Source organism: Pezoporus wallicus, unplaced genomic scaffold, assembly GCF_028554395.1.
Source record: "Pezoporus wallicus isolate ANWC-B61680 ecotype Strahan unplaced genomic scaffold, APGP_CSIRO_Pwel_v1 contig_7243, whole genome shotgun sequence".
NCBI lineage: Eukaryota > Metazoa > Chordata > Aves > Psittaciformes > Psittacidae > Pezoporus > Pezoporus wallicus.
The window spans coordinates 94,031-236,807 of NW_026641336.1; the positions used below are offsets into that span (position 1 = coordinate 94,031).

The window sequence follows — 142,777 nt, forward strand, 5'->3', positions numbered from 1 at the left end:
CCTCTGCATGGCACTCAAAAATACTATGCTAATGGACCATGCTGCCAAGATACTGCAGGGTAGTTTTGGGATATTCTTGGTTATTCTTTCGTTGCAACACTGTATTTCTGTACTGTCCGCATGTCTTCTTTAGTTTGGGGTTGTCTGCTTCTTTAAAGTCCTTATTCTAAACTATAGTGTCATTGAAATGGCAGGCTGGATCCCAGGAGCAAGACTATCTAGGAGGATGTGACTGTATGGTTGCAAAAAGCAGGAAAGGCAAGGCTACGACATGCAAGATGAAAGGAGTCTTCTCAAGGTGCAAAAAGGCTGTAAAAAGTGAGATTTCTTTTCATTACAAGTGGTACGAGAGGAGGATCACGGCTGATTCTGGATATCTGAGAACCAAGATGGGTGAAATGTCATTGTCACTTCAATAAGCTTTGAAAGAAGCTTCTACATGCTCAAAGGGGTGAAAAAGCAACTTAAAAAGTCAAACCCACAAGATGCATTGCAGGAAGAGGTGCAGAAGATGAAGGGAAAGAACAGCACCTGGCCTAAGGGGGTTGTACAGCCCCCTGTGCTCCTTGCTCCCACTTTTATCCTACTAAACCATTGCATCCACCACTGGGCCCTGTGTGACAGCCAGCTCTCATCCCACCTCAGCAGGGGAGTCCCACTCTATTGGCTGCTGCTGTGGGTGATGCATGCTGTACTCTGCATCCCTGTAACAAAACACATTCCCGGCTGGATTACTCATACTCCACTGGCTGCTGTTTTTCTCCATGTGCATTCGTTTGCAAGCTGCTAAACATGAGGCACAAAGCCGTCTGTAAAATTAGATCACATGTGTTGCCCTGTCAAGACATTGGGCTTGCCAAAACCAGGATTTTCCTCACAATGGAGTTCTTAAAGCTCCATCCATGATAAAATAAAAAAGAAAAAAAGAAAAAAGGGGAAAAAGAAAACAAACCATCCTCTACACCCCAAAACCTGTGGTACCAAGTAATAAAGATGAAGTTAGTAACCTGTGACACTTTTGTGAAATACTGTCCTTCACCGTGACATTTAATTGCCAGCATAAGCAGATGTTTCTTACCACACTTAACTGTCTTCTCTACCAGCTTAGCTGCACGTGGAAAGGCAACTCTATTTTACACAGAGTATTGGGTTTTGTCCGGCAGCATCTCTTCCTTTCATCTGAACATGAACTGAACCCTGCTATCAGAGAGCAGATAAGCATTGACTCAAAACAGATGCCAAACTGTCCAGATGCTGGCATGTACCCAGGACTTCAGGCTCAGGATACTCAGCACTTCTGCCTTTCCATGAACTGCACATCCTTCCTGAGCTCAGGACTCTGGCTGCCTTTCAGGAAGAGCGTTTCTGGTTCAGTGGGGTGAGAAAGGGTGTGGGGTGAGGCATTCTGGGAGGCAGCCTAATCCTAAAGGTGTGCCAGGGAATGAGAACTTGCAAAAAGGATGTTGTTGGAATGTTTCTGTTAAAAAGCAGAACTTTACACCATGATAATCTCCTGATAATAGAGAAGAGCCAGGCAGTTTGGCTGAGTGCTGCTGGGAAGTAGGCAAGTGCCTCATACTGGGCAGAAGGGGTGAACTGTAGCAAGTCAGAGGCTGTCCTGAGCCATGGCTGGGAGATTTCAGTTTGGATGGAGGCAAAATATCAAGACAAGGACAGCCCTATAATCCCTGTGTATGGATCTAGATTTCATTAGAGTTTGCGGGGAAATCATATGAACCTCTAGTTCAGGTTGCTGTCATCCTGCACCAGGAGACTGAGATGCCAGAGGTGTGGTGAGAGTACCACATCTGGGCAGCAGGACTGGCACCAGTTTTCTCACCCAGGCTAGGATGAGGGCATGCAGTAAAACTCTCAGTCTGGTTTGCTCTGAACTGTTATGTACAGCCTCTGTGCTGACTGTGAATAACATCACAAAATTACTTTTAAGAGCAGTGGTCCAGAGCCTTTGCAATATCAAATGTGCATCTGTTGTGTAGCACTGAAAGCCACTAGTTTTTTGCCTGGCTGCCATGCCTTCTGCAGCACAACAAGAACAGGAATACCAGCTTGAAACAGACAAGGTCATGAGTGATTTATTCTTCCTTCCTTCCCTCTAAATTTCCTTCTTTCTTTTGCTTGCACAGTACCCTAGCTGCTGGGACCAGAGAGCAAAAACACTGACAAGGTCTGCATTGTGAGCATGCTCTGGATTACCAGAGCTGGCTGTTTCACACTAACCTGGGCCAGATCACAACCACAAGCAGAATTCATCTGCGTGATAGAACTAATTAGGTTGGAAAACACCTTTAAAATCATCAGGTCCAACCATTACCCCAGGACTACCAAGACCACCACTAAATCGTATCAGTGAGGGTCTCATCTGCACAGCTTTTGAATACTTCCAGAGATGGTGAATCCACCACTGCCCTGGGCAGCCTGTTCCAATGCCTGAGCACCCTCTCCCCAAAGAATTTTTTTCTAATATCCAAACCAAACCTCCCATGGTGCTGCTTCAGTCCATTTCCTCTTGTCCTGTCACTTGGTACTTGAGAGAAGAGACCAACCTCCACCTTACTACAACCTCCTTTATGGTAGTGGTAGAAAGCAGCAAGGTGCTCCGTGCTCCTTCTCTTCTCCAGATTAAACAACCCCAGGCCCCTCAGCTGCTCCTCTTCACACTTGTGCTCCAGACCCTTCACCAGCTCTGTTGCCCTTCTCTGGACCAGCTCCAGCATCTCAATGTCTTTCTGGTAGTGAGGGGCCCAGAACTGAACACAGTATTTGAGGTGTAGCCTCACCAGTGCCCAGTACAGGGGGATGATCACTGCCCTGGCCCTGCTGGCCATGCTATTGCTGATACAGGCCAGCATGCTGTTGGCCCTCTTGGCTGCCTGGGCACAAGCTGGCTCTTGTTCTCATGTGCTTAATCAGCACCCCCAGGTCCTTTTCTGCCAAGCAGCTTTCCAGCCACTCTGCCCTAAGCCTGGAGCGCTGCATGGAGTTATTGTGGGCCAAGTGCAGGACCTGGCACTTTGCCTTTTTGACCCTCATACCATTGATCACAGCCCATCGATCCAGCTTGTCCTGATCCCTCTGCAGAGCCTTCCACCATCCAGCAGATCAGCACTCCCAGCTAACATGGTTTTGTCTGCAAATTTACTGAAGGTATACTGGGCCCCCTCATACAGATCATCCTTGGAGATACTAAACAGAACTGGCCCTAACACTGAGCCCTGAAGGACACCATTATGGACTGGTTGCAAAATAGATGTGATGCCATTTACTATCACTCTTTGGGCTCAGCCATCCAGCCAGTTTCCAGCCCAGCAAAGAATCCACCTACCCAGGCCATGAGCAGCCAATTTCTCCGGGAGAACGCTGTGGGAGACAGTGTCAAATGCTTTACTTAAGTCCAAATAGACAATGTCTACACCTCTTTACCTCATCAACCAGGCAAGTCACCTTATCACAAAAGGAGATCAAGTTGGCCAAGCAGGAGCTGCCCTTCATGAACCCATGCTGACTGGGCCTGATCCCTCCACTTTCCCACACGTGCTTTATGATGATCTGCTTCATGATATTTCCCGTGACTGAGATCAGGCTGACAGGCCTGTCGTAGTCTGGGATCTGAAGTTTGAACGGATATATGCATAATTGTGATGAGAAATACAGCTGCAGCAAAACTGAAGGTCTAACTTGGATCCAGAGTGTGCATGTGAAAACCTTCATTGGTATTAGCTGAGAGCCAGATGAAACAGCACCATCAGTTTAGTTTCACTTCTGCTGGAAGAGCATGGGCTGGTGCACCCATCAACAAGGTCAAGCTGCTCTGAGCAGGCATTTCAGCCCAAGCAGTGGAGTAGTAGTCTGCTTTGAGTACCATTTTAATTAGTATTAATAGTTTTGGCCTTCACTCTATCCATCAGACGTATTTTTTTCTTTTCAAGGTAGGTACATTAGTTCTACCTGCAAGATCCATGTAGTACCACACTCTCTATCATTTCTGGGTTGTAGACATATTATTTTCAGCTATTGTAGCTCTGCCTCCATTGGTTGTGGTGAAGCTATGCCAGGAATTAACTTCAATCAGTGTTTTTACTAGTATCTCAATATTCTGGTATTATTTGGGCGGCTGGGGCTAGAGGGGTGATAGTAGACATTTCATTTTCTTAATGATGATAATTTCATAATGTTCTTTTGCTAGACAGAAGTCTGGGGGGAGTAGCCTCCAGAAGGGCTGGATTACTCTCCCTTTTATCTCTCCATGAGAGATTTTGGAGGGACAACCAAACAGCTAGGCAATGCCACTTTGTCTCCACAATATTCTTGCTATCATCCTGGTTCTTCAGGCAGACAGCTCCTCTGGCTCTGGCACAGATGTGAGTGACCACAGACTCTTCACCATTGCTACTTATGATTCTTGTTTTGCAAAACCAAGCTTTGAATAGCCATGTTGTTTATTATTAAAAATGTTTAAAGACCCCTTTTGTTTGATGAACTGTTCCACAGCTGCTCTTTCTCCCCAGAGAAGTTTTGCCTTATCTCTAGCATCTATGACAGGAGTCATCTTCCCCTTTCACCAACTAATAGAAAACAATAACTTGTTTTCTAGGAATGGAGGAGTCTGGATGAAGTGCTTCTGTATTTCTTAGAAATCTGGTAGCAGGATTAGGTTCTAACCATGAAAATATATATATAGCCTTAAGTGTCATTGCGGAATATCTCACGGATATTAAGCACAACTGATGACCCCAGCATGCAAATATTCAGAGGGTTACTGATGGGGCATGACCTTTCTTGGGAGAGGTTTTGCAGGTTGTCTTGCAGTTTCTGTGTTGCTCACTGAAGTTTGGATGTGTAACTGAAATATAGCAATATATTATTTGAGGAAAGACAGCATTACCTTATATGAGACCAACCAGTCTCATGAACACAGCTGAAATATCTTTACAAGGGGGAAGACCTTTCCTAAATATCTTACTCTCGTATACATCTTTTTTTTTTTTTTCTGAGTAGGTCTGACTACCTGCATGCACACACATATACACACACAAACATTTAATGCTATTTCCTCTTGACATAACAGCAAATGTGTTATTGATGTCAATGGAAGATGATCAAATTTGCTATTAGGAAAAGGAAATGCTTTACAAGTAGAAAATGCAAAATATACTTGTATATTTCACTTCTCATTTTGGTGTCTGTGAATGTGATGTCTGAGGTAATGAGCTCTGTGACACTGTAGAAATACTTGTCACTTCTACTTAGGGATAAATTGCGTATGTTTAGGTGTACCTGAAATATGCACATTTCCAGGCACATTTTGCTGTCACAGAGAGCAGTAGTGAAACTTCTGTTAATCCGAACAGGAGCAGGATCAGACAGTGATATCTTAATACTTTGCAGTTTACAATGTACAGGGTCTGAAAGAAAATAGCTCTTCATTACTGCTCTGAATCTGTTCATCATGCAAGCAACAGAGGCTTGAAACCACAACCATCCTCTTGAGTTCAAAATCTGGACACAGACAGTCACCCCAGAAAAAATGCAGCCTTTTTAGGAGAAGATAGAAGTAAAAAGGTTTTGTCTGAAGTTTGTCCTTTGGTCCCCAGAGGATGATTCTGAGAATGGTTATGAGCTTTCGGGTCTTCTTCCAAAACTGGTCCGGAAAAAGGTTGATCATCAGTTGTTTGGATCTGATAGTGTTTGTCTGGCGTTGTGTAAATTCTTGGGCAGCTGACAAAATGCCATGGCTCAGAATAGAAATTAAATGGTCTGACAAGATGGTCTGTTGCCCATAACTTCTTTTGCAGTGCAGTCAGTGATAACCCCTGAAAAACCCACTGAAACCAATTCATTGAACTGACTACGCCTCTGAGAGCCAGTTTACGTTTAGGACTCTGGCCCATGTCTTGCTTACACTTCTTTTAGCAGGACGGTTTACTTGCAAAACCAGAAAAAATGTCTTTAGGGAGATCCAGTGTGACTTTCCAAGCCAGGTTTCCTGAAGCTGCAGAATAATGATGATGCATAAAATATGCCTGTCCGTTATTAAGCTCATGTGTGATCTCTGTCTACTGCAAAAGTCTCTTACAGGGAAAGCTAGATGTGGGTGTGTTTGCAGAGCTCAGACACTTGAGCCTGACTGATCCATTCCCTGGGGAGGCTGTCAGGAGCCTCCCAAGGCATCTGAAGCTTCCAGGGGGAAAAAAATACCAAAGTTTTGTAAAAGCAGAAGAAAGGATTGTTATTGCTCTGCTGTTCTTTAGCTTATTTACCATCTGCCAGGGCAGAAAACTTCCTTTTTTTCTTATTTTTCTTATCTTGCAAATCCTCCTGCTATTTTTTTCCTTTCTGTGCTACTTTTTTGCTCTCAGACTTGGCAATTTTTATGGCTGTGGACTATCAAAATCAGTATTCTGTTTCAAACATAAGAAATGATACAGGAAAAAACATGTAGATGTAAAATGGACATTAATTTTTTCCATTGTGAAAACAATGTCAAAGAAATTTTTCAACTCATTAATTTTTGAAAAGGGATTCTCCCATCTTCTACTGACTCTCTCTGTCCAATGCCAAATTCAAGCTAGCCATCCATAAATCTGTATCTTACGTCTGAAAGATCTTCATTTTTGTATGTGAGACAAAAGAAAATTAATGTTGTTCCTTCTGGCTGTTCAGTACATTCCCACATATATTAAACATATGCATGCCATGTCCCACTGGTCAGCTCTCTTTCACAAAATCATGTGTGTTTCTATCCATTGCTGTTAAGTGTGTGTTACCTCAGCATGACTTTGCTGATGATTAAGAATGCAAGGTTTACTGGGAGGGATGTTACCTCCTATTAGACGAACTGATCCTGTACTGACCCAAAAAAAGATCAGGAGACAGGCACACAAACCTTTCTGTATGTCTGCAACAGGAACTGCAGACTGGATGCTAAATATCTGTGGAATTTAATTTAATGAACCTATTTCCACATTTTGTGTCTGTGACACTGGGCGATGTCAATAAGGTTATAGGACCCTTAATGCCTGGGAGAGGACACAGAGACTCTAGACCATCATTTCTGAAGTGGGGAAGGCGGTATTTTGTTGATATTTTTGACACAGCTTTAAGAAGAAAAATAGAGTAATGCACATTCTCCCTAGTTAGCTAGGAAGACAGCTCCCTGACAGCCTTCAAGGCCAGGTTGGACAGAGCTTTGAGCAACCTGGTCCAGTGGAAGATGTTCCTGTTTATTGCTGGAGGTTTGGAACTAGATGATCTTTAAGGTCCCTTTCAACCCAAACCATTCCATGATTCTGTGATTCAAAAAATTGAGAGGTGAAGCCAGCCCCAGGAACAGGGGATCTAGATAAGCTGACAGAGGGTCCCTTAGAAGCAGTAGGAAGGAAAATGTGGTTTCAGCACTTAGTATTAAAGGTACTGTGATGCTGCAGTGACTTCTTGGGGCTTTTAGAGGGTGTTGAAAATGGCCAAGGGTTTTAAAGCAAGTGAGGGTACAGCTGGTGTGGGTGAAACCCTACATCTTGGAAAGGTGGAGAGAAACCCCCAGTCTGAGGGAAGTGGGGTGAAATGCCCAGGAGTGGAGGCAACCTGAGCTGCAGCTAGGAAGCAGGAGGAGGGAAAGTTGGCCAGCATTGCCTTGTCTAAACAGAGGAGAGCACAGTGAGCCTAGGCAGCTCTTGAACACCAGGTTGGGTTCCTCTTTTGCCAGGACTGGACGAGGGACCTGTAGATCGTTTCAGAGTTGGAGAGTGAGAGCTTGTCTGCCTCTGAGGCCACAAAGCTGTGGTTAGCACCATGAAATGCTTGCAGTTACCCAGAGTATAAACCATGAGGTTTTCCAGAGTTGGTCTGTTTGCAGGGTTGCATCCTGCCAGGCATTCTGTGAAGGTGACTCGTCACTTCAATCAGTAGCTCACTATTATGACCTCTTATTTTTTTAGCTGCTTACTCAGTGTCTGTAGAAGCTATTTCAGGGTATAATGAAGAAGCATAACTAGTGTGCAGATTTCTCTAGAATTTTATGGTATTATCAGAGTCCTTAATGTTACAACACCTATTCAGAAATCTCAGGGAACTTCTAGACAAATCTTTCAGTGATGCAGATTTATACCTCAGTTGAACACTGCTAATAGCTTCAAAAATATCTGTCCTTGGCATTTTCAGCAGGTTACAATCAGCAATTACTTCAGTGTTATGATTCCTACCTGTTCAGGTTTCTTATGAGTTTCAGCTCAAATTCTGTTTTAGATAAGCACAAAATCCCCTGAGGAAGCTTTGTAAACACCAAGCCACATCTAATTGGTTCTGTTTTTTCATTTCAACAATGCAAACAGGAGCTTATGCTTATGCTTTGGAAAGACCATAAGCTATGTGTCCAACAAGAAGACTGTTTGACCCAAGTCAGATGCTGCTTGTGAACTTAGCAAAAACATTCATCAACATTAAATTCCATGGCCACCTAAAGTCAGGATATTTTTGTATCATCTCTGTTTTCCCTTAAATATTTCTTATTTATTTACATTGGGCTTTTATATCACTTGCAAATGAACTGCCTAACATTTTAGAATTTCTCTGTTGCTTTTGGGTGTTTCACTTGTAGGATGGGAACAGTTAGCAAAGACCAAATCTGTGTATGTCTTGGATATAATACTTCCATACTTATTAAAAAAGCAAAAGGTGTTTGAGTTATAGAAGGGTAGAGGCCCGCGAATACTATTGGCAATCTAGCAAGGGGTGAAACAAACCAATTATGATCATTGCTAGATGACCTAAATATCTTTTCAATATCATTGTGGTCTGTCCTTATTTTCCCTGCAACAAATTATGAAACCATGGAAAATGATACGAAACTGGAGTACAGGAGTTTGCAAAGTGCTTACATCAAAAAGTGTGTTATTGGAAACAGTGGTCAAAAAAACAGGAGATGCTGACATGGGACTTAAGTGTTACTGCTGAATTAATTATAGTGCCAAGAAATGGAGACTGGACATGAGTAATGCCAATGAAGTCATTAAAAGCATCTGCCGGGCTGACGTAGCCTATATTGATGTAGGTGTATTTTGACGTAGGCTGTATTGACTTAGGCATATTGTCTGTGGTGCCTTGCAGCATGTCTTTTCCTTTGAAGAAAATCTGGAGACTATCTTTGTTGATCTAAAAGATTTATGTCAGAAGCCTTTTGATGCTGAATGAGAGGAAAAATCTTCAGCCTGGTGTCACCTCTATGACATGTCCCACCATAAGATATCCCTTAGGTACTTTATGTTGCAGGTGTGCTCCAGCACAATGGCAGAATGTTGACGATAATGTGCAGTCCTCCCCTGAGACACCAAGATATCTCATCTGCATTAGACTGAGACTTTAAAAGTCTGCCTGATAGCTCTTGAGGAAGGAAACAGGGAAGGAAATAGAGCAAAATGTTCGAGGGGAAAGCACTAGACAGGAATTTTAGAAGCAGCTTAAAGCATGTTCCAACTACAATGGAGGTTTTATAAGGAAGTGAATTAAAGTAATTGCTCAAGCATTCTTTTGATATTCTGCTTTATTTAAGAAAGGATACAGTGAAACTGTTTATTTTAATTAAAAATAATAAGATTTCAGGGAAAGAAAACAAAAAATTTTAGCATCAGCAAAAAATGGAAAGGAGGAAGGAATACGCCCAGCCAAAGTTTATTATACAGCATAGCCTAGGGCTTGATTGCACTCATGGAAGACTGAACATAAGTTAATGTAGTGTATAATAACTGTTTCAGGGTTTCATAAAATAGTGGTTTGGGAATAAAAAATAATGTAAGCGTAGAAAGTGTGATGAAACCTTGGAGATCACTTGCCTTGAATTTTTGAATGCATTGAATTGTTTTTCAAATTTGTGCCCCACTGTACCCCAAATGCCCAAAAATATTTGCCATGTTTTCACTGTTATTACCAGTTTAATCTCCAGTTATGCTTTGTGCTTTCCTGTCCCTCAGATGTTTAGATCATTGCTGCTGACTGACTTGAAACCAGTAGGGAGGTCACACTTCCAGATGGACAGGTGACAGCTCCCAATATTTCTTCACATCAGTCCTTTGGATGAATCATTTCATAAATGAGTAATCAGTGGTAGTCCTCTTCAGGGCTGACACATGACCTTTCTGAAGACAACAGGTGTTATAACACCTGCGTGGGTATGAAGGATGTGATTTTGGGCTGTGTCATGTAGCTAAAACATTTGCCAGTATTTTTTTTCCCAATGTATTGCTAAATACAGTGGAACTGAGAGAGACATTCTTCAGCTCACACAGAAGCCTTTAGTGTCTGGGGTTACTCTTTATCATTCTAATGAGTAATAGTCCCAGTCATGGGAGCAGACCTCTCTGTGCTCAATGGTAATTTCCTACTAAAGCCAAGTCATTTCTGACACTTTGAAAAAGGAAAACCCCAGACCAGGAGTACCCCTGTAACAGAACAAGCCCTTGGCAAATTATATTGCCCATCATGTCACAAAAGCCTGGGACTAATAAATAAACAAATAAATAAATAAATAAATAGATGATTATAGCAGTTCCCTAGAAACTGGTGTCTTGTCACTGGAGCCTTCACACCTTCTCCACGGAAGCATCTGGCTGCCAACAATGCATGCTGCCTTTCTTGGAAGCAGCCTGGTCTCAGCCTCATACAAAACCCCTCCATTTCTTTCATTAGTGCTGAAGTGGCATGGCGTAAATTGTGCAACAGGCTGTTCCCTTGGCCAGAGTCCTCACTTCACGTCACTTAACCAAGGCTTGTGTGGGTGTGTACCTCTCCAGCCATTTCTGCACTGAAAAGCAAAGAAGCCAACTCTTACCTCACACCAGGAATCTGGAAAGCATCTCTTCCCTCCTCCCCATTAATTGCTTGGAAGAGCTGCAGCTAATAGCTTGAGGGAATTCACCTAATTCACAGCTGACCTGGAGGCATTGTGACTGTGGAAGCTGGAAAATGTGTGTTTGAACCCAAAAGCTGTAAAGGAATCTTCAACTGCATGATTTACATAGAAGACTCTATCGATACTTCCTGGTGCTGATCACAACATCAAAAGCCCCTTAAAATTGTAGGAAAAAAATACAGCCTTCAGGCTGGGTGACTCAAAGCATCTTTGCAGACTGAACCCACAAAACGCATATTGTGTAGTCTGAGCTGTATAGGAATATACTGTAGCCTCACAGAAAAGACCCTCTTAACTGAATGAAAACAAGCAGGGACACTAGAGGGCAGGTAAAGCAAGTTATCAGTTGATCTGTTCCCTTAGTCTCCCCAGATTTTTCAAGTGCCACCCCATCTGACCTCCTGCAGTAGTCATCATTCTAAAATACCCCAAATCCATCACGAGAGCCTCAGGATGACTTGATTCAGCTTAGGAGAAAACATCCTGAACAACTTTTGGTACTCTTTATTTTACAGTTGCTAACCCTGTAGCATTCACTTCCCTCACATTTTTAATCTTTTCCCACTACTGTGAACAATAGAAACCCCAGGAAAATGCATTTCCTGAAGCTTTATTCAGGTCCATTTATTCAATATAGCCTTGAGCAAACAGCTCAATAAGACATAGGATAAGCAAGAGAAATACAACTGTCAAATGGAAAAATCACAGAAAAAGAAAACAGCATCCATGTCAACTTGATATTTCTCTTTCCATTTTCAACCTGAATTTTAGAGCTAATTTATTAACCACTTTAGCACACTGCTGCGTGTCTTTAAAAAGGCTACAGTGGCAGCAGCAATACATGGTCTTGCTCTACAGCTGTCTGTGGAGTTAAAAAAACAACTTCATGGGCAGAGAGAGGCTCACAGCTGAGTATTTTGCTACACAAAAGGTGGCAAACTTACCATTTGTGATGATGGACAATGAGCTCAGGGTCATAGTGCACCATTGTACTTGTTGTGAAATTACACCAATTTAACCAAATGTATTTCTTACTGTGTGAAAATCAATGTAATGCTTTTGTGAGATATGTAGCTTTCCTTAAGAAAAGTGGTTCAAATAGACTTGGATCTAAAATAAGCTCTAAAAAGGATGTATTCTTGATTGGGATTGTTTTTTAGGATGTGATGTAAGAACTGCTGAATTTTCTGTAAAGGCTTCTTATTGACTCTGTTAAGTTTCAATCAAATAGTTTCAAAACTAATGTGCTGTGGGTTTTGGTGCCTCTATTAGTTTGTATTTAGCATATGATAGTTAAAGTGTGAAATTGATAAAGTGCTCTAGTTCCACGTGCAAAATTCAAGGACACTTTTTGGAATGTTGAATTTGGTGATAAATTCCTCTGAAAGCTTTGGCTTACACAAGGACTATCATGATTATTTTATTACTCAATGCCAGGTTTGCTATTCCCATAGCCCATTTGATCTTAATGAGATCCATGTTGCACAACCCCCATGCAGTCTGAAGGAAATACATACAACCTTGCATGTTTATTTAATGTTGCTTACTTCAAGACCACTTAGGATGAGGAGAAAGAAGAAGGCTTGGTTTCTGCATGTGCAAAAGTAAAGGCAGATATGAGCTGTGTCAGGAAATTAGGAACACACTTGGAATTAATTAGTTTCTGTATTGCTTTGAGAATATTATATGCTGGGCTTGAGGACTGCTGCTGATGTCATCTGCCATGAAAGCACAGCTAGAGCACAGCATGAGAGCAGCAAATCCCTGAGACAGTCACACTCTTGGTATTTCAGGCACAGCCACGTGCAGTTTTCTGGGAACTGATGCTGTCTTACAGACAAAGAAGTCAGTCTGGAAGCAGAGTTGTAGATAAGTCCCTATAGACAGGAGGGATTCCTGGCCGAAGGCAAGGTCGCCTTCAGAGCTGGTGTGGTAAGGCCGTCCACTGGCTTTCGCACTCAGCCAAACTGTGGTCATGCAGGCCTGCCTGCACTTACACACTGATATCTGCATAGAAAATGATGAATACTTCCTGCATCAGGGTTATGGAGATGTCTCCATACCTCAGTGGTATGGAGGACCCTGCAAAGCAATGGGATGAGATCCAGGAATAATAGGATGAGGCTGTCAAAAGGTGAGAAGAAGGTGAGAAATCTTGTTCATGAACAGAATACACTTTTCCACTAGCTCCCTTCTATTGTGACACTGCTGTTTCCTGGGTCATTGTTGCATGAATCCCATCTGTGTAAGACTGGTTTTCTTCTAACTCCAATGCAAAGAGTTCTTTCTCAGGAGTCAATCCAGAATGAAGTGGTCTTTGCAGAACTGGGGGGCAGTTTCCTCCTGCTTCAGACCCTTTGTCTTCTGGATCTTGAGCTAAGCATTTTTTCATACTATAATGCAAAATACTGTTAAATTCATGATATTGCAGCTGTCTTTACTCATGTTGAGAGATGTATTTTTTCCCCATTCTTTAGTAAAAGGGCAACATTTCATCTGCATTTACAGCTCACTAAATGCAATGTCATCTTTCAGTTGAAATTTGGCTGCACTGTGAATTGTTTTGCTCTCTTTCTTTTCTTGCACAGCTGGAAATGAATCTCTCACCAGTGCTTTTTGGGATAGGGTGTAGATGGAAGAGAGAGAAAAAAGAAAGTGGCAAAGAAAATGCTTGTTCTAGATAAAGTGAAATAAGTTGAAGTTAAACAAGGCAGTGTCACCCCTTCAGGGATAAGCTGACACTTGCGTCAACATTAGACTGTGATGCAGCAGCTAAACTGAGGGGAGCAAAAGCTAAAAAAGCTCAGCAGCTTGGGGAGTGACTGAGAGCCGGTGTTTTGGGCACACACCCTGTGTTGGTCTGTGAAACATGCACATGCTCTCAATGCCCTTAAGTGGGGGGACAAAGAGAAACTATCCTAGTGTTTCATACAAACTATGCTGTTCCCTTGTTCACATTTAATAGATGTGGTGAAGCTGTGTCTGGGTGTAGTAATGCAGTCACTTTCCTCCCTCCTTGGGAACATGGAAAAAATTATAGCCCTCATAAGGCGTTTGACACAACTGCAAATGATGAGAGCACACTACTTGAAGTGAAGCCATGATGCACGAAACTCCTGAACCACAGCTTGATACTGCAAACAACTCAGAGTGTGACTCCAAGCCGGGTCTCCTCCTCATCAACATCATTAAAACTGTAGGATACCTCTGCAGGCAGTGGTAGGCAGATTCACCTTCTCCCCTGTATTTTATGCTGCTTGCAGAGGAATAAAGGTCAGACTGGGAAGCCAGTGAGATTTTATTGGGGTTTTGCTTCTGGAAAGTATGCTGTGGGTTTCTGTCAAGCTTGAAGCTTTCCCAGTCATCTCAACAGCTTGCCTGCTCCCTACTTCCACCAGGCTACTTACTGCAGACATCAGCTTCGACAGGTATTCTGCTACCAGCTTAGGAAACCTAAAGCTTCTTCCTAGAAAGATTTTAAACCTACAAGCATCAAAACCCAAACCAGAAAGCCAGAAGCACTGGCCTGATGATGCTGAAGATGTTTAGAGTAAATGCTATGTGACACCATTTGTGAAGCTTCATGAAGATTAACCATTGCTTTGAAATTCGTAACTCTCCCTACAGGGGAATTCAGCTCTGAAAAGGCTGATAGAAGGAAATGTGAGGATCCACAAAGCAGAAAAGGCAAGCTGAGCCTTGTTTCTCTTTAGACAACAAAATGGGGAAACCTTGTAGTTTGTGGAAGAAAGGATACATTACTCAACCAGAAATCCCTAAGGCTCTAGAGAACCCCCAAAATACCGACTCAGACTGTCAGATACAAAACCATGCTGTTTTCTTCTGTTTGGGAAGAAAATTCTTATCTACATTCTTATTCTGCATTCTTATCAGGGCAAATATCATATATGTAAATAACAATAATGTTGACTTGAAGCCTAATAAGAAAGTGTATTACAGCTGTTCACTCATACAGCAGCTGTTTAGACTGGGACAGTTTTGCTTCCAGTGAATACTTGCTCTTGGATCAGACACTCTTGCTCTGAGTGTATGATGCTTCCTAAGCCTGTTGGGAGAGAAATGGCACAAGAAAAGACGAGCAACCTAGTCTAGCGGAAGATGTCCCTGCCTGCCACAGGGTGGGTTGGAACTAGGTGATCTTTAATGTCCCTTCCAACCAAAACCATTCTATTTTTCTATTTCCAATAATGCAAAATCCTTTAATGGTCAAAACAGAGGTGGAATCAGGGAGGTCTTGAAAGAGACTGACATTTCCTCTTGAGTTTACTAGGCTACCAGGATGTATTGCACTATACAATACTTTCATAACCTTCATTAGAGAATTTAGACTCATAGAACCATAGAACAGTTAGGGCTGGAAAGGACCTTAAGATCATCAAGTTCCAACCCCCCCCTGCCATGGGCAGGGACACCTCACACTAAACCGTATCACCCAAGGCTTCGTCCAACCTGGCTTTGAACACTTCCAGGGATGGAGCGTTCACAACATCCCTGAGCAACCCATTCCAGTGCCTCACCACCCTTACAGTAGAGAATTTCTTCCTTATATCCAGTCTAAACTTCCCCTGTTTAAGTTTTAACCCGTTACCCCTTGTCCTGTCACTACAGTCCCTAATGAAGAGTCCCTCCCCAGCATCCCTATAGCACCCCTTCAGATACTGGAAGGCTGCTATGAGGTCTCCAAGAAGCCTTCTCTTCTCTAGGCTGAACAGCCCCAACTTTCTCAGCCTGTCTTCATATGGGAGGTGCTCCAGTCCCCTGATCATCCTCGTGGCCCTCCTCTGGACTTGTTCCAACAGTTCCATGTCCTTTCTATGTTGAGGACACCAGAACTGCACACAATACTCCAGGTGAGGTCTCACAAGAGCAGAGTAGAGGGGCAGGATCACCTCCTTTGACCTGCTGGTCACGCTTCTTTTGATGCAGCCCAGGATACTTTTGGCCTTCTAGGCTGTGAGCGCACACTGAACACGGCTCATGTTCATTTTCTCATCAACCAACACCCCCAAGTCCTTCTCTGCAGGGCTGCTCTGAATCTTTTCTCTGCCCAACCTGTAGCTGTGCCTGGGATTGCCCCTACCCAGGTGTAGGACCTTGCACTTGGCATGGTTAAACTTCGTGAGGTTGGCATCAGCCCATCTCACAAGCGTGTCGAGGTCCCTCTGAGTGGCATTTCTTCTCTCCAGCGTATCAACCAAACCACACAGCTTGGTGTCATCGGCAAATTTGCTGAGGGCACACTCAATCCCACTGTCCATGTCAGCGACAAAGATGTTGAACAAGACCGGTCCCAACACCGATCCCTGAGGGACACCACTCGTTACTGGTCTCCAGCTGGACATTGAGCCATTGACCACAACTCTTGTGTGCGGCCAGCCAGCCAGTTCTTTATCCACTGAGTGGTCCACCTATCAAATTGATGTCTTTCTAATTTAGAGACAAGGACGTAATGTGGGACAGCGTCGAACGTTTTGCAAAAGTCCAGGTAGATGGACTTGTGCAAAGTAGATAAACTGCTCTACCCCTGTCCATCAGTTCCGTAGCCCCACCATAGAAGGCCACCAAATTGGTCAGGCAGGATTTCCTCTTAGTGAAGCCATGCTGGCTGTCACCAAGCACCTTGTTGTTTTTTGTGTGGCTTAGCATGCCTTCTAGGAGAATCTGCTCCAAGATTTTGCCAGGCACAGAGGTGAGACTGACTGGTCTGTAGTTCCCCCGGTCATCCATTTTCCCCTTCTTGAAAATGGGGGTTATATTTCCCTTTTTCCAGTCATCGGGAACTTCACCTGGCTGCCATGATTTCTCAAATATGATGGACAGTGGCTTCCCAAATTCATTTGCCAGCTCCTTCAGGACCTGCAGATGGATTTCATCAGGTCCCATGGACTTGTGTACGTTTAGGTTTTTAAGATGGTCTCGAGCCAGATCCTTTCCTATGGTGGGCCTAGGGTCTTCATTCTCACAGTTCTGCTTCTGCCTTCCAAGGCTTGGGTGGTGTGGTCAGAGCCTTTGCCAGTGAAGACAGGCAAAGAAGTCATTCAGAACCTCAGCCTTCTCCAAATCCTGTGTAGCCAGTGCTCCTGAGAGCTTCCTGAGTGGGCCTACGTTGTCCCTAGTCTGTCTTTTATTCACTACATACCTATAGAATCCCTTCCTGTTATCTTTAACATCCCTAGCGAAGTTTAATTCTAACTGGGCCTTAGCTTTCCTAACCTGGTCCCTAGCTTCCTGGACAACATCCCTGTGTTCTTCCCAGGCCGCCTGTCCTTGCTTCCACCTTTTATGAGCCTCTTTTTACCTTCTAATTTTCCTCAGGAGCTCCTTATCCATCCAAGGAGGTCTCCTGGCCCTCCTGCTGCACTTCCTTCTAGTCTGGACACAACACTCCTGAGTTTGTAGCAGATGATCCTTGAATATCAACCAATGGTCTTGGGCCCCCCTGCCCTCTAGGGCTGTACCCCATGGAACCTTACTAAGCAGGTTCCTGAAGAGGCCAAAGTTTGCCTCACTTCATCCCATTGTGTTCTTTAATCAGCTCAAATGAGCCCTCCACCAGTGTCATAGTATTTTAGTAGCTTGCCTCATCTGCTGCAATATCCCTATGCCAAATTCTACCTATGTATCTCAATGTGAGTGGCAGTGGGGAAACACTCACAAATAGGACAATGCAAGAGAGAGAGCTGTAGGTAGCTCTCAGCAACAGCAGCTTTGCGTCTGTAGATGATCTCCTTACCTTGGTAGTGCCCTTGCAGAAATTGGCAAGAAGTTTATTCTCTCTGTAACAGCCCCATTCACTCATGTTGTCTAACTATAATATCATTCATCCTTTCACCTGCATTCTCACAGTTAGTTTTTCCTGAGCAGAAAACTTCTCTTTTTCCCAGCGCTCTCAAACAAACCACTGTCTCCTGTTTGCAACCAGGCTGACATACCCACAACCCAGTATAGCCATCTAATGATGCCCATAACTGAAATGGAACCTGGCAATCGCTGCAAAGCCTGTGATAGCTGTCTCCTGAATGTCACCTGGTAGGAAGGGCTAGGTACTTGCTTCAGTGGCCCACATATGACTGCCACACCTCTTATTTAGGGCCAGAACAAACAAATTTACACTGCACCAGAGAATGTAAAAATGTCACCATGTGATGTGGGGTTTTTATTCTTTCCCCCTAAAATCTTCACAGTATTTGCAAGTGCTTCAGACTTACATTTTCACAGGCTAGTTCAGTTCCTGTATTATCACCCAAAATGGTGGGTTTAGAGGTGAAACTATTCAGCAGTCACAAAAGCAGAAAATAGTTGGTGTCACCTATGTGTGTGTGCGAGCAAATCTTTTTCTGGCAGCACTGCGTTTGGAGTTTGGCGTCAGTGTATAGGTGCCACCGGCTTTGTTTCCAGTAGAGGGCAGAAGTCGACACAAAGTTCACCAAGCACAAGTCTGATGTGCTTCGGTTTTGCCAAAGCTGCTCAACAGAGATGGACCCAGACCAAGATTTCACATCCAAAGGAGATTTGAGAGAGATCAATGTTGTATATGAAGCCAAATTCAAAGTTCACTGCAGTAGCAATGCTCTAATCAAAAATTCTGCATCCAAACACCACCAGCCTTTGGGGATATAGTGGTCTCAGTTTGAACTTGACCCTTGTCACTCAAGCCCCTCTCAGCTGTATGGTTTCTTGTTTCCAGAGATGTGAAAAGCCATTTTTTAAAAAAGTACATTTCGCATTATGCTTAGTACTTTTAATTTCTTAGACTTAATGCCATTATAGAGACTACACATGCCGTCCTTGAGGGCTGCCAGTACGTAGCATCTAGATCATGGAAAGACTCAGGAAACAAAGAGGGAATTATATTTTGAAAAATAGTGTAGGTGCAAAAAGGGTGATACAGGAACACAAGCATTTTCATGGAAATGACACCTCCTAGAAAGTGGAGTTACAATACATATGTGAGAAACTCTAGTTTAGGAACATACTGTATTTGGAAACCTTTCTTTTTCCTCTCCTTTCCCCATGGAACCTCTTTCTAATGTATCTTTGCTATCACATCCTGCCTGTCAGTTTTGCACCAACAACGATAAAATAGCCCCACTGAAGATGCTATTCCTATCTCCCAGGGATAGCTGATGGCCTCAGAGAGGCCCAAGATCCTCATAAGGTAGCTAGTTCTCTGATCCTGTTCCCTGAAGAAACTGTCTACTGTAATCTGGTTGGAAAATATGCACAAAGAGAAATATGCAACTTGTAAGTAAGTTTACAGCTCCAAAACTCAAAAACATGAGTAATTTAAATTCCTAAAGGTTAAGCATCACACTTTAAAAGTTTGGTTGTTTTTCATAATATTGTGTGTAATCTCTGTGGCCTTTGGTTTTATCTTCCCTGTGACCTTGCAAAGAAGCCTTGCAAGCTTCCTTTCACAACAGATCCTTCTTGCTCAGGCTTGGCAAAATATGGAATGAAAGACTAACCAATGCATTTGCTTTGCAACTTTAATTTTGTGAAAGTCTTAATCGGATCCATTTAGCTGTGGTAATGGTGGCTAATTAGAAAATCCTTAACTGAATACTTCTAGCAGCTGGGGCAAGAAAATGCCTTCATTCAGGAAGAGGAAAAAAAAAAAACCAACCTGAAATGTAGACTGGTGTCTAAAAAAATAAACAAAAAGGAACATCTTCCTGTTTCGTAATATATAGTGGGCTCCTTGGGGAAAATAAGGAGGAAGCATCACACCCTTCAATAAAAATTCTTATTTCTTTACATTTACAATAGCTTTTTGTTACTTGCACACACACAGCTACTCACTGAGTACCAATAGCAGCTATTACCCTTACAAATAAAGAGGGAAACCATGGTTCAACAAGATACTTTGGAAGGAAGACTGGGACAGAGATTGTCCTTTGGTTGTGTTTCTAGAGCCAAAAGCATATTCCTGACAAGCTTGATTGGCAGTGGAGTTCATCCTGAGGACTGCCTCTTCTGAAACATTTTGTGGACCTGTAGCCCTGGGTACATTTACCTATTTGAAAGGGCAATGCACGGAAATGAAGGGGAGGCACAGCTTCCTCACATCACACACCCTCCATCCTTACCCACGGCTTATAGCTCTCAGTGAGTGCAGCCTCCAGTTTTACCAGGAAAACTGCTTCTCCTCCCAACAGGTCAAGCAGTCAGTGGTGAGTGGGAAGAAACAATTTGCCCACATTGACTAACTCTTTTTTTTCTGCTGTTCTGCACTGTGGTGATTTCAAGGTTGCTGCTGTAAGTGTGCCTGCCCTGAGAAGATGGGCCATAGAAGCAATTCATACAGAAAACAATAACAACTAGTGTCACCCAAGCCCTTGAGAGCTCAGATGTATAAAGCTGCCTGGAGTGGTGCAAAATCTCATGCTGCAGCATAGGTGGGGGGGAAGAGGTGGGAACTCCCCAGAGGCCTTGCAATAACCATGAGCAATTCCTTGGTCATAATTCATTTTCATTGCAAATGAAAGCAATTTTTGTTCTCTGGTGTTAGTAAGCAAATAATATGGCACATGGTTTACCAGATGATGCTAGCACATTCGGAAATGTGAAATAGGCATATACAGTCTGAGAAAATCTAAAGAATCCATGGTCGGTGGCTAAAGGAGAGATTTGCATGAAATCATGTGTCTCTATCTACTGGACTCAAAGCCTTCCTTCCTCTGTGGTGACTGTTTATAAGTTTGATACACTTAATATTCCATGCATATTTACTTCCAAGGCTCATACCATGGGCCAAGCTGGTCTGTCCACAGTTCACACTTGAGTTGTGCTACCTGCTCCCTAGCTTTTCTGTTCCTGCAGATGGATTTCACACATCTTCTGGGCTTTTTCCTGAAGACAGATCCATGCCAGTGTCTGCCCAAGGAGGGAGTCCACCAGGATTTGCTACTACAGCTGTAGACTGCCTACCTGCCTTTAGGAGGCTGCCAGCATAGGTTGTGTACTGGAAAGCAGCCTGTTGTTTCAGGCTTTCAGGAGCAAGAGAGAGCTCTCACTTTCATTGTGACTGCCCACTTCCTAGGACAATTAGTACTGCAGTAATGACAACTGTAAGGATTAGCTTCTTAACAGTGCTGGAGTGATCTTTAGTAGGGACAGGCTTGATGACAGCAACCTCAAGATGTCTGAAATACCACAGGGATCCTTTAATGTGATTTGGGAATGCCTTTATCCTCATTTAAAGGCCACAACTGGAAAGACATGTGATTTTAATTTTAACTAGCTCTCCACTATTTCAGAAAGTTATTTACAAGAGTATAAGCTGGCAACAGCTCTGCAGAACAGCTCATTGAAGTACCACACAGCATTAAGACTCAAAAATGCCACAGTCTAGAACCTACCAAAGAAAACCTGGTGGAATAGACAAAAACCATCACAGCATGGTTTCATGCTTAATACGTGTGCTTTTGTGTATTTGTGTGCTTTTGTGTATTTTTTTTCTGGCTGTGTACGTGGATTTGTGCCTTTTCACCAACCAACCAGTGGAAGATAACTACAGGACTGGGCATCTACAAGTCTTCATTTAAAAAAAAAAACACATAAGCTGCTTTTCTTCTGATTTTTTTTTTTTTTTTTTGGATCCAGTAACAGATTTTTTTTTTTATTTTTTTTTTTTTCATTTATCCATTATCGTTCTGTTAGTAGGGTTGGGGTGCCATGGTATTTGAAGGAGACAGATGAAATAACATTCACATTTCATGCAGCCAAAGAAATGATAGGATATGAGGAGTAAGGAAGCCCTACTACTGCAAACCTGAAGGTTTCTGACTACAATAATGACAAGAAGTGAGGAGTAAATTAATAGGATTAAGAGGAGGATTCCAGTTTGGAACAAATTAGGATTATTGCATTAGCAAAACAGCTATAGTGATGTGTCAGGATGCCTAGACAAAGACATAAAGAGCTATTCCAGTGACAAATTTTTCCTAGGACAGTCCTTACACATCAGGATTTTGTGTCAGGACTGTCCTAGGGGCAGTTTGACATTGGAATAAGTCTTAGTGTCCACAGCAGCAAGGGTACCAAATGCTTTGTGAGTTAGTCCTGTTAGCCAGGAGTAAAGCATGAAAGGGAAAGAGCATAAGTCCCATCAGACATTTTTCACTTTTTATTCAGTTTCCTTTTTTTTTCATCTGACTGTGTTTTGAATATGTAGCCAAAAGCTACAAAATCAACAAAGAATGTTTTTAAATGACATGTTGAAAGCAGCAGTCAGGCCCCTCACTGTAGGGGTTTCCAGCCTTTCAGTCGTGGCTGTTGTGTCTGACTGTAAATATAGTATGGCTTCCTTGTTATGAGCTAAACTCACTTGTTTTCTAAACAAATTCTGGACTCCCCAGACTCCAGAGGAACCCAGAGCTTCAGGAAAAAGAGGATGCTCAGTCTGAAATCTCACACTGGAGCTGGATGATGTAGGACTTTTCCTTCAACTGCTATCTTGTTTGGAAGGACATTAAGTGTTCCTTACGCATTTTATTATTAATAATATCTTGAAGCTGTGATGATAGAAAAAGAATATAGCAGGAGGAAAAAAGAAAAAAAAAAAAAGCAAAAAAAAAAAAAAAAACCCAAACAGAGATAAAGGGGTTTTATAGGTCTTGAACTGCAAAGAGCTCCTCTTCTATCCCCAAAGCCAGCCTTGCCAGCATGCAGTTCTTTCTTACTTCATGAATATACCCGGTAACAAGAGAAAAAGAAATATCTATCAATCAACCCTTTGTCATTTTTTTCAACAAAGTACCTCTCAATTCCATTCCATCCCAGGCTTGGCCACAGCAACAAAACCTGACCTGACGCATGCTCAGCCACTCCATGCTATGCAGTGGTCCTGAGTCTCCATGCAGTACCTACAGAAGATGACACTTGGACTGTACATGGACAAGGTGCTGGCCTGCAGTGGACTTAAGCAGGGATTTTACACCCCAGTACTCCTGCTCTTGCTTGTGCAGGAGAGGCAGTGGCATTGTTCAAGTGCATGAGAGTTTGTGAGTTGAGTAACATTACAGGCATAAAGGCTTTCAGCCCCTGTGGTGACAGAGGTCACAGTGCTTCAGACAGGTCAGCTGAGCTGAAAGTCTTAAGGGAAATCTTGCCTCAAAGAGACTGACAAATACATGAATGGCCACAGTTTACTTAGATATATACAGTACCAAAAGCCATACCCCTACCTAAAAAGAGGGGACAAAGCACTAAAATACTCTTTGACATGTGACATCACTTCTTAGCTCAGAGTTCTAACTCCATGGAAAACGGGTTGTTCACTATGTGACTGTTGGCTGTACTTTTGTTTTGTTTGAATGTGCATGTTGTGAATGTCCTGCCTTGTGTACATAGGTACATGTGTGTGCATTCAAGAATACACTTGTGTTTCCAGGAATGCTGTGACTTGTCCAGCAGAGCTGAGGGGTCATCCCATTCCATTCCCTGTAATCCCATGTACATACATGCACGTACATACAGCAGTGATGCCAGAGGATTTGCTTCCTGGAAGTACCGAGTTATTTTTACTTCACATGTAGGCAAATTTCCCTAGTTGCTACTGGAAAAGTCAACAGAGGTGTCAGGAGTGGTGCTAGCTTATGTTCTTTTAAGGCATTATTTGGCACAGCACAGCACAAAGCAGATAGCTGCTTCCCTGATCCCAGTAGTACTGAATGTCAAGCAGGAAAAGATAACTGAGGTTAATCGTATACACTTTTCTACTTGCCATATTGGTAATACTTCAGTCACAATAATGCTTCATTTCAGCTGTTGAACTGCTGTGTTAGTACCAGCTAATAAACCGAAGGAGAAATTCACTTTAAGCTTTCACCACTCGAAACTGCTGATTTTAGCCATAGCAATCTGCTACCAAATGAGACCATAAGGCATAATCAGCAGCAGCTCCAGAGATACCATTGCTGTGCTCATGGTAACGGTTCACTGGGTGCTGCGACAGGGACAGTTCTGCTGACTGCAGAACCAGCTCCAGCTGCAATTGGTGGGTGGATTGCCACATAAAAGCACTGGGTAAAGAGCAACAAAATCACATGGGAAAGTTGCTTCTTTAAGGTCCTTCCTCCATGCCTGGTCACAAATTTGCAAGGCACAGTACTACCAGGGTCCCTTCTGCTGGCTGTCCCTGAAAGTCGCTCAAGGGAGTTCATTTGTCCAAGATAGGAGGTGCCTAGATCTAGAGAATAGGGATTAATAACTTGTGCTGGCACAAATTTCCTGTGTAACTGTATGAAAGTGACTCAAGTCTCAACACAGCAGTGTAGGACCTCCTCATACTGTAGGAGGATAAATCCACTAGGTGGTCAGGTTCTGTACACACGGAAAACCAAAGAAGTGAGAGTCACAAAAGGAATGGCCCTCACCCATGAGCACAATGCCACTAAAGTACAGCATGTCTGGATCAAACTAAGTGGGCAGCTGGTAAGCAAATCAAATGCAGTTTTAGATGTAGTAATACCTAAAGATTTAAAAAAAAAATAAAAATTAGAAAACCTGTTGCATGAGTTATCTCCACAAAAGCAGTTTTTATGGACAACGCAATATGTTTACAGCTAAATAATGCAGAAGCTGTACAATGAGATTTAGACTGCCACTGCGTAAATGACCTTCGGTGTACTGAGGAGTGTATCCATGAGGTTTATCAGTGAGAAAATAAGGATTGTTGTTCTACAAGGAATGTAAATAGCAGCCAGGAGGCTGAGGAACAAGAAAAGCTGCCCAGCTACGAATGACCACAGAACAAAATTACATTTGGTGAGGATAAGTACAAACCACAAATATTGATTGGGGTAAACACAGATATGTCTTTCCTAGGGCCTTTCAAAATCAGTTCTTTTAAAGCAAATCACAGCATATTTCTGGGATAGGCAACATTAGGTTTCTCAGTGAAATAATGAGGATGTCATTACTTAGGGTATGGCTGGAAGATTAGTTTGCAGCTTGCAAAGGTTGGGGTTGTAGAGAAATAGTAAGTGTGCCACTGCAAAGCAGACCCACATTAAGTTTATGAGAACAGCCGCTAGATTGTGCAATGAAGAAAATTAAAAGTTTTGTTCCACACTGTATCTTTGGCTCTAGAACAAGCTTAATTTAGGAACGGAGCTCAGGAAGCAGCAATCAGCATGCCAGTCAGACTTCATAGCATAAGCTCAGGAGAGTAATCTTAGGTCTTACAATAACAAAATTAGGAGCTATAGTAGGAACTCCATTTGAAAGGTTCAGAATTAGGTTTAACATTATAGCAGAAGAGAGTTTGCCAAATAAATGTACTATGTAGCGGCTCAATTTCAAGAAAGAAACTGTGTGGAAAATGAATCAAACTGTAAAGCAAATGAAAACATTTAAGTCAGTAAAATATAAGAACAGCAGACTGAGCTTTTTAAAAATACTGTGTTAGAAGCCAATGTAAATTGTGTGCCACAACTCAAAAAGAAAACAAAGCAAACCAAGCCCTTCACAGTTCACAGTCTGCAGAAGTTAAGGAGCTTTCCAAGGGAAAACTTAGACATCTGAAAAAATGTAAAAGTTCCTTAAATGGAAACAACAGGAAAGTTTCCAAAAGGGGTTAGGGAAAATTCTCAAATGACAGGTCTACCAGTGGACATAGGGCTTTCAAACATCCCCAACACATGCAAATACGTCGGGATAGTAGTACAAGGGAAGTGGGCTGCAAAGTGGGGCGAGGCTTGTATGTTCCCCCCAGCTGTGCCACTGCTCAAAACCAAAAACTGGGTTACTTGAACCACTGTTTTGAGCTGGTAGCATATTCTTTAAATTTTTATCTTACCTTCATTTATGTTTAAGTTTTCACTGTATTAAAATCTACTGAATGCAACAATAACAACAAATAAACCCCAAACCAATGGGAAATCAGTAGAGATTTTCTGTGGCAAAAGTGTGCCCCTAGGAAAAATGCTGAGTCTCATTCTGGTAATTAGTAATGTTTCATTGAGAAAAATTTTTCTTTAAAACAAAGGTAAAGACAAATAGTAACAATGGCATTTTGAGTTCCCCAAAAAAACCTCGCACCAGAAAATGTAGGACAGTAGATTTCTTCCCTAAAGTTTCTGAGAAACTTCTGTTTTCTGTTTATGAATATTGACAGGGGTTAAGATAAGCATTAGAGCCAGTGAAGCTGAAGCAAGCGGGTGTAGTCACTGTGACATTCTGAGCTGCCCTGAGTAAATTTAGGTCAACAGCTGTTTGCTTTGCTGATGATAAAATTGGGAATGTCATTTTATGGGTTTCACTGGGGCAAGTCTGAGCCTAAACAAGGTACTGGGGCTTGGGTTCATGCTTGAGAAATGTTTGCCAGGGGAAAGCAGACTCCAGACTAATTTAGGAAAGGGACAATAGCCACAGGACTTCTTAGTGACAAAATTAGGAAAACCTTCCCCAGGAGGTTCCTAAATCTACTCTTCACCCAAGGATAGGGTTGGAGCAAGAGTGCAATAAAACAGAAGTCTAAATTATGAGTGGTATTTCAAGTATAGCCCACTGTAAACGCAGACCTCTGGCTTGAAGTTCCTTAAAGGAGGACAGTTGGAAACTTCATTCTGCAGGATACCACTTCAACCCACACAATGCTGAGCTTGGGACTAATGTTTTGATCTGGTACAGTAGGATCTAAAGAACTATGGCAGCAATGAGGAGCAATCAGTGAACTCAGGACAGTGGGTTTTAGCTTCCAAGAGACAGAAATACAATTCCACTGCATATCACCCAGCTAAGTCTAGTCTAGGTGTATTGGAGCAGAAGCAGAATAACAACAGTAAGCATGTCATGGGAAGGAGACCCTTAGATCAGCTAAAGTTTGGGATAAAAGTGAACTATGGAGAACAAATTATTCTGCCAAACTCATTTTGTTTACTAGTCCTCAAGTTACATTTAGAGTAAGCTGTTTCTTGGCATCCTAAGTTTGAATCTGATTTTACATTTGAGTTATAAAAAAGTAAAGAAGGTGTTCGAAAAAAAGCCACAAGGTTAAGCTTTGGCAGCTGCCAGGATGGTGTGTTTACATCTGAGAACGGGCTATTTGCCATGAGGGATTCCAGAAAGTCAAAACTCACAAAGCAGCAAAATTTTCTTTTAAATAACATGTCTTAGATGCATAGATTACTGTTGACATCCCATGGACACATTCCGTACTCCGCAGAAAGAACTCCCCACACAGCTTCTCTAGGACTTGAAGGACTACTTTTAAACTGTAGTCAAGGGATGGTGGTGCCTAAGTCCACGAGGACCAATCTTGGCCTCAGTGAAGCACATCTTCAATAATGTAAAATGCTACATACCTTTATAATGGAAAAAAGAGACAAAATTCCTAAATTACTTAGTATATGTTTTACATTCCCTAAAACTGTCTTCCTACTCCAAAGCAAACATTAAGATGGTTATGATGTGTCTGCACACAATTTTCAGAGCAAAAGGTTTTCAGTTGCTTCTCTGCCAGTCTGTGACTGCAAAAGTTTACCTTACCTTCATTTACATTTAGCTAAGACATGGAAGCTCCACTGCACTTCTCTGAAAGCCTGCTTGGTTATTTTGTGGGTTAAATGAAAGGAAAAGCAAGGTGTCTTTAACATACAGTATAGCTACAGGTATGCTAGAAGATAGGAATGCTTAGAGATTCATCTGTATGGTTTGTATGAGTGGAGATTATCGGTACCTGCATTTTTAAATGGAGGGAAGCCAGAGCAGACTCCAGCACGCTCTTTCACACAACCTTCTATTTTGACCCAAAAGTTTTGCATTTCTTCTGTGCTTGTTCTTCAACCTTTCAGTGTAATGTGACTGCAACAACTTATCGAGATCCTTCTTGAAAGCAGTGGTATCAAACATGCAAAGACCTTAATTTTTCACTGGGTTACATACTTCAAACGATTCTGCAAGCAACTGTGTCCTTTACCATATGACACAGTAGGTTAAACCCCCAAAATTTTAAATTCCTGAAGCTACTCTCTCACTGTCTTCTCTCACTGTTTTTCTCCATCAAAAAGTGGAAGGTTTAACCCCTTATCAATATTAGCATCATGAAACTGACCTATACTCTATAACTAATGCCTTTATTTGATACAATTGATAGTTTTTGTTGTTGAAAATTTTTCTCCTCTTGATTACCTGGGGAATGTGAGCTGGATCTTCAGAGTAATTTTTTCTTGGCACTGAGGGAAAACTTTTTTCTAGAGATTAGGACATCAGGCTGGTCAGCCTGGAGAAAAGAAGGCTGTGTGGAGACCTCATAGCAGCCTTCCAGTATCTGAAGGGGGCTTACAAGGATGCTGGAGAGGGCACTTCATCAGGGACTGTAGTAAAAGGACAAGGGGTAATGGGTTTAAACTTAAACAGGGGAAGTTTAGATTAGATATGAGGAGTTCTTTACTGTGAGGGAGGTGAGGCACTGGAACAGGTTGCCCAAAGAAGTGATAAATGCTCCATCCCTGGCAGTGTTCACAGCTAGGTTGGACAGAGCCTTGGGCGACATGGTTTAGTGTGAGGTGTCCCTGCCAATGGCAGGGGGATTGGAACTGGATGATCTTAAGGTCTTTTCCAACCCTAACTATTCTGTGATTGTATGATTCTGTGATAAGAGGGGTCATATCTACAATTTAAGGAAACATTCACTGATAGTTTATCTCTGTACCAACTTGAGCCTAGACTAGTCTAAAGGGGGGTTGACTCTGTAGAAATGATTTCTGTTGAAAAGGCTTGTGGCATACAAAAACGGCAATTTGAATGAAGCAGATTTTTATTTTCTAAATAAAAACCCGTCAGGTTTTTTTCAGGGTTTTGTTTTTTTTGTTTTGTTTTGTTTTTGTTTTGTTTTGTTTGGTTGGTTGGTTTGTTTGTTTGTTTGGGGGGTTTTGGGGGGGGGGTGTTATATGGGGGGTGGGGTCTTTTTTGTTTTGTTTGTTTGGGGTTTTTTTGGTTTGTTTTTTTTTTTGTTTTGGTTTTGGTTTGTTTTGCAAAAGCACCCAATGTGACTGAAACTCTGGCTACAAATTTTAGGGCTAAATAGGGAGTGAAGGGAGATTCTAGAATATGTTAGTCATGAAGCTGCTCAGTTTTAGATTGAGCGTATATATTGGTGAAGTTATTATTTTCATACTAACAGTTTTCTCAGCACTCTCTATCTGAAGCATTTCTTAGATAGAGGCTGCAATTACATGCTCCTAGCCTACCTCTGGAAGACTTTAAATTAAAATTGGAGGAAAAGGACCCAGGGAAATAAAGAGGCATTTGGACTTATAATAGGAAGAAGAAATCAAATGTACTCAAAAGAGAGACATCCCATGCTGGAAATCAGGAATTCTCCCAGTTTTTTCATAATCTTTTGAGTAACTTCAAGATAGAGATATGAAGACAGGGAAGGGGTAGTTTTTATGAGAGAGGAGCAATTGGTGCTTCCAGACAAATTTGCCTTTTAGAAAAGCCCAGCACGGAATGATTTGTGTGCATCATCCCAATTGCACAGACTTAAAGGATCCATTAAGCATCTGGATTCTTTTGTGCTTTTTCAAACACAACTCAAACGTGTTGAGGCTGCAGATTACTCCAGTCCATTCAAATCTGTGCTGAAATCAGTAGGAAAACTTCAGCATTCACCTGTTCTGAAACTGCTTTATGTCCTCACTGAACTATGGGGGACGTTAAATGGCACGAAAAGCATTTGTGGAACTGTGATTTGTTACACTCGTTACCTCTGACCTGCTCATAATTCAGTGCTGATGGCATACAGCTCACTTTTACTCATGACCCTCCTGCGTGGCACAAGTCTTCTCCGCTGTTTTATTTGCATGTATCTCTGATTGTCTCAGTATTTCAAAAATGTTCTGACCACATGCAATATATCAGGATATCACAGTTCCAACAAGGCATCTTGTTCCCTGCCGAGGAATCAGTCTGAAGATTATCACATCATTTCTTTGCTTGGACTGTGGTTTTACTCTGCAACATTGAAAACTTGTCACCCCCATTCCTCCCTGATCTGTTTCTGGTCTGAATTTAGAGTGATGGCTGGATGCTTAGTGACAAAATTATAATTGTTTGTTGGCTTTTATTCTAGCCGGCACTCAAGAGCCACCCGGGGTAACTGAGGAGGAGCCGTCTTCAATTATTTTCTCTACGTTGCTGCACAATAGAAGTAGCGTGCATTAGCCCATATTTTGTTACTTTACTCATGAAATCAATCAGATTCATACCAAAGTGACTGCATCATTGAGACAAACAATATCCAGAGAAACAGACTTCTAACGTTTTGTGCATGAAAAAAATTGGGCTTGTTTTCCTCTTCTCACTTCTGAGAGCACTGAGACAATTTTGGCTAAAACATATGCTCTTTAAAATACTATCCTTCTTAGCTGATGAAAGGAACTAAAAACAATGGCTTCTTTGCTGGTGGAAAATGACACATCATCAAGAAGGACATGCAGCACTTTGCTGGGTACAACCGTTCTTCATACTAGCAACTCACAGACTCTTCCTAACCTTCCTAGTTTTTGACTGAGTGTAGAAAACACTGCTAGGGCACTTGGGTAGTTTTCACATTTTCCTGGTGGCTTGGAATCTTGTTTCAATTCAGTCATTGCACAAAGTTTCCTTGTGAAATTTTGTTGTGCAGAAGCAGTTGAGGTCATGTAAGTACATAATAGTTCTGCATGCATGCAGTAGGTAAAGCTTTGCTCTTTGAGCTGAAGATCAAGGAAGAAACAAAGGAACAGCTTGCTTCTTCAAGCACAGGATGAGGCAGAGACATAAAATAATTCTGTGTACATACTACATTAAGTGCAGAGTCATGAGTGGCAAAAAGCATGGACTCCTGTGGTTCTGTCTGCATGAAAGACAAGCAGAAAGGATATTTAAATGACTTCTGCTTGCAAACTGGAAAAGAGCTTTTTCCTTTGAGAAACTGTATTGGAAGATACAAGGAGCGGCTGAGCAATTTAGACCATATTCTGTCTAAATAAGAGTTTCCTTCCGTTACTGACTGATTAAATACAATGGTTAAATATGGCAATCCAACTGCTTGGGGTTCTAAGGACTGCAAGGATTTAATTAACTTTGGGATAATCAGTTATAGAACTGCAGTGTATAACTGATAATTAGTCCTTGGCAAAAAGCAGTGCAGCAAAGCAGGAGTTCCCTTTCTTTCTCCCTCAGCTGCATCAGCTTCCACAAAGTAACAAAACTGAAGGCCAAAAAAATGTTCATTAGAAAACTTTCTCGCCTTTCCTTGTGATGCTGTGTCTGTCCCACTAAAGCCAAACGGTGGCTTATAGCTGTTGGCAATACAAATGGCTGCAATGGCAGCTTTGCTTGTTGCTTCAGCACAAGCAAAGCTTGCACTCCTATGCGTGGCCCCACTATTCCCACAGGGTCTGCTGTCTGTATCACAGCAAGCTGACAGAAGAAAAACATCCAGCACAGCAGAACCACTCCCCCAGAAATCCACATGTTCACCATGTGTTTTCCTGCCTCACCCTTTGAAGACTCTACTGGGAGCATCTGTAAATATTTCCTGTCCATATTGGAGAAGGCAGTGGAGTCTTGTATCCTTGAGTCAAACTCTGCAAACTCTGCAAGAATCAAAACCTGCAACTGACTTAGACCTCCAGTGGCAAGCAGCACCAGCAGAAGGGTTGAGATAACCTCTCCCTAGAACTATAGACCCTGCTAAAAATGCTTGTGTGTTGATAAGGAGTTAACTACCCTGGTCCGCAGAAGCAACTGCAAAATTAATATGTTGCAAAATTAATATGAGAAGCTGAGCATCACATCCCATATCTGCTCTGAGGAATTACCAAAAAATCACTCAAAATGCTGCCTTGCAAAATGGATGAGAAAAGGAGTGGGATGGGTGCAAAGACATTGCATCACAAGTGACCCACCTGTCAGTTGCTTGTGAAGAAATCAGGGAGGTGTGTTTATGAGAGTGTCCTCTAGGAGAAGAATCAGACTCCCGTTGTTTCTGACAGATTAATGCAGACAATACAGTCAATAAAAATAGCTGCAATTTAAGTCTCATTTCGATTGGGTAATATTTTATAAGCAGAAAATGGGTCTGCCACGTGAATAAGGAGGAGTTACATGACTCCCTGCACAGGTAGCAACTTAGAGTGTGTTGCTGCCTTGACATAAATGCATCCAACCTGCTGTCAGGTGCATAGAGGTAACTTGCACTTTATTTTGGTGGTAGTCTGCCCCAGCTTTTCCAAAAGGCTTTTCAAAGCATTCAGGAACTTATTTCTGCATACGTGCAGTACAGTCAATTTGAGGCTGCACAGTGGTTTACACTCTTCAGGAAACTACTAGTTGGGTTGAGCATAAGAAATAGGTGTGATCACAGGTCACAGCCATGGCATAACAACTGTATTCTATCGCCTGGACAGGAAGGCTGGAAATTTTGTTATGGTTATTTTTATATCTTCCAAAGAACCATCTATGTAGGGTGCATGTGCTTCAAGCAACTACACAAATTGCTAGGCTTTCTTTCTTCTTCTGAGAACTTGGAGAACTCGAATGCTGTGACACATTGTGGCAATGAGCTGTATCTGGGGACATTTACGCTCTCACAAGTGGAGAGGCAGGTGGTGCTCAGTGTGTGAACTTGTGTCTTTAGCTTTGCTTACTCCTTAATTGCTGAATCTGTCTCTTCTGAAGATAAGGTCAGGTATGTGTCCTCCCTGGGAAAAATTCTTCTTAAAGGTTTCTCCTAAACACCTCCTTTCCTTGCGCCTTGGGAGACTGTGAAGTTAAGCTGAGTAAATACTGCAGGTGTCTTTCCTGTTCTTAACTTCACATATTTCTGTGTGCTTCTATGGTACTACTCAGGTAAAACTTTTATCTTCTTGATGTAGTCTACTGAGAAGCCAGTTTCTAAGCACTTGTTCATACTTTTATTTGTCACTCCCTGGAGGTGTCGTTCAGTAGCATGTCAGCAATGAAGTCTCAATGATCTTGGCAAGAGGTGTGTCAGTGCACACATTCATGGTCCATCTACGGCAGGTCCTAATATCAGTGGAAGGGAAATGCAGGCACATTTTGTGCATTCATGCCAAATCACTGCTTACTCTTTCTTCGATACAGCACTTCATATTATTGTTATTAATAACAGCAGCCAAGCTTCTCTAGGACCAAAAGACACTACATAGCAAAGATTTCTTCAAGCTATTTTGGGAGCTCTGAAAGCCAGTAATCTGTTCTGTATACATCAAAAATGGGCTGAGTGAATATGCCTGGTCTACAAAGGGCTGAACCTATATCCAATCCCAAAAACTTCCCATCCACTGCTCCTTTTACCCTATGGGGTGCAGCACTTCAGAAAAACTGTTCAGATTAAATACAGCTCATAACTCATTTCCAGACATCATGGTTCCTGCAATTTCATTTTGGGGCATTTTGACAAGAATATTTTGTTGCCAGTGTGCTGGAGGATTTTCTTTTCTTTCTCGGGCATTGCTGCCTAGCTTTGCCACTGTTGTTTTAATGGTGGATGTCACATATCCTTAGCTTTACTGCTAGGACTTTTTTGACTGCTGCTCTATTGTTTTTCATCTTCTCAATTGCAGCTTGTATTTCTCACATTTCTATTGGAGTGATATTAAGGATATCTTGGCTAAGTTCCCATATTTCATTTGATGCTGTTTTAAGGTGGAACTAACTCTGTTTGGAAGTTTTGTGCCTTTTGCTTTATATGTTTATTTGTTGTTTTGGTTTTTTTTTAATCTTTTCTGTGTTGTTCTGCCCAAATCTGAGGATGTTGCACACTTTTCCTTTTGACTGGCCCATTTCTTCTTCTGCAGCTTGTAATCTGGCAGAAGACTCTGCATTTCCCTGCTTTACTGCACTTTATGCTTCAATCATTAGGTCTTCCCTTACGATTTTTGCACTGTTTTTCCCTGCTCTTTAGTGCTTCCCGGCACTTCCCCTTCCTCCTCCCCCCCACCTCCAGTTTTTCAGTAAGCTCTACAGGAGTTTTCACTGCAGTGCTTTTCTTACCTGAAACGTTTTCCACATCACTCAGCTTCTCCAGTTCTTGCTCACAGGGTCAATATTGAGTTGTTTCACATGCAGCTTGAATTTTGTTGTCCCTGGATAATGTCAGTTACTCTTACAGTGTTCATTTTCTCCTTCCTCTCAAATCCATTCCTCAGTAAAGCAGGCGTTTCTTGCAGCAGTGCCTTTCTTTTTTCCAGTACATGCTCTGCCTTATGTCACTATATCTGCTCTGCATTTTCCATGGTGTTTCCCCCGTCCCATCTCAAAAGTTTTCGATCCTGTTTGAGAAGAAAAGTTGAGGTCATCAAAGTGTTTCCCTTACTTTCAGTCTAAGCAGGTGGTTAGCACAGCACAAATCTGCTAGCACCTGCTTCGTCATTGTGCCTAGCAGGTAAAGTTAGTGCCCTTCATATTGTAGGTACAAGAAGGTGTAATTTAGGGTAATTCTGAATATTGATACCTGAAGCATCTCATTAAGCATTTTCCATGGCTGTGTCATGTGGAGATGTTTTTGGAGGTTAATTTCAAACTGACCTATGCGGGTGAAATCCTCACACAGACACAGCTGGCAGGTGTGCTACTCCCAGCCCCCTCCAGCTATATTTTTAAAGACCAAAGGGGCAAGAGGATCCAACCTTCAAGGTTTTTTTCTGATTTCCTTTGCAGGACCCTAGCTGCTGTATGAGCTCAGCTCTCTCTACCATGCAAAACTGCTTAAAATAAAATCATATATTTCTGAGAACTGACTGTTCCTCTTATTGTGACTGTAGGAACAACAGCGCAACACGATCTCCTTTGTCACAGAAATTATAATGCCTTCTGGCTGAAGGACAAGAGTTCTGTTTCTGCTTAATGGCTCCTCCTGCCAACTTTATTTGCACTGAGTAGTGTCTTGCTCGGCAGATTCTGCTCTTGCAACCAGAAGAGGAACCTCAGAATGAGGAAGGACAAAAGGATTGGTCCCACTGTTATATATATATTCCTAAAGCCTTTGCTCAAAGTGCTGGACAATCTGTGCAAACCTTTAAAAATAATAATAATAAAAAAAAAAACCCCAACACCAGAAACCAGAAACCAGAGCATTAGGAATCTGTTCCATTAGGAACTCAGCAGGAAGGTGAAAAGTTTAAACAACTGAATAACAGAGTAATAGACAACAGTTGGATTGTGGTGCAGAGACATATGTACAGAAATCTTAATGGAGTACATTGTCAGAGACATAATACCTCTAGATCAGCCGCATGTAAACAGGCACAGCTCCAGGGGAATAAACCAAACTTCACCCACTTGAACTCTGAATTCATCTTCATGTGTGTCTGTACATGGAATGTGGGTTTGAGAAAGGAGTGATTTTAGTTGTGCATGTTTTGATACATATCAAACCTAAAACCTTTCAATCTCTTTTATAAGGTATTTCTTAATTTCCCTTAATTAGAGCCAAACAAATTTTGCACAAGCCCGGTTTCTTTGTTCTGGCACTTCGGAGCTCCACAGTCCTGTTTTCAGTCCTCAGCTGTGACAGCAATTACAGGCACAACTTTGAGAAAATCACTAAATCCCTCATTTCTAAATGAAGAATATAACTCTTCATCCCCTCCTACTCTCTGCAGATTTTGCTTATCAAGATTGCAAGCTGTAGAAACTATGAATTTCTGTTTAGGCATATAGATACCTGGCACAATACAGTTCTGATCCCCATGAGTGGAACCTGGGAAGCAGAGAGAGAACAGGAGATGCTGCTGCAGTAGAAGCAATTTGCAGATCCACCAATGTGCAAGAGGACACTGGTGGATCTGGTGGTACAGTTGTCTCTGACTAGGATGCAGTGAAAGGTAAGCAAGCAGATGAGCAAGACACAAACCTTGGGTAGCCATGAATCCTAAGAACTTTCGTATGATCTACCAGTCACTTCAGCACAAGGCCAGCACTGCACAGCTTAAACAAAGCATACTTACTTCCTGGTGTTTTTTCTAAGTAGACACAAACCCTTTAACATTGTTATGCCCTTTTTTTTTTTTTTTTCAATTAGTTATGCATTTATTTATGGTAAAGCAATGATGACTTTACTACTTGTGCTGATGATGCTCCATTCTGGCAACATCAGTACTACCTGTTTCTGTCATGGGTACACCTCTCAAAGCCACAAGAAGGTGGTCTTGCCTGTAAACCACCCTGAAGAACATATTACATATGATATTCAGTATGCTAAAGATGTTTACCAGGCTTGGCTTACAAGTCTTCTACACTGCCTAATCTGACTCTTATATTTCAGTAGACAGATGAAGAGACCAAGGAAGTCAGTGTCTATATGTACTTTGAAAAGAAGAAACCCAAATGAGGAGGATGAATATGTGTGTGTGTATTTCTGCTTCAAGCAGTCACCTCAAATTTTGAATGCTAGTCTGTGTTTCTTCACTAAAATGCTCAGATACACTAATTATGTGTTGATAAAGTCTTAACGTAAAATCTAAAATCAGTCCTGACTATAGAACAAACATGTCTTTTACTGCCCACAGGAGAGATGGACGGCTCTTTTCCAAATTTATTACATCACTGACAACCCTAGTCTTTATGAAAATGAAAGACAAATATGCTTGGTTTTAAAATATTCATCTTAAGGGGAGGTTTTCATGTACAGGGCAAACTTTTATTTGTTTTTTGTTGTTGTTGTTGTTGTTGTTTTTTTTTTTAATGTACAATTCATCTATGCTTCCCTATTATTTCTTTAGCATATAGATAACTGTAAGATGGAGACAGCCACAGCCACAGTCATTGGACTAAATGGAATGTTTTTCTGTTGTCCAGATAATGTTGTTTGCAAGGGGCAACAATGAAACCTATGGGACAATATTGCAGACAAAAGGCTTTTTATTATTATTTTATTATGGTAGATATATGTCTTCAAAAAGTTCCGGTTTCTTCCTGTGTGTTTGTCAATTTCTGCTTTCTGTTTCTCAGAACATGATACAGCCTTCCAAAACTTCTGCTCTATGTCCTGCTTTTTCACTCTGTGTAATTCAGTTAAGTGCATCTCGTTAGCATAGTTTTTCTGAATGGAGGCAGTCAAACTGATGACAGTGAAGTTAGAAGAGGGTTTGTTAACCAGGTTTGCATCTTCGGTGTTCCCAGTCCACAGTCCCAAGCTGTCTGTATCTCATGTGCTTTGTGAACAAGAAGAGGAGGGACATTTAAAATCAGGCTGGTTTTAGATATGCTGCAGGGCAGAAGGGTGACTTTATGGGTTACAGCTGTGCTTATTTGATGGTTTCCTGGCTTTTTTACAGCTGTGCCACCCACAAGCCATCAAGTCTGCCACAGCGGTGGGTGGAGCTTTTAGAGAGAGGCTCTAAGCTGTGACATGATTGTTTTAAAATTCCAGCATGGGCTTTGTTTTGTTGTTGGAGATCGGCCTCCTTTTGTCATAAAGGCCCCTGTTTCACACCATTATTCCATGCTCCTGTACCACTCATGTTGTCTCCTGCATGAAAGCCACATGTGACATATCCACTGCCACTTAGCAAAGTGAGGCAAGTGTCATGGCTCTGATGTCATCCAGGAGCTCTAATTCATGTCTGTGACATTACAGCAGTGAAATCTAGATTTATACAGAGCTTAAGTGAAACCAGGACAACATCTGCATCAAAAAGAGTGGGTAGTAAGGCATGTGGTTAGTAACAATGATACTCGATGCCAATGTAGCTTTTATACCTTTTGAAACTCAAACCCAGGAGTCACAAGCTTCCAACAGACCAAGATGTATGGGGCGGCAGTGTATGGGCTGCATTTCTGCTGGTTTGGTGGGGTTTTCTTTTTTTCCTTCTTTTTAACTATAAAACTCCAAGGTTCCACTCAGAAATTGTGTTTCATTCTGCTAGAGACTGTTGAAAACCGCTCTCTGCCCCAAAGAGTTTGCAATCCCTGCTACTGCTTTCACCAAGTTTTGTACTAACGCTTTTAAATGGAGCATCTGAAAAGAGAGTAAAAGGAATTTTTTTTTTTTTTTTTGAATGCAGAGATTAATTTCAGATTTTTTTTCAAAGGTCCCCTCTGTACCCCATACCCTGAGGGACTCTGTTCTCTGTTTCACCCTCCTTGAAACTTCTGACACTGATCTCCTCCAGAAATCCTGGGAGCTGGTCTGGATTACAGCAGGTGCCCAGCTCACAGATTGACCACAGAGCTGTATGTGCTACTCTCATCCTCCAGTTCTTTTCCCTCTGGCCTTATTTTCATCACTCCCACTTGGTGGAAGTTTCTAAGGATGGTGATTATTTTAGAAGACAGATTTTTTTTTACAGGCAACCAACCCATCGTTATCCATCTGAAGATAATTCTGCTCCAGACAAAATCCGTATGTGGCTAGGAGGGAAGCATATTTCTTGGTCTTGGTAGACTCTGGGAGGCAGAGTGGAAATTAAAATGGGATGAGAGACAGAGAGGCATATCCTCATGATACTAAGGATGCTGAAAGAAGCTCTTCCTGCTCTGTACAGGGAGCATCCTTACCCCAAGAGAAAATCTGCTATTTCTTGTACCCAGAGCGTTATTCAGCAATGTAAAGCGAAGAAATCTTTGACATAACAAAGCCTAAGCTCCTGACTCAGTAGGAAGCAGGATGGGGGATTCCTGCTGTCTTTTATTCTTAAACTTCAACCCAGGGAGTATTTGTTCTGCTGAATGAGCAGTGCAACGACGGTTGCAATTTGAGGAGCAGCACTGCTCACTATTGCTGCTTGACTGACTGACCAAAAGAGCACCTGGAAACCACCTGCTTTGAGTCACAAGGAGTGCAGTGCTCTAGGCTTCCCACAGATGTGCTTAAATATAAGGACGTATTCCTGCTTTAAAGATGAGTGATTCTGTTGTGTCACATTCCCCCCAAATGCTAATGAGAGTCCCAGACTATCCTGATTTCAACCATAAGACAGGCTAAGCTACACAGGTATCATACAGTGGTGTGGACCACTTCATGTAAAGCCACTTAACTTACACCCTTTCCTGACACTGACACTTGTCTTTGACCGCAATCTGAAATTAACTCATCATTGCGTACACAACCTGTGTATTTTGGGGCAGCAGCTGATTTCTGGAGTTCACAGAAGTCAGGTGTGTTACTCTATGAATGACTTCATGGACGTCTTCTTGTTAGGTATTACATCTCCACAAAACACAATCTTTCACTTACTGTGGTAAATAAAAGCTCAGCTTAATCACACTAGGGGCAAAGAACAGGTCACAGTTCAAATCGCAAAAGAGAATAATAGGATCCAGAAGTGTTTGGCTGACAACATATGCCCTAATGCAACAAATTCAAAAGCTATCCTAGCAAAGTTCATGAAGGTGTCATAAATCATGGTATTTAAAAGGCTTACTTAGTACATTATACAGATTGTTATTTAAAATGTAGAGACTCTACTGACAAAAGTCCTCTCATAAATAGGGTTTTCAAACACTTTGCCACAGGATTTTTCCACAGAGTAGGTAACTTTAGTTACTCAGTGCTTACAGGACCATGTATATTCACTGTACACGAGTTGCAAGAAGATTCTCTGCTATGCGCCTGCATTTACCCTCACCGGGAAGAAGCCAGGGTGAGGAGTGGATTTCACTCAGCTTATCCACTTGTTCATAATCCTTGAATGTTCCTTGAAGAAGAAAGATTGATTCTTGGCATTCACATAAAAGAAATCCTTCTTTCTTGTCCTTACAATCTGGTCTTTTCAAACACAAATATTTTTTACTGTATTTCAGAAAGTGAGATACACTGCTGCAATGATGGATCTGTGACCATAAAGCAAGTGCCTCAAAAACGGTACCTGGAGATTTTTTCTGAAAAGGAGGTGGATTTCTGGTCTTTTTCAGGCTATGAATCTTGTCCCGTAGGTGCCAGCTGAATCGAAAGAGTCACAGCGACATTTCTGTTTCCAGCAATTCAAGCATTACACAACCTGAGTCAGGAGTAATTCCTATGACCAAGAAGTTGTGTCAAACCCTTGGCTTAAGAAGTTCATCTTGACTAGCAAAAACTTTACGGTCTTCAGCAGAAAAATAGTCCAAACCAGCCAGATTTTAAAAGCCTCTTCTTTAAGTAGCCTAAGTATGTGACTGCAAGCATGTGCAATTTAGCAATAAAGCTCCCAGTATATAAGGCTGAACAGCTTTGAACCCTGACCTACTTCTTTCTGATCAAACTCAGCATTTTACAACTTTCATGAGAGTTTTTGTTGAGAGGAAAAAAAAAACAGAAAAACAAAAACCGAAAGCAAATAATTTCAATGTATCTATTTAGATTTCTGGTCAAACATTTTAGCAGTGTTCTAACTCCACCTTCCTGCATGGCAAATGCTTCTGCAGTTCCCGTTAGCCTTCATCAGGTGTATGGACCTACCTGAAAGAAAGAAAAAGTCTTTATTTTGGCCTTCATGCAGAGCTGGTGAGACGGAGGCTGAATATTGGCTCAAGGTCTTCTATGAACAGGCTCCAGAACAGTTTGAACAGATCAGTCTCAGGTGGTATGCTTACATGCCTCTTATTGCTGCATCCACCTAGTGATATATCTCAATGGTGTATGCTCCTTTTCATTACCTATGCTACCAAATAACTAAAAAAAAAAAAAACCCACAAAAACCCCAACTTTCTTATTTATAATTGCCATTATTCAACTAATTTTAAGCTCAAACACCCAATTGCAAGTCATTCTTCAGACTCCTATGGGGGAAAAAATAGCGCTTATTTTGATCACTCGTTAAATTTCCAGTTGTTTATTCAGTCCCCAAACTAGTGGGTCCCTTCCTCTATTCTACTGTGTTGAATAGCAGTAGCAGGCAAAACCATACAGTATGGCCTGTTTCTAACTACAGTCTCATGTTTCCTCCTAATGAACAAAAAAAAATCTCCATTTTGTGCATTGCCTGTTAACCCCTGGAAAGGTCAGTGCCTTCCTCCTGTAATGCAGCACACTTTTTTTCCCTTCATTTAACACAGTTATTGCTTCTGGAAGGCAAGATCTTTCTTGCCTAGGCTGATAGAGAATCAGGCCAGCTGTTTTCACTGCACTGAGGTGTCAGAAGGCTCAGGGAAAAGTAATCAAGTCTGACCTTAAGTGTAATAGCTGCCATGGACATTGCCTTAGATACTCATCCTTTGTGTGAAAAATTGTTGACTGATAAAGCATGGGTTTCTTTTCCTATAAAAACATCTGCATACTCTTGGCTTGAAGATCTTAAGTCACATAGAGGAAGCACTTAAATTAAGGTATTGCCAGTCCTGAACAATCTGGCATGCATTACTTCCATCAACAAAACTATAGGAATCAGCAACCTGTATTCTTCTGCCTACCAGAAAGCATCTTTCTGTCACAGGCCAATAAAAGAGAGGTTCATATGAAGAAATTTCAACCAATTTCATTTCTTGCCAATTAACAATCTTCTAGTTACTGATTCTGGTATTGAGAAATAAAAAAAAATAAACACTTGGAGAAACACCTCAGATTTGCCCCTGACACCTCTCTTTCATCCTTTTTTGCTCTCTTTTCCACACAAATTCAGCCCCTTGGTGGCATAGGGGACTGGGTTGATCCATTGCTGGCTGTTTGCTTGCTTTTTTCACTTCTGATTCCACTGCCCCAGCACAGAGTCTTCCACAGGCTGGTGTTCCCTCAGAGCTGTACACCCTCCTAAGCCTCCTCCTTGCCTGCGCTTGGGTGACTCTGCTCTGCCCTGCCTGGGAGGCTTTTCATTCCTGAAATCAAAAATTAATAAAACAAAATATGATGTGGCCCCATGTTTGGTTTATGACACAGCTCAAAAGTCAGAACTGGAGCTACTTCTGGTTTCTCTTAGCATCGAGGAGGTCAGTATCAGGGCAAGCATGTCTCCAAAGAGTTACCATGGAAATTACCATACCTCTTTCTGCATTTTGGACAGCTTCATACTAAAATAAATGAGATCTGGGCACCCAGAAATCTTTGAAAACCACAGTCCGAGCCAGCCAGCTTCTGGCAGCTGCTCGAAAAAGCAGATGTGATATCAGGGAAGGTGCGCTTGTCTGTTAAAAATAGGGGTTAGACTTTCATCATGTTTAAAGTGGCTTTAGCTAACAAGGTCAAGGGGTCTGTTCCCCCTCTGCTCTGCTGGCACGAAACAAATAGCTTACTACTTGGTTTTCATTGTAGCCCTTACTCTCTCTGCCCTGTGAAGGCAGCACAAAGGAACTACAGGCACATTTGCAAACAAATGCTGCGAATATTACGTGCGGTTTGTAAACACAAGCAGTGATTCAAACCTGAATGGCAACAGATAGTAGCAGGCAGCCAGGCCTTCAATTATTAACTAATGAGGCTGAGCTGACCCCAAGTCTTTCCTCTGTTCCTGCACGAGGTGGAGAGTGCAGCAGCAGCCTGCATTTTACCATTTCACTGAGAGCGCAGCATCAGCCTGATCAGAAAGTGGTGTTGTGGCAGACTGCCAGCAGAGCACTTGCAAGGGTGCAGCAGCTGGGTTTCTGGATTATGCAGGCTTTGGTCCCGTGGAGGTGGGCAAAGCCTTGAGGTGTCTCCATCACATTGGCTCACTCTTTCCTTAGCAGGGAACTGAACCAAACCTATGTATGTTCCCATCTGGGATGTCCAAGACTGCCCTCTCCCCCTATGCCAGAAAGACACACGAGGGCTTACCACAGCTCCCGTGTACACCCAAGGCCTGTGGGCTGGGTCATAGATAGCCCACAGTGACCCAACTGGAATGGGGAATGAGATGGTGGGGTAAATCCCATCCTTACAGCCTGGTTTCCAGGTTGGAGATAACCCTGAGACACAATGCTCAAGTCAAGAAGGAGAAAATCACACAGAGCACCCATCTGTGTCCTGATGAAGTAAAAGGGGTGCCTAGAAAAAAGGGCTGCCAGCTCTGATACTGATATCCCTGCCTCTCCCCATCACAGCTTGCCTTTGTACTCCTGCATTCATGCTAAGGAGGATGGACAGAGAACGGACGCCAAAATCTCCCTCTGCCACCTGACCTCTGCTTCTGCCCCTGTGTGACCCTGCCCCCAAAAAGCTGTGTAACTTCTATATAACTTTAGCTGATAATTAATCCCCACCAACACCAAGGGAAATTTGTGGGAGCTAGGTAAAAAAGGGAACACAAAGGCCCCAGGGAACAGAAGAAAGCAGAGCTTGTCTCCAAAGGTCTTGTGAGCAGTCTGAATCCACACTTCTCTACTTCTTTCCCCTCATTTTCCTTATTTTATTTTACTGTATTTTTAGCTTGCTTAATAAGTACAACCTTAAAAGAACTAAAATAGAAGTAAAAGAAGAAACAAGAGACTTCGCTTCAGTTCTGGAGCTGTTCCAGCATTTCAAAAGTAGGTGTACAGCAGAAGCCTAGATTTGGTAGGAAGCCTTTGCTTGCTGCTAGCCTAATATTTAGGATTTATTTTTGAATTTTATTTTCCAGGCTCCCTGTCCATGAGCTCTGTTCAGACTTGGGCATCAGAGACAAACCACAGAGGACAGAGGTTTGTCACTGAACTACACCAGGTCTGTGACAAAGGGTGGCTGCAGAGCCACGGTGGAGATGCCGCCAGTGTTGGAGTTGAACGTGGGAGCTGAGGGCAAGTTTACAGAGGAGGCGTGTAAGCCAGGAAAATGAATGTGCCTGTGGCAACATACACAAGAAATTGATTCCTAGACTGTTCATTAAACCTAAGACCAGGAAGATTACTGTAATAGGTATTATATTTATTGAAGGAGGTGTGCACTCTGGGAGAAGAGTGTAGCTTCCAGTGCCTGATATTGTTCCTGTATTTTCACATATCTAGAAGGAACTTCTCCCTGTATGCACACACCTATGATTCTTTTTCGTCCTCAATATTCATCACTGGATAGCCCCATTGACTAACGGATTGTCACTTGCACTGAATTTTCCTGTGCCTTAGAAGAATATATTGTGCGTGGGTCCTGCATACATTAGGTAAATGGGAGCACTGAGAAAACAGCATGAAATGCATTCATCAGACTGACTGCCAGAGATGTTGCACACTTGCAGGTCCTTTTTAAGGCCAATGGAAAGTGGAGGTTGAGAGACATCTTCTCTTTTGTATTCTGAGGACTGAATAATTTATCAGGAGGTTATTGAAGGTTTTTAATGGTGCAATCAAATCATTATAAGCAAAAAAGCTACAAAATCAAATTCAGAAGAATGAAAGCATTGATTCATTAATGGAACAGTTCCAGCTGCCTGGCATTCATATGTTCTACATTGGGGCTGTCACTGTGCAGACAGAAATGACCCAATCTTACCTTCAACCAAGAGTTTCATTACCTAAATATATTCAAATTCTTTACTGTTCAGCTAACATTACAGGTTCTATTTTGTGTTTTGGATGGGGCCTTTTTTCAGTTTTGTTCTGTTAAACCTCAGTCCTAGACCACTTCTCCTTCACTGGCATGTGTGTCCTGCATCCCACTGTGGACACAGCACCTCTTGGAAAAGTTCTAGTGGTTCATGATGCCAAAGCTTTGGAAGAGAGAGAAATGGGAAAATTATATGTCAATGAAACTAACTTAGAAACTGATGGTAATATTGTCATTCAAATGAAATGTAATTCTAATGTAGGATGGAGGCTTTCACTTGCCATTACTGATTTTTCTCAAATAATAGCTCCAGAAACTCTTCAAAGATCTGACATATGAGCAGACCAAACTGAAAGTGCAAAGTTATATACAGTACAGAGGTATCCAGCAGAATTTATGCTGTAAAGAAGTATGACATTCAATTTATTAGAGGAAAAATATCATTCAGCTCCAGGTGAAAGGGCACTTACAGGGTAGATAAAATATTTTAGATGCTGCTAGATAGCAATATCAGGGCAGGATTTTATATTCACTGCACCCCTCGGAGCCAGAGGGACAGGTGCTAGAGAGGTGTGCTAAAGCAGTGAATCCACTGGCTCCTGCTGTGCTTGTTGAGGGTAAAGCTTTCCCTTGTCTCACTGTGCCCTCATGAGAAGGGGGATTTCAGTTCTTTCATGGCAGACTGAGGCCCTATGCTTGCTGAAGAGACAAATCAGAGCAACATGCTCCATGTAGTTTTTCATCAACACCTACAAACATGTGCTGTTTCTTAGAGAAACTGGAAAACAAAATGCTGATGGATCAGCAGTGTACAAGTGGCTGCTAGGGCTTTTAGGCATCTTGTGTAAATGCACAAATTCCCCAAAGAGCAGTGGTGACCCAGCGCCAGGCACCTGCCCAGGCACACCTCGGAGCCAAAGGACAGATGCCACATGGGGCTGTTTCTCTCCCACTTGAGACATACATCGCCGGCAGCCCCCTGCTGCTTCCCCCACATGGAACCTGCAGCCGCCCCCATCTCTGTCCTTACCCCAGAACTCCAGCTCCTCCTAATTGTGTCTCATCCCCACAGTGGTGAAGCTGTGACAGCCAGCTTCCTGGCCTCCCATCCTAAAAGGCAGCCTCCTGCCCCTATGCCCTTCTCCAAACCAGCGCTATATGCTTCACACAGCTGTCAGCTGTATGCTCCAGTGCCTGATGCTACATGAGTCACAAGATTATGAACAATAAAGCTGAGTCTTATGGTCCCATATGAATTATTACTGGGTTTGCCACTCATGCATTGAGCTCCTTTGCACTTCTGACAATAACTTGCCTGAAGCATCTTACAAATCCTGGTGCAACCACTTCAGGGCAACACAGACTATGCAAGTGCCAGGAAAAAGCCAGAGGCCCTTTCACAAAGAGCCAGCATGATGGTCACTTGAGCAGATGCTGCTCTCGTTTCTGGCATTAAGCTGCTCTAAACAGCCTGTTCTGACTCAGATTTTGCCATGGAGCCTATGGGAAACAACCATCTCCTCTGCTTTTGTGGGCACATCCCTAACCCTGAATATGTTCAGGCACCTGTGGGCTCCTACTTTTCCTTCAATCATGGACTTGCAGCCCTGCTGTTAGGGACTAAGGCAGAAAGGCATGAAAAGCCAAAGCCGGGATTGTAAGGGGTAGTAGTCATGTTAGCTTTTCAGCAACCAGCTACGCTGCAGAAGGATTAGGACAAACACAGGTCCGAGCAGCATGAGGCCAAGTCACGGGGAAAGAGGGTCTGAATGAAAAAAGATGCTTTCTACGTTGAGAGCTTTCCAGGTTTTGGAGGAGTTCATGGCTCATAGGACATCATGCGCTGCTGCTGTAAATACACAACAGGAGGAGAGAGGAGACTGAATGAGGGCAGAAACACTGCAACAAACAAAGCTGTGGCTTTATGGAAAAGGCTGATTTCTGTCTGTGGGACTTCTGATATGTCTGAAGTTGCTCCAGAGAACAGTGTGTTTTCTGATTGTGGGTAATGCTGTTATTTGTTCAAATTCCTCTGCATCCTGGTCTGAACAGATCCCCTACATGTGAGCACTGGGCTTCGGGTAGTCTGTATATAATAGATGAGTAACAAGCCAGACTCCAGAAAGTGCTTATTCTGCATGCATTGCTGGAGCTGTTCTTAGTAATGTAGCACGTGCTTTAACAATGGACTATGGCCGGTGTTATTTTAGGAAACTGGAACGTACTTAATAATGATCAATAACAAATGTACGTACACTGAAGACACTTTTCAAGTTCTCTAATTATTCCTATCTCAGATAATGCTGAAGCTTGACACTTCCCCCTCCCAAGGTACTATTAATTGTGGTCTCATCTAACAGCTCCTTCAAAGCATCTACTGCACTGAAAGATTCGGCACATTTCCAGTCCAAAATGAAATTATCCATTGGCAAAAGAACACCACAGTACGCTGCATAGAGAAGTGACAGAGTGAAGAGACATCTTAATTGCGAATTCCTTGAGCTTTTTTTAATTAAAAACACCAGAGGTACTTTCCCAGACTGAAGAGGAATTAACTTTTCTGTGTCTGTATGACTAATCTTACAGACACTCGGTTGAAACTGTATGAACACTGAGAACTAAATATAAATATATCAATGTGCGTACATGTTAAGCATACGTATGATTTGAATCGATTCACAAAATTGAGCACATGGAACTTATGTGGCTTGTTCTGGAAACAGACGTTTTTCCAGACTGAAGGATGTGAAAACTACTTCCCCATCTAATGCGATCTGCTACATCTGTGTGTGATTACTTAAACACGTTTCAGACAATGGAGCAGCACAGCCAAGTCTCATAGAAGTTACATTCATTAAACTATATCAGACATGTGATCTTCCCTAGACCCTCAATATTTGCCTTTTTCTAGGATTTACTAAAGATTCCCTGTATTTCCTAGTTAGAGCAAGAAAGGAGGACTGAGAATTAATTACATTGGCCTTGAAGAAATGAGAAGTGACTTCATAGTTTCAGGGCTGAGCAAGCATGTCTGAAGTCACTAACAGAAATCAAAGCAACTGAAAACAGTATTGCTGCTCTAACTGCATCAGTTCTCTGAAGGTGGACTCAGAAATACTGGGATTTTTTTTTTTTTAACGTGTGTCATAATTTTGCTGTCATAAAATTCCATCTCATGCACAGATCAGCCTTTCCTCATGAGCACAGGACTGCTATTTTCCTTCAGTCATCAGTAGCTACAGTCACCACTGAGATGGTCCTAACCAGCCAACCTGAGTAACCATGCTAGGTGAGATGTTTTTACAGAAGCTAGGTAGTGGTAATTACCAATTTGCAGATGCAATAGCTCTTCCCACCAAATGTCTTAATTCCTGCACCATCCCTCTGAAACATGCTCCTGCATGCTTGAGGTAGTAGATATCACCATGGAGACATAAGTCCTTTCAGCTCATCCTTTCCTTGAAGCTTTGGTAATTTATAAATTATTTATAATTTATATATATATTATTTATAAATTGTTACAGTGATATCTGAGCAACTGGCAGAGCAAGGACAGGAACTGTGGACATGGGCGGTCAGTTCCTGCCCGAAGAAGCTGTGTAAAATCTGGTTTATGATGAAGCTACATAAGCAAAGCATATTGCCATAGCAATAAATTCTACATTCTGAAGACGGGCTTTTCAACCAGCAGGTCGTGCAAGTCACCCTATTTCTGCCACCAGGGGAGGGCACCGGTGCAGTTTGAGCGTGCTGCATTAAACCCGAAGTTGGTCTTCAACCTGATGCAGCCTGTGCACAGGCAGAAAGCTATCAAGACCTATCACAGTACTTGGTGTATGGATGTTTAACCAAGTATCAGAGCTTGTAAGAGAACATGTTTCTTGGTTACCCTTGAAAGCATGTGGTAGCTTAATTTGAAACCAGGTATGAAATAGAACATTTTCCAAAGTTGATGGCCTGCTTAATAATTAACAAGACTTTTCAGCATGTTGAAGCCTAGTCACTGTGCTATATCACAGGGCTGAGTCAAAAACCAAGGACAAGTATTGTGTGGGGACAAAATATCTGTCTTCTTGAAACATGTATACATACATACATAACCATTTTTGATACATACACACAAAAAAAGTATTTGACTGCTCACACTAAAGCTGAAAACCCTTCTAGTAACAATACCTGTGATACAGCAGATATGGTCAGTAACTGTGGAAGCCAGTGTCACTACTGTTGATGGCACACAAGTGAATATCTGACTTGAGGAGAACTGTATCTGCCGCTTTCTGGTTCCCTGGGAGGCTTATGAGTATTTTAAATGGGCTTTGTCTTTCATTACGGTTTTTTTGTACTACTGGAGGCATTGCTGGCTTGCCTAGCTGTAAGCAATCTCTCTAGAAATCTCTCCAGGGGGTTGAAGCACCTAGCCATTTCAGCTACTGAACACTTAAGCGCGGAACAGCATACACTGTCTTTTCACTTGACGCATGCACATGCAAAAGCGGCCTCTAGATGCTCCTGCAATCCAACTAAATCAGCTTATTCCAAAGTTAAGAACTGAGAGCAGCTGGCGGGAGGTGGGGGACTGGGGGAAGAAGTAATTTGAACCAGGTTTTGTATAATAATATAACTCTTCTAAGTCTGGAAAAGTATCCACTGTGCAACCCTGCCTCTTTACAACTATACGGGTTCGGTGAGCCTACGGACTGATGCTTCCTGTAACTGTGCCTGCCGAACTGTCTTTGCCGACATCGGCAGGAGGTCGGAAGACTCTCACGAGAGAACTGTTTGCTCCAGATCCAACTGCACACCAGTGCCGGGCAGCCCTTGCCCCGAAGTCCCACACCGCCCTTCCTCGAGGTACCCTTCTCCACGGGCCGGGCTCCGCTAGCAGCCGGGCAGCCGAGAGCAGAGCGGGATGCCGCAGCTCACCGCGCCCTGCGCGCCGCTCTCCTCCCCCTGCGTCTGCAGCGGGGTAGGAGCGCGGCCCGCCGGGGCGGACCGGGGCGCACCTGGGCCCCAGCCCGGCGGAGGCGGGCGCAACGGGGAGGAGGGAGCCCGTCCTCCCTCCCTCCCTCCCTCCCTCCCACCCACCCTCCCTCGTTCCCTCCCGTCCCTGCCCCCTCCCCCCTCATCCCTCCCTCTGTGCGCGCCGGCGGCGGCGCCGCGGTCCCTCCGTCCCTCCCTCCCTCCCTCCATCCGCGCCCGCGGAACCCCGCGCAGCGCCCGCAGGTAAGCGCCCCGCGGAAAGGATGGGACGGGACGGGACGGGACGGGGCGGGGCGGGGCGGGGGGGGGGCGGGAGGGAGGTGAGGTGAGGTGTCCCGCCTGCGGGAAGCTGCCCGCTGCTCTCTCCCCGCGGGGTCTGTGTCCATGGCGTCTTTTATCCCTTCCTTTTTTCGGCGGTTTCTTCAGTATTTTGGACAGTGGTGCGAAGTTTGACGGGTGCGCGGCAGGGTAAGGGGGAGGCGCAGCGGCGGGGGTCCGGCAGAGGACGCGTTAGAGACGGGCTTTAACGGGCTGCTGGCGTCGGGTCAGGCAGCTGTGCCTCCAGGACTAGCATCTCCGAGGCTGGCGTGGAGTAAGTGATGGACACTTGTTTGATTAAGGGACGCTAACAGTACTGCCAGTGTTCGCTCACTCAGGGGCTGTCCTGATTTTTAACTTGATTTATTTATTTAATTCCTCTTCCGTGAAGACTCTTTGGATTTACATACACCAAATTAGGGCAGTGGAAAATGTCCTACCTAAAAAAATGGTTGCCACCTCTCTCCTGACTTCCTCAGTCCTCCGGACGAATTCCCTGCTAAAGTCAGATGGGAACTATGTCCCTGTATCTGTGGGGTTCACAAAGGCAAAGGACAGGGAGGGGATGAATGGCTAGGACAAGGTATGGAGTATTAGGGAGAGACCGGGAGAGTGGGGAGCAGGGTGGATGCTTTCGGACAAAAGCCATTAGCAAACTGAAGTGAGAAGAGAGAGGTGGAACCGGAGGGACCAAGTTTTTCCTTTCATTCCTTTCTGCATGTTCTTTTTAAACAGTTCTACAATGGGAACCACCCCCCAAACCCTTCTTCCTATGGAAATGAGGGGAAAAGATTTCTGCATAACCCTTTATCAGAAAGCTGTTGCAATGTCTAAACTTTTTTTTTTTGGTGGAGTTTCTCTGTGAAACAGCTCACACCTTTCTGATTTCAGTTGTCTGTGAATAAATGAGAAGCTGCTCAAATCCCTCCTTCCTTTTCCGTTTTCCTTTTTTCGTTTTGTTTTGTTTTGTTTGTTTGTTGGTTTTGTTTGTTTTTTTTTTTGGGGGGGTGGTTTATTTTTTTTTTTTTCCTCCTTTGCTGTAGTTTTGGGGCTTTTTTGGAGAGTCAAGGCTGAATAGCTTGCAGGAGTCCTTGTAGGCAAGCTGTGCCCTCGAAGTTTTGGGGGATTGGGGTAGCCACAGTCCTGCACTGTGAAAAACTGCTGCAACTATCTTTTCAAAGAAAGCCTCTTGCATGCTAAGTCAGAGTTGGTGTGTAGTACCATTTGGTCTAAAATGAGTCACTCTCAGGTCTGAGAATCAGGTTTCAATTTGGCAGCCAGGACTGCGTGCCATGTAGCCTGTTACTCTTGTGCGAGAATGGGGTATACGGTAGTACTAAAATAATGTGTTCTGGCAATTTCAGTGGTGAAGTGGTGCTCTGTGTGCACAGGCGTAAGTGCACTTCTGTCCTGCAGCTTGCTAATGTCGGCTGTAGGCGTGCCGTGTGCTTCTCCTTAACTGATATGCACTCGAATTTACAAGGCACCTTGATAGGCGTGTGTTCTACTGTTGTTTTTATTAAATATTAACTACACAAAATCAGATGTTGTCTTTCTCCAGAAAAGATTGTCTCTGTCTTTCACCAGAAAAGATTGACACTGTCTCATCCTGTGGAGTTGTACATGAACTGTGGTTGTTCTGGATTTTCAGAAGCAAATAACTAAGGAAGTGTTATTTAGGAATGCTGGGAAACACTGTTTCATGCTCAGTATAGTGTTGTCCTTATCACTCTCTATTATAGGTTGCACTAATTAGACCCTTGGCTGCTATAAACCTTGTTCTCAGAAGTTACTAGAAATGGTGCTGGCTGGAGAGAGGAAAATACTGACTGGTGCCTGCTTTCTTTTTCCTCCCCTTTTCCAAATACTGAGAGTAGAATGGTTAAACAGCTTTTGAGACACAGCATATGGGAAATGCAAAATTGAAGTAATGCTATACTGAGCACCTAGCTATAATACATGAATACAATGAGCAAGTAACAGAAGATCTTACAATTGTGTGCAAAGATACTTATGGCTGCATGGTTTTCATCAGTAGCTGTGGAAGACTATAGCAACTAAAATATCATTCCTTCTCTGCTAAGAAATGGGAAAAATAAAAATCTGTCTTTAACTTGGTCTTGTAGTAGGTGTCACACAGTGGAACCATGTGGGAATCCAGGAGGGAGTGTTTAAGAAAGTGTTTTGCTCTGGAGCTGAAACTTAGGTGGGACTTAACATTGCTTTGATGGGACATTAGTAACATCTTAATGAACAGTTAATTGTTTCTCAGTAGCCTCTCCATATTGAGCTTGCTTTGTCAATATTCAGAGGCTTAAACAAAAATATTAATTCTGAGTAGCTTTTGTCTTTGGGAGGTTACCACCATTTTACCTTTGACTACCCAGCAGTTTTGTGCATCAGCTCCTAGAGGTAAGCTTCCTCCTCCAGAAGTCCTGTCTCTGAGCACCTCTAGGTGGTGACCTGCCAGCACTTGCTGATTGTTGTTACCTTGTCGATTGCTTTGCATGGGGCTTCTTTAGTGTATGGGCACAGAGGAAAACCGAAAGCAGTTCTGTTGTCAACAGGGCTGCCTGAGGAGCTCTCACATACATTGCTCTTGATCTTGGTGATGTCCACGGACACCTAGAAATTTGAGAATGGAAACAGGTTGTACTGTGAGGTTGTTGTCCTTTCCATTCCAAAACTGGAAGTTGTTACATTTGGAGGATTTCTTCCATTTCATAAAGGAAAGTGTATGTAATTTAAGGGACACTTCAGGTCAGTTTACCATCTAAATGGGTTATTTGAACTGCAGCCTCTACAAATAAAGCCAGGGAGAAGACACATACAAGTGTTTTACTGAAAGGAGCATAAAGCAAACAGTATTTTATCATGTATTTCACTGCTTCTTCCCTAACAATGAGTATTATTCTTTTGAACAGTGTAGTAGTATGAAAAGAAGAGCAAACAAACTTCTAAAAAAGTAAACAGTGTGGTTGTATTAAAATATTAACGCACAGAAGTTATCAAAAGGCAGTGCTAATAGCTGAAAAAAATATTTGCTTTTTTCTTTTTTTCTTTTTTTTCTTCCTCTGTTCTTTTCTCTCAGGTTGCTTTCTCTTCAGGTAAGAACTCATTTGAAATCTTAAAATTTAATGATAATTGAGGTGGTAATGGCTTAAGCTGGTAGTGATTATGTAGCATTCCATGTGTGTGTTTGACTTCGCTTTTCCATGTGTTGTGTGGTGATGCTGTAGAAATGTGACGCTTCTCAGTTGTGCAACATTAGGGCTGAACTTACATATTCAGTGTTTGCTCTTGAATTTCCTTCACAGCTAACTCAGAATCTTAAGGCTTCATTCATGGCACATAGATGTCAATGGCAAAATCTGTACCAGCATGAGCAGCTTTGGATCAGGTGCATTGCTGATATGTTGCTTTGGTAGAAGACAAAATTATTCCCTGGACAGGTGAAAGCTCTATTGAGGGAATAAGATCTGCTGTTCTGCTTACATTTCAGGGGACTTTTGGTTTTCTTCATTTATCTTTCAAGCTTTGTTACTTTAAAACAAGTGGAACCATTACCTGTGTGTATTCTTATACCGAATTAGCATATTGAAGCAAATGAAATTGAACATCTGAAGCAGATCAGGTGCCTTGTTTTGATTTTTGAAGATAGAGGAGAATTCTGACAAGTGTCTGCTTTTGTATATCAGGATGTCTCCTCCTCTCATCTATTGCTGTTTCTTGACTGCCTTCTCCCGCGCTCAAGCTGATTAGCAGCACACCTGGTTTGAAAAGTCTTGGTCATGGCTTGGCTGATGGTTGCATTCTAGGATCAGTTTTCATTTTTTAATGACTGGTGCCTCTTATTCTTGAAAATGTGGTTTTCATTTGTGCAATATTTCGCACCAGTAAGGAAAAGAGGCTATTTAATGCCAGTTTGGGTAGTATACACGCATCCGTATCCCACACAGCAACTCTGTGATCATTGCTTTTTTCTAATGAGCTCTTGAAAAAGACCTTTTGAGGTGCCTAAGGCATTGCATTTCTCTATAGAGGAACAATAGCCTTGCTTGGATCACTGCATACTCTCCAGAATTTTCTGACAGGCACAGACTGGAGTAATTTGTTAAACACATTTTTCTCAGTCCTGCATCTCCTTCCTACTGGATCTGGCTCCTTCTTGACCCACATCATGTAGGCAATAATGTTAGTGCACATCAGGTGAGAGCTGGCACATATACCCCCAGGTAAAGAAACATTTCTTCTTTAAAAGAAAATGAACCTTCTTGCTCTCCTTCTGGCAGATGAAGCCAGCCACAGATGTGCATGGCTTCTCTGGTTCAAGGAGTCTGGCTAAGGCATGTGTGTCCCTGCCAGCAGCACTGCTGGGGTGGGAGGAGCTGCATCCCTCCTCCTCAGGCCACTCCTGCAACGAATAGCCTGCAGGGTGTCCTCCACTGGTGCATGTGGAAAGTGTTCTGCTTTCCAAATGCTTGAAGATTATTGCTGGTGGAGTTGGATGAGGACCTGGCAGTTGTTGCTACTGGGAAACAGAAGGTAAGTGTTGCCCCTTGCCAATTCTCACCTGCAGATCGCAGTGTAGTCTGCTGCTGAGGTGGTGGTAAGTAGTGTGGATTGGTAGCAAAAGAAGTGCTTCCAGTTGTGAAAGTGGGAAGGCTGTATCTATTTTAGGAGGAAACATGTTGGGGGGGCACAGGTACTGTATTGGTGAGAACTTCATTACAGTTTTGTGCCAACTGGATTATTTTTGTTTTAAATTAGTTTAACTTGGAAGACATCATTTGGAGTTGCTTTAACCTTCTATTTAAAAATACAAAGGTGCCAAGTATGCAAGCCTAATACTGTTTTTCTGCTTTTGCTTCTACTGTGAATAGCAGGCAAACATCTCCTGAAGTGGCTTTATGAAACTGCTGGAAAAAATGGTGATGAGCTTGATAGTTGATACAATGAACTTCAACTCTCTGTAATATTCCAGCATGAGACCTACACACCATTTAGCCTTTTCTCTAGGAATTTACATGCCACAGTGACCTTCTGAGTAGGGTGAATTTCACAGGCACTCTCTAGACAGTACATCCATTTCTTTGCCAGCTCCAAAATGTATTGCATACTGCAGTGCTTGCAGAAGCCATCAAAGAAGCACTGGATTGCCATCAAAGGCAACATCTTTCTGTACAAAATGCTGGAGATTTTAAGAGTGGTAAAAATCTGGCAAATGAAATGCAAACTGGTTTTCATTGTAAGCCCTTTTCCCTCTCTCCTTCCCCTCTTTTTAGGGTGTGTATGTCAAATATGAAATAGTGCCAGTACATTATTTATGGGAGCAGTTTATATAGACTGTTCTTAGAAATTCTTTGGCCATTTGGGGATGATTGTTTTCAGCCTGGATGGAAAAATGTATGTATAACTATAGCAGTATCCTTTTTTTGATTGTGAAGAAGTCAGCTGCAGCTTTATTCAAATTAAATAAAAAGATGTGTTGGATGAGTATTTAACTGCATAGAGAATTTTTTCTCTTCTTTGGATGGGTAGGTGATTATTTAGGAGCACTGAGCTTAACACAAGCTCCAGCAAAGACTTCCTGGTAACTGAGAAGTCAAGGGAGATGATGTACAGGTCATCTGTATTTTAGGTGGTTATACTTCAGGTTGGTATTTGAAGGAAAAAAGAGAGACTGCTAATCTCTAAGGAGGAAATTGGCTATGTACCTTGCAAACATGGCAAGTGTTGATTTGTTTGTTGCTGTAGGGCATTTGTAGAGGTTCCATAGCTGCTGGATTTCACTAAATGTTTAGTTGTGGATAGCACAATCTGCTTTTGACCCGTTGTGGACATCTCACCTGCAGGATGGTGTCCCGAAGCCTTGAGCTGCTGCTGGTGGCTGAGAGAGGGAATGGGTTGGTGCTGCGTAGCTGAGGTGTGAGAAGAGCAACATGTCTTCCTTTTCCCATCCCCAACCAGGCTGTAGGTGTCACTGGGAGGCTGATGCAGACAAAGGCCAAGCTTGTCTGCTGCTCATTTCTGAATCAGATTTGCTGGTGGCAGACAAGGTGGAAGGGCTCTTCCTGGCGCTGGGGATGCTGCCGGTGTGGCAGTCACCATTCCTTCAGCTTGTGGCGCTGCAGCCTGCTGGGTGGTGAGCACCTCCGCTCTCCTGCTGCTTTGGGCAAAGGCAAAGCAAACTGTTGAGTAGTAGCACCAGCTACAGCTGCTGGCCCTCAACTGGCTGACTGAACACAGGAGACCTCAGTGGAAGACTGCAGGTAAATATATCAAGGAAACAACTGTGTCAGGTCACCTTGCTCCTAGAAGAATGGGCTTTCCACTGGGAAGAACTGTGGCAGTAATTATTGTGGTCAAGACACAGTATTCCTTTGATTCCCATGCCTGCATCAGGTACTTACGGACTTTCTTGGTGGGTTCTGTTTTCTTTTGGTTACCGTGTCTAATGTTCAAAGAATAACATCTTAAATGTGACATCTTGTACTTGAAAGATACTGTTATAAATGCCTATCAAGTTTAGTTGTCTTTCCTTTTGCTTATTCTCCCTCCTAAAATGTGGCAGATATGGAGAGTTGTGGAAATGAGTGAGGATGCCTTTGACTTGCCCTGAGCATGGTTTCTGCTTAGGGCTTTCAGAGCTGTCCTGATGTGGCTGGCAACACATGAGGTTCATTTTGCTTTTTCTAAAGCTTTGGATGGAACTGATGAAAACTTCATCTCAGAGCAGTGTGTTTCCCCATACAGTAACCTTGCAAATTAGGTAAGACTTTTCCAAATTCATCTCTTTGCTTCACTGGTCTCTCAGCTTCTTGTTTACAGCAGTTGTAGTGTCCTAGTTCAAATAGCCTATGCAAGGGAGGCTGGAAGCTGACTGAGACTTTAGGTTATTACTATGATCAAAGCAACTCTGGTAATTAGTGAATAGGCTTAAAATAGGGCTCTAGAATTATTGAAATTTTGAAAACAGTTGGTAGGAATAACATGGCTTAGTGCCTGGTTCTCCAACAAGCATGGTATGTTTCTCATACAAGAGGTTCAGCCTACAGAAAAAAACACGGGGAGAGTTGTGCAAGGTGATGACAACCCAGTGACAGGAGGGAATTACGTGGCTGTAGAACACATAAATGTCTTAAAACTAGTATGGCTGAACAAACACTTCTGCCATGGTCCTGCATATTTCCAACCTCTGCATCTCCACAGAGTTTCTTATGAAGCCAGTTGCCCAGATTTTAATGACAAAGTTCTGATTGAGAGACTTGTTTACAGTTTTTTCAGTTGTTTTTAAATTTTTCCTAATGTGCTATGAAGGCTCTGTGAGGGGACTCTTGATATGATTATTGTGGGAAAGTGGTTGCTTTTTTTCTTCAGGAGAGTGGCACAAAACTGCAGGAAAGGCTTTGGCGTTCAAGATGCATCCTGCTTCATCATGCTTTGACATTGACAGGCGTGTGGAAAAAAAAGGGAGAGAAAATACTCACTTTCCTTGGAGTTACCAGGATAAGGGGATATTTCTCAGTTGGTAGCAAACTCAAATGTGAAGCTGCTCTGCAGCTGCCTCCTGGAGTTGTGTCAGAAGTCATTCAGTGCCCCACACCTCCCTGTGACCATACCACTTGTGGTCTGAACAACTTCCCCTGTGGGACCCTGCAGTGGGGACTCTTGCTGGTATAAGCTGTGCCTCCACTAGAGGGGGATGCCAGTATAGCTATACTGGAAAACTTTGAGGATTTGGTTAAATTGTTTTACTCTTTCCAGCTGGCAATATTGACTGCTGGGTTAAGTGGAACATTCTTGGAAGGAGGCTGCTGTGGGACCCAAGGGAGTCAGGACCCAGCAATGGGCTTACACGGCAGCTCACCAAGTAGCAGGCATTGGTTTTATCAAAACCAGTATCAGTTCTGCCAGTGTGCTGTGCCACATGTTTGTACAGAATCATACAATAATAGAATGGTTTGGGATGGAAGGGAACCTGAAAGCTCATCTGGTTCCAACTCCCTCTGCCGTGGCCAGGAGCACCTTTCACTACACCAGGTTGCTCAAAGCCACATTCAACCTGGCCTTGAGCACTGCCAGGGATGGGGCAGCCCCAGTTTCTCTGGGCAACCTGTGCCAGTGCCTCACCATTTTCATAGTCCTTATACCTAACCTAAAAACACTCTCTTTTCAGCCATCCCCCCCTTGTCCTATCACTACACATGTGTATAAAAAGTCCCTCTCCAGCTTTCTTGTAGGCTGCTCTTAGTTCCTAGAGGGTTGATATCAGGCCTCCCCTGAGCCTTCTCCAGGCTGAACTAGCCCAACTATCTCAGCCTGTCTCCAAAGCAGAGGTGCTCCAGTCCCCTGATCATCTTTGCGACCTCCTTTGGACTTGCTCCAACAGCTCCACCACATCCCTCTTGTACTGGGTGCCCCAGAGCTGAACACAGCACTCCGGGTGAAGTCCCACAAGAGAGGAGTAAATGGTGACTCTAAAGTTGGCCAGCCTAGGAGAGGCAGCTCAGCAGTGGGAGAGACTGCAAATCAGACCCAGCATGCTTAAGTGGGGGTCACAGGAGCACTGCATGGGCCTTCAGCTTTGGTGTTGTGGACACAGCTGGTGGATTGCAATTGTGGGATGCCTAAAAAATCTAGTTTGTGGGTGGATTTCAGTACATTCTCCTTTTGCGGCCTGAATCCTTTGCACAGCTTAGTTTATTTGTATAGCTGCAAAAGAAAGATCTTAGTGGTTCCCAAGTAATGGTTTATGGCTTATTCTTTCGTTACAAACTGTCTTAAAGAGGCTTTGAAGTGTGTGTGCATTTAATGCTTGTATCCATGCTAATGTGCACTGAGTTCCAAGGGGAGAGTTTGAGGCAGGCTACTACTTTTTCTTATTTTTTAAGAGTCCATTACTATTCAGTTGCATTTTTCTCCAATATGATTGTTTTTTCTTCTTTCTTGCTCTTTAAAAGATGGGCAAAAGGAGCGTATCTGAAAAGCAGCAATGCATTTAAGTAGTGCTTGAGCACCAGCGTTTCTGTCATTGTATGTGTTAGATTTTGTTGTTGTTGTTGTTATTCTGTTTTTAACACTGGCTGCATTCTGCCTCATGGCTTTTAATTTTCCACTTGAATCCTTGGTATCTCCCAAATATTCTCATAGAAGTATTTGTAGTCTCCGTTGGGTGGTATGTATGCTGGGGACCTAATCAGAGAAGCTGAGTAATCACTGAAGTATGGTGTGAATTTACAACAGCCTACTTAATTCATGTGACCTCTTGTATGCACTAAAAGCTTGTCTGCTAAACACAATTTAGAGTTAATCCAAGTAAATTCTTAAAGTGAATTAGCCAAGCTGCATGCTAATCCCCTGTGTTTACCTGCTTATTCAGATAGGCAGCAGCTCAAGTTTTATTAAACTTCACCTGATAATTGAGTAGGGAAGGGTCAGAGAGAAAGGTGGTGAAATCTCAGTGTTTTCTTCATCTGTGTCCTTTCAGGGCATATTTCAGAACTGCTTTGCGTTTATAAATCTTGAATTCATGGAATGATCAGCATGAGCTACCTGAGGCCAAAACCCAGTACTCCAGTGGAGCTCTCTTGCTAAGCACTACTGACAGCTGCTGCTGCTGCTCCCAGGATGTGTTGGGGAGTGTGTTACTTCCTGATTATCCTTAAATGTTGTTCCTCAAAATCCCCAACTGTTTGAGTTGGGATGCTTTAGATGGTGGGGAATATGGTTCAGACTATGGAGATAAGGAAGCCCTTTCAATCTCTGCCAAGAAACTAGTAGCCAGCCCTGATTTTATAGCATAGACTCACAAATTCTGGGTGATTGTCCCGAGTACACCAGGGACTGACATGGTGGGCAAGAAGCAATTACCATTCATTTGTCAACATTAGGATTTTTGTTGTTTTGAGCTACTGGGTTGGCTTACTCTCCAACAAGGCAAGATCAAAGGTAAAATCTTATTTCTGGGTCACTGCTGTCCGTTAGGTAAGTTTGTTTGTGGCCTTGGGAAAAAGCAGTGACGTGAGAACAGCGAATTTAAACCCTGTCATTAAGATAATTCTTTCTTACTGTCAATTCTAAATTCTTTCAAACTTCATTCAGCTCAACTATGCAAAATACAGCACTGCAGAAATTGCCTGGAGAACAGTCAGCTGAACTGATGCAGATGTTACAAAAATATTTCTGAAGCAGCATGACTGTTATTTCTAGTTTGAGGGGTTGGTAAACAGTTACTGTGTCTGCATTGTCGCTGGCCTGAACCATGTTAAGCTGATGCCTTGCAGTCTTCAGTGTAATTTTTTTGTGGGGGGTGGTTGACAAATTTCTATTTCAGATAAACTTAATTAAACTCCTGTTTGTGCACCATTGGTCAGGGTCCATGTAGGGCTATATTAGGATGGTACATTTGTAATTTGGGGTTTGGCATGCTTAATTATGGACTTCCTTGGCTTCATCATTTCCACATTATTGTATTTTGTAGTGGTTCATTCTGTCTGAAGATTGAACATCTGTTTCATGGATCTGGGGAGGGAAAAGAAGTATTTGCTTTAATGCTGGCCCCCCGAAAGCTGTTTAGAGAATTGTGACATTCTGTTATCATCCAGATGTTTTTTATCTAGTGAAAAGGATAGTGCCTGAATGTTTAAATACAAACTTGTTTCAGAAGAATGCCAGCATACTACTTATTTTCTGAGGTCTAAACAAAAGGTAGAGTTAGCAAATGGAGTCTCTGTTGCTGATCCTTGGAAGTGTCTAACTATATCACTTTGTTTTTTCTTCTTGGAAGTAAATATTAAATGTCTGTTTGTAAGTTGTTGAGAAGATAAGTTCTTTCTGTCTTTCCTCTCGAGGAGTCATAGCTGGATATCATCCTGGTATTTTATATGGTGATTTATACCTTGATAGAAGTGACTTTATGTATTGCTATTGTCTTCTTTAATGATACCAGTTAGTAAGCAAAATAGTGATGAGAATGCGCCAAGTTAAATTCTGTCAACTACCAGTGGAAGGCAATGTGTCTGCATTGGCTATCTGTTGTGAAAACCACTCCTTGCAATTCCAGCATTCAGAATAATTTTAATGAGCAGCTCCTTGCTTGTTTTATTTGTTGTTGCTGTTACTTATAATGGAGCAGGACAAAAGCATGCACATTTGTTTCTTTTAAACATGCACATGCACTCACAATGCTGGCAACAGCTAATGATGCATCTGAAGGGATGAGCTATCCATGGTGACTTTGAACTTTTCTCCCTGCTAGTTAACCTCTTCAAATTTAATGCTCGTCGTTAGAAATAAGCCGTTTTAAAAGAGTTTCAGAAACTATTTCAAAATGACTTATTTTAGAAATATTTGGTACTTTAGAAGTCATTACGATGAAAGTGCAGATTATGAAAACATTGTCATATGACAGCAGCTTCCTTGTGCTTGTGCTATGAGAGACCATCCACATTGTAGTTACTTGTTTACATAAGCCTGAGCAGACTGGTATTATTTTCCAGCAGTCTGTGTCTAGCTGTATTTTTCTTCTATTTTCTGGTGATTCTTTCTTGAAGTTCAGAGTAGTAAAATAATGTTGACATTGGATGATGGCATGAATTATTACTCTGGAGCCTTCCTGGTTCATTTGTTTTTACTTAGAACATTAGAAATACACTTTCAGGGATATCTTACTGTTCCAGTACCCAGTAATTTGAAAAAAAAACAGTGGAACTGCTCCCGCAGTTGTTTCTTGAGCCTGGTACTGTGGTTAGTACAGATGCTTTAAAGCAATTAAAGGTTATTTTATCCTATGCCAACCTGATCATTTCATTGCAGAAGCTCCCGATACATCTCAAGAAACATTCATGTACCACCCAGAACCCCTTGCATTAAGGCAGAAGCTCACTCATTTCACTAAACAAGAGGGGGAAGAGGCTCTCCAGACTTGCTGAGTAGAAAAGCAGGGATCATCTCTACGCAACCCTTAACAAACAAGCATTGATGGATGTCATTAGAGAAGCTACATTTCTGATAGATAATGCTTGAAGTAAGTCTAGAGGTTTAGGATGATAATGGGAAGATAATCTGATACGTTGGCTTTAAAACTGAAGCAATTCAGATTTTTCAGACAGAGCTCAGAAAGCTTTTGAGAGAAGCAGTAGACTTCAAGAGAAGATGAAGTATCATTTTTGGATTTAAATACACCCCAATAAAATGCTGCCCTAGAGATGGGAGTGGAATAGATACAATATGGAAATAATTGGGAAAAGAGGCAAAGCAAGTGAGAGAATTGCACTAGATGCAAACTGAGCTAGGTCAGAGAAGTAAAGAAATAATTAAAAAGGACTAGTACACAAACCAAATGGAAGTTTCTTGCTTCTCTTTTTTCTTGATGGTAAATAGGATGTTGAGTCCTTCAGTGTATAACAGAGAGAGAAAAAGTACCCTGTGTTTAATGGGGAAAAGGAGCATGATTAATATGTGGACAGCACAGTAGTGACACTATAAACAATAATGTTGAGATTTGAATAGAAAATGATGCCTCTTTGTTTTTGTGCTGCTGCATGCCTTGTGGGTTAGCCTGCTGGCTAACTGGTACAATTTGTACCATAATTTGCATGACTTAGCATGAGAGTTTTCATGGTTTCACATGTTACAATGTCAAATACTGTAGGTTTGTCTTTTCTAAATATGTTTTCTGCTTATTATTAAAATGTGGGATTTTCTTCTGTTAGCATATATTATAGTTAAGATATGAATCCCCTAGAATGTCCTGAGGGAAAGAAGTTAATTGTTTTGGAAGCAAGACTAGAAAGGTCAAGAAAAATTATTTTTAATCAGATATGGCAATGTTTAGTTACCTGCCTTCATGATGTGATGCTTACATGCCTTAGAAAAGACCTTTTAAAGTGAGCATCTTGCTACCACTGACACAGATGAGGGAAGATGTTCGTTATTTTCCCTTCAAGATATTCTTGGTCATTTCCATTAGTCTATAAAGAAGTGTCATGATGGGCCAAAGAGAATCCATTCAGCTTCCATCAACACTGCCAACATAGTCTCCTCAAATACCTCTTGCCATGAATAATCAACAAGAGGAAATTGCATGGGTACATGTTGCAGAAAGAACGGCATCAGGACTTTCTGCATTCAGCAGGGTTGGATCTGTAGCAAATGCTCGGGGAGGTAAGAGTCCTCCTGCCTTCCTTGTCTGCCATTGAATTCATCAACAAAATGCTTTTGAATTTCATGGGCACAGGTTCAGACTCTTGGTTTGTCAGAAAAAAATAAGTGAACAGCAGCAACAAAAAAACACAAAACAAACCATGCCCCCAACAAGCAAACAAACAAAAAGAAGTCTAAAATCCCAAGCAACAAAAAACACAACCCCAAGCCAAAACAATACCAGAAAGAATGAACAGCTCATAATTTTGGGAATTACCTTCTCACTGAAGAACCTTCATTGTAGTCACAGTAAAATATCCAAATGATATATCCAATAATGTTTATCCTTTTGGGGATAAACATCAGAGTAGGTAAAGGAGAAAGGCAGACATGAATAGGTTAAATAGACGCTTGAACTGTCTGCCCTTTGTTGGAGCCCAGTGCTGCATAACTGTGGTCAGCCTGCTTTTGTCATCCTCAAAAAGGATATGAGGCAAAATTGAGTGGCACATGGAAAAGATTTCCCTGCAAGATAAATGCTTCAGGGTAGCACACTATTTGTTCTTTTTTTCTTTTCCATTGAAAATCTGTGAATAGAGGTGTTTGTTTGTTTTTTTTTTTCTTTTGTATAATCCAATTGATCTGCTTTTTGGTGGGATGGGTGGGGTCTCTGATCTTGCCCTGGTGGGATGACTAGGAAGATGTCTCTCCTGACCCATGTGGTCTCTGTGCAAGCAGATGATTTCTTGGAGGGCTTGCCACTCCACAGTGGTCCTATTTTATTGTTGTAAATAAGCTCTATGTGTGGTAAATGAATAAGGTGACTGATTGTTTTCTTAATCTTGCAGTGGGGAAGAAGGGACGAAGAGACAGTTCCACACAACACTGCCTCTGCAAAGTTCATGAAACTGTTTAACTGGGGTAAGGAGGCTCCACCAGACATGTCTTTGCTGAACTCCTTTGGGGCTGTATTCTGTCATGGGAAGATTTAGCATGGGTTTTGTAGTACTCTTAATTACTGAGGCCAGAATAATGATCTTTCCCTGATTATCCACAGAGCTCCTATTCAGACAGGTTTGACTGATGTCATTTTTTCTAGTTTTTTTTAGCTTTTTTTTTTTTTTTTTTTAAGCAGAGGCTGTGCTGTGAATGCAAGTAGTAGATTAGAGATCCTCTGTTGATTATTGTGTTGTGGAAGAGTCCTACTGAATGTGAGGGAAATGTCTTAAATTTGTGTTGCAAGAATGTTCTTTCTAGCCTCAGATTATTGCTGTAAACTTCATCTCTTTTTCCTTACATAAGGAAGACTAGCAGCTCTGATGTGCTCCTAAGAGTGAAGACTTAGCAGTGGAAACTGTAAGTTTCTTTTAGCTTCAGGAAGTTGCAAACTTCCCTGGAGCACCTCTTAAAAATGTTTGAGTTGTACAGGTGTGAGCTGGTTGAAGGAAGAAGGTAAAGTGGGAAAGATTAATTTGATTTTTTTTTTTTTTTTAACTTTAATATTATGCTTTTGGACTTCTGTATTATTAATTGGTCTCATTAAGTTACCTGTTTTATTCCTTATTTATCGGGAGTTTTTAAGATGCTTTTCAGGTGGCTAAGCAAGTTGGTGTTTGTGGTATTTTGATTTGATTTGGCTTAAGTAAAAGCCAAATGATCTGGCCAGCTGTTGTTATCAGTAAAGCAATCTGCAAGGTGTTAATAGCTAAGCACACTGCTGTCCTACTTTTGATGCTATTAGTGGCTAAAAGGTGTTTGCACTGTATGTTACATGGAATGCATGCGTTGGCTGACAAAGAGCAACCAAAGTAGGCATCATATGAACATAGAAGCAGACGCGTTATGTGGAACCATAGCAATAATAAAATCCCTGATTCTGTGGTGTATCTCTGTGACACTGAGTCATTTCCAAGAGAGTTGTTTACGATATTGTCTCTCTGAAGTTGGAACAGAAGTTGTGTAGACAGCATCTGCTTTGATGTGTTCAGTGGCTGGGTTAAATCCGAACTTGGGGAAGTTTTTGTTGTTTTTTGGTTGTCAAAGTCTCAAGTGCTCAGACTGTTTAAAAAAGAAGGGGGGGTTGTTACAAGATAAGCTGTTTTATTAGGGTTAGTTGTAAGCTTTGTGATACTCAGTCTTGCTAGTGGGAGAGGGCAGAGACCATCAAGTATGTTTTACTCTGGGTTGTGGGCGTGTTTTTAGTTTTGTCAGGTTTGTTGGGTTTTTTTCTTTTTTTTTTTTTTTTTAAATACTTCCAAGGTAGAGATTTCCTACTGTTATGTCTGAAGCTTTCCATATGCTAGCAAACTCCAGTAAAATGTATTTGCTAGACAGTGAATCTGGACTCAGGAAATGTCTAGTTTTACCAGCAGTGGCTGTTTCCAGGGAACAGTGGTACAGCCAGCACAGTAAATAGAATGATGCTGTCCCTTCATCTGGTACTCCCTTTCCAGGTTTCCACAACCCCTTACTAAAACCTCACGAATCCATTTTCACAGTGAAATTATTCTTATGAAGAGCTACCAAATGGGTGAGATGGTATGACTCCATTGCTCTTTAGAGCAGTCTGTCCAGTGACTAGAAGCAGCAGACATGAAGGCTTTGGCAGGAGGCATGTTTGCATAACTGGTCTTCACTGGTACAGCTGAAGGGTGGTATTGCATGTGCAGTAATAATAGGTAACTTGTGCAATTTGTTGGTAGTTGGTGTGAAGGCATGCTGGAGAATTGCATCCACTTCCTTCTCCAGGGGTATATATGAACAGTGGTACAACCCAGCCAGTGTTCCCGTCTGCCCCTTTGATATCAGAAGTAGATAATTTTCTTCCATGCTATTGACAAAATAATTTCCAAATCCATCAGTGTAATTTGAGGTTCACTGCTATTAAACCTGCTTAATCACTACCATGTACTATTCCATATAGATCCATTCCATATAGATCTATTCCAGTACTTATTGCTATAGTAATAGGCAATGGATGTGATGGCAGCCTTTATCGTGCTTTCTGAAGAGGGGTGTCAAGAGCCAGGCTGACACCAGCCAAACTGTAGAATTTGTGCAGGAAAATGTGTGTATTAAAATACACATGCTGTCAACAAGATTTGACAGTTAATTTTGCGCTACCTTCCAAACTGTATTAGTGCATCTGCTGAGATCTGCTTGGAAATCTCTTTTATTTCTTTTCTGCTTCTTTCAGTCAGTACTGAATCACAGCTATTAACTTGTTGCAGCTCTTTTAATTGTTGAGCAAGTTAACACAGTGTGCAGGAGTTTATCTACATTTGCAGACAGAATGTACCCTGGAACAGAGAGAAAGGACATAACTGGGAGGAAATACAGATTCTGGAGATCATAACCACTTAGTTCAGCTTGTCCTTATGCTTTGGTGGGTCATCCAGTAAATTTTCACATGCTTTATGCAGCTCATTTGGCACATTTATTTGTTATAAGATACCACATACCAAGCTCACGTCAACAATCAGCAGTCTGCTCCCTGACAGAAAACAAGATGTTTGCTGAAACAGCAGTCCAGATGTGACATGTGAGGAAAGAGAAGGCAAGTCCTGAGGTGACAGGACAGGGAGCTGACGTGTGGCTTTTCCCTTCATTTTAACCAATAGTGAACTGAATAATGAATAATTAATAAATAAATAAATAAAATAACTAAAGAGTGTTTATGAAAAGGCTTGCTGAAACTGTTTCAGAGAACTCAACACTGACATTAGAGTTTGGATTGCCTTGCAATTTCAGAAAAAAACAAAAGTTTCTTATCTGCATTTCTGCAGCATGGTTTGCCCTTTGCCAGTGTGCTGGGGCTGTTGTTTCACAGTTGTACCTCTGCTAACCTGCAAAAAGGATGTTGACCCATCCTGGGGTTTTCATGATATTTTATTTTTTTTTTTAATTATAAACTTTGTTAAGAGAAGTTTCAGTGTTTGAAGAGTCTCTATTAAATAACTTTTTCAACAGTCACAAGCTAGTGAATTGCATTTGCAGTATTCAAAGTGGCAACACTAGAGGTTGTAAAGACCTTAGCTAAAATAATATAAGGACTCAGAAGAGGTAATATCTTTCTGTTAAGAAGATCCACTGCTCTGTAACTTGCAAAAGAAAACCCCATTTTTTTTCAGTAGTTCCTAGCAGTCACTGTAGTAAAAGAAAGATTAACAGGAAGGCCTCTTTTTTGACAAGCAGCATGAAACTGAAACCAGTTTTTACTGCCCTTCATGTTTATTTCGTTACATGCCAGAAAGTGTATCCATAGTTGTTCTTTTATTAACCAAGTGATTAGCGGAGAGCAGAAAAAAACCTCTACGAGTCAATAGTAAGTAGCTAAAAATCCGTTACCACCACCACTTTAGGTAAGCGGTAAAATGAAGTGGTAGACAGATCAAGTCAATGCTGTTACTCCTCCCTGGATGGCCTTTGCCATTTTGCCTTTTAAGGCTACTGTGGTGGGGTCATGCTTTTGTTTGTTTGTTGAGCAAACTAATGCTTACAAGCAGCTGTAGTTTAGTGAAAAAGGCTGGAAGTGAGTGATGCCAAATGATTATTTCTGGATGTCAAGACTTAAGATGCCACATGAAATCTGGAATGTCTCTGAAGTGATAACTGGAAGTGGAACCCTTATGTGAGATCTTTTTCTTGCTTTCTCGCCTTTTTACATGTTGTCCAAATGTTTTATTTTCCTTGACGGGTTTATGGGTCCTGTCCATCTGAGATCAGTTAGGACTTAAATCTGTCCTCTGAGTAACCATATGTCAGGCTTTTATTCACTTGAGCTGTTTAGTCTTGTTTAGCTAAGTCACATTTAACAGCTTCAAGGTCATACCAAATCAGCACCCCCTGAGTCATGTAATCCAGAAAGAAGTTTGTGAAGTCAAGCTGTGGTACCAAAAGATGCTCTGAGGGGGGTGCAGGAAACCAAAACTGAAAGATGTCAACAACGCAGGACACCTGAAATTGTCTGACACAGACAGCCACAGATTCTGAAAAAACATTTTGCCTGTCAGGGCAAGCACTTATGCCATAGCAGAGGCACTTGTGGGCCCAGATGAGATACACAGTGATGCAGAAGTTGTTGATACTGCTGCATTGCTTCCAAATGGCAGATCATGGTGAACTGAGGAGGAGAAAGGGTCATATTTTTTTGTCATTGTAATGGGTTTTCCAGAAGCAGTTCTTTCAAGATGATGTTTTTATGATACATGATTGAGCTTCTAACTACTTCAAGTAATGACAGAACTGCTTGGTTCTTCATTTCTGTGGTCACAGACAGCTGATCTGGAAATCATGATGTTTAATCACAATATGTCAGGGAGCAGTATGTTTTGTTTGGTAAGGATGCATCCCTGCTTCACATGTTAGAGACGTGCTACTCTGCCGAATGTCAACTGGTCAGGTTTTTTAATCAGTCAAACAAAAACTCAATGTGTCACCATAAATGACTTTCTGAATGTCGTAATTTATGGTGAAACATATTTTTGTAGATATGAGTCACCTTTGCAGAGGGTAAGAGATTCTATTATCTTTGTTGTGCAAATTTTACATACAGATCCAACATGTTTCCCTAGCTTACAGTTCTCTAGATGCACTCAGTAAAGACAGCAGCATCTGTCAAGTATTCACAGAGTGGAATTTGCTATGACACCTGCAGTTGCAGTGTTTGGAAATGATATATGTGGATCTGCTTCCAAATTTAGCAGTTTTTTTCAATGGTTTGTAGTGCAGGAAGCCATCAAAATCTCACTCCTGTGCTTTTGTTTGATACTTTCTTTTTAATAGAGATTACCTTTTCTGTCATAATGCCCTTCCACAAAGTTCATTTGAGGATCCTGTTCCCTTTATTTGCAGTTCTTGAAAAAGACAGGGCTGCACCCCAAACTCACATGGGTATTAAATTAGGAGCCATCTTTGTTTGGTTGAATAGAGTCGGCTTGTTTTTGCACTGCTGTGAAAGCATAGTTCCCTCTGTACTTTGTTACTGCTGAAGATGATGAGATGGGTTGGGAGAGGGGGGAGAAACCTTTTGTACTGTCCAACCTGTTTTCAGCTGGAATGCTTTTAGGAGCCTAACTAGTTGGCAGAAAGTCTTAATCATTGTGTATGTTGGGCTCTGGAGTTTGAGAAGTAAGGTGGATGCAGAAGAACGTTCCTTCTCCTGGCCAAATTGCTTGCAATACAAGCACTGAAGATGTATCTAGGAGCAGAAGGGGAAATGTCAAACGGTTGTAGGCTTAGGATTTTTTACTAATCCTGTGTTTTCTATTTCTTGGAGAGATGGTGAAAAATAAGTACAGGCATATTTATCCTCTCATCTCTTAAAAATGCTCATTGGATTTTATGGGGTCATGCTTTCTCTGACGTTAGTGTTCTACCTGGAGTACACAGAGCTAACTAAAGCTAACTAAGGACTTTGTCCTTAGTTTTCACTCTTCTGGTCTGTGATGATCCCTAGCAAAAATTATCATTTTCTGTCCTTTTTACATGTCGCAAACAGGACTCTAAGCACACCTCTGGTATTGGTCTAGATAGTCTTTTTTTTCCCCTATAGTTCTGATTCATCTATAACTTCTTCCCCATCTTCAAGAGTGGCAGCATTTCAGGATTGAGAGAAGAGAATAAACTTTAAAAAAAAACTAACAATGAGCTGCTGTAAAGTAGATGCAGTGACACTGCTGCTCTTAAGCATGTTTTGAGAAGAACAGAAACAAAGGTCTTCTGAGTTCTTACTTAAGTTACATTTGTGACAGCTCATAAGACAGTGATGAAATGTGCTGGTTAAGGATCTTGAGGTCATTGATGGAATTGTACTGAAAATCACTTTGCTTGGTCAAATAGCAAAGCTTCACTAAGCCAAAAAAGAGCAGTAGTTTCAAGTTAATACTGTTTCCTTTATCCGTTATTCACAGTGGAACAATCAGTGAATTTCAGACAACAGACAAAACTTTATTTTTGAAAAAGAAAATATGGAGCCTGAAGGATGTGTAGCTTGGTTCTTTGACTTCCAGTGAAGGCTTTCTCAGAGGAATACTAAATCCCCATTTTCTGTCCTCTCCATGAGTATAGTAGTAGAAATTTGGAGCAAGGAGTGGAAAAAATGAAAGGTTACTAGCAAGAAATCAGTAGGAAAGAATAGGGGTCACAGGAAAGCTGTATAAAGATGGAAAAAGTGATCCTAGAGCTTGGCAAATGAGGCAGCTGCATGTGACGTAAGGTATGTGGGGATGTGTTAAAATGGGAAGCAGGCATTTCAAGATGATGCTTTTTAAGAAGGAGGAATAATTTCCACAGTGGCATGCAACTGCTGAGTTAAATGAACAAAAATAAAAGAAAAACAAACCCACAACTGACTCAGAAAAGTCTGTGGAGTACAACTTTCCTACAGCACTTATCTGTTCCTGGCTTGGGAAGTAGGTGCTGTGTTTGAAACAATGAACCAGTGGCCATGAAAGTCGCTAGCATTGTTTGTATGGCTACACCATGGTCTAAGTTTGAAAAACACCAGGTAGGTTTGGGCTCATTTATTGGTATATTTGTTGGATACTGAATGCACTCAGCATGAGAGGTTTTCCTTTGTGACTCAGAATAGGAAGTGGTAGATAAAGAGAGCATTAGATGAGTCTCCAGAATCCTTTCTGTGGTGGCTAATTTGTGGGTTGTGTGGTGTATGTCTGGCCTGATTGAGGGGAAAAATATGCAGTATCTTCTTACGGAATTTTTAAACAGGATTAATTTCTTAGCCATTTCCAGTTTTCTCCTGTTTTGTTTGCTTTTCATTGGACAAAACAAACATACACAGAAGCTGATCTTTACCATCTTCAGGTTATGGAAATAACTTGATTCTGTTGATCATCTGGTCAGACATCACACAGCAGTTCAGTATATTCACTTACAGTAAACTGTGCTTCTCTGGCAGAAAGGAAAAAAAAAAATTGTTAAGGAAATAAATGTATCCGAAATTCCAGAAAAAAAAAAAAGTAATCTATGAGTACTCTTGGGGGGGGGGGGGGGGGGGGGGGGGGAGATTAAAAAAAACAAAACTATGTAGATAGCACAATTCCAATGCTGTGGAGGTGACTGTCTTTCCTTGCAATGTTTACATGGTCTGTGCATTGCCTTCTTGCTGTATTCAGTTTCTGTGAATTTTAGTTTCCTTGGTCAAGTGAATTGTTTTGCTGTTCTGGACCAAATTCCAGTGTACGCTTGTTATTCTCAACAATTACTCTTTTTCCTTCCTACTAGGAGCAAATGCCAGCATGACTAGGGTCTAAGGAAGGACTTCTGTGTTCCTACCAGTTGTTTGCAGCTGCAAAGGAGGGGTGCAAGGACAGGAGGGACATTTTGAGCTACCATGGATATCCCCACTGATTTAGTGCCATCCTCCATGATGTCCCAGCCTGAGGTTATTGAGGTGAGTAGATCATGATGAAATTCTGGCAGCTGAACTAATTGAACCTTTTTCATTGAATCCTAGCTTTTTTTCCTGTTTCACTTCTGAGCCATCAAGGTAAATTTTCCTGAAATACTGTATTAAAGACATTCATTGTTTGCTATGAATGTTATTATGCTTTGACACGACATTGCTGTATAAGCAAATACATGGCAAAATACGGTGTTTATTGACTCCATGTAGGTGATCCTGCATTATGGTTTGTTTTTCTTGTGCCTAATGAATACAGAGTAGAAGGCCATAATGTGTTTCAGTGTTCTTACCAGAAAAGCCAAAGTTCTAAGTGAAAAGCAGTAATAAAATGAATAATACACTTACAACTATTAACACATTAATCTTCATCATTCAAAGTGTGTGCTTCAGATATGGTATGTATAAATACCTAAGTGATTTCTTCTTCTCCATATACTTAATGCATACTTGCGTTTTCTGGTGAAGTAAAGATTACAAATGGAAAATGAGATATCTCAGAAAAGCATTTTTAAAGTCCCTTGAATTTCATAAAAAAAACAAGTATCTGTTACAATTTAAAGTTTTATAGGTGTATATTTTACTGAAGAGGGCACCAAAATTGATTAAGTTAAATGACAGAAAACTGGAGAGCTAATGTTTATTTTCCTTTTTTTTGTTTCCTAGAGATTCTTTGGCTCAGGATACTACACCTCTTAGCAATATGCATTGAGAAGTGCAGTAGTTCAGAGATCTCTGGACCCTGTGAAGCTACATAAATCATGTACACTAATGGGTGGTGATGTGAAATGAGCTGAATCCAAAATCTGCTTTGGAAAAATTCCTTTGTGCTTTTTTTCCTCCTGTGTTTCAAATGAAGAACTAGTATATTTTAAAAGTATTTTTGTGCTTTTCAAGTGTCTTGTCTCTCTGTCCTTGTTAGGGTCAGAGAAGGATTTTCTATCTTTACAGCAGAGTAGGAGGTGGGTTCTGTATGCTTGTGTCCCAGGCTGCCTGACTGCTGCCAGACTCTTTTTACTCTCTGAAGAAAAGCGCTCAGGCCATTACCTTCTTTACTCTGAAAGGCAGTTGCATCCCTGTCCCCATGGGTTCTCTCTTCAGAGTCTTCTTTGTGTATGAAAAACTTGTGTATCTAAGAATGTTGTTTAGGATAAATGTCTTCTTGAAGGGAAAATAAGGTCAACTTTGGTGCAAGAATGAGTGGAAGAAAAGTTATCACTTGTAAACAATTTTGGTGATCACCCGTCACTATTCTGTTCTACTTACACGTGAATAAATGCATGTGTCCTGTGTCTGCAGGGAGTTTCTACTGAATAAATCCAGCCTTAGACTTGCATCACTAGACCAAAGACTAGAGATGAATGGATAATTCTTGTCATTGACTGGTAATCCAGACAGCTCTCCCTCCACTCTTGAATTTTAGAGACTGTGCTTCAGTGAGATTTGACTCAGAAGCCAAAAAGAAATAGCAACAGAAAGGAAAGACAATACTCAGTGTGGGAGATGGTGGTAGAAAAATAACATTCTCTCAACCTCATGTTGTAAAAATTTGATACCCATACAGACAAACTTACATACATGCATGAATTACCATAGATTTCAGTAAACTATTGTGGATCTGATGATTCCTCTAAGTCTTCAGTCCTATGTAAAGAAGTAATAGCTCCAATCAATCTGCTGGGAGACGTGTATGTTTCTAAGGGTAAGGAAGGTTTTTTAAAAGGGAAGAACATAGTGAGAGACATAGCTAAAGAGATAAATCATTAGGTGGAAATACTAAGGTAAGGAACTTTTCAGACTGGAACTGCATGGCTTGCTGTTAGTGTTTGTGTTGACATACAGATTAATTTTGTGTATAGTTTAGAAAACTATGTTCATTAAAATACGTTGGTTTGGGTTTATTTTTTTTTCTGGAGGACATTATTTTGCCTTTTAAAAGTGAGCAGATGCCACAATGTACTGTGGAAGACATTTAGAAACTAATGTATTAAGGATTTTTTTGAACTTGGAAGTAGCCTTGCATGCCTTCTGCATGAGCTAGGTAGCATCTCAGTTACAAAAGAAGTATCTTGCTCTATACTTTAAACTCTTATCTTTAAGCTTTTGTTTAGTATTGCCAGGATATTTGGTTTCTTTCACACTCAGTTTAGTCTTTAGAAGTAAATAATATCTATTTTGTTGTAGAAATGGATGTATATGTGTGTATACATCTCAGTAATAAATATTCCTCTGCCTTCATCGGTCCTTTAACTGCACAGAGCAAACAAGAATAGGCGCTTATTTACCACAGGGAAGGATTCCAAAGACCACAGCAGGGCCTTTTGCGACCTGAAGCCTACCCTAACAGGTTTCACCTTAGGTTTGAATCCTACAGATGCTCATTGTGGTACCACAATGAGGGGAGTAACTGGTAATTTAATTGCAAATTTTATCTTTGTCAAGATATGTCTTCTGAGTCAGGTAACAAAAGATTCAGACTTTGAAAAGGTTTTTGAAAGTCACTTCTTGATACCAGATGTGAAATTGTCGTTACCATTTAAAAATGTTCTTGTTGCTAGTGTGTCAACAGGTAAAGAATACCAAAAGCAGTTTCTGACCCCTCTACTGAAGCGACATATTTTTCATAATCATACCTTTCCTATGCATTGAGCTGTTTGAAGTTCTCTGCTCCCGTCTTCTTTCCCCCCAGCATCCTGTTGCCAAACGTAAGTGGTGATTAAGAGCACAGATTTAAGGCATCTTGGTCATGTTTAAATGTGAAGGATAAGTAAAGTTTCAGGGCAATTTAGCTATCCATAACTGAAATCTGGAATGGACAACAGTTCTAGGACATAATTCATAATATGTCCAAAAAGTCAATAAAATAAAAATTTTCAGAATATGCTTTAAGTTTTTTCCAGAGGAGTTTTCTTGTAAGGCAGAATCTAGTGATTTCAGATTAGATAAGCTATGCTGCACTTGGAAACAAAACATAACAAAACTTTCTGATTTTTAAGTTGGGGATATTTTGTGGTACATGTGGCAACTTCATTCCTCAATGATGTATAAGCAAAGTTATATCATAGAAACTTGATTGGTCTGATTAGTGCAGTAAGTGGAAAGTTAAATAATTCTGTAAGAAGCATTAAGCATCCCAGAGGATTTTGCTGTTTTCAAAAAGGAAACATAACAAGTGGTGACCTAAACTGATTAATGTGCTCTGTGGAGTGATTCGTATCTTCTCTTTGAGAATGGCGTGAGATGAATTCTGCAGTAAAAGCTTTGAAGAAGAAATGATAGGAGCTCCAGTTGCTTAATGAACCAGGGACTTCAACAGTGCTTCAGAAATGCTTAAAACAAGAAAGCAACAAAAATTCATCATTCTCTTTTTGCTTTTGCCAGCAGTGGATCCTATCAGCCAAATACTAGAAGTAAATGAATACGTTCAAATAACTGCCTTGCAGCTATTTAAAAAGAAATCCAGAGCAGTTTCCATTATAGTGGCCTTTCATGGCTGTGTGGTTACCAGAGCCAAAAAACACTTCTCCCACTTGGTGCCATTGAATACTTCTCTGTTTTCCCTTCTTTTTATTTGAATTAGAGTGAAAGAGACTTAAACTATCCTTGCTGCAGAATGGTCATCATCAGTAGCTTTTTCCTCTTTATAATGGTGCTTGAGAGCAGACTCCTGGGGGGAGACACAGCTGTTGTAACCCCTTTCCCCAGCAAAGCTCAACACACTTTGCATTTCAGATTTAGTGCCCAAATTTCTGCAGCCGACAAATGTGGGGATTTTTTTTCTTCCCCTTCTAGGTAAGTAAACAAATTAACCTCTTTAACAAAACAGTCCTCTGGCAGTGGTAAATAAGGTAAACAAGAGAACAAATGGAAATGGTAAGACTGGTAGAAACAGTTTGTAATTAGAAGTACATCCACCCAGTTAGACATCATAGGGAATCTTAAATACCACCATGCTGTTTTTTTTTTTTAATTGGTATACTAGATGAGATTACCAGGGCCTCAAAATATGTCTTTGTTTTGTTCAAAATAGACCAATACTGCTTTATAAGCAGCTGCATAGTACTGTATGAACAAGTTACTGACAGAGAACCCATTGTTGCCAGAGTCCTAGGAAAGATTTTTCTATATTATGTTTATAAATTTCACAAAGCAGTGCATGTAGCAAAAGAAGCCCAAACTGTCTGATGTATATTTCACAAAAAAAAAAATTATTTGCAATGGTAAACACAGGATAGTCTTATCCCACTTGGAAATCTCCATTTTCAGCCCCAAATGAAATTTGCTATGCTCATGAACACAATTTTGAATAAGCATATTTCTTGTAGGCTAAACTCTCCCAAAGTGCTCACTTTCCTGGTTTGCTTGGTGAGGAGAGATGGAAGGTGTGCCCTGGAGATGGAAGTTGCCCAAATAGCCTGCAACATCTTTTCAGCATAAAAGGCCAGTCTTTCAGCTGCTGGAGCCAAGAATTAATTCCCAGCTTGGTTCACTAATCACCAAACTGTGCCCAAAGGATGCGTGTTGCTATTCATTATGAGCAGAAATTCTCTTGTTAGAGTTGTGGATTTTTTTTTTTCCTTTTTCTCTACTATTTCTTCCCTCTGATGGCTTCTAAAGTGTCACAGGTAAGGGACTGTGTGCTGTGCCTCCCTGCAGAAAGCTTTTTCTGGGCCTGGGCTCTTTGGTCTGTCCTGAACAGCAGCTTTCAAGGACTCATAGCAGGTCAGATGTGTGGCTATGATGTTCAGGTTGAGGATAAGACAGGTAGGCAGTAGGGAATGAACTGGGTGAGATAGTGGAGAAAACTACATCATGACACAGGCTGTTTTTTGCAGGCATAAAAGGTGTCAGTCACCTTTTATATTTCAGTCACTAAATTAGATAATGGAATATAATTGCCTTCATGTGTCTCCTGGAAAGCCAGGAGGTGAGCTTATACCCATGTCTGGCTAAAGTCTCTGAAGCTCAGCTTGTCATGAAAGCGCCTCCAGAAGAAAATGAAGCTTGAAGAGCTTTGAAGAAGCTGTTTCTGTACTCTGTATGGGACATTTGGGCTCAACATGCTTGATTGCATCTCCCTTAGGGGGAAAACCAATTACCTTATATTTTCAGTACCTTCACATTGCAATGATTCCCTCCCTTTGAGATAAGCTTGGAAGGCGGAGATGGGGAAGCAGAGAAGTACTCTGTGGTCTGGGAACAAATCTTTGATAATCAGTGTTTAAGTCATCCTAGCAATGTAAAGGGGGTTGTGATGATGTAGAACTCTGCCCTGATTCAAACAGTCTTCATTTCCTCCTGAACTGGAAAGCATTCGTCAGAATACATAGGTAGTTCTAGTGAGAGATGCAGCTCGTCTGAAAATGCTGTATCTGTGAAACAGGAGCAACAGTATAGCAGTGCCTGAATTACTGGGTAGGTTGCCGGAGGGATGAGTTCACTCTTTGTCTTTCCCAAGATATTTTTTCTAATTCTTCTAGCTTTTCAATTTCCTATATCTTCTTTTGCTTGCAGAATTATGCAGTGAAAGAGACTGCATGTATATGCACACTTCCTTTCTACAGCAGTAGAAAGTGGAAAAGGTTTAAACCAGAGAGGTGGTAATCTAGGGTCCTGCTGGATCACTTCAGTATGCTCCTGACCATCATGGCTCTTCACTAATCCTCTGGTGTCCACATAGTGAATTGCATGGCTCATGATTTATCTATCCTGAAAATCTGTTGATGGTATTTCAGACCTAATAGTTAGCAACCCAGGCATCTTCCAGAAGAAAGGTATTTTTAGAGTAAGCTGGACTTTCTTCTCTTACCCATTCTATTTTTAGCCCACAGAAGCTATCTTTGAATTTGCCTTTGTAGTAGTCAACAGTGAATAAGCACTAAGGTGAACACCCTCCCTGATTTTATAGACAATCTGTGGAGGTCATAATCATAATTTCCAACAGGATCTGTCACTTGAGAATTATACCTTCCAGCAGTTTAACTTCTGCTTAAAAAGAAGTTTAGCTTCTTTTTCCAGTGTTGCTGGTAACTGGGTCTCTTTCTTTGGTACACTGAGTATCTAGATATGTTGGGTTACCCTTTCCAGGTATAAACTGTAGGAGGCAAATAACTTCTTGGTTCCATTTCTGGTAGTCTTTTCAGCTATGTGAAGTGCAAAATGAGTTCAGTGTAATGAAAAAATTGCCTGCTGTGACTAAACCATATCTCATCATACGAGGTTTTCTTTAAATCCATTGAATTATTATTTTAGGAGATGCATTTTGGAAAAACGTATGTATGAAGCCATTGTATCTTGGTGGTAGGGTTCCATACTTTCATTGAACAGATAAAATTATATCTGTATATGAGGCAGAGCAGGCATAAGGCTATAATGTATTGGGACCCTTGTTTTGTGACTTTTTTTTTTTGTCTTAAATTTCGGTTAAATGCCTCTTCAGCTGCTATTTTTATCTTTAAATGAAATACTGACTTTCCCCTTTACTTTTAAACATCTTGTTTCTTTTGTATTCTGCAGCTTGAATGATAGTTTGTGCTTTTCGTTACGTAATGGAGAAATTTTTGTTGCAAATTGGAATTTTTTTCTCATCTGTTACAACTTTACTCTTATAAAGCCCACAGTTTTGCAGTTGTGGGTTGATAAAGTATTTACATATTGATTCAATTATTCCTATACTTCCTTGCTTATGCTTATTTTAAAGATTTTCTTAATTAGTACCCTTATTTGGGGATTTTGAAGTTGGCAGTTCCCTAAAGTTTTTCAGCTCAAGCCTTCCTGGTATGTTGGTAAACTTCAGAGTATTTACATAAACTTAAAGCAGTGCTACTGCTTTTCCATTCGCTGCTGCAGTAAATGTAAAGCTTTAAGGCACCTATTCCTGTTTGGGAGTCCTACCATTCCCAAGTCTGCATTTCTTCTGAAATGTTTTTGGATTTCTGGCTGACACTGACAATGATAAATATTGTTTTGGGGATCCAAGGGTAGCTACCTGATGATTAAAAACTCATCTTGGATATCATGAGCCTCCTCAGAGTCTCTCAAACTTTAGGAAGAGCACAGGCAAAATGCATGACTCCTGCAAAGTTGAGGTCTCTGGCTTGTAGTTGGCATTTCATTGTTTGGAAAATGGTTGTATTCCTTCCTTGCCAGATAAATTGGTTTTCATCTCTTGTCTGTGTTCTCAGTAAGAAATCAGCAGCGTGTCGAGGTTAGTTCAGTAAATGAAAAATGAGAGGAGCAGACTATGTTTGGAGAGCTTAGGGTTAATTTTTTTTTTTTGAGTTTTCTTGGATATGGAATCATTTTTGTGGCTTCCAAGTCTTAAAAGCTCTGTAAAAGTCAGACCTTAGTATTCTAAGAATGCTCAGCTCTGTTCTCTGTTTCTCTCAGTGAGAAATAAATGAACCCATGAATGCCGGAGGGGAGGGGGTCCTTTTCTCTTTAATATTTTTTGTTAAGTGGACTGGGGATCTCTGCAAACTCTGATTGCAGCAGGATTTGTAAACTGATCATTTGCCCCTGAGGCACCTTGTGCTAACAAATGCTTAGTTTAGACAGAATCCATCACTTGGTATTTGTTTTACACCCTAAGCATCTCTCCATGCACAGCCCTGTCCAGGTGGGCTGTCACTCAGCACCAAGCTGGCAGGACCCAGAGATCCCCTCTCACCTTCCCTCTCCAGGCAAACAGTGGCTTCTTCACTCCGGTCAAGACAATAAGAGGCTGCTTACCTAAGGAAGTCCCATGGGCAAGCTCTTCCTTGCCTTAAATCCAAATCTTCACCTCACTCCTCAAGCTCTGATGGAGACTTGGGGCAGCAGCGTGATGAATCAAGGATGAAACACTGGCAAATTGCTTACACAAGCTTTTCTTCCAGTCTCTCCACTGCCACCTCACTGGCATGGTTTCTTACCACCAGAGTGGAGGAGCCAAGAGGACAAGTGTAGCAGATAGCAGCTGGAAAGCCAGTGACAAGGTGGTATTCCGGCTACAGCATGACTATGTGTTGACAGTAGAAGCAGAGTGAGTTTTATTTACTAAGTCCTGGTATGGGATTTCCTGGCCTGTGTGTATTGTGTTGTGGTTATTACTGTGTCTCATCATATTAAGAGATTTAACTCCATGTACTCAGGATTTTCTTGTTCTTTGGTTTGGGACAGCCATATCTTGAGTATTCAGTCAACCTCACATGATTAGAGGAGGCTTTGCTTTTAGCCTGCTATTACTCCATTTTGCTTTATGTGTCTTGCTGGTTCATAATTCAGATGTTTTCTTTTTCTACAGAGACATGTCCTAGAGGTTTAGTTAACATGGGCAATTTGCAACTCAGTTTGTTTTAAACTTCTGTTGAGATATACTAAATGGATGAGGTAAATCTCAGGGCACTGCACATCTGGCTTACCCAGGCAATGAAACACACTGAGTGAAACTTCAGGAAATTAAAATATAAACTTCCCTGCCCCTTTTCCTGCAGGGCCAGAAGAAAGGGATGGGTCTGCCCGTTTGCATATCCCATTATGGTATGTTAACACTTTCAGTACTCAGAGATATGTTGTGTTGCCCTGCTGCTTGAGCCTTTCCAGTCAGATAGCAGCAGTAGGGGTAAATGTGATGCCTTGGGATTTGTACGTTCATGACCTGGGAGGTCAAAACCTTCCTGTAATATATACATTGGCATGCAAGAAAGCTGATCATCTGGGAAGTCCCCTGCTTGAACTTTTGTCAGCAGTCTCTTCTGCTGCCGTTCTTTCCCTTGGGACTGAAAAAAATCTTTTAAAGGCAATCCCAGGTTTTAGATTAGCACACTCTAAAAAACAAAACTTCTCAAATCCCTTATGTGAACAGTGTTTTGTTCCTGTGTCTTCAAAATCAGAGGAGCTAATGAGCCTCATGCTATTCCTCCAAGATTGCTCAAGCGCTGTCATGCTTTGAAATTTAACAAATCAGACTCTATACTGTTTTACATGTTCTTATGTGCATTGCATATGTTCAGCCCTGGCTTGGCTTTTTGTGATTGAGACTGTTTGTTTTTAATCATATCTGTGTCAGATTTCATGTGAAAAAGCTGAGGGATAAAAACTGGGGTTACAAAATAAAATCAGGATTACAAAATGGAAGGATAATTCACATTCTAAGCTGATGTGCAAAACAAAGACGCACAAAAAGTTAGATTTACCACATTTCAAATTTCTGAATTAAAAATTATATTCTGCCAGGTGTAGCTGTAGAGCAACTGTGGATCAGGGATTGTTACGTATAGGCAGCAGCCATCTGCAAGAAAAATTTCCATCAATAAATTTATAGACAAAGAGAGAATTTATTCAGGATCATGAAAGTCTACTAGATCCTGGAGTCCTGACCTCCTCTCTAAATTAGAGTGTATAACTGCATGTAGATATTCCTACAGAGAGAAAAAACGCAGGGCATTCACATAATTAATGCAGGTGTTGGCAAGCTTTTATAAGGGCCACTAATTCATTCATATGACTTCCTCTCTCCCTTAAGGGTTCCTATACTTGACCTGTTATTACCACATGGTCTTTAACCAAAGAATTAAAGCCAGATGTCTTGTAGCTAGGTTTCTCTTTGTTAACTATCCCTTATAAATCATTTTTTCTATGCAACAGAGAGATCCTACTGAAGAACTTTTAAAAATTCTTAAATAATTAAGGCTGAAATGTTTCTAACCTAAGAGTTGATGAATCCTAGAGGAACAATAAAAGTTTTATAGTCACTGTGCTGAGAAAGACTATTTACTCTAGCTTTTTATTATCCTGGGTCTGCAAATGTTTCTAATCGATGTTTAGGTTGGAGGTAAAATCATTCTGAAAAGACCTTTTTCCTTAACATAAATCTAAATGTCATGTAATGCATTTGGGATATTGGTGAAAGTTTTGGATATTGCTTCATAGGAATTAGTTTAATTGTGTTGACAAACAGAGGGAAAGAGAAATAGCTTTGGATAATTTTAAGGAAATTTTTGTCAGATACTATTTTCGCTTGAGTTCAATTACTAATTCTGTTTTCCAATTCTATACATTTTTTGTTTCCACATAAAGGTTAAGTTGGGTGTAGCATTTCCTGCAGAATGATTGGAGCTGTCCAAAGCATAGGGTTTTTGTTTGCATGTTTTAATGAGAAGAAATTCTTATCTTTTAGTATTGTTGATCTGTTCTTTCATTGGGCTTACTTGTTTCTTACTAAAACTGGTCCTCTTCTTGTGAAACTTCAAGTTTAGTCAATAGAGTTTCACAGCCATAAAAGGGTGTCAGAGCCGCATCTCATGGGTGTCTTTAGAAAGAGACTTTTTTTGACATTAGTTTCTTGAGGGCTTTTTTGGTGGGTGTATTTTCTGTGGTTTTATTCTGTTTCATTTTTGGTTTTAATTATTATGATTACATCCTCATTTTAAGCCATGCTAAAGAAGGAACCAGGGTGTTGTTCAGAGGGGTTCTTCCTACAGTTTGCCTTTTGGGAATTGCACCTTGAGTAATTGATTATAATTGAGGAAGGAAACTCACTAAACCTTTTTTTTTTGTTAGCCAACACTTCTATGCGAGAGTTCTACATTCTGGTAGAGTATGGGTCTTTGTTGCACCCATAGCTGTGCTCAGCTCAGTACTCTGCAAGAAAATGATTTACATATTCCCTGACAATACGTAACAGTACTTAATACAAGAAATAAGATTTGATGTTTTTAGCATTAAAATACTACTCTTCTGATTTATTGCCTCACTCCCAATTCAAATTGGAATAAATTGGTTCACACAAATTATACTTAAAAGCATGATTTATTTCAAAATACAGAAATGTGGCTGATAGAGAAAGAAGAATGCTCATAGAAATACAGTGGCAAGCTTCTTTTATTGTTTATAAATGTACTTTACGTTTTAAGGATATAGCCCCTGGCCCTGGCAATTCTTAGTTTTAGAACACACTGACAGTCTTAATTTAGGGTGTCCTTCCCAGTTTTGAAGATGGGACAAGAAGGAATACCCCTGATGGAGATCTGAATGAGTCAGAACCTACTGGGAAATGTAAGCTTTTCCTCCTTTTTGCAGAGCTCTTCACAGTGGTACAACCAAACAACAGTTTTATGCACTGATAATGTAAATAAGGTGTCCTGTAAGAGAGCTAACTTTTCTTAATTATGAATTGCATGCCTTTCACTTTAAGTGAATTTTTCAGCACATCTGGTTGGCCAGAAGCTCATTTGCTATGAATTTACGACTACATCAGGAATCATGCTAGCTCCCAGAGCAGATGGAAACATTTCTGGTTGTTTCTAATCTGGCTGCTGTTAGTAGACTCCTCAGAGCATTTGTTTGCGAATTGTGGAATGCCACTTAGTCTGAAAAAATAAATTTGTTCTGAAGCTTGTTCCCTTCCTGTCCCACTCCCCACTCTCTGTGTATGTCTTGTCCATGGAGACAATCATATTTCAGTTCTGATGTCATTCTTCTTTTTCTCTTTTTTTTTTTTACCCTTTTTCTTTCAGTCCACAGCCATGAATGAACCACAGTGCTACTACAATGAAACCATTGCCTTCTTTTATAATCGAAGTGGAAAATATCTAGCCACTGAATGGAATACTGTCAGCAAGCTTGTAATGGGACTGGGGATTACAGTCTGCATCTTCATAATGCTGGCCAACCTCTTGGTCATGGTGGCTATTTATGTCAACCGCCGATTCCACTTCCCTATTTATTACTTAATGGCCAACTTAGCCGCCGCGGACTTTTTTGCAGGACTGGCCTACTTTTACTTAATGTTCAACACAGGACCCAACACTAGAAGACTGACTGTAAGCACCTGGCTTCTCCGTCAGGGTCTTATTGACACTAGCTTGACGGCCTCTGTAGCCAATTTGTTGGCCATTGCTATTGAGCGGCACATTACAGTTTTCCGAATGCAGCTACACACTCGGATGAGCAACCGGCGAGTGGTGGTCGTAATTGTTGTTATTTGGACAATGGCCATAGTCATGGGCGCCATACCAAGTGTTGGATGGAACTGTATTTGTGATATCACTCACTGCTCCAACATGGCACCGCTCTACAGTGACTCCTACCTGGTCTTTTGGGCTATTTTCAACCTGGTCACCTTTGTGGTCATGGTCGTCCTGTATGCTCATATCTTTGGGTACGTCCGCCAAAGGACTATGAGAATGTCCAGACACAGTTCTGGACCCCGCAGGAATAGGGACACCATGATGAGCCTCCTGAAGACTGTCGTCATTGTGCTTGGTAAGTGTTTACTTTGCCTTCCCTGTTCCCTCCGCTCTGTTTATCAGGTGATTTAAGTAATGCACGTCCAGCTTATGGGAGGGTGAGAGGTTGGTAGTGTTTGCAAGACATTAGAAGAGGTGGGGGCAATAAGAGCCCCCAGCATTCATTACTGTGTTGGGACTGTCAAGCTTATTTATGGAAGAGGGTCTAAGAGACTTGGTTACTTAGCCCTAGATGTGAAACTGATGAAAATTCAGGACCTCAGGATGTAAGGTGATGGGATTTTGCACCAATGCAGGTTTAATACCTGTTGAGCATCCTATGCTGTGCAGTGTTTGCCCTTTTGCCTTTGAACATGCCAAATGGCTGCAACCTTTGATAGTACAGGGAAGGCTCAGTCTTCCTCTGAAGTATCTCTTGTCTCCTTTTTGCCACCCAAAAGGTGTTCTGTGCATTCAGGCCGTACTCCCATGTCTGAAGACCAATGAGGGACTACAGGGTATTGATGAAAAGATCTCACATGTTAAGCAGGACTGCATGTACATTTTACTCAGGTGTATAATGTTTGGCACATCTGAGCATCTACCAATTTGCTAATTTAGAAAAGTAGCATGTGAGGCACTGGTGTGCTTGAACTTATTTCTCAGGAGGTGCCCAAGCTTCAGCGCTTGGAAAACAGGAGGCAAATACCATGGCACACTTAGAGTCAGAAGATTTGTGTCTTTTTGTAAATGGCTGTATTTGGTTTTTGTCAGGAACTCTCAAGTTTCCTTATGCAAAAGCACAGCCTAGATACTGGGTACCACTGGCCAGTGATGTTCTTTGTAGTTTGTTCTGTTTGTCGTTGATGACAGTAAGTTAAAGGCAGGCAGGGATGGTGCCAATTGTCTGCTTGTCCCAACCTGTGTTCTTACCCATGAGGTCTTCCAGCACAGAAGACGAGTCTCTTGGGATCCTAGTACCCTGCTGCATCATGAAGATACCCTAGTAGTCCATAAATGCACCTGTACAAAGTCTGCAAAGCTCAAAACTTAACCCCAGTTCTTGACATCTTGATTTCCGTTGCTCTGTTTTGACTTGTGCTCTCTAGCAGTTAATGTCTGCACAAACACAGCAGAATAATTGCAGAGATTTGATGTGAATCACAGTGTCAATTCATACTTTAGTTCAAGAATGTAAATCTAGCTGTCTGACCTGGTGCTTAGCTTTGTAGCCAGAATAGGAGCTGTGTAGTTGACTAACCTGTTCAGCCATTGAGAAGTCTTATTCCTACATGTATTGCTCTCCTCTTTGGGAAAAGAATGTTTGAGTTTTGGGAGGGAGGCTATAGTGGTGGGTAAAAACTTTCCTGACTGCCTGGTGGTTTGGAAATCTGTCCGTCCCCACTTCCATCATCCTCCTTGCAGAAGGCAAAATGAGGTTAAGGACAAAAGGAATATTCAGATTTTGCAGTTGTCTTTTTTGGAACTAAATCCTTGTTTTCTCTACCTACAGCAGTGGGGTATTTCCTTTGAGGTGAAAGACTGCCTCAAACTTTAAAAAAAGAAATGTGGGTGGGAAATGGCCAGTGCTTATTCCAGTGAAACACAGAGCTGAAGGAGTAAATAGTCACTGAATAAATTGTACATGGCAGCTCATGCCAAGCATATATGGGGACTAGAGGTGTGTATGCAGCTGTAAGGTGAAGTACTGACTGCACCCTCCTCTGTTCTCTTATGAGCAGAGGTCACAGGGGAGATTACAGGCTACCCAGTATGGCTGCAACAGTGTACAAGGAACATGAAGTAGCCCTTTTTTAACCCCTGTAAGTACCTTATTTTTTTCAAGGTATTGTTCTGGAAACAGTGAAACAAGTCCAGAGGTTAAGTAGCACTAGCCAAACTGAAGGTGACTCAAGTTTAGCTGCTGATGTAGTTCATTAATATCCCTGATTCCTCACTGGGGTTATTTGAAGTAAGGATTTTTCAGGTCTGCAGGTAGTACGCATTGAAGCTTTCTTCAGAATTCAGGCAGAACCATGTTTCTTGTTACTGGTGCAGTTATTCATTCAGTGTTGTGCACACACTTTGGTTTAGCATCTTTTCTAATCTGCATAAAGTACCATTTACAGAGAGAGGCATTGTAGTATTTGTTTTGAATTAAACATAGGAACTTCCAGACTGTGACACAGTTCATCCTGTATTTGGATCTCCCACTTTGGTATTATTTTGAAAAGGGTTTGTTTTGGGGTTTATTGGTTTTGTTTGTTCTCCAAAGCAGTGTGTTTTCTTTGGTAGAAGGAGGTCGGTCAGAAGGTTACAGTGTAAAGAAGCAGCAATGCTTTCACCTCCTTACAATCTGTGAGACACAGTTGCAAGATAAAAATGGTTGGAAGAGAGCTGTGGGTTTGTTTTTGGTTTGTTGGGTTTTGTTTGGGTTTGTTTTAATAATAAATGAAAAAAAAAATAGCCTGAAGCCAAGAATTGGGCCTGGGGGCAACCGCAGCGGCTTTGGGAGGTTAAATGTTTGTACATCAGGGTGTTAAGCAGACTGCTAGATGAACCACGAGAAATTTTCATTATTTGTCATCAGCTGACAAATGGCGTCCCATATTACTGAATTTATGCTTCCAGTGGAAGATTGTTTTGGGGAACAAAAAGAAGCTAAGCATCACTTTGAAGGGCTGGTTAGGTGTTACCTCAGCTTGGAGTAGGCAGTGCAGTCAGCCTATTGATCAGGTGAGTGTCCTTGTGCTTTGCAATTGCTTGCGGGCTGCTTGTAAGTCTGGCTTAAAAATTTCACAAGCAGAAGATTTAATTTCAAGTGTTATACTCCCCAAGTGCCTTCCTGCAGACACAGCCAGTAGACAGTGCTGCAAGTTTATCTGCTTCAGCTTTGGCAAAGGCAGAAAAGGTGGGTGTCTTAGGCTGCCTGGAGCAATTTGATGAACATTTATCTCATGCAGTCTGGAAATCTGGCTTTTTCTGCATCAATAAACCCCAATAGCACAGCAGAAAAGACTCCCTGCTTCTGTTAATGGTGAAGATCAGGGTAATACATTGCTATTTGAGGCAGAAACCAACTTTCTGCTAGAGGTGGAGATGGGAAAGGAAGCGGTTCAGTTTGTTATCAAGATCCCTCTCCCACCTCTCCCTAGCTGAGTGAGGAAGGGAGCTGGTGCGTGTCAGCCCACTTACCCGTTTTGGAGAGGAAGTGTGCCCTGAAAACCAAGGAAAAACAAAGCTGGGACTCTGAGTAAACCTATAAGCATTGGTAGAGGGAAGCAGTACTCATCTTAGGAGCTTTGTTAGAATGCTGCTCATCTGTAAGTAACCCCTTAGTGATTTGGGCAGCAATGAACTGTTCGTTTGACTTTTAAACTTCCATAAATGGTTCTTCCTGAAGTTGTCCTGCTGGCTGTGCTCCCAGGCAAAGAAAGCCTCACTGCTGCAAGCAGAAGTTCATCTTTTCCTCTGTCTCCATCCACACTACATTTCAGGAGGCAGGAGAGGGAGCAAATTGACAAAAGAGCTTCTTGTTTGTTAGCTGCCTAACACAGCCTGGCCTCCAGGTGCCTTACTGCCTTGCTGCAAGAGGAGAAGAGCTGCCCTGAAGGGGTGCAGTTGTTGCAGCAGCAATGCTGTCAGCATGTGCAGGGCGCATGCCAGCCACCTCTGACAAGGGGTAATTGTGTGGGGAGGGCTACGGCTGCTTGACGCGCTGGCTGGAGCAGTCGGGATCTGGCACACTGCGTCATCCCATAAGTGGGTGGGATGCTGAATTCGAGGAACGAGCCAGAAGCAGAGAACAGATTTTTTTTTTGTTTCTTTTTTTTTCATGCCCTTTGGGGTTTTTCTTTTTCCTTGGGTAAAATATTTTAAACAGAAGGAAGTGATGTCATAGTTGAGCCCTTTTTTCTTTTAACAAGGCTGCTTTTGAAATCTTTCGAAAGTAACAAGGAACATAAAACTCTTTCTCTAGAGCGTGCCTTTCCTCTGCGCAGGGGCTAAAGCAGGACTGATCAGCATAGGGCACATAGCCATAAAATCAGGTCTGATTCAGCTTGTAGCTCAGTAACACTTTTGCCTTTCACCACCACCATGTGTTACATTTAAATGAGCGATCAAGGGAACAGACAGCAACAAGAGCTGAAATTTGGCATCCCCTCTTCCATCCTCCACATTATCTTACATTTAAGGACAAAGCTGAACATTTCCTGATGGAAGTCAATGTTAGACTCTGAATGCATTTGGCTGGAACAAATGCAGGTTTGGCCCAAAAATGGATGATATCTACTGTTTTAAGAAGGAGTGAAAGCACTGAAAAAGGATTTCAGGTCTGGAAAAACTTAGCTCTGCTCTGGATTTCCATGGCCTGGAATAAGTTGTGAAAGGCTAGGGTCTTTAAGGGTTCTTATATACCTGCATTTGTAGGTAACTACCGGATTAGATTATTAGTGTTGGAGAGTTAACCTGTATATTCTCTTGCCTAAATGCTGATTAAACACCCATTCTTAATTTGTCAGCTCTTGTTTTTACAATGCGGATAACACTCTTCCCTACAGCTCCATACACATCTTTGGCCATTCTTCTCTGTAAGATTATGATACTGAGGTTTTATAACTGAACTTTGTTTAACAGTAATAGCGGAAAGCCTTTTCATATGTATTTAACCAGTCCTGCCAATTAGCCTTACGTGTTGGGCGAGTTCTCAATGTTGTTTGGCCAAAATTAGGCATGCCTGTTGAGCCAAGCGCTACAGCTAACCCCCAGAACATAGGGAGAGCAAACAATGAATTCATGATTGCTTACCCTTTATGTTCCTGGGAACTAAACAGACACTTAGGACTTTCCCGCCTGCCTGTAAAACCATCCACTTTGTTTGGAAGGAGGAATGTAGTTTATTCTGTAAGATCTGGAAACTAATGTGGGCACAGATTAAAAAAAAAAAGTGAAGGTACTTTTTGTATAAACTGTTTTGATTTAAAGGAGCCTCACTGTGTTTGAAGACAGTCACTTATTGTAGCAAAGCAATAAATGCAAGAAAAAACATCTGGAAGTTCAGTATAAACATCTGGCAGGGTGGAACTGCTCAGCAACAGCTTTTTTGCTGCCTTCTCTTTCTGTCGCAGTTATGAATTGCATGAGAAGCTTATTTTTATACTCTTGTAGTTTTTCGTTCACATCTAGGTACCAAATGGGGATGGAAAGCAGCAAGTAACTATGCTAATGCATGTGAGTGCCAACATATGCTGTAGCTATATAGTTAAAGCAAATAAAGTTCCCACCCCACAGTGAAAGCTGTCCCTGCCCATGGCAAGGGATTGGAACTGGGTGATCTTTAAGATCACTTCCAACCCAAACCATTCTATGATGCTGTGATTAATTATTGATAAGTTTAACCTTTTCTGGGTGATGGATTGATATGCAATATTTCATTCCAAGATCAAAAAAAAAGGTCTGGAGGGGCATACTTTTTAAAGGATGTTTTCAACATCTATGCTGTGTCTTCTGCTGTGCAGTCTGTATCTTTTCCTTCTTCCTCCCCTCATGCAGTAATAACACTTTATTCTCTGTAGAAAATAAAAAGACTGAAATAGTGCTACACAGCACCCTGTGTTTTGCCAGATGCATTTCTTTATTTCCATACTCCTCATGCAGTGTTAGGTGGTCAACTGGGATAGCCTATATTCATCAGCCCCCAAATTGTAAGGCTTTGATATACCCAAGCCTTATTAACTATATTTCACCAGTTACCAAGTGGTTCCAAGCTGAGATGATCTTATCTAAACAGAACTTGCTTATGGCATCATTCGAACTTCAGAAAGCCCTTCCTGCCCATAGAAAGTTATTCTGGTAGGCCAAAGCAAACATTAGCCTTGTCGGGCAATTCAGGCAAAAGAATGGTCTTTTGGAGAAGCCAAGATGTAACTGTGAGCCCTGTGATGAGAAGGAGAGAACTTCACCTATTCACCTCTTCCCCAAGACGTCCTGCTTGTGTGGGAAGAGCTGAGCTCCTCAGCAGCATTTTCTCTGAGATGACTGAAAATAAGTATGTCCAAGCTTGGAGATGTCCTTCCAGCAGGTAACTGTGGTCCCATCCAGTTGGGGTTTTTCCTTGACATTATTACATTTTCCTTAGAGGGTTGGGCTGGGCAGTGAGATCAGGCTGGAGTTCAAATGAGACCAGCACATTTCACAGCTGCTTCTCTGGGACTGGGGGACTGTGAAGTCATAAATACTGGGTTACCCTGTGGCCAGCACGGGGAGCTCATTCTGAGTCACCAACCCTGCCTGACCCCTGCATCACAGTGATGTCGCTTGTATATTGATTTAGTCCTGACGGAAAAACAGGGCAATAAACTCTGGTGTGGGCAATACGACTCTTAGCATCAATGACTCTCTGTTCTTCTACACAGGGTACAGTTATGTGCAGTCCCAGTGTTTTTAGATAAGTATATTTTAAAAGGGCATAAGCTGTGAATTTAACCCACAGTAAACTGGGAAATGATGGCTGCTGACTGTAGTCTAGATGGAGTGTTCCTCATAGAGTTTATATGTTTAATTCTTGTTACCATTGTGTGGAGAAGGAAGATTTATAATAAGCGTTTTCAGAGCTGCAGTGTGGTGGCAATACTTCCAAGTTGTATCATCAAATATTTGCTGAAGAAGTGATTTTTTTTTTTTAATTAAAATTTTCCTACAAGATATATATTCTGCCTGTAGGATTTCTGATGGCTTGGGTTTCTTTCTCTTTTCTTAGTGGAAATCCATGGAAGTCATGATTGTTCCTCAGAAGCTTCCCTGGGGGAAAGTAACACATACAATTTGGGGTGGAGGTGACATTCAGGGCTTTCAGTAACTACTTACAATGCATTACCTAGCACTGTTTTAGAAAAGGGAGACAAATTTTCACAAAGAACTATTAAAAATTAGTTACAGCTTATCAGCAAAATGAGTTTCTGCTTTCAGTTAAAATAATGGAGGCATGAAACTTGCTAATGATCTAAACTGTAATCTGTACATAATTATGCAGTGACTGGAGTGTGTCTTAAATTTAAGACCCTTTGGACTTCCATAGGATGTTTCTTGCTTGTGTTTTTTTTTTTCATGCAGCTAGTAAAAGCAATACTATGTGTGCTCTCTTACAATCTGTCTCTCTAAATCTCACTCACTGATTGTTTTTATTGTCATTTGTAGTTCTGCAAATGAATTCCAGTGGATCCTTTTGAATTTTGTCTAGTAGCCCTAGGTGAAATCTCTTCCCAGTACTGCTTGGCTGGTGAGGATAAAGAGAATAAGGAAGCACAGCATCTGGAAATTACACTGTGGTCAGTTTGTTTGTGTGATAAACTTGATAAGTAGGTTTCTTTTTCAAAGCAAGCCGGTGCAAGCTCTCCTTGCTGAAGCAGAAGTTTTTGACGCCCTGGATCCAGGCCACTCTTTCTCTGAACCTAGGGTGTGGCTGGGTGTATTGGGAGTCTTGTTCTAAATGTTTTACTTAATACCTGTACTGGCTTTCCCAATTAAATTTATTGCATCCCCAGCTAAAGCTGATATGCCCTGGGTAAATATCTTCTCTATAAAGTATTCCAGGTATCCGTGTGTGATTCATTGCTTCACCACGGGGAAGGTATTTGGAAGTTTTCCTCCTCTTTCCCCCTTCAATTAAGTATTTTTCATTTTTATTTGGGATCCTTTGAAACTGTGCATTGAGGAACTTAGATCATTTCCCAAGGCAGGAATGTGGTTTTATTTTTTTTTTTGAAGGGGGAAAATCTCACTAGTAAATCCATTCCTTTACAGATGATGGAAATGAGGCCTTATTTAATAAAAGTCTTTCCTGGGCTTTGGGATAATTTATTACCTTTTCAGGGAAGAGATAAATTTGAAGAATAAAGGAAAGCTGTTTGCATTCTTCTGAGAATGGCCAGAGTGGGATAAACATCCAGAAGTTCTTGGTTTGCGCTCATATTCAGCTTCTGATTAAAAAATAATTAAAAAAAAATTAAAAAAAATCTAATTCCTTGCATAGGTTGTCTCTCGTTTCCAGAAGGTGTCTAAAAATGAATTGCAATGTCAAAAATAGCTATTCTTCTCAACAAGGCCAAGGGAATTGGTTTTCATTCTTTATGTATAATAGGATTTGGAAGTCACACCCTTATCTTACCGCAACTAATAGAATCCAACCTTTTCTGTTGGATCCAGGTGAAATAACAAACTGCTGGCTAAGGAGTGAAATTCACTTAGTGAAAATCCTCGCTGAACCAGTGAGTTAGTACCACATCTTGCTCTGCCATCTGACTCCATTTAGCAGTGCTATGGCCGTGTGTGAGTACTCATCAACTTGGGCTTCCCCAAAATAGTGAATGTGGGGATATATTGTGGGGCATTTGCCCCAGAACAGACTCATGGTAAACTCTGAGAAAGCTGAAGGCTCAGGGTAGAAACTGTTACCAAGGAAAACATTTGAAAATCAGTGTGGGCAGGAAGACTTACATGTAAAATGTCAGCGCATGGCCAAGGCATACTGATGTTACTCTTTTTAAGCTGAATGTTTTGGACCAGGAGACGGGAATCCATCCTTTAGAAGAGGCAACAGTAATGCTTTTACAAAATGGCTGCTTGTGAGGTAACATTTTTGTCCTCTAGAAAGCACATAGTTACATGAGGAGTTTGGTTCTAAATGTTTTGCTTAATTTCTTCACTGATTTTCTGATTTAAATTTCTTGCATCCTCAGCTAAAACTGATACATCCTTGGTAACCATTAAAGAAACGCATTTGCAGTCTGGAACATCTGTGGTTATGTGCAGCCTCTGGCTTGTGTTTTCATCTTTGAGATACCATTTGTCCGTTCCATGTTTCGGTGAAAACAGCTCACTAATACAAACTTTCAGCTAGACCTCAGCTTGAGAAACTATGTGAACAAAAATGCCAGTTGTTAACTTGTCACATTGTAAAACTGCATTCAGTGAAGCACTGAACAATCATTTGTTTCCACCAGTGGAAAACACTGAGAACAAGAGACTTTTGTGAGAGAAAAGTGTTGCTCCTTCTTGTGCATTGCTTCACTGCACATGAGCAGTGTGAGTAAGTATTCTGGGTTGTCTGTTTTTCTGGGGTAATCTGTAAAAACAGAAGAATACAAATTTAAATGCAAATTATTTTTACCTTTATAGTTTCAATAAAGCTAATGGCTCTTAACATCAAAGCTTAACTGAGACATCTGAGGTACAGCAGTCGGTCACTGGGGTGGGAAATGGTCAGCAGTGAGTAATAGCTTTCAGACAGCAGCTTTTGTGCCTCCCTCTTAAATCTACGTATGAAAAGCATGTTCAAGGAAAAGGCCTATTTTCTTTTTTTTTCTTTCCTGCTTTTTCTTTCCTGCTTTTTCTTTCTTTCTTTCTCTTTCTTTCTTTCTCTTTCTTTCTTTCTCTTTCTTTCTTTCTCTTTCTTTCTTCCTCTTTCTTTCTTCCTCTTTCTTTCTTTCTCTTTCTTTCTTTCTCTTTCTTTCTTTCTCTTTATTTCTTTCTCTTTCTTTTTTTTCTTTCTTTTTCTTTCTTTCTTTCTTTTTCTTTCTCTTTCTTTCTCTTTCTTTCTCTTTCTCTTTCTCTTTCTTTCTCTTTCTTTCTTTTTCTTTCTTTTTCTTTTTCTTTCTTTTTCTTTCTTTTTCTTTCTTTTTCTTTCTTTTTCTTTCTTTTTCTTTCTTTTTCTTTCTTTTTCTTTCTTTTTCTTTCTTTTTCTTTCTTTTTCTTTCTTTTTCTTTCTTTTTCTTTCTTTTTCTTTCTTTTTCTTTCTTTTTCTTTCTTTTTCTTTCTTTTTCTTTCTTTTTCTTTCTTTCTTTTTCTTTTTCTTTTTCTTTCTTTCTTTTCCTTTCTTTCTTTTTCTTTCTTTCTTTTTCTTTCTTTCTTTTTCTTTCTTTCTTTTTCTTTCTTTCTTTTTCTTTCTTCCTTTTTCTTTCTTCCTTTCTCTTTCTTCCTTTTTCTTTCTTTCTTTTTCTTTCTTTCTCTTTTTTCCCCCATTCCTCCCTTCCTTCCTTCCTTTCCCTCTTCTTTCTTCCCCTTCCCTCCTTCCCTCCTTCCCTCCTTTCCCTTTTCTTTCTTTCCCTTCTTCCCCTTTTCTTTCTTTCCCTTTTCTTTCTTTCCCTCTTCTTTCTTCTCCTTCCCTCCTTTCCCTTTTCTTTCTTTCCCTTTTCTTTCTTTCCATTTTCTTTCTTTCCCTTTTCTTTCTTTCTCCTCCTCTCCTCCTCCTCCTCCTCCTCTCCTCCTCCTCCTCTCCTCCTCTCCTTTCATACAGCTGGGAATGCTGTCACTGAGCTTACAGGTGGGCTTGTTTTCCTTTTTTCTTTCAGACAAAGGTGGTCTTTTATTTTTTAGTTTTTAACCTTCAGCCCTTCCCTGAATAAGTTTCTGTCAGTTACACATTTGATGACCTTCTTTAAAGCTGAAAGCAGTAAGAGCAACAGAAAATTCCCATGCTTTCTGCAGTTCTCAATCAAGAAACCTTTTTGCCACCTTTCCACTTTTCTCAGCCTAAAAATAATCTCTGAAATTCATTTTCCTTGAATCCATATGGAGGATAAACTGTTACTATGTCCAAGAGTGCTTCTTATATATGTGGCGGGTCCACTGGTAGACACATATCCTTTCCCATCACTTCCTGGAGAGCAGGCAAAAGGACTCAGAGCTTGCAATGGAAAGTCACAAGACTTCAGAAACTATGACATCATTTGTTAAGTGAAGTGTTGTCCATCAGTCTGTGCTGCTTAATGAAGTACTTGAGCAAGGGGAAATATTGTAAGTGAAAATACTTGTTTTCCAGGCCCACTATCAAACAGGAGGTATTTGAGCAGTCAGGAATAAGTGCTTTGAAGTTTATGGCCAGGGTGACCTTAAGTTCTGCAGCTGGGAAGTGAAAATGCAGTTTGTAAAACTGTCCCAGACGTACCTGCACAGGACTGGCCATCTGCTGCTGCGGGCTGATGTTAGGAGAGCACCCTCTGTGTGCTGCAGTAGGTTGAGATAGTAATTCCTTCATGTTAGTGCTAAAATCTATGAGTTTACTTTAAAAAAAACAGGTTTCAGATAGTTTTGAGGCAAGTGAGAGAGCGCAATTCTGTTCCATTTCATTGTGTTGGAGTAAGAGCTATCTTCTTGGGTCTTTCAGCTTTACTAAAGTACTCTGTATCCCAAGTACAAATTTGCTAATGTAACCATAGATATGCAAAGACAGTTAAGATTTTTGAAGTATCTTCTTTCATGAAAGAAATTGTCATCGCCTGAAGAAGATGAAGGGAATTTAGCTATTACAAGCACAAAAAGCTGCCAAGCTCCCTGCACTTATCTTATTTTCATGGAAATCGTTTCCTCTGACCTTGGACTCACTACCTTCCTTGCTCACCTAAAAGCAGTTTTATGAGCTGTTTCCCATCTTCTGATATTGAACCTCAGAAAGAACTTTTTCTGACATATGGCACTGATAACTCTCATTTTCCCTTGTTTGAAGTTGCTATTGAGTGCCCACTTTTACTTTTCTAGAAGTGTGAGGAGTAGCGTAGAGATTAATTTTCCAAGCAGAAGCTGTGCATGTAGAGAGGAAAAAAAGAAAGAAAAAGAGCTGAAAGAAAAAGAAAAAATTGATTGCATATTTATGCAAAATAGTTGTCTCTTTCTTCCATTAAACAAAAATTGAAAACTTCAAGAAGATATCAAGCACATTTAGATATATAACTGGATTTCCTTGATGATGTGTTGGATTTATGTATTTTTTTTTAGTTGGTTACCTTTGCTAATTACCAAAATAAACACATTTTATGACATTTTTCTACCATAACTGCATCCTGCTCATAGAAAAAGGTTCAGTGGAAATTGTGCTCACCTTTTCCCAGCTTGAATCAGTTATTATAACATCTCAGACCACCACAGGCCCAGTGTCATCTGCTGGTCTCCCATGTGGCACAGTGCCCTTCACACTCCATGTGCTTCAGTGCCAGTGCTACTGCATGTGCATTTTGGTTAGCTCACGTGAATGGGGAGGAAAAACTTCTACATAATTACAAAAAAAAAGAAACCAAAACCCAAACAGTTGCATTTCAAACCTTGAACATCTGAGGAACAGACCAGTTTTATCTGTCCCTTCAGCTGGGGTGCAGGGTGAAGAGTGGTGGAGAGTCTGATAAATAACAGTATTAAAAAGCCAATCCTGTTGTGTCTGTTAATTAGCAGCTGGTGCTACAAGGTCTAGTTTTGGTATAGGTGAGTTACAGTTAAAGACTAGCATAGCCATGAGTTTGGATACATACTTTAAGCGGTGTCTGCCTTCAGATTACAGCCATTTCAATACGTAGTAAGAAACTACCAATTTTAAGTGATGTGTAAAACAGCCTGTTGCTCAGAGTTAATTGGCAAAGGGACTAGGCCATGAAAAGCCTCATGAATGGGGAAAGGCACAGACTAAAGTAGTAAAGTCATGTCTTCTCTGCAAATAGAAATGGATACAACTCCCATCTGCTCATACCATGCTGTGGAAAGCAGGGTGGGAATGATGTGTGGGTGTTTCTAATCCCTGCTTGCACAGGTCAAAACAGAAATTTGTGATAGAAAAACTGTCTTGAGTTGGCAGACCAGCAGAGTATGTCTGCTAGTGCTTGATGTTCAAAGTCATGTCAGCAGGGCACTCAATGTTCTGGTTCCTCCTCTGAAGGCTAATAGTGAAATGGAATTCAGTGCTGACTAGCTCATTTTCCAGGAGATCTCTTGCCTTTGACATGTATATGCCCAAAGAAGAAAAGAGATTGCATGTAAGCAAAAGAATAGGAAGGGAACTGCCCCTACACCCTTTAAAAAGTAATGTATTTTTAGTATACAGTGAGTGATTTCTGAATTAGTGCCAATGCAGGCAGATACCAGTTCTGAATCAAAAGCCTTTGCTCTGTCTGGGCTTCCTACTGACATTATCCAGTGTCTTGGAGTTCTCATTTGAATCAGATTTTGAGCTTTCCAAACACATATTAACAGCTTGCAACTTCAAAACTTTGCCATTCCTGCTCCCCGGAAGAATGGCAGAGTGTGTCTGAGGAGACCACAAGCTGTTCTTCTAACTTAAGGAAAGAGGTCAGTGTAGTATCGTACAGTCCTGCTGACATCCTCAGGTGTTTCAGTCTCATCCTTCATGTGAGATAGAAATTTCTTAATCATCATTACTATCTGTGAAGGAGATGGAGAGGTCATGCTCCACATTTTAGATAGCTCAGACTTAAGCCTTGATTTCTGCATCTACTGCTTTACTTCAGGCATATGGTTTGTTAGCTGGATATGAAGGGGTTTTATGTAATTTCAGAATAGCACCCATTGTAAACTTCATGGTCAGCTACTCCTTTGCTGTAGGCTCGCAAGCGTATGCCGTGTTAAAGGCATAATCTTCATTTGGTAACTGCACTAGCTGCAAATGAAACCTTTAGGTTAACCTCCGTTGCAGTTGTGAGTGTTGAAAGGAAAGAGGTTTTTTTATTGAGATGGTTGTACCTTTCAGGGCCATGGAAGATACTTTTTTAAAAAGGGTTTCAACCTGGCTTTCTGACTTCAGCCAGAAATTACCAGAAATGTAGGTTGTACTACTAGAAGCTACACAGCGCCAGTAGGTTACTGAAAGGATTTCCCATTGGATCCACACATGGATGTGGTAGGGTGGTGCACAAGCATTAAAGGCTAAAAAAAAATTAAAAAGTATTACAAGGTTGTGTCTTGGAAGCAGGAAGTAAAGATTTCTATCCAGGCAAGGTGAATAGTAAATTGCTTGAATTTTATTTTATATATTTTGTTTTGGAGGTTGACTACCCGTAAGGTTAATTTAAGTATGCAGTTGCAAAGTGTTTACCTTTTTTTATTGGCCAGTGTTTACCAAGTGGCATCTAGAAAACTGAAGAATCATTTCCCACAAAATGTGCTGACTAAAATTCTTGTTCTGAAGCTAATGGATAAGTAATTCATATTGGAGAAAAGGAGCTAACTCTCACTGTTAGCTGAGGGTGGAGGAGATGGTCCCTGAAGCTCATCCACGGTGTACCTTGTGAAATACAGGAAAAATTGGCATATCTTATGATGCTTGGCATAGTTTCTGGAACTTGTGTGAGTGTTCCATGATGATTTATGAATTTATATTAACAGTGTGTCTTTTGGAAGTACCTTTTGTAGTATACAGTAGTGGAATGTATTCATTGTTCCTCAGAGATCGAAACATTTTTGTTATTATTGCAGTATGCATGCTTGTTACCTAACACAGCAAAACAGGAAATGAAGGAAATCGACTTTTGCTCACTCTAGTTTTGTTCTGGTGCCAGAGTGTAGGGTGATCTGCAGGATTAATCCTGAAGACATGAAATGGTTTCTTCCTTTTCTTACTCGGGCTTGCCTTGGGCTTAATGAGATCTCTCTTGAAAAACCCTCTCGGCCTCAGGTGAAAAGCAAAGACAGAGACTCCTGGAGAGAGCTGTTAATCCGGCAGATGACTCTAGTCCCTTCTGCTTAGGTTTCTGCAGCTCACACCTTTCCCATCCCCAGGGAGGCTGCTGATTAATATGACTTCTGTAGACCATGAGGATTAAAAATGAGAATAATCAACATCACTGGTTATTCAGTGAGAATAATCAGCATCAAATCCTTGGCTGCATTAGCTAGTATGCTGTATGAAAGGAGTTGTGTCTTTGCAGCAGAAAAGCTTGGCTTAGTTCAGTCTAGAGTGAGGAGGGGTCAATTTCAATAAACAAACAAAGGAAACTAGTTAACTGGCAATAATTAACAGCACTCTTTAGATGAACACTTCAGCTTCCAGTCTATTAATCCATCAAATAACCCGAGTGCTGCATTCACGATGTGCTCCTGTGTGGAGTGTTAAAGAGCAGCAGGCTTTCAGATAGGCAGCACTGGCCATACCTGCCCCATCAAGTGAGAGGTGTGCACAAAGCCATATGCAGTCAAGAGATGTGACCTTTTACACGCGTTCCAGAGAACACAGTAGTGATTGATGCTCTTTCCCAGGAGATTGTCCTTTTATTTAAATTTGTTGATTCTTCACCCACCCTTCCTCTGCTCCCTCTGTTCCCGTCTCTTCACTCCCTTTATTTATAACTTTATCTCTGTGGCCTTGCCCCTATCAGCTGGCAGGCAGGAGCAGCATCTCCACAAGCCAGCCCAGCCTCCAGGATGGGTTGTGGCAGTGTGAACTGTTGGGGGTTGTTGCAGGGCCAGTGGTGGTCCCATCTCAGGTGTCTCTGAGAAGGACTGGGCTGATGGGCTCTCTTGGCTTGTGGCTTGGCAGAGAAAAGCAATTCCAGGCATATTTCCAGAAAACAAAGTGTAGCAGTGTTCCTTCAAGCTGTTGTTACAGGCATAAATAACCCATGTACGGAGATTTACTCTCAGAAGAAAAGCAAATAAATTTTTTTTTCCTGAGTTTTTGGAACCAGGCAGTGAAATGGAAGAAGCATGTGCTGAATTTTTACCCTGACAGTGACAATACCATGTTTTCTCCAGGGTGAATTAAAAATAGATGCATTTAAACCATAAGAGTAGTCTAAAATAACTGTTTGTTTACTGGTAATACACATTGGTTACTGGTAACCTTTGACATTTCTTTCGTGGATATGGATGTTGATTTTACAAGCAAACATGATTTAATTAACAGGGAGCTCTCAATTCACTATGCTTTTGCTGAATTGTTTAATTTTTTTTCTAGTTTCTGAAATGTTTCAGGATTGGATTTTTGGTTTGTGTTTTTTATTTTGCTGAAATTGCCTGTTACATACTCTGCAGTACATCTGCAAGTTGCTTACATTCAGAAGAAATTCTGAATTCCCTAGAAACTTTGAGTTGCTAAGAATTAAAGATAAATAAATAAAATTCCCCCATTAATTTTGGATATGGAACTTTAAAACTTTTTCCTTGGAAGGTTTGGAAAATAGTACAATTAAATATTCCCATTGAGCCCTCTTGCTGATTTATCTCTCTGAGAACAGAACTACCTCAGTGGGAGGAGTATTGAGTACTTTGGCTGCAGAGCTGGGTTTGCTTCACAGCTTCCCCACAATGGGAAGGTCTAAGGGCGTGGGGGGTGCAGCACAGCTCATTTTACTGTTGCTGCTTAGATTTTGGGTGTTTCTTGCCTCAAGTAGCTCCCTCTGCGTCCAGCAGAGCCCACAGAAAAAGCAGGGCAGGGGCATATCCTCCTATGTGGCAGTGGTTAGAGTTGCAAAGGATACATGTTTTTTCCAGGTTCCCCAAAGTTTTGCTCATTCTAGGGAGGCTATCACCCCTCCTTAGTGCTCTGAGAAGCCCAACACCAAAACCATATTTTTTTAATTATTTTATTTTGATTTAAGCTAGTTGTCAGACACTTCTAGTTCCTAACCTCAGGACCTGATTGAGCACCAGTAACTGAAGAAGTAGATTCTACAGAAATATGGACAAGTCAAGGCTTGAGTGAGAAAGAACTTGTGCCTTTTTGAGTATTTCCCTTTGGGAGGTATGTTCAGCCAAGACACAGCAATTTTCCAGTTACAGTGCATATGACAGTGCCTCAAATTTCTGACATCTCCTTCTCAATTGAAAACAAGTGGCAAAAGCTGGATCCAGAGCTGGCTGAAGCGCAAGTTCTGCATTTGGCTGTGTTAACACTAGGATTTCACTGCAAGTGTTGGTGTAATCTTAGCAGGGGCATGAATCAGACTTTAAAACCTGGCCCTGACTTTAAAAAATGGTGACAAAATGTATTGAACTCTGAGCGTAATCTGTTCATAAGCTTTGTGCCTTCACACTTCACTTTGAAACAGTGTGATCTGCTCCCAGATTTTTAGAAGTGATATCCTGCATCCGTTAGGCTGACTATCAAGAATTACCCTTGACTCATAGAGGAGCAGGAATCTTGTAAAGTGTCAGTTACAGGATGTCTCCAGTGCATATTGCATTGCTGAGTGCAGATCCCCCTCAAAATAACAAAAAAATAGCTAAAGAAAATATACTTGTCAGAGGTTTTCTTAGAGAAGCTTTGACATCCTGTCCTGGGTGCTTTCAAACGGGACAGAGAAAATATCTGTAAGATGCAGCAATTTCATCATGCATCTCTTCAGATGTATGTAAGAAAGCAGAAACCACAACAAACCAAAAAAGTCAGCCCAAGCAGAAGGCTTCTGCTACTGTTTTAGAGTTAAATTTTTGTTGTTGTTAAAAAAGTAATCTTAGTAGAGTGCATTGAAAAGACAGTAGATACAGATATAACTGCCTATCAAACTGTATGTATGCAATTTTGCAGGCAGCATTTTGCAATAGTGTGATATGGTAGAGTTCTGTGTGTGCTGAAATCTCTGATAATAAGAGATGTATGTTGCCACATCTTGAAACCATCTCCTCTACTTTCATGACATGGACTGACCACTTCAAAAAAAAAAAAAAAATCTACATGCTTGGAAATGCATTTTCTTTCTTTAAACACCTTTAAATACCCCAGGAAAATAAAACACAAAGTGCTCGGAAAAGGCAGGTGCATTGCCAGCTTTTTGAAGAGCTGTGACAGAAAAGTTGCTAGGCCAGCTATAGGTTCAGTGACTTCCTGAACCAGCATGAGAGATATCAGTAACAGAAATATCTGGAAATATTTAATTATTTCGTAGCTCATTCCATGTATGAATTGTTCTTTCTTTAGATGGAGAGGGACTTGTATTATTTTCATCATTTGAGATTAAAAGGCACATATTGCAATTTGTGCTCTTGGTGTGAGGTTTTCCCAGGGCACCCATCATTGCTGTGACTACAGCTGCCCTCGTTGGGGCAGCGTCAGCTCTGGCTTCAGGACGTGCTCAGAGTTCATAGGTGCTCAAGAGCTGATAAACATGCCTTTGGTCTGCACGTGATGCACTGGCAGGAACTGCCACATGACCTGTCTCTGAGCTATTACAAATGCTTGTGAAAAAAAAAACAACATTTGTGTAAGGGGTGGATCTGCACTGGGAAGATAAGTCCTCGAATTCTGGTCATAGCAGTTGCCTCTGAACCCCAGCAGATGGATGGGGGACACAGGCTGGGTTAGGGCTTGAGACTGCCTCTGATGAGTGAGGTTTTGGGCTCTCTGGCAATTCTGTGATACCAGGGAGCATTACTGGTCCTTCCAGGTCTCCCTGGGGGACCACTGTGAAGTTCTTGGACCTTTTCTCTGAGGAAGCCAAAAGTCTAGGCTGCTCTGGCTTCTTCAGGTCCGTTTCGGGCATCTTCCAGCAAGGTCTCCCAGAGAGGCCTGTCACTTCCCCTGCCATGGAGGTACACCAGTGTTTTTGTTTTCACCACTCCTCAAAACAAAAAATTACCAGTTAAATGTCCTTGAAGCCAGGCAACACAAACAAATGCCATGTGATAACACTGTGCTTCTGAAAAGCAATGCAGTGCTAAATAAGCCAGAGAGAGACATTAGTACCATTCCTCCCTGTTTAGCATCTTACAGATTAAGTATGAGTGTTCCCAGAAAAATTAGCTAAGAATTGTGGCAGGGAAGGGTTTTATCAGCAAGTTTGTGCTGCTAGTTATTCAGCACAGGAAGGAGACAGCTCATGTTCTTGTGATGCCAGCTTAATGGGACAGCTTTCTATAGTGTCATGAAATTCAAAAAGTGCAGCTAGAGAAGAGGATGAACTGACAGGCCTCATGTGGCCCTCTTCTGCTCTAAACAACTTCCGGGATTGTCTCCTTTAATCTGTTTTACACGTGTCGATAGAATATTTCTGGGGAAAAGATTAAGTTTTAAATCGCATGTGTAAATATTTACACGCATCTGTTGCAGTGATATGTAATGCTGTTGCAGGCATTGATATACTTCCTCTGCCTTTCCTTTCCCTGTGCTCATTGTACTGTATGTGGTCGTCTTGTTCCTTATCGTAAAGCCTCCTGACAGTGTGTACCACATTTCACAAACAAACTCATTTCCTTGCTTTCTGATGTATTTGTTCCTGCCTGCGCCCTGCACCATCTACTATAAATGACTGAATTTTTCACTCAAAATGCTTTCATTGCAGCAACATTCAAGCTTAGATGTGTTTCTAGCAGCAGTGTTTGACAGCCACAACTGAATCCTGGAAGATCTCTGCATGCAACCCTCTCCCATCCACCCTGAACTCCTGCCCAAAGTAAGCCTGATGAATGCAGGTATTATTCTGTGATGGAGAATAAGGAGGAGGAAGTGAGGAACACCCAGGCTGTGAATCCATTAGAGGCACCTTTTTTTTTTCCTTCATTTTTGTCCTGTTATGAATGTTATGTATACCAAATTGCAGTAACATACAAAGCATTGATGTCAGTGGACAGTCACAGCGATGGGCAATAGAGCAGCAAAAAAAAGAAGCCAGCAAATCTGAAGCTTGTTTTGCTGGTTGGTTTGGCTATGTATTGTTTGAGGCACAGCACTGGTAAATCCCCTGGCTGCAAAGCCTGCTTAGTAAAGACAAGCAGCTGAAGGCATGGACTTTTCTTACAGCACAGATATGGCCTGTCTGCCTTGCTACATTCATCCCTAGCTTTGCTAGCCTGCCTGTGTTATGGCCACTCTTCTGAGGCTGTGGAAAACTGGTGAGAAGCTGGCAAGTAGCTTGAAATGAAGTCCAGCAAAACCTAATCTGAGTTTGCATCGGGGCTTCCGCTTTATGCACATCCCCTACACACTGCTGCTGTGTTGGAGTTCACCTCAGTGTTGCCTCAATATTCCTTTAATTTTTAAAACATCTTTAAAAAAATGAGGTCACCTCTGACTGGCTTCTTCAGTGTATTGCTAAATAGTTCAGGGGGTTATTTTTTTTTTCTGAATAAAAAAAAGAAAAGAAGCTCCGTGTTTCACTTACAGCAGCAGAAGTACTTCTTGGAAGCAATTACTGAAGGATTTTGCAAGCACTTTGCTTACAATGTACTAATTGTGTTGTGTTTTTTTTTTAACCTAAACATTCCTCAGTGAAGGGCCTTTTCCTTAAAGGTCTCAGTTAGCTTCCCTTCTGCTTTAGGCGCAAATCCACAGATATCTGCTAAAAAAACAACTGCACGAATCTGGCAAACTCATATATCAGTGTGTCTCACAGAATCATAGAATCACAGAATAGTTAGGGTTGGAAAGGACCTTAAGATCATCAAGTTCCAACCCCCCCTGCCATCGGCAGGGACACCTCACACTAAATCATATCACCCAAGTCTTCGTCCAGCCTGGTCTTGAACACTGCCAGGGATGAAGCATTCACAACCTTCCTCCTTATATCCAATTTAAACTTCCCCTGTTTAAGTTTGAACCCGTTACCCCTTGTCCTATCACTAAAGTCCTTAATGAAGAGTCCCTGCCCAGCATCCCTATAGACCCCCTTCAGATACTGGAAGGCTGCCCCAAAGTAATCTGATTTAAACTACTGTGAAAAGTGATGAATTAACACATCTGAATGATCCTGCAGGCACTATTTTGTGTGTGTTCCGGAGGAGGAGTTTTCAGCGTGGGTGCTTTAATTTGCCAGCACTGAAATAAAACATATTTCAAGTGGCCCCAGGTTTCACCTCCTGGACATGTGCTGGTGCCGTTGAGTAATGCTGGTGGGCACAACCTGGCTGCTTGGTGCTGTAGGGTTTTTACCGTGGAGCAATTCAGAAGCTGGCAGCAGGAACATGGAGGTGTCTTGTTTAATGATCACAGCTCTGTTTCACCCCTTTTGCTAGTCTGTCAGTTTGCTGCCCCTCAGCCTCATAGGTGAACTGCAGATCTCAGGCTGAAAGTTGCCTTTATGGTTCGGTAGCAGTCTTGGTCCTTCAGTTCCCCTTTCACTGGGGCACAGTAGCTGATGTTCTGCTAGGTAGGCTTTCTATTTCATAACCTGTGCCCATGATTACAAGCCTTCATTGTTTAAAGCAAAATGATGCAATACAGTAGATGGCCTAGATGTACTAAAAACTTCTTTTGAGGACTGATAATGGTGCAGAAACTTCTTGTTTTCCATGGAGAGAGTGTGGAGGAGAATTTTGTTTTTGTTTTTAAGGCCTGCTTTCAGTGCAGCTACACTATTTGCAAATGTTTGTTTTTACAACAGCTTCTGAAAGTCAGTAGGCTGACAATTTCTTTGACAGCTGGCTCCCTGCTTATATGCTGTCCCCTTTCTTTAAGGAGACATCTAGAACCTGTTACCATGGAGTGGTCAGAGCATCACGCTGTGCAGATGTGACTGGTGGGCATAGTGTGCAGGATCAATCAGAGGGGATTAGATGGATCCGAGGGCCATCAGAGCATGCAGAACAAATTGGGCTTGCTTTTTGAATGGCACTGCTTTGTCATTCTGTGGATGCAGTCTTAGGCTAAGTGTGAAACAAGTGCTTTTCACAGTTATCTTCTGCCTCTGGCAGGCATTGGTGTGGCCCCCACTGTACGTAGCTGATCTGCCACATCTGGTGGAACTGTTATTAGCACCTCTTTTAAAAAGTGAAGTACTGCCCTGCTGTACATATTAGCGACATTAGTTATTACTAGATAGCTCGGTCTGCATCTCAGAGAATTGTTTAAGTTGTGTTTTGTATTTTGAAAACTTCTAGATGGTTTCATTTTCAACTGCTAAATATATTACATTGTGCGGCATTTAAATCCCTTATCCCTTGAGGGCTGAAGTCCCTGTCAAGCAGAGGGTGAGCAAAGGAAGTATTTTCACGTTCCTGCCCTGCAGAAGCAGCATGCTGCCCAGCAGGTCCATGGGGAGAGCTTGCGTGAGCGTGGCCGCAAGCTCTGCCTAGGCGGCAGCGTGCCTTCTCTGTCTGAGAGATGAGTTGGCTTTACCTCTGGGCCTGAAGACAGGTGACAGTAGAAAATAATTAGTGTGGTCTTTGTCAGTCTCATTAGAGAGGCCAGGATTTCAGTGGGAATGGAGACGGCTCGCTCATGCCCAGCAGCAGAAGACCCAGGACAAAGCTGAGACATGCTACAGAGAAAGCAGCAATGTTAATGCCTCTTCCTTCCTTGTTTGGTAAATAGGGACTGGATTTATAGAATCATAGAATGGTTAGGGTTGGAAAGGACCTTAAGATCATCTTGTTCCAACCCCCCTGCCATGGGAGGGACACCTCACACTAAACCATATCACCCAAGGCCTCGTCCAGCCTGGTCTTGAACACTGCCAATGATGGAGCATTTGCAGCCTCCCTGGGCAACCCATTCCAGTGCCTCACCACCCTAACAGGAAAGAATTTCCTCCTTATATCCAATCTAAACTTCCCCTGTTTAAGTTTGAACCCGTTACCCCTTGTCCTGTCACTACAGTCCCTAATGAAAGTCCTTCCCCAGCATCCCTATAGGCCCCCTTCAGATACTGGAAGGCTGCTATGAGGTGTCCACGCAGCCTTCTCTTCTCCAGGCTGAACAGCCCCAACTTTCTCAGCCTGTCTTCATATGGGAGGTGCTCCAGTCCCCTGATCATCCTCGTGGCCCTTCTCTGGACTTGTTCCAACAGTTCCATGTTCTTTTTATGTTGAGGACACCAGAACTGTACACAATGCTCCAGGTGAGGTCTCACAAGAGTAGAGTAAAGGGGCAGGATCACCTCCTTCGACCTGCTGGTCCCTTTTGTCTGGCATTTCTCATGAGCACCCCAGAAAGAGATGTAGGTGGCTGGGAATCAGCTCAGTTTGGGTGTTGAAAGTACTTCAGTATTCAGCTGCAATACAGCTGCCCTTTCATGAATAGGTGGGAGTAAATGAAGCGAATGAGAAGACTTAGTGCATTTTTTCCTGTCTTTATTTCATTATTATTGTTCCTTTTTATCATAGTCAAAAATCCATGGCCTTTTGGGGTATACTGGAGCAAAGTGTGTGCCAGAGATCAAAGAAACATCCTCAGAAACATGCAAATTGATCAACCTTCAAAATAGCATGATAGTTCTCTTATTTTGTGGTTTCAGAGGCTGTTTATATAGAAATCTTCAAGCCACAGTGACTCAGGATGTGGCACTAGGACAGTGCAAGCACTATTCTTGGACACTTCTAGATGTCATACTTTGCTTAGCAGGGGTAAAATTTAGAACACTACAGCAGACTGTCAGAGGTAGAGCGCTGTTCCCAAATACCAGCTGAAACATCAGGATCAGTTCAGTATGCTGAACCAAATGCATGAAATTGAGGGAAAACTCAGTCGTACTGAGAGGACGCATCACTCACCTAACCCAGAAACAGTTTTAATAGCTAACCCTTTAAGTGGATGACATTGGGATTCCCTTGTTTGTAGTGCTGAGGGTGTCTTAATGCATTCTGAATTTTTGCCCTTCTTTGTTTTTTGCCTGCTTGTCCTCACCTAATGATATAAACCAGAACTGTGTAAAGCATCACTCACACAATAGCTGTGTTCCCAGGGTTTTCCACAACTGTGTACTGATGAGAAAGGGCTAGCTGAAGACACACCTGTTTCGCCCAGTATAATGTGTGGTTTGGCAGCGTGATTCTTGAAGCTATGAGTTGAAATAAAGGCTAAATTGTATCAGTGCTGTCTTCTGTGTTTGCCTGAGGACTTTAAATCAGTATAGATCCTGTAGCAGTAAATACAAAGGCAATCACAGAGAAGCAGCCACTGGAATTTAGGTATTTACTACCAGCAATGAAATATTTCCAGACTTGTTCGCTGTCTTTCCTATTTTAAGTATGGGAAATATTGTCATTCCCACAGTAAAATTATATGCTGCAGGACAGTAAACACCCTTCTCACGGGGAAAAAGTACCCAATGTACACTGTTGCAGTGCTTCTTTCTGCATGATTATATTTTAATGAATCCAGAGACTGGCATCATAGAAGTTGATAAAATACTAATCTTTCATTCTTCCTGACACCTGAGGTTTAAGTTACAGGGTGATGTCATCTTGTCTAGACAGGGAAAATTAGGTATTCTGAGAGAATTCAGAGGCATCTGTGAGAATCAAGAGCTAGCTGCATCTTTTTAAACCGTTTCTCATCTTCAGTGCGGAAACACAGACCAAAAGCTGTGTTTTCTGCCCAAGTTATCACCCTCATATAGACAGATTTAAATGAGTACATATAGAATTAAGTGCTAAAACCTGGAATTCACCCTTCTCATGAACTGTCAGTATATGCTTATCAAAAGCAAAATTTCGGTGGCTCTTCACTCTGCTTGTCTTGTGAAGTGCAATGCCACATCTGTCTGCTATCACTCTGTTTTATCATTGCTATTTGTAGATGCCTCACTGTGTAGACTCACTGTGTCACTGATAGCCTGAGCAAGGACCATATGGCCTTGACAGTGCTTGAGTGATGAGGTATACAGGAGACTTACCCTACTGTACTTGTTTGTGTAGAGTCTGTCCAAGGCTGCTTCTGCTTTAAGGCAGTATTTTCATTTGTTAACATTCAGATGAGGAGTAGAAGGCTTTGCTGCGAAGGAGGCTATCCTAACATATCTAAAAAGAGAGACTGAAGATTTATTCTAGAGTGACATTCCTTTAACCAAGAGGGCCCGTCCCCTGTTGTACACATCACTGTGGAGCTCGTGCTCTGTTTTCCCAGAGGAGCACAGCTTGCACGGTGGATTGTGCTTCTTAAAACTGTTTTGTGTAACTGTCTTGATGCAGTTCGCTTGAGAGGTGTCTGCGACAGCTTAACCAGCTAGCTGTTGACGTAGACCTGGTATAGAATACAGTCATTCTAAGTATCTCTGTGTTGTAGTAACACTTTTTCCTATTCACAGTCTGCTACTAGCACAGGAGAAACAGTTTTTCCTCCTCTAGGGAAGCAGATAGAGTCTAGTATTTTTCTTCTAGTATTATTAGTTTCATCTTGTGTAAGAATCAAAGCAGTCCTTTGCATATTAAATTGCATCCACCCATGCTTCATTTGGAAACTCATGTTGCAACTGGAGCTTATCCAAGCATAATACCAGTAACACTTAATGTCCCTAACAACAAAAGAAAATACAATTAAACAATCTCTTATACCAAAGTTGTTTGAAATCTGCTAAACAAATTGTATTGTTTCAGTGTAGCATTGTGACCTTCCCTGGGAAAGTACCAAGGTACCGCATGGGTGTATGGATTTCCAAACGAAAACTGGGCAAAACTAGCTTTTTCAATGTGAACAATTTTTCTGTGATTGAAAACTGAAGGTACTAGAGAAGCAGTGAAGCACCCAAGTCCCAAGCATGCTAAATATACCCTTGCGGAGGCAGGCAAAACAGAGTCCAGTTTGTGAGCCCTGCCTTCAGGGTGCCAGCTGGACTGCTCCTGCCTCAGATGACATCTTGCAGTGAGCTTTCACGCTTGCGTAGGCATGTTCACGTTGCCACCAGACCTGGTTGCCCTTTAGCTGCCAAACATCCCGAACCTGAAAGCCTCTCCCAGACCCCTAGGATGGGGTCCTCTTGCCACTCAGGGATGGGTCCGTCCCCCACCTCACACCCCAAGTCATGACCATGAGCAATCAGAGCCTGTAAAAAAGAGCCTGGCAGAGTTTGGACTAGAGGATTCAAGTAGGTTGCTAGGTGCACACTGAAAGGCAGTTTCTTGCTTCTAATTCTCCCCAGACTTCTGCTGCCTACTTTCTTTTGTCCTGTGTCACCATGACCCAGGGGAAACAAGTACCATGAGCCAGCCTTTATCAGCTGGGCTATTCTGCTCCTTTTCCAGCCGAGCTACCACCAGTAATTTGGGACTGTTGCAGCATTTGTGACCATAACAGAGTATAAAGGCTCATCTAGAATGCCTGGAAATTGAAAAAGACACCAAAATTTCTTCTTTGTCTCAGCATTTTGGCAACAGCAAAATTCCACAGGGACTCCTGTTTGTCTTTACCCAGAGATAAATACTCAAGACTGCTCTGGCAACAGCCAGGCTTTTATTCAGAGATTAGCTTCACATATCTTTATGAATTTAGAAGTCAGTTGGAATCCTGACTGTTGGCATTTAATGACTTCCTGGTTTTGTCTAAAATGCTTTTTATAGATAAAAGGCTCAGTTTCTTCTTTTGCGGGGGATGGTGGGCACAGCACTGTCTTTTTCCTGGTCTCGGCGTTAGTGGCAAATTCCATTTTTCTTTAACAGCCTTTTAATCTGAGAGATTCAAATGGATGCAGAAAAACTACCGTGGCTCAAGCTTTTGCTTTTCTTTTTGGAGAGCAGTTTGCACATGTTGTCTTTGTAAGGTGTTTTTTAAAACCACAACAACCCTATGTTTAAAATAAAGAGGTATTCGAACACCTTGGTTTGCAGGTGTCAGTTGAAAAACAATCCTGGTCTCCATTTGCATTAGCACTTCAGAGATGTCAGCCAAGGAATGTTTGAAGACAGCTGGATCAGCAGGCCTGAGACCAATGAACTCATTTTGCAGGGCTGCAAGCAGCAGGCAGAGAATGACACCAAGCAAGTGTTAACCTGGGGTAGCGTTTAACAAGCACCCATGAAATAAAACAGGTCAGTTTTCATGGCTTGCTGATGCCTCTTCAGTTTGTTTTGTTTCATTACCATTCCTCCTCAGATGTTTCTCTCTGTTGCTGTTTCAAAAGCTTCCGATACTACAGACATATGCAGGGGCTTGGAGACCCGTGTGGTTTCTGAAATATCCACAGCTGGTGCCAGGCTCTGAGGAAAGGCCATCTAGGGTCCAGGTGGGAAGACACCCAGCAGGTAGGACCTCCAGAAGGAAAGCCAGGAGGCTGCCAGCATACCCTGCCTTCAGCCCTTGGCAGCTAACACCTAGTGGCAGTGAGCACAAAGTGCTGCAGGGAGTGAGCTCATGAGGACTCCCATGGCTGCCATTTGTGAGGGAAACCTCCTCATCATTATCTACATCTCTTTAAACTGTGTCTCATCTTCAGTATGCAAACTGAAGTAGGAAGAGAAGACCAAAGCCATCAGCCACCTTGAGAAGCAGGACGGTGTGATGGCTGTAGACATAGCCCCACCGACCACAGCTGTTTTCTATCTGAGCATCTCCATGCTCAGAGACAGCAGCCGTGTGACTACAGCAGTGGTGCCAATGGTGTTATTGGCTAATGGTTGTTTCAGCACCCTGTGAAACACTGTGGTGGGTCAGGTGTATCTTTAGTTGGCCCTACATGAAGGTGTAGATGCCAAAGCGTGTCTTGTTTAAAAGGAGGGCTTTGACCTAAAGATGTCACAGAGGAATTTGTAGACGTAAGTATTGAAATGGTGAATTTACAGGAGCAATGCAGTGATGCAAGCATTAAAAGGGAACAGAGAGCACAGAGACCAGCCTGTAGCAAATGAGTCTGTATGCCAGCAGGAGTGTCAGTTGTGGTCAAGACTGGATGTCTATTTAGGAACAGTTTTTTCCTTTATTTTATTCTTTCTGAAGGGAAAGAAGCTGATGAGGATTAAAGGGAAGAGCAGACCTTTGTGGACAAGGTTTGCTGTTCCTCCCAGCCCAGCTAGAGAGCACAGGCGGAGCCCCAAGGAAGCTTTCATGTTAAGCCATTAGCATGTTTTAGACCAGATAAATGGTTCGGGAGGGAAGCAGTCAGGTTCCTCAGAGATGAGGTGATTTGCTGAAAAAGTTAGCCATGCCTTAAACACCAAATAAATTCTCTGCACAGGAGTTCAGAAGTGAAGTCAGATGTTTGAAGTATACACATACTGTATTCCTGCTGGGAAGGGGAAATATATTTTGGAGCAAGACATGATTCCTCTGTTCCTACATGATCCAGCCATTATTTTGTGCAAAGTCTGACCCAACTCAACAGCTCCAAATCCCAGAACAGGATTCAGGAAAAGGTTCGAGTGTGCATGTGCATACAGCTGTTGAGAAGGTAGGAAATTGGGGAATGGATGCAGTACTAGCAGAAACAGTTTATTTTAAAATGCCTTTGCAAACCATGGCTGCAGTAGACTGAAAAATCTGGCAAACCTGTCAACTTTTCATGCGGAGTACAAATACTTGGAAAAGCTGAGGTCAGGATTTTATAACCTGCACATTCAGGGCTGTTCAGCTTATGGGAGACGAGCAAGGGTCCCTGGGGATAGGACACATTTAGTGTTGTGGAAGACAGGCTCTTAGGTCCTATCACCCAGCTCCTCCCTTGTACCCCCCTAGTTGTGTATTTTCTGTTACTAGCTTCAACCATCTTGCTCCAAATCTTCTTACAAGAAGTACATGTAAGATGCTGTTGGATGAATATGAATGTAGGTCTTACTTAGCTTTGCTTTGTTTATCGTTACCTGTTTTACACTGGTGGAGATATACCCCCTTCCTTTCACACAGAGTCCCACAAGAGAAATTTTTGACTTGAAACCCAAAGAGGCCATTGCATCAAAGTCTCCCAGGTCCATGTCAGAGAAAGCAGCATTTTACACTCAGTCAGAACCTGCAGGAGTGTGCTACGAATCTCTTATTCAAAATTCATACATCTTCCTTAAGTAAAGGCACCTTAAGTAAGTGAAGGAGGTTTTATAACACCCTTTTCAGCAAGGCCGTTGTTACTGGCATGCTGCTCTCCCCTGCCTCAGGTATTTTTCAAGGACGGTCTTTCACTGTCATCCTCCCCAAACCTTTTGAAGTCTGTGGGTGGAGAGGTAAGCCTCTTGTATCTGAAGGTTATGAAGAATTTTCCATATTTAGCATAAGATTATTTTACGTTTGTTGATCTGGTCCATATGTGGTAGTCATATTTTTGCACGTAAAAATTCTATGGGTGGAAGTAAACCAATGTTGACTGTTTCCAGCAGAAACTACAAAAACCAGCAACAACTGTGTTTTCATCCACCAAGAACTGTAAGTTGTATTGTACCAATGTTGTGGCAAAATTTGGGGAAATTATGTCAGAACTGCTCCTACACTTTATAAGTTTACAGTGTAATAAATTATCTTCATGGAACTTTTGAATATGTAATTCAGCATGCAGTTTAGATTTCATTCTTCAATATTTGTATCTGTGGAAAACAATACATAGTTATAAATAAGCACTATTTCATGCAGTACATATCTCTAGTCATGCTATGCATGAGATAATACACAATGTGATGAGGATTATTGATACAGCTTTCAGATGTCTAAGGCACAAAGAAATGCAGTTGTGTGGCAGCTCCACAGCTAGCTTAGCAAGTTGCTTTCCCTCCTGAGTGTAGGGTTGTACTGGGACATGGAAAATTCTTGGCTATGGTTTTGTTAAATAAATCACCTCTCCATAGCATTGGTTTCAGCCTACAGAAAGTGTGGCAAAACTCTTCTCCTTGTTGGTAACTGGCAGTGATGCTCAGTGTCCTTTCCTGTCTTGGTCCCCATTGTCCCAGTGGAATAGATAGTGTAGCCACCTATCACAAGTGTCACTCTGAGAACAGGAGGGGATTTGGAGAGGACAGCAGGTGGACAAGGAGAGCTGGGCAACTGTGGCAGAACATAAATGTCCCTGAAGTTCAGCTGGAGTGGGTCTTTTCTGTCTTTTATATCATGGTGCTTTACTGTCTGTAATCTTAACAAAACTGCAAACACAAGAGAGATCTTTTTCCCCCTTCTCTCTTTTCTATGGAAAAACTAGCTTGTTCCATATTTTTCCCCTCCATAGAGTTCTCTGTGTGAGGATTTTGCAGGGTGAGCATGAGGCCATGTCAGAAATCAGTAAAGTCTAGGTCTATACCCAAGATGGGTGGAAGAGGGCACACAAAAGGGATACATTATGGTTAGGCAGGAGGAAAGGGGTGTTTCAGAATAGGTGTGCACTGACAAGAGCTGCATCCCACCAGAGCCTCTGAGGGACAACTGTGTGTGACTTGCAGGAGCAGAAGTGCTTATTTTACTTTACTGTTGTGAGTTAGAGGAAAACAGAAGTTAATGGAATAAATGCAGACTTACGCTGTCCAAGGCAGAAGGCAGCAACAGCAAATAAAAAGTGCTTGCTTAGAAAATTCATCTACTAACATAAGAAGTTTCATGAACTAACATGAGAAGTTTCATGAGTAGCCATCTAGTGTGGTATCCTAGTAATGAGCAACTAGTTTATCAGTGTTCATTCTCATGTAGCTTCTTTTCTGCTGCTGTTTTTTGTTGCTTACTTTGTTGTGATTTATCATGGCTGGTTTCGTATGCCTACTGCCTACAACAGTTTTTACTCCCTTGCAGTCAAACCTTGCTGTGAGGCCATGCCATGCTTACCCGAGGAGTTCTCAAGAATCCAGCTTCCATGGAAATATAATCCCCACTGCTGCATCAGATAAGGACAGAGGCAATGTAGTTATATCATAGTCATTAGAAAGCCCCCAGTGCACTTTGACCACAGTGCAGCAAAACAGACTGTGCACAAGGAGCTGGGATTTCAGACCTGGGTGAGAGTTATCACACAGCAACAGAAAACGAGATTAGTGTCATGACTGTTTTACTGTAACTCCTGATGTAAAAGCGTGCTAAAAAGGTTTCCTGCTGTAAAACATGCTTCTCAGTTTATAGAGACCCCTCTCTTCTTGTATCCTTAAATGTTTTTAAAAAATGCAGTGTGATTTCTCTCATTCCTTCAGACTTTACTGTCTCGTAGCCTGATTCTTCAAACAGCCCTGTCCTGCCAGACACACAAGGCAGACCTTGGCCATACACCACAGGGATGTTCCTCTCTGTGATTGAACAGTTTGGTCAGCTTCATGCAGTGCCAGCACCTCTAAGGATTACCAGGATTGGAAGTGTCACCCTGAGGTGCTATTTATCTGTCTAGGCAACAGTGCTCTTCAGCCACCCAAGGGCATACCGTCTGTGATTTTATTCATGCATGTTGATGTCTCCTAGTGCCATGGCATGACAATGTCATATCCATGAAGCTGAGCAGATTGATTCATTGCATGCAGTAAATCTGCTTTGTATGTCATTTTAACACGGGTTTAACCAAAGCCTGTAAAATGTTAAGATGCACCTGGAAATTACTCACACTGTACTTCAGGCTGCTCTCAGTTCTGTTCGTAGGCAGAAAAATACATCAAGAGTTTGGTGTATGCTTAAGGCTTTTCAGTATATGGCAGCAGAGAGCTTTTGGATCTCACTCTTTTATTAGATGTGATATTTTTAGATCTTCATTCTTGGTGAAATCAGTGCACAACAAATTTCTGGAAAGGGAGGAATTTAACCTCACTTGCAGCTAGTATCACTTTTCTTTGACAAGTACTCCAAGTAAGAAGAAAAAGAAGGCTTTTTTTTTCCTTCCAGAGAAGTAATTCCATGTTTAACAGATAATGTTTCTTAAATTTGACGTAACAGGAGCCTGACATTTTAATGTTCCTTGCATTGTACCTAGCTCAAATATGCCCTTACCGTAAGTGATGCTTTCCAGTGTTTTCCAGGGTACGGACAGTTAAATAACAAGTGAGAAAACACAAGGCATTGTTTTGTCAGCATTTGCAAACGCTTAACTTAATAAGCTGGAGGACCATGGTGGGAAGTTTTGCTAGGAAAATCCCAGGGGCTAAAGGAAAACAAAACCCGCTAGATTAAATGGGGCTGGCTTCAATGGCTTTTATTTCCCAATAACAAATGAGCCGTCTGTTCAGATGCTTGAAGCTAGCCCTGTTTGCACAGAGGTGCAGTTCTGGGTGCTGTGTGCTCCTCTGCTGCCATGTACTCCTCTGCTGCCACTGCTGCTGCATGGAGGAAACAGGTTGAACAGTCAGCCTGGCCTGTAGCTGCGGACCAAGGCAGCTGAAAGCCTACATTACCAGAGCAGGTCTGTAGCTTGGCGCTGGGAATTTCTTCTCCCCTCCACTCCCTGGCTGACAACGCATCACTGACCCAGTTCCAGGCCTGGCATGAGCAGCAGGGTGACAACTTGCAGAATAGTGACTTCGATTTGCTTCCAGAGCTGGGTGGGAAGACAACCCATTGTGTTTGTCCTTTGCTCAACCGCAGTCCTTTTCTTGAGTGCAGCCACATCAAGCCTCAGCGCATAGGTTATTGGACCTATTTGTGATACTGAGGAGCCCAGAATGGCTTAGAAACTCCACCCAAGACCAGTGTTCAGTACAGTGGGCTGCATATGAACTTTTGCCGAAGACTTTGGGGCTTTCTCAGGGACAAATGGCTACCTGCCTCACTGTACTGCTTCTTGTCGTTGCTGCTTTCAACATACCCAAAAATGATAGCAACAGAATGTTCTGTTTGGCATACTTAGTTTCTCAACAACAGATCTGGAATGGGAAAAAAAAAAATGTTGGAAAATTGGAAGCTTTCAATTGCAACTTTAAACAACACTATGAGAGCTTTCCTGTCAGCTCCATTGTTCCCACATTGGACTTCTCTGCTACAGGCCTGGTGAGGATGCTGTCATCATCTTTTGTCCTTGACTGTAGATCCCATGACTTGCAGTGTTCCTGTCTCTGATGTTGTTCCCCCAAAGCAGCCTGTAATGAAGAAATTACATGCTGTCATGGTTTAAACCCTAGCCAGACAGCTTGTTCACTCACTCCCAGTGAGTGGTGCTGGGTAGAGAGGAATCGAGGGCTCTCCCCCCTTCCCCCCAGGGCTTTCCCCTTCCCCACTCCCGGAGGAATGGGGAAGAGGATCGAAAGAGTGCAACTCCCATGGGTTGAGACAAGAACAGTCCAGCAACCAATGTACAACACAAATCACCACCGCTACCACCAACGACAACAATGATAAGGGAAAATAACAAGGGAAGAGAATACAATACCACCGGCCAAGAAACGAGTCCCACCCGGAAGCCCGTGTCCTTCCGGGTAACTCCCAGTTACCCCCCCACCCCGGGCATGACATGCTGTGGTATGGAATACCTCCTTGGCTAGCCTGGGTCGGGCACCCTGTCTCTGCTTCCTCCCGGCTTCCCCTCCTCCCTGGCAGAGCATGAGTCTCACAAAGTCCTTGGTCAGGGTAAACATCACTTAGCAACAACCGATAACATCGGTATCACCAGCACTGTTCCCAGGCTGGAAGTCAAAACACAGCACTGCACCAGCTACCACAAAGGGGAAACATGACTGCTACTGCTGAACCCAGGACACATGCTCAAGCTGGATCAAAGTCCACTGCTGCCTCTCTAGCTAGGAGTTTGAACACAACATGCTCAGTTCCAGCAGTGAGTAGCTGAATTTGAAAAATTGGCTTGGTTTCTGCGGAAAACAGCTCAGCAGAGCTGTTCTGTGCAGAAGACAGCCTCTCTATCAATGTGAACAGTTCTGCAAATAAAGAGATGCAGTTTTCTACTACCTGGGAGCAGGTACAAAGAAAGGACAAAAGATCATGGTCCTTTGCGTGAGTTTCAAATACTCTTTTCTAGGACAGTTGTAATCTGAAAGAGCAGCAGACAAAAGCTATGAAGTGGATTCATGTGTTTGATGCCACCTCGGTGTGGGAGAGTTTCATCCCTATGCTGCAAAATTGCTGCCAGCCCCTAACAAAGTCATTTGGCTAACGCCATTGGTGCTTTGTAGTGGCAGCTGGCACTTCGCCTCCCATCTTCTCCTTTGCAAGCTTTGTTGGTCTGCAAAGCAATAGGCATTGAGTGGCACTGTGGCACCCCTAGTTGCAAGCAAGCTCAGTTTAGGGATGCTTTTTGGTACAAAAAAAGCATATGTGTGGTTGCCTGGTTGGTAACCAGTGTCTGTAGCCTGGCACATCCTGAGTGTTTGCAAAGCCCTTCAAAAAACATTCTGTTTAATCTAGGTGGGTTTGACATCCAAATAGAAAGGTGTCTGCACAGCTTACAGCTGGCACTGCTCAAGCTGGAAATAGCTGGCACCTTCTTGGCAGGCACAGCAAAAAGTCTGTGTGCTGCGGAGACTGACAGTAGTGAGCTGCTAGATCTGCAGAGAGCATCACTGTAATAAAAATAGAGGCAATATGTTAGCAAATAAATACCACAGTGACAGGAGAACCTGTCTGAAAACAATCCTCACTGGGTAGTGCTGGGAAGCCCTTATTGCTGCTGCGTCTGCTAAACCTGACCACTGATGACAAGACTTTGGTTTCCACCTCAGTCAAGCATGTCAAGTCAAGCCTGGAAAATCTCAGGAGCCCTGTCTTCGCTCTGACAAATACAATTTGGTGTAAGGGCTTTCCCAGTATGTTTAGAACCTCTTTAACCTTTCAAGGAGCAAGCATCCTTTAACTCAGTACTCTCACTAAAGCGAAAAGCTTTCATTTCTGCATTGAACGTTGAATTTTATTCTGGGCTTTATTCCCCTCAGAGCTTTGCAAAGCAGAGAAAAGAGGGGGAAGCATTTTAATCAGGGTAGGGCTCTTCGGCATTTACGCTATTGAAGCCTGAGGAGTGTCTGAATTTCTATTGAACAGAGACTAAGAAAAGAAGTAGATCTGGTGAAGGATGGCATTTCAGTGCAAGAAGGATGTGTGTTTAGGACTTTCCATTACATAATAGGGCTGAAATGGATTAACAAGACCCAGGCTTTCTTTTTCTTGAGAATTGTTGCCTGCACCACTCTTTTTCTATTACTGATGCTTCAGTCACAGCACTCATAGAAAGGTTTTCTTTGTTGTTATTAGTTTGAGAAGTAAATTGCAGCATCATTTCTCCTGATCAAGGGATTGATTAGTCAGAGGTCTCTAGCTAAATGGAAAAAATGTTCCTCATTATCAATTTTAAGTGCAAATGGATTTGCCAAGCAGTGTTTCAGATGGTGTCAGGAGGGGGAGAATGCCTTTCTCTTTTGATGTGCTGCCCGTAACTATTTACAGATCTTTGGAAGGCATCCCTCTCATCAGGTCAGTGAAGAAATAGTGTGGGAACAATACTTTTGAAAGAAAAAATTAACCATTGCCATTTCCAGTTGAATGGTTCTCATAGTGTTTTCTCATAGTGTTGGTGCATTAGTATATTTATGGGTTATGTTGTGTTTTGTCCACTCTTTGTCTTCCTAGGTGCTTTCATTATCTGCTGGACCCCAGGATTAGTCTTGCTGCTCCTTGATGTTTGCTGTCCCCAGTGCAACGTCCTGGCATACGAAAAATTCTTCCTGCTCCTGGCAGAGTTCAACTCCGCCATGAACCCCATCATCTACTCCTACCGGGACAAGGAGATGAGCGCAACCTTCAAGCAGATCCTCTGCTGCCAACGCAGTGAGAATGCCAATGGCCCCACTGAAGGCTCAGACCGCTCTGCGTCCTCGCTCAACCACACCATCTTGGCAGGCGTGCACAGTAACGACCACTCAGTGGTGTAAAACCACAGACAGCCACATGGCCGATGAAGAGCAGTGGGGGATTATGTGGAGCGGGATGGATGCACGGCCTGGGGCAAGGTAACCCACTCACAAGGTTTTCTCAGACACTAATGGACTAGAAGTATTTCTCTTCCTGGAAGCTCCACACACCGGTGCAGTCTGTCTTGTCTGCAGGACTGTCCTTGCTGCAAGGCTTTTGGTTTCCACTTTCAAAAAGCAGAAGGCAGATGCCTTGTGGCGGAGGTCATCAATAGCCCATGGAGAGCCTCGCTGAGACTTTGTCGGACTTTGCTGCATCTTGGTGCCAGTCTGAATCAACCCTGATTAATTAAGCTTATATCTGCTTCACTGCATTTACATGTAGCCACTTAGTCTTTTATAAAGGGAGTAAAGGGGATTAAAGTATGCCTATCATTTAATAGACATGTAATATTTATCACCATCAGCATGCTTGTGATGAAAATTTTCTGTGCAGGGATTAAAACTGTGCTCTAGTCTTTGCGTCATTAGCCACACTGCCATAACTACAGTGAAAACAGAAGTAATTTTTCTAGTACAGGCAACAGGAAGATGATGAAAACTGACTCTTCTTACCTTCATTACTGATGTTAGAAAGCATGCATGTTCTGTGTGTATGCAGATTGTTTTAATTAAAAAAATTGTTGTAAAGTCTGCAAGTAGAAAAGTATAGACTGTATTGCAGTGTTTGTTTAGATTATGAAATAAACAGTACTCTAGTCACAAGGTATTTAATGTTCTTCTTTGAAGTGCGTTATGGAATGTGTAACATGTAAGGGGTCCCAAGTTTTTCATGGTCAAGTTCTTAAAGTAGGGCACATCCATAAGGCTCTTAAAGGGGTACAGTCAGGTTGGCAGAATTTAAAAAACTATATTTATGGCATTGGAACATTTTTCTTGTCCATGGCAGAACGCAGAAGGATTTTTTGATGTATACGATTGTATTTTGTATTTTATAAAGTCAAGATAAAGTAGGTAGTCATCTCTTGCAAATGACAGGACTGTGCTACATGTAATAGCCACGCATGGATATTGTTAAGACTAGCTGAGCTAACAGATGGATTTTTTCACATATGTGTATTTTAAAGAGAAATATCAGTTGTGTGAATCTCGGTTACCAAGAGTCAGTGACATCAATCACACAGGTGTAAATATGGACGAAGATGAGACCTTGATAATGAAAAACTTGGCACCTTTCTCTAGGAAACTCTGTGTTCTCCTAACAGTATAAAATATATCAACAGTAAAGTCCTGGGGCCATTTTCATCATTGTAATGTGCCTCTATAACAAAAAACAAAACAAAAAACCCTAAAAAAAAAAAAAAAAGAATGACATAAAAAAGGAAAAAAAAAACAGAAAAAAACGCACAAAAAAGAAAAAACACAAAACCCACCAAAACAAAAACAATACCACAAAAAACCACAAGAAAAACTTAAAAAAAAAATAAATACAAAACCACAAAAAAACTCACAAAAATTATCAGAGGTATATCCGTCTATGTACTGTACTGGAATGTAACACAAGGGACAATATATTCCCATTTGGGCAGGGAAAGAATGGAGGGGAGAGTATAAGCCCAGGAAAAAGCAGAATTTTTAGCATCTCTCGCTTGGAAGATATACTTAGATTTCCAAGTATAAAATCACTTGGAAAAGGCAATTCCTTGCGGGGGAGGGAGGGGGGGGGAAGCAAGTGAGCAAAACCTGTCTGCATTGAATAACATGAGAGTTTTGCCACTGTTCTCAGTGAAACTGAAATTCACCTGTACTGTCAAGCCAAATTTGTGTGGACACTGTGGAAAATCAAGTGGACAGAGAGGATAAACTCAACATTATCTGTCAGTTGACCAAGATATTGAATGTTGCACTTGCTTTGTCCAAAACAGCTCTTTTTTCCGACTGCATTTTAGAGCAAGTGAATGTAAATTTTGATTTTTTTTTTTTTATCCACATAACTGTACTGCAAAAGAGAAGAACAGGTTGGATGAACTTTTTCATTTAAAATTATCTCTTTGCTAAGCCACTCATAAATTATTCTTAGTGCTTCTGTGATGTTTCATCTAGTGCAGTTAAGCAGAAGAGAGGGTGAGAGTGCCTCTAAAGAGAGGGCACATCCAACTGAAAAACAATTTCCTTTTCTCAAGAACGCTTGGAGTTGCCTTCTTCCCTGGATCCAGGAAGAGCACTTTTTCCTGTCCCCATCTTCTCCATAAAAGAAGGATATCGTAGACACTTTATTTTTGGGGATGCCCTTTCCAAGTGTCCGTTTTACTGCTGTTTGCATGCTCTTGATTGAATCTTTCCTGGATGGGTGGGAGGATGATGCTAAGAAATAGCAGCAAATCCTTCACCCTTGTTCACTGTGTTGAAAGTGTGGTGGTTTTGAAGAAGTCATGGGGGAATAATCTTAAAGCAGGTGTGTGACAGGGGATTGGGTCCAGAGGGCAGGCATTTCTTTTCTCATTGTAATTATGACAGGAGTTAGTCACTGCCCAGGTACATCAATCAGACCTTCTCCAAGGAGGCACTCAACAGTTCAAAAAGCTGGACATTTTGAACTATCTAACAGCAGCTAAATATCAGTCATTGGGTAGATTAATCCAGGAGCACTTCTGGCAGTAGGTGGCTTTTTCTTCTGAAAGGTGAAGTGCAATTCCTTAAGGTCAAAGGCAACAGGGTGCAAATGTTGCTTATACAATTCCACTAGAACTCACTGAGCATGTGGCTGCTGCTTAAAAATCTAATTAGTGCTGTGTTTTGTTGTCATGATCTCCCTATATCCTTGAGAAATCTGATCTGTGGATTGTGTTACTTTGCAAGCTAATGAAATTAAAGCTGCTGTGAGCAAAGAGAATAAAAACCAGAGCTTGGAATGGAAGGATTCGTTGGCTGTCTTCTTTAGAGTGGTTCCCATGCCACTTGGTTTCATCTCAGATTTTTTCCAACTTTTGCCTGTCTTCATTGCGCAGTTGTAGAACCCACTTCTGCTATGTGAAAACATGGTGCAAAGTACTTAGGGAAAAAAAAATTGCTCCACTTATTTTTACTTATCTCAAATCCTTCAGAAGGTTTTAGAAGGGTTCTTAAAATACCAACAATCCTCCCACAGTCATTAAAATTCTTCTGTTGCTGGCTGCCTCTGGTCCAAGTAAATGCTCTTGAAGTTCAGAAGTAATGGTGTTTGTTTCAGCAATTGTAGTGGTAGGAAGCTGTGTATTAAAAGGAGTATGCTTAATGAAATCATTTGCAGGTCAAAGAAAATGTGGTTTTCCTACTTTGTTTTCCCAGTGGCAGCACAAGTCTGAAAACTAATTGAAAAGATTGCCTTTGAGTGAAGGATTATTAAGTGGAATTTTAACTCCCTGTTTCTGTCACACTTAGAGAGGCTGAGCAACCAATCGGTCCACAGAGCTGTTAATCACAGCATTTACATGAAAAGTTGTAAACATGTTCTGTGCTTGACGCACGCTGTATTGTCAACCTCTTTTTTGCTCCATCTCTGAGATCTGTTGGTAGCTCCAGGCTGGCTGCTAACTGGGATGCTCAAAGCTGGGCAGATAACTCAGAAGATAGCTGGCACAAGGAGAAAGGGCAGACCAACTAAGAGCTTTTTCATTGATTGCCTGCTGAGGCATGACCCCATCCCATTGTGCCTGTAATTCCTTTGGGTCCCTTCTGACTGAGATGGGAGGGAGCTGGCAGAGGTCAGCCTTAGCAGACTGGTTCTTTTGTACCTGCTGCAGAAGTAACATAACCTGAATACAGGCTTTTCCTTTCTGGTTCTCTTAAGGGCTTTCCTGTTGAGCAATATGCGATTGCAAGTCCTTTGTGATCAGTTCCTGCCATTAGCCATCAGTCTGTGCTATACACCGTGTCTGTATGGAGGGGATTTGTAAATGCAATCTCATTTGTCCAACCAAATTGCCCAGGCTTTACCATTTGGTTGGAAAGGTCACTTCCGATAGACAGATACCTTAAAGAGTATCAATTCTAGCACCTGTCCAGACATAACCCCTCAAGAAAAAGTGCTCTTTTCTTTCCTCTTGTTTTCTTTTAGAGGATTTTCAAGAAATGTGTTTACCTAGCTCTGGTTTTCTAAGTCTTATCAAGGAGAAAAGAGGTTGATAAACAACAAAAACAAACAGGGATATTAAACTATGCTGTTGTCTTCTGTGGTATATTGAAATGCAACCTGCTGATAAGCTGCCAGCATTTTATTAACAAAAGCCTCCATGAAATGTTCCCATTTGCCTGTGATAAAATTCTGATAACCAAAGTGTATGTGGGGGACTTGGGAATCTGTTCATTTGTTTCCCTGTTTAAACAAAACCATGTTTATACATCACAAGTATGGAGAGAACCAATGAGGTTTAGCAAAAAAAAAATTGCTATTATGTGCACTTACTGTAAATGTTTAGAGGTTGTTTCTAGTACAATAAAGTATTTAGCATGTGTAATACAGAGTGTGCAAAAATACTCTTCATCCTGAGAGCTGGTATTTTGGATGTGGAGGGGAATTATTCAAAAAGTGGTTCTAGGGAGTGTGGGGGGAGCACGGGCTGATCTGTTCCAGGCGACAGCATAGGGCTGAAACACAGGGGCAATGAAGGGGGAGGTTATTTCCAGTAAATCACTTGATCAGTTCTGTTCCATATTCCTAGCTGTTCATCTTCCTTTCAAGTCCACACTTGCACCATTTAACCTCAGACCTCCTTTAGTGTGTAGAAAAGTTTTCCTGCACAGAGCACCTGCTGATTCTTTTCCCTCTCCCTATTACTTCCTTTCTCTCTCCCCTTCTCTTTTCCATTCTCTTTTCCCTTTTTGATGTGCATGAGCATGTTTGTTCTAGATGATGTCCCCAGTTTCAATTCAACCACAGAAGGTCATACATTTACTAAACCAAAGCTGGTTGGCTTATACATAGGAATGAATGTGTACACACACAGATTTGCAAAACCATAGCAAGGAGGAAGAGCCAAAAGGAAAAAAGAAAAATATTATTATTTCAATGCTGTTTGAGGATAGCTAGCATAAGACTCTATGCTAATTCCTATTTCACATTTTGAAGAAAGCAGGTATTAGGTAAAGGGTCAATTAACTACCTGCTTTTCATTAGGGAAGTTACTGACTTATATACTGAGAGAGACCAACATCTGCTTCAGCAAAATAACAGAAAATAAAGTTGACATTCCTAAGATAAAATTGCACTACTGATCACTCCGGGTATTACTAAGTGCAAAAACATAAAAAAGGAAGAGTTCGATTTTTAACTCTCCCCAAAACCTGATGATTCATGTTTAGTACCCTGGTGCCTTCCGTGACATGGCATGTGTAATGTAAAGCAGCCCCACAGAGATGGATTGCTGGACATAGCGAGCAAAAAGCCAAAATACACAATTGCTAAATAAATCACCCTTCGTGAAAACATGCTGCAATGCCTCTGGGATTTTTTGTTCTAAGCCCTGGATCACCATTTGTTGGCAAAGTCAGACTGTTTACATGATGATCTGTTAGCATTAAATACACAACACGTGCAGCAGTGCAGGACACAGCCTCAGCACGCAGTAGGCAACATTCAGAGCAGGAGCTTGGAGAGCCAGGATGTTTGGGATGAAGATGGCCAGAGCCCACAACACACTCCCTAGCATCATATAGGCCAGCCTCCCCAACCTGCTTTGTGCCTATTGAGATCTGCCCCTTCTGGCCAAGTGTGACAGGGAGAATAGGACTGCTGCAGGTGAGCTGGTCCCAGCAGGAGCAGGTGTGAATCGGCCTCTTCCACTTCTGTCTAATGCCTTACTCTTCTTAATTGCTAAGCCTTCCCATGCTTATGGATCTGGTCCTCACTCCACTAGTCATTGCATGCTCAACTTCTTGCTGGATTTTCTTGCTGCCCCTCCAAAGACCCTTTCCTGTTCCTCATTTGTACTGCTTTTCTCTGTGCCTCTTCCAAGTAGCCAAAGCTATCTCTGAATCAAGCAGCAAGGTAAACACCAGGTGTTTTCTACCACAGATAAAGGTTTCTTTGTTATTTCCTGGGGTGTAAGGTAGGAATGGTGTTAAATCCAGTTGGTGCCCAATCACAAGTGATGATCCCCAAGGCTCAGTACTGGAGACAGTTCGGTTTAAGGTCTTTATCAATGAGATAGAGGAGGGGATAAAATGTACCCTCAGTAAGTTTGCAGATGACACCGAGTTGGGCAGGAATGTTGACCTGCTAGAGGATAGGAAGGCTCTGCAGAGGGATCTGGACAAGCTGGATCAATGGGCTGTGGCCAGTTGTATGAGGTTCAATAAGGTAAAGTGCCGGGTCTTGTATTTGGTCCACAACAACTCCATGCAAGGCTCCAGGCTTAGGGAAGATTGGCTGGAGAGCTGCTTGGCAGAAAAGGACCTGAGGGTGTTGACTGATGGAGCTGAACATAAGCCAGCTTGTGCCCAGGCAGCCAAGAAGGCCAACAGCATCCTGGCCCATGTCAGCAATAGTGTGGCAGCAAGACCAGGGCAGTGATCATCCCCCTGTACTGGGCACTGGTGAGGCCGTGCCTCAAATCCTGTGTCCAGCTCTGGGACCCTCACTACAAGAAAGACATCGAGGTCCTGGAGCAGGTCCAGAGAAGGCCAACGAAGCTGGTGAAGGGTCTGGAGCACAAGTGTGATAGAAACAGCTCAGGGAACTGAGGCTGATTAGTCTGGAGTAGAGAAGGCGCAGGGGGGACCCTATCACTCTCTGCAACTACCTGAGAGGAAGATGGAGTGAGGTGGGGTTCATTGTCCTCTTTCACATAACAAGTGATAGGACAAGAAGAAACAGCCTCAAGCTATGTCAGGGGACATTTAGGTTGGATATTAGAAAAGAAGGACGTGTTTTAGTGGTGGAATTTGCAGGGCTAGGTTGACAGTTGGATTTAATCGTCTTAAAGGTATTTTCCAACCTAAGTAATTTATTTTTTTTTTAATTGTCTGATGGAAGACTTTGTTGTTTTAGGTGTATTTCATTTATCAAGAGCTCAAAAGGCCAACTGAAACAAGGAGAAGCCTTTCCTTTTCCCACCCACACTCAACACAAAATTAAATTGTTTTTTATATAAATAGTGTTTTACCACTAAAAGATTGAAGGATGCTTCAAGGACTGACATTTTTTCATTTCACTTCTCTGTTTTTCCAAGGCTCATAATATCTGGGTATTTAAATGCTTGCCCTGCCACAGATTTTGAAGTTTGTGCATTCTTCTTGTCCTCAAGTGTCTCTTTGCAGCCTTGCTTTTTCAAAATATGTGAACACTCCTTAGTTCTAGAGAGTCATTCAAAAATGTGCCTGGTTTGAGCTAGTCCAGCTGCTGTTGCCTTCCAAACCCTTCTCCTGTTTACTCACATTAAGGTCGGATTTTGAGCGACAGCTAGATGCTAGCAAGTGACAATTATTTTGTTCAGAAATTTTTGTGTCAAGGGAGCTACCAATATCGTACATATGTTCTTGCAGCTAAAGCAATAACTGCAGGCAAGCTGGCTGTTCTTATGACACTTCTTAAAAAGGCACATCAGGAAAACAGACTTTCCTGAGCTGGACTGGGCTAAGGGTTTGAAAAAATGACAGATATTCCTTCTACATTTGAAACATCGCTCCTACATCTTTGCATGAGCATGCTTAGGGATGAACTGTTGTTTAGTCTTCAGGTCATCTGTCCTTTCTCCTACTGTTCAGACATGTAAACTCCTGTCCATGGACTTGCTCACCTGTGGAAACAATGGTGGGATGAGTAGTGCTCAACCTGGGACTGGCACAGGGGCAGAAGGAGGAGAGGGTCTGTCAGAGGGCTCAGGACTGGTGCAGCTCTGGCCAGCAGGGGCTTGCACTGACCCACTGGTGTCAGCAATGCCGTGTGCGCTCCTGGGCCCCAAGCTTGACAGTGCCAACTACTTAATTTGGAGGTGGCCAATGGACAAGGAAGAGGAGGAGGAAAAAACAGGAGGACAAAGGCTCCCATCCCATGCCTGAGGAAGAGAAGGTGAAATCAGGCTTCTCTGAATATCTGCTGAAGTCTGGTTCTTGGTATTACTTTTAAGCATGGCTCTTTTCCCCTACCCATATCACTTATTTTACCTCAGATCTCCAAGTGGAGGCATCCCTCTGGTTTTATCAAGTACCCAGCACACTGGGGTACAGAAGCAAACTGAGACTTTCCAGATCATTGGCCATAGGGTTGTGCACTCACAGGCAGTGGCAGTGACAGCAGCACTGTACCAAACAGCGACCTGGCATGCCATGCCCTCTTCCTTCTTTGGCCAGGAAAAAAGAGAGATGTCTTCCACATCTTGGGGGAGGAGAGGCTGTTCTAAGACCCCATGTGCAGGAGCTAGGGGTTAGGCAGATGGGTTCTTGGCTATTTGGCACATGCCTGCAAGGGAGGGTGGCCTGATGCCAGGGAGGGGTCAGCTGGGCTTGGGCATCAGACATCAAGCTCACATAGACCCACAACAGAGGGGAAATGGCAGGTGCCGGTGCTTCAGAAGCACCAGCCCTCCTTGTGGGTGATCATGCCTCAAAAAATAGCTCAGGGGTAAAAAAAAAAGGGGCTAAAGAAAAAAACCTGCAAATTTTTTATGAAGTGGAAATCCTGCTTTAAGTCCATGTGGTTAAAAGCATGAGACATCCATGCCTAATCTACCAGAGGGAGCATGCAGGAAAGTAAAGTGGGAACTGGGGCCCTTGACTGTCAGAACCTCTTTTCTCATCAGCTGGACACATACTTAGTGTCTATGCTGTGATGTCTATTTTGGTCAGGGAACACCAGGCATATTTAATGACTTATTCTAAGTGCACAAATAAAACACAATTGCGATACAGACAATCATTTTGTTAAGACAAACTCCATGAAAACTTGCTGGATTAGAAGAATTTCACTTTAAATGGTGTGGGTTTTTATTGTCATTTTATATTTCTGTGCAGAAAACTGACAGACACTGGGAAGCGTTACTTTATTTTTTTCTAAGCAGAACACACCCTGAACCTGAGTGAATGCTCTAAAATCCTGGAAAAGCACAAAGAGCAGCTGTAAAAGGAGAAATGTCAAGTTTTCTTATCAACATCCCTAGATGACAGCTTCCCTTTTTAAACAAGCCATGTAAACCTGGCTGCTATGTAAGGATTGCAGTCCTTGAATACTTCCCTCTCCTTGAATACTCCCTACTCCTCATCTGCTGAGTCTGACCTGTGCCCAGTGAGTTCAGCAAGGGGATGTGGTAGGGGAGGTTTTGTTCACGCCTCCCCAGTTCCTGCCCAGCTATGGCTATATCAGCAGAGGGATGCAGGGACCAAAGGGGCCGGGGAGAAGTCAGCACAGGCAGGCTATGAAATGGAGCTATGCTGGGCTATCCTCTTTCCTGCCTTCAGCATTTTGTGAAGAGGTGACATCTCTGTTGGGTTACAGCAGAACACCACTAATTGGGATGGAAGGAATGATAGGTATATAAGGAGCCTTTAATGTGAATTATCATGATTGATTGCAGACCTGTCCCAGAAAAAGAGGATGTAAATTTTGTCTGCAACTAGACTTTAAGGGTGGCTGTCAGGAGATGTCAATTGCAGTGCTCCACAGTGAGCTCAGCCCTGGCTTTTACTCATACTCCATGGCTGTAACTCAGCCAAGAAGGACATGTCAAAGAACATATATGGCTTTGTTGATATGAGTGGGTCCTCCCAGGAACGTGGAAAAACTGACAGCCTAACAGCCACTGCCTCTCCAGTGGCTCCCAGCCAGTGTGCGCTTCTGGCTTGTATTGCCTGGCTGTGAGGATGAGCTATGGCAGCAGAATCCATCCCACTGCAGATACTACCAGAAGAATGCATGCATCCCACATGTTGCAGCAGGATTTGGTATTTTCTTTCTCTCTGGCATTTGATGAGTATTTTGGAAATTTCCTGCAGCACAGCTGTAGCCAAGCTTGATGTTTCACTAGTGAGCAGACACCAGACAGTGATGTAAGAAAAAACATCTAGGTCAGCTATGCAAAATTCCAGTTCCTGCTTTTTCTACTCATTTTCCAGTGCACAGTGGTATGAAAGAAAGCCTTTGTAGCACAGATTTGCTTATTTTTTAATGTTAGTGCTCTGTCCCTTTGCTTGCAAAAGCTAACATTTCCCCAAAGAATTCACGTGGCTGAAGAAGCATTAAGTTTTGGTAGAATACTTCGGCTGAAAGTCAAAAGGACTTTTCTTCCCAAGTGTCCTAAGTCACTCACAAATGTGGGTGCACTCATTTTGCTGAGTACAATGGAAGAGACATTGTCCATTATCATCTGACTATCGTCTGTTCTAGTCTAGCATTGCCTGTGCCAGTCCAGGTTGATCTGGTTCAGGAACTAAATAAACTGCACTAGTAAAAGACATCTTTTTCCAGTGCTTTGTATTACTGTATGAAGGTGCAACCATTGAAAGGAAAACATCATATCTAGTCCATCATGCACCAATGAAATTTTTCTGGTGTAGGCCAAGGACTCCTAAATAGCTCAGACACTTTTGAAAATATTACTCTTCATCCTAATAAAGTGAAAGAGCAGCCAATATTCAGAGTAAGTGGCTTTGCTAGCAGTGCTGCTGCACTGCTTAAAGCAACCTCCCACATGCTTCCACCTTCAGAGAGTAACTCCATAACTGAAAAGTCTGGAGATGGGCCAAACAAAACTGTGTGTTTTTCATTAAGAGTGGAAAAATATTACACAGTGTATAAATTTACTATGAAGCCATGTTGTTTGCTATGAACTAACAGTGACATATGTGTGATTTTAATAAAGAAAACCATGATTTCATTAGTTGACACTGTGTGCAAGTAAAGCATACAATGAAAAACAAAGCATATCCAGTCATACATCAAAGAATCGTTCATCAATAAAGCTACATGAGCCTTTACAATCACGCCGCCAGGCTGGTGGGCTTCTGCCTCCTCCTTCTTCCCTAACCATCCCCAGCCCATTTGCTGCAGTTGGTAGCAGAGCACTGTGTTAAGAAAGGCTATGGCTGTGGTCCCGGTGGGTGCCCTACTCATAGGACTCAGTGCCCATGCACATGGCCACTGCATGATATGATGCAGAGGTCTGCTGTCTGTACCACTCCATATCTTCCCTTCTGGTCCTGCCTCTAACCAAAAGACCCAGCACACAGACAACAAATGCAAGGAATATTTAAAAAGAAAGAAGAAATACAGCCACCTGGGTACAGCCAAGAGTCCAGAGTTAGAAATGATGTTTGGCTCTGTCACAAACTGTATATGACTACACAATTTCCCCTCAGTATCTAAGTTTTTTATTTTAGTAGGGATAATAAAAGGTTTATTCTCTTTGCTTCCTTTCCACTGTGAATTCCACAGTTTGGGGAATACCTCTTTGCAGTGTATTTCTGCAGAACCTAGAGCAATAAATGGGACAGCATTTCCACCAGGAAATTAGGCCATTTCTGGTACAGGACTCAAGAGTCCCCTAGTTGAGTAACTCAGTCATCCAGCTGACTCTCTGTCAACTCAGGCGTGAGCTGGTTAGTAATGTGCTTACCTCATTCTTGGAGAGGAGTTTGGACAGGAAAGCAGAGAAAGAGAATTACATCAGAATGCAGTTGGACACCAGAAATTAGTAATGAAAATACTAAGCAAAATATATGTTCAGTGACGATAAACCATGAGAAGTAATGTAGAAAAAGGTAAATGTCATGGATTAAACGTAAAGTTGAAAAACTCCTTGCAGCTAAGCTTTGCTGAACCACAACCAGAAAACTAATGGAACTGCTAGGCCTGATTTTCTTCAGGACTGGAGATGAGGAAGCCATCAAAGATCTTGCTGAAACATAGGATGCTGAAGTATTGTCCAGCAGGAAATGGCTGTATTTCCTGAAAGCCTGGAGAGCTTGAATTAGTCAGCAGGTTTATCATTTAAGCAAACCCAGACCCTTACAGCTCCTAAGGGGGGGTATGGAAAATCAGTGGGAGCATGTGGACCTGTGGAGTGCTGTTTAAAGGAGAGCCTGCGGTGCTTGAGAGGAGGGGAGGAATGGACTCTGCCTAAAAAACAAGGAGCAGAGCCATTTAGCTCCGAAATATGACTGCAGTACAGAGCAGCATTTGTTAGAGCAGACTGACTTGACAAGAGATCCATTATGGAGGATCTTGGCTGGAACCTACAGCACCAAACTCACTAGCGGGTGAGATGGCTGTTGGACGGCAGCATGAATCCATAACACCCTATGAAAAAATATGACCTGGTTTTTCCTGTCCATTTTGCCTTGTTTTCTCTCCTGGTTCTATGGTCCTTTCATGCATGGTAATTCCTCAGGAGTAACTAAGAGATTTCATTCATAAGTAGCAAGACAAAATATCCAATCCAGGAGGAGGAGGGCTCCAGTGACCGTGTTGAACCGACCCTCTGTGGGCCAGCTGCCAGCTTGCTGGATGGCCCAAGTCATCCAGCAGCCAGCCCCTCTGTTTCCTGTTGTGTTGAGTTTGGTTGGGCTTAGTTCTTTCCTCCTTACTGTGATGGGTGGAAATGTGATCCTGGCTTCCCTCACTAGAGCCAAGGCCATGGCCATAGCCATGTTTTGCTGAAACAATCAGCCTGACACTCTCCTGCTGACTTCTGTTGCAACAACTGAGGTCAGCCAAGCTAAAGGAAGGTACTAGAGAAGCTCAAAATCAGACTTACAGCAGAGTGCTTATGTCTCTGTGGAGAGAGAGAAAGAAAGGTGACATGGATTTTCCCCTGCAAGTGCAAGAATAACTGAATGGGAATATGGCATCCAAAAGTCACAAAGTTGGTGCCATTGGAGGGACTTGCTTAGAGAACAACAGAGTGTTGATATTCTCAGGGCACGTGCAAGCCTTCTCATTTGAAGTTGTTTTGAAAAATCATGGAGTTCAGTGGTCTGCTGCCTTCTCCCAGCCCACTGAAAGTGATGGAAATGAAATCCTGATGGTTTCAGAGAGGTTTGGCTGGGAACATTCCTGCCACGAAGGGGAGCATCACTCTCAGCAATGGTCCCAGGGACTAAAGCCAGCACAGAGCTTTCCACACTGCACAGCAGCATATCTCAGGGTGGGATGCTCAGGATGCCTATACCTTTCCTTGGATTTCTCCTTGGAGGCAGAAAAGAAAGCACCATGCCAGAGGTTTAACTGGAATGCACATTGCCAAACGTTTGTGTCCATTTCATGAGAGCATTTGTCCATTAGAGCACACAAGTGCTCTTCAGATAGGCCAGTGACTATTCCTGGGAAGGAAACAACATTATTCTTTCATGAAGTGGCTCTCAGGTTTGCTGCAGTGTTCAATACGTTACTGGGAACTACTTCTGCAATAAGATCATTAACTAGGTTGCACAGATCTGCAAGCAGCATACACTGGAAAAATCCATTTTTGCAGATTAATAGCGTTAAATTCTTATTGAAATAGATCAATTAAACTGTTTTCAGAACCACACAAGTTGAGATACAGAATGTGGTGTTACTGTCATCTATACAGTCATGATCTTGTCTCATTTCTCTGTAAATGCCAGATGATGCTATTGCAATCAGAAAAGCAACTCCAGATGTACATCTACAAAAACAAAATCAAAACCTAGTCATTGCTACTACACTTTTTCCAGGGGGAGCTAAACTTGCATTGAGAATACATAATATCTTAAAATGCCTGTCCCTGGGACATTATCCTCCCTGAAGAAGCAAGTAAGTGTGAATGCTTGGAGCCCCAGCAGCACGACAGCAACATTGTCAAGAGACAGGGGGATTGTTCATATAATCAAAGATAGGTTTCAAAGTAAGCAGAATAACCTGTTTTTCCTGCAGCTCCTTTTAAACATTATGAACATTTAGAAACTCATGCTCTTGGAAGCTAACTGTTGAAATGCATGTATCTTTCAATTCTTTAGAGGTGTTTCACTATCCATTGTTCTTAGAATAAAACTTTGTTCTTCTGAGAATAAAACTAATTACCATTTAGTTTGATATTCACTGGTTTTACCTACTACGTAGCTGGCTACCCAGCTACAACAAATTTTACACTGGTAGACAAAGTGATTTCTTTAGGATATTTCTCTCTCAGAGAGTAAGTTGACATCCAAAATAAAAGTGAAAAGGAGGACAACCGGGAATATGGAAGCAGTGTTTGGCCTGTAATTCCCTCCTTCACCTGCTCAAAAAAAGCCTCCAATTTGGCTCTATGTTGGATTGCTCTCAAGAGGTGTTTGCGAAGTTCGTACATCTGCTGAGGGATGACTCACTCCCCTGTGCAAAAATCCTCACTGTACTGTGAAGTTCATAATAAACAGGTCACAGGGTGGTGTGGAGGGTGGAAAGCTTTGGGAATGTATAGAAGACCAATTGAAGGATGCTTTTGGCATATGTTTTGTTGGCTGAAAGGGATGTTTTTAAACAGCTGGGAAATGCTCACAGCTCCAGGCATGAAGAGAGGGCTGCCTTTAGAAAATACCTAGCATTTTTTACCTCCAAGGATTATTTCTGGGAATTGCAAGGCAGGGCCCAGTATATCACCAGCACATCCAAATCCCAGAAAGTGCCTCTCCCATCTCCAGCTGCAGCAGGAGAGCTGAGGAGCCAGAGAGGCTCTGTGACCGCTCAGTGTTAGCAAACTCTGAAGCAGCAAACAGCAAACTCTGTAAGAGTGCACAGAAATAACACAGTTGAATGAGGATGGGCTGCTGGAGGTCTTTGCAGAAATGATCCATCATGCACTAGGGCAGAATTGTTACAAATGCTGACTGCATTTCCTATTATTTTGTGAACGAGCACTAGTAGCTGATGTGGGAAGACTAGAAATGAGCTGAATGATGATTCTAAGAACAGGATGGTGTGACAACATTCACAGCACGGAGAGGCATTGACAGCAGGAAGGGAGAAATTGTTGGAAAAAGGAAGAGTAGGATCTGTAAAGAGGAAATGGAATCAGAAAACAGAGCCCACATGGACAGAGGGTTTTCTGTCTGATTCAGGGAGTGGTGTCACCACAAAGTGGTTTGAGAACTATTGCCTTGGGTATTCCAACCCAGCGCGCACACTGCACACCGGTAAATGTCTTCCTCATGCAGTTGTTTAAAACAACTTCCTCATGGTTCAAGAGGAGTCTTTTCCGCGAAACTTGACACTTCCCTGTCTCTGAAACTGACACTGAATGGAGAGCTGGAAGGCTCATACACTGGTACAGGTGACCCAGAGGCAGCATTTCTAGGAGCCACTGTTCACAGGACTCCTGATGCCCCTGGGGGTGGAAGCACTGGAGATGTGGTACAGCTGGTTGGATGCTGTGTCCCCAGCAGCTGATTCCTCTGCCCAAGGAGGGGGCTCTTGGACCACACCAGCCAGATACACCTTGCTCTGGCTCTGTCATGCCACGGTCTGTGGCAGGGCTATGCCTGGAGGCTGTGGCCATACTAATCTGTGCCATGCAGGAAGAACTAGAGGGCTTATATTTTTGTATAAGGCCAAAGGTCCAACCTTTTCTGCAAGCCGTTAATACAAAGGCTGCCATGCAAAGCATGGAAACAGCATGTCAGTAGTGTTTCCCTAGAAGTAATGCCAATTTCCACTACAGCAGAGGAAAACAGATGCAGCACAATGACTTTTTTCTTTTTTTCCTTCTGTTTTAAGTATCATTCATTGGTTACTGTGGGGTGGACATAGCTTTTAATGCCTGTGCTGACACAACCCAAACACCAGTGGCCAGGAAACGCTTGTAATCCCAGCTGAAACCTGACCAAGTGGTGGACAAAAGAGGGAGAAAGGCTGGCACACATCTGTCCCAGAGCATCTGAGAGGAAAAAAAGAAACATTAATGCCATGAATACTGCAAGCAAAAAATGTCACAGTCTTCCACAGTGCAGACTTTGCATCCCACAGGGACACAAAGCACTTTCCAGAGCTCACGTCTGAATGCCAGCACCCTGGAATGGTAATGACTGTGGACCTGGGAGGAACAGTCTAAACAGTGTGTGCTGTTGCAGGAGGATCTCTTCATGCACAGCTGTTGTATCTCTGTGGTGAAATGGGAATCTGGAAATCTATTAGCGTTGCTTATCTTAATTCTATGTCCAGAACAGGCAGATTAATCATCTAGTCTATCCTAAATTATCTTAAAGTGAATCAAAACATGTGCTTCTGAAGAAGCTGTGCAAAGCACAATAGACATGTAGGCTGGACTGTAAAAAGCTATCCCAGGATATGGGGCTGCTTGCCTTAACAAATCTCCTCCCACAGCTGGAAAATCAATATTTCAGCAATGCAATGGCTAGGGATTATTGGAAATTCTTGTGGGATGGATTATTGCAAGAAGGGATGTTATTAAGTGACCTTTCCTCCCATAAAAGTCTAGAGGTGATCTGGAAAAATCTAACTGCCTGGAAGAAAATCAAGACAGCTAAAAGGTAGTTTGACCATTGCAGAAGCAAAGTGTCCTCCTCAAAAACAGATGAGAATTCTTCTTCCACCAGCTGGAGATGCTGATTGCTTCAGCTGTGTTGCCACATAACAGGGTCCTTCTGTCACCTGCCTCACCTTCTCCCCACCTCTCTTTAATTTTCGCATCTCCCAAGCACTTCCTGGCTCAGTAATGCTCTGCTAGTCAGTTCTGCTATATGTTATGCTACCTGCTCCTTCAGGTTTCTTACCATTAGTAAATTTCTTCCATTTCTGGATCACACTATTTGCAACAGCAGGACCTGAAGATGAAACAATACCCAATGTTCCTGTCTTTCAGGACTACCATCTAAGGTGTACCTCTCTCCATTCTGAGTTCACCTCTTAGTCTTGTGAAAGAAGCTTTAAACTGTAGCTCTGGATGTCCCAAGCATAATTCCTTGGAAACATGCAGTCTCAGCATCATCTCTTTCTGTCCAAAAAGCTGCACTTGAAAATTTGTTTATATTGCTTTCTTGCTCCCTCCTCTCTCTCCCTGCCCTCTTGTTTCCCCCATCTGTCACATGTTGTCACAGATGCGGGGCAAAAATACCTTCTTTCCTGCATGCTTCTGCAGCACCCAGCACCACAAACTCCTAATTTTACAGAGAGCCCCTTGGCACCTCTGGGAATCTTGCCCACCTACAGAAAGAAATATCTGAGAGGCTCCTGTGTGCCTTTTCTTGCGTGTTAGAGTGTTAAAGCAAGGGAAGAAGTCTGCTGTCAGAGAAATGGCGCACCAAACTCATGAGCTGAGTACTTGGTGGTCTGGAGTGTCACATATGAAGTTCTGCCTCACTCCATTCCTAAGCCCTTTAAAATGCTTTTGGACAAATATACAGTTACTCCTCCAAGGATTCTGATTCAATTATAAAACTGTCTACTGGAGCAGTGAATATATGAATCAGGCAAGATGATTTCTGATGCTCTCTGGATTCCACAACTTGAAATATCTTTCTGGAATAAAACAAAGTCAGGACTGTGGGGAGCAGTTAACATGAGTTCGAGAGGATGCATGATAGATGTGTATTTCCTGACCATTTTCCCCCTTTTTTCAGTCAGTTCATTTTCTTCATGCACATCAGAATTTCTCCCTTTTCTATTTCATAATCTTCCCTTTCTGTAGCTGTATGCCATTAACAAAGAAGCAGCAGCAACAGAAGAGATATCTGTGTAAATGGCTATGTATATATATATATATATATATATATATTGCCATTTATGGGACTTGTTTCATCTGGTCATCTGTGACAGCTGGTTGTTCTGGTTTTGGTGGGACTGAATGAACAAGTAAGTGTGACCTGGATGAGGAGCCTTGGATCAGCATTGTTGCAGGTATAGAGTCACTCCTGCAGTCCCAGGCAGAAGAAGGTTGGCTGTGTGCACACAAGGACTTTTCAAACAATATGGAAAGTTTGGGGGTTACTTTATACAGTTCATTCAAGCCTATTCCCAACCCACTTCCTATCAGCAGTCAAGTTAATGAATCAAAACTCTCTGAGCTGGCAACTGTTTTCCACAAAACTATTCTGGGAGGAATTTTGGCTAGTCACACAGGCCTTTAGTCAGAAATAAATTTTCCAAGTGAAGGTCTGGTATGGGAATTTTATCACATTTTATCACAGTGGTACAACCATATGCAAAGATGAAAAATCGTTCCTAAAGTTACTCTAAAGAAGGAAAAAACCCTGAATGACATCATACCAAGTCACTTCTTGCAGCCATATGAAGTCAAAATTTTAAGAAATCATTAGCAAGTTTAGTAATAACCCCCATCACTTTTATTGAAAAACTGCTACAGTGCTAGAACCACAACTCCTATAAATCAGCACAGTCCCATTAAAGTCACTCCTCAGTTCCTGATATCTGAGGTACTATCCTGGAGAATATTACTGGAAAGGCAGGTCATCTTATCCTATGTCATGCTAGTGGCATAGGTCCATTCTGCAGGACACTTGAAATATCTATCCAGATAGGATCGGAAGGGCACTATGCGTTGCAGGGCTGCTTCCATCATAACTTACATGAAAGTTCTGCAGGAAAAGGTTTATTATAGGTTAATGCAAGATTTTAACTGTTTCATGTGTTTCAAGTTCATCATCCATCCTGATGGATTTCAAGTAACTGATGGCTAGAAGCAACTCACTGCCCTTTGGGCTCCTTAAAAGTTGATTGCCAGTCACTAAGGCAATCTATTAAGCACTAATTAATAGCCTTTGGTAAGTTAATTGTACATAAGCCTCAATGAAAACTACGACCTACATTTAATTTCTAAACCTTCTTCATCTGCAAAACTTCCTGTTTTGCAGCAAGCAGTTCCTGCCTCTACTTACTTGGAGCTCATGGCACAATTCACTGACTTCAAAGGAGCTGTTCTCCAGGGAAAGTACAACTTACACTGATCAAGGAAGGCAAAATCTGTCTCACAACCCCCGTTATTCTAAAAGAGGATTTTCATTCATTCATTTATTTATTTGTTTTTCCATTAAGAAGGAGAAAATTGGCAGCATATTTGTGGGGAGATAGCAAGTAGATGTTTTCAGCCAGTTGCAATGCAGAAGACAGAGCCAGGATGGATGAGGCACCAAGTCTGTCAGACGCAGAGGCAGGAGCAAATACATTCTCCCCCAGATGACAAAACCACCTGCCCTGCCCCAGGAAAAAGCATCTGTACTCTGACTAACTTAGTAAACCTTGTCATTACTCTTCTGCAGTAAAGTAAAAGCAGCCTGTACATCTTTGCAGAAGGAAAGAGCATAAAAGAAAGCAACAGGGCAGTTTTAACAGCTTGGCTCATGAAGCTATGAAAAACCCCAGCACACAATCAGGAAACCAGATTTTCTGCACACCAGTTCAGATTATTAGAAAACACTCCATGGAAAGCTCATGAGGAGGTGTTTGGGGGTAAACTGATTTCCTTTTTTTAATACAAAGAGCTGGGCACATTGCAATTTTTTAACAATCTTGAATTAGCACCGCAGAACAGCAAGGATGCAGCTGGCCACGAAGAACCTTCAGAGACCCACTGTGGCAAGGGAGGAGTTAGCAGCAAAAGCTTGGACTTGGGCTGCAGTGTGGGAGTAGAGGTATTCTGGGGGCTTTTTGTGGCAGATGCAAGGGACTGTTTTTCTCAGGCTCGTCTTGTGTTCAACGGTAGGCTGAAGAGAGGAGCTCCTGCATTATTACGCTACTTTTGCTCAGCTGAAATTCCTCTTGGTTGGTTTTTTTCCCCCTTTTGTTTTATCTACAGTCCCTTGCATGAAACTGTTTCATTTGCCTACAGTCCCTAGCGTGAAAGTTCAGGAGCACTGGATGGGGGTATCGCTGAGGAGTGGTCTTGCAGTTGCACAGTGTGGTTTTACTCAAGTTCAGCATGAGGCATGGTACACTTTTTTCCAGCTGTGCTCTGCCTTTCATCCCCTCTCTGCTCACGGACCTCTCCACTGCGTGTCACTCGTGATCCACAGCTGGGCAGTCTGTGCATCCAGACCTTGAAAAATGAGCCTCTGGCAGGCTGGCTTCACTCTGTCCCTGCCAGTTCTTCCCAGCCCAAAGTAGGAAAGTATCACCCTTCAGTCTTCACAGGCTTCTAATGTACCAGCACTTGGAAACCATGGGGATACATGAGACCATTATCTTCCATGCTGGGTTTTGATGGCCTTTTTTGTTTCCAGTTGGCTTTTTCTCAGTAAAGCTTTCCAGGGCTTGGAGAGCTTGGAAATTGTAATGCTTTCTCTCCTCTAGCCTCCTTCACTATATATGCCACTCCATCCAAATGCATCCAAATCAGCAGGCAAATGATATAGCCTGTTGTGACTTATGTCTTGTGAAAGCTGGGATTTGGCCAACAACCTATTTCCTAAATCTTCTGTGTGGAGATCTAATGGGCACCATGGTTAAATGTGGTGCAGTAGCATGTTTTCTCTTGATGTCAGAAATTGAACTACAGCTGCAAAAGCAACAGGAGGAAACTTGATGAGGGGAAGTTCTTTGTACTGACAAGACCAAGGAGTATAAAGCACCTAGCTGCCCAGGACAGATGATCCAACTCTTGCATGGATCTGCCTGTAATAAAACAGTAGAGATCTTAAGCCATTTGTCATATTTCAGAGCCTAGTGGAACAGCACAGCCCTGCCATTCAGCTTTTCAGCATCTTTCTGCTCCATTAATTCTCCATATCTTTCCTCTCCTTTATCTCTGGATTTCACTTTCCCTCTCGTTTCATTTTTTGCATTGTTCATAAGAAAGCACAGTGCAAAATGAAGCGAGCAGAATGATGGCGGTGGCTCATTCCCATGCAGGCTTGGTGCAACGCAGCCAGGCAGGAATAAAGCTGCTGGCTTTTGTAAGGGGAGATATGTGTATTTTGATTGTTTTTTTCTTGGAAAACATGTGGTAAGTTCCTGTGTGGAGTTTGCCAATTGCAAAGTTTCCCAAGCTGCTTAATACATTCATCTTATTATTTTGTAACAGAGCCTTCAAAAACCGTCCCTGGCTGGCTTTGCTGCCTCCCCTATCACTTTAAGTCAGACCTTCTGGATAATGGATGTCTGTGTCTTTTTGCCACTGAAAGACAGAGCAAGGATCCATTTGTTACTTGGATCATTGTGTTATTTTAGCCTTAGGCAAGACAGAGAAGAGAAAAAGGAAGATATTTGTTTGTATATGTGCACAGACTTTCAACCATTTTCTATTTTCACCAGGAATGCATCCTGCTATTTTTCACCTATCTCAGTTCTCCTGCCATGAATTTGCCTGTTCGCACTTGGCAAAGATTAGACACTTACTTTTTAAGTGGCAACAGAACTGGGCTTGATGCCCTTAAAGTCAGGTCTGGGCCAGTTCTTTTGCTGAAATGAGGTTCCTCCTGGCACTGCACCAATATTTTCAGCTTCTCCAGATTTGCACTACATTCAGGAACAAAAATAGTTTCTTCTTTTCCCCCTCTTAATTTTCTAGCTTTGCTTATGGCTAAGACTAGAAATTGATGGAATGAAGCAATACGAGAGAGTAGCTTTCTATGATACTGCTAGTTTGCATGAAGACAGATATCATACACATCAGGCATTAAGCACAGCCGTTTATGTACATTTCTGGAAAGAGCAAATTTTCAACTCCTCAAGATTTTCTGTGGTAGCCTAACAATTTCTTTCATGCCTGCTGTTTTTCACATTTTGTTTCATTTTAACAAAACTGTTCAATATAAAGACAGCAATTTGTTGGATTTAAGTGTGAGATGTAATTGCCTCTTTTAAAATCACTTAGCATTTTAAAGTTTGATGCAAATTTAATAGTATTTCTGATTCACTTAATCCTCTGACAAGAAAATAAATGTGAGCTCCTGTTCTTTTCCTGTTCTGTCCAAAAGCAGTTATGTCAACTTTTGGGGTGATCTTTGGCAACCTCATTCTCCAGCTTTTTGTGTTTTCATATTGGTGGGTGCTCTGACATGACTCTTCATGTGTAATGAATCGTTCTGTGACAGTTTATGTGTACCATGAGATATTCAAGAACCAAGTGAGGGAATACACAGAGTCACTAAAAAACTGTGATGTGAAACTTAGCATCAAAACCCTACAACTGAACCTGGGATTAAATTTTGGAGGTTTAATGTGGGAGCACAGCCTTTAAGCAACAAAAGCCAAGCTTGCTACACTCCATATTTTTGGAAGACCCAGGATTAAATGTACTGTTTTGGTAACAAACCTTAGCAACAATTCTAGAGTCTAACATCTACTGCTCCTGACACTGCATTTAAAGTCATGAATAGTTAAGAACGATAGCTTTAAGGCACTTTTGCCTGCTGGTTGCCCCTCCTCCAGGTATTCTAGCATTTTCCTTTCAGGTACTGGAAAGTTCACAGCTCATGTCTGGGCTTGGACAAATGCTAGTATCTATCCCAGGAATACGGGATGCAAACTTTAAGACTTAAACATTTGAATTAACTAAGAGCCTTGTGTTTGAAACTAGATGGGGAGCTTACTTTGGGTTGCTTTTTCAGATGCTCTGTGCTCTTCCCAAAGGAATCCCTGCTCACTCAGATACCTGGTAGTCTGCAGAAAGCTAGGTGATCAGGTTTTGCAAGTGGCCCTGAAAACCCCAATCTGTGCTTTTAAACTGAGTTTATTGCTCTAGCCTGCGTCAATGGTGTGGTAGTCTGCAGTGTCAGATAGAAGACTCTCCCTCACCCAGCTCATACCATTAGTCACAGACTTGCTTATGGACAGACTGTCTTTGCCCTTGCATTGCTGGGGTTTGTTATGAAGCAGTGAAGAGGGATCTCCTCAAGTACTGGCTTCAGGCAATCTCACTCTGCAGCTTGCAGATGATAGGGCATTTATTAGTGTTTTCTTAAGGTAATTGCAGAAAAGCTTTTAAGTCAGCAGTTAGCAGCATCGCTGAAGCTTTCCTCTCCCCTCTTTGGAGGCATGCCTGTAGCTTGCAGTAGTGTGTGGTCCTGAGCACTTTGAGGGGTGAAGAGGTGTCCATTACTTTTGAAGAATTTTTTTTGACCTCTGGTCTCTGACAAAATGTTTTCTTCGGGACATGGACACCAAAGCAGTAACACCACAGAAGTGGGTAAACTGACGGAAACCGTTGTTTATCATGGAGGTTGCTGATTTATTGTTGTTCATTGCAATTTACTTTGGCTCAGCCCAGGTTCAATCCTCCAACATCCTGAACATCTCCTGCCAGGGATCGGGGCTTGTTTTGTTTTCAGCTGACCACAATATTTTACAGAACTCCTGGAAAATTTCTCCCAACAATATTGTTTAATAGTTTATTCGCAAGCCTCCCCTGCCCCGCGGCTGGGGAGCAGGGGAATGGAGGGTGTCCAGGGCTGCAAGCGCAAGCAGCTCAGCAGTCAAAGCTTTGTAATAGCTTCCATTTTCTGTGGCAGGAAAAACAATACGTATTCCCCTCTGGGAGATGTACGTCCTCTGCATAAAAGACATTGTCCCCACTGTTCAAGGCATGTCTTGTCTCAGATGCTGTGACCCTCCTCTTACATCATGGCACATCTGGGACCTGCTGACCAAGTACTGCAAGGCCTTGTGCTTCTCAAAGTGGTGCCTGCAGGAGCTCCAGTGTATTATGTGTCAGGCAGGGAGAAGCACTTCTTTTTTGCACTGAATGATGCAGGAAAATATGTCTTTGGTTTTAGGTGAGCATTTCTTTCCCACATGAATCAGGAGCTGAGCTGGATATTTCTATGGCATCTTCAATGAAGGAGTTGGGAAGAACTTGACACATACGAATGAAAGTGTGCGGGGGACATACATGTTCCTGAGTTTTTGCCCGCTGACAAAGCAGGATGCTGTCTGAATTGCATACACACAGCTGGTCACCTGCAAAGGTAATGTGTTTCAAAAACACAGCACAGACCTTGGGAGATCATATTTCTTAAACAAATCCTACAGTGCTTCTGTATTATGTAGATATGACTTAATTATGGAAAACACTGGCTGAAGACCAGCTATTTCCTGGTTTATTCTGTTCTGGGAAATCAGTGCAAGTTACTGCTGCAGATAGGAGTAAGGCTTCAGTGACACCAGATTGTCTTTTAAGGACTCTTACCTCTACCCTGTCTTTCTTAAAGCCCTTTAATAAAACTAAACTGGTATAAATACAAACTTTAATAGAAGATATAGTAGTTCCTGAAAATTGCTGTGTCCTGTGAAAGCTGTAAGTTCACTCTGCAGCAGGTATTCCTCCTCTAGAGACTGGGCAGGGAAGCATTTGCAAATAATGCATAATATTGCC

The 142,777-nt window shown here is 42.0% G+C and overlaps 1 protein-coding gene across 2 annotated transcripts; it reads left to right on the top strand.

Annotated features, from left to right (window-relative positions):
• Nucleotides 1-49,444: 49,444 nt before the first annotated feature.
• On the top strand, nucleotides 49,445-119,293 carry LPAR1 (lysophosphatidic acid receptor 1). Of its 2 annotated transcripts, none has more exons than XM_057423146.1 (4): nucleotides 49,445-49,535; nucleotides 71,001-71,169; nucleotides 82,677-83,424; nucleotides 118,246-119,293. In XM_057423146.1, the coding sequence occupies exons 2-4, from the start codon at nucleotides 71,110-71,112 to the stop codon at nucleotides 118,545-118,547; spliced, it is 1,110 nt and encodes a 369-aa protein (XP_057279129.1). In that variant the 5' UTR covers nucleotides 49,445-49,535; nucleotides 71,001-71,109; the 3' UTR covers nucleotides 118,548-119,293. The 2 variants fall into 2 exon arrangements, with proteins under 2 accessions (XP_057279129.1, XP_057279128.1); XM_057423145.1 differs by lacking the exon at nucleotides 49,445-49,535 and adding an exon at nucleotides 63,555-63,677.
• The last annotated feature ends 23,484 nt before the right edge of the window (nucleotides 119,294-142,777 follow it).

Excerpts from the sequence above, each read along its gene's own strand:
- LPAR1 (XM_057423146.1), top strand. The coding sequence starts at position 71,110 with ATGGATATCCCCACTGATTTAGTGCCATCCTCCATGATGTCCCAGCCT. Across the intron at positions 71,170-82,676 it reads CCCAGCCTGAGGTTATTGAG|TCCACAGCCATGAATGAACC; the intron begins GTGAGTAGATCA and ends TTTTTCTTTCAG. Across the intron at positions 83,425-118,245 it reads GACTGTCGTCATTGTGCTTG|GTGCTTTCATTATCTGCTGG; the intron begins GTAAGTGTTTAC and ends TTGTCTTCCTAG.